This window comes from Schistocerca piceifrons, chromosome 8 (assembly GCF_021461385.2).
Source record: "Schistocerca piceifrons isolate TAMUIC-IGC-003096 chromosome 8, iqSchPice1.1, whole genome shotgun sequence".
Lineage (NCBI taxonomy): Eukaryota > Metazoa > Arthropoda > Insecta > Orthoptera > Acrididae > Schistocerca > Schistocerca piceifrons.
The window spans coordinates 241,313,986-241,458,164 of NC_060145.1; the positions used below are offsets into that span (position 1 = coordinate 241,313,986).

A 144,179-nucleotide genomic window follows, 5' to 3' on the forward strand; every position below is an offset into this window, starting at 1 on the left:
CAATTTGCTCCTAAAAAGTACACAGTACATTGGCCTCAGATGTACTTATCGTGCTGGCTTGTCGTATGCAAATGCTCTTTCGCTTTACAAGAAGTGAGGAGAACACACTCATCTTGTGGTGGCATACAAAACACCTCTTAAAGTGTTCTAAGAATAAATTCTTCCCACTGTCTGTGAACGCACAAGAACGAAAATTTAACCACTTGTCTATGTCTGAACTCCAGTGGCTCTCACTTCTCCATAATACACCATAATCTACAGCAGTACATGAAATAACTGTTAAATTTCCTCACTCTCGCAGGAAAAACTACCATCTGTTCTACAAACCAGAATTCACTGGATTGTAGAGGTGACCCAAGATGCTTGCAGGAATATAGGTTTGAAGGCAGTAGCTTTTGTGTCGTAGCTCAGAAGGTTCAAATGGCTCTGAGCACTATGGGACTTAACATCTGAGGTCATCAGTCCCTTAGACTTGGAACTACTTAAACCTAACTAACCTAAGGACATCACACACATCCATGCCCGAGGCAGGATTCGAACCTGCGACCGTAGCAGCAGCGCGTTTTTGAACTGAAGCCCCTAATACCGCTCTCCCACAGCGGCCGGCTACAGAACGTTACAGTATTAAGTAAATGTAATGGAAATAACATTAACATGATAATTATAAGGTGCAGATATCTTAATAGTGCCATCAGCGTTTTTTAAATGTTAACGTATCTGCTTTGAAAGTGCTTATCAAAGCAAAAATCCATTGACATACTACGGTAAGACCACACAACACTAGTCGTATCACAGATATGGAGTGACCTTAAACGTTAAACAGCTGAAACTGGACTGTAGGATAAAGATGTTTGCAGGAGGTCAAAAGGGGTCTATGGTTTCCTGCCCTGTATCCTCCGCATCCTCCGCGGGTACGGGGAAGGTCCACTGTAGACATATCACAGATGACTGCATAGTGTTCTTCAACATAGTTGCAGTATTCAACTGTTTGCTATGAAGCAAATAAAGTACAAACGCATGCCTCAAAAGTAAGGCCATTTCAAGAACTTCTGCCGCCTGACGAATTCATCTACGACTGTTAGATCGTCTCTAGTAGTTTAGGATACTGTTTGTAGTATTCCATATACAGCGTACTCGCAGGATTGGCTGCAGATATGAACGAATATGGTATACCATTATTCGTGTGCTGCGGTTTGATAGGCTCATTTAAAGAACCGGAAAAGGAAGACTTTATTCGCATTGTACGAAACCAATAATTAACTGATGCACCGTTGGTGCACTGATCGATGTAGCACTAATAAAGTTTTCTTCAACTGGTTAGCTACAACCGAGAAATATTTGGAAAATATCATTTTTTGTGCCAGCTGCTGAGTAGTTTTATATATTCTCAATAAATAAACCTGTACAGCTGTCGGATTTTTTTTTTTTTTTTTTTTTCAATTTACCACTGTTGCGCTGACGAAAGCCATGAACGGGTGCATGAAGAATGTTGCTATCAGATAATACAGAACATCTTTCACGCATGTAGCATCCACACTATCTTATCAGAAGTGTTCGGACAACCCCCATGTAGCGTGGAATTGACCAGAGTTCTCATGAGAACTGCCAGTACAAAAAAAAAAAGGTAAGGAGGATTGTGTAGTTAATAAAGAAGCAATAACAGCGGAATGGGTCGTCAGGTGAGCATAGTAACTTTGAACGTAGACTAGCCATTGGATGCCAATTAACTAACAAATCCACCAGGGGCATTACGACCCTTCTACAGCTACCAGAGTCGACTGTTGTTGGTATGACTGTAAATCGACAACGCGAAGGAACGACCACAGGTAAACAAAGACTAGCCAGACCTCACGTACTGACGGACAGTGATCGTCGAACATTGCGGACGGTGATTCTAAAAATTCGCATGATATCAGCGGGATGAATCAAAAGTGTTGCCAGCAGTTCACCTAGCACAATGATTGTGCGTAGAGACTTGAAAAGAAGGTGCTACATTTGTCGAGCTATTCCCCCTAAGCCACACTTTCCTGCAGTTAGTGCTAAGCGACGTCTAAATGGCGTGTAGAGCAGCGCCACTGGACCTTGGACGACTGGAAGCGAGTAATTTGGGATGACGAATATCCTGCGGCAGTACTGTGAATGGGTTTGGATCTGCTGAATGGCTGGAGGATGTTATCAATTGCAATGCCAACGGTAAAGTTGGGAGGGGTTACGGGCTTAAAAAAAAACCTTAAATGCGGAAGAATGAGAACACATTTTACAGCATTATGTAGTGTGTACAGTAGAGGAAACAGTTCAGAGGCGATGATACTCTAACAATGAATCGTGTTGCAAAGCAGCAGCTGTGAAGCAACGGTTCGTAAAAAAGAACATTTCTGGACTGACCTGTCGTGAGCTCCGAACTGAAAATCTTTGGCATGAGTTAGAAAGTCGACTTCGCTCGGAAGCCCAGCTATGAACATCACTACCTACGCACGTTCCGCTTATTGAGGAGGAAGTGAGCGCCGTTCTTCCACAGACATCCAGATACCTCACTGAAAGTATTTCCAGCGGACTTCAAACTGCCACAAAGGCGAAATTCCATATTAATATCCACTAATAAGTGTCCGGATACTTTTTATCAGAAGTAGCAAGGAAACTGAGTAATCGCTATTTCAGAGAGTCAGAGGCATGCGTTGCTATGATGGACGCAAAGAGACATCTGGAAGGGCAAAAACTACACCCACGTTTTACCAGAAGTCAATTTTTGCGAAAGGAGAGAGTTAAACGGCAAGCGAGCACTTACGAGCGAGATAAGAAGTATGAGAGCCACCGGATGAGTTTCGACGGACGAGATACGACGAACATGTGAATGGGGACAGGCGTAGTGACGTAATACAGCTTCCTGTGAGCGTTAAAGAACTTGAGCGTCAATTAAGCGCGACATTTAGTGTTTAGCAATGTCTGGACTACCAGGATTCTTTTTCTTTTCTTTCTTGCCAACTCTCCTCAGCTGCTGCTCTCACGCCGTGGCGAGTTTCTTACAAGACCGACGGTCCGTCAGAGAGCCATTCACTCTCGTCTGCTGTGAAGTTTTTCGTTTAGAGTCCCTGAAACGAAAGGAAAAGGGCAATCCCTGCTACTCCACCGTACAAGGTCGTCGCTTGCGGCCATGAATCCCGTCTGCAGCGTGGGGATCCTCAACTCCTTTCTTTACTTCGCATCTTACTAAACGTTATCTGTGACCAGATTTGTATAGACTCCAGTCTCTACTCACCTCAGTAGGACTACTCCTTAAGCTCTTAGCTATTCATTACCAGATGAAAGAAACAGCGAAATGTCACTGACCAGACAGCACGTGTCATGTTGCCTAGGTGTCTAGTGTAAGCTTATTTCCTTGCCTGATACTAGTTTCGATTGACACGTGATATTTCCATAAAAGTAAACTGTGTATAGGGACATTACCTCATATTCATATATGTGATACTCCGATTTTTCATACACGTTTTCCTTTTTTTTAAGTCATCAGTATGTTTCTGATTTGACGCTGCCTTACATTTTCCCCTCTTCTTCTGCTAAGATTTTTATCTCTGTGCAATTATTACACCGAAATTCCTGTTTATGCGTTTTGAGTATTCTACTCTTAATCTGTATCTGTTTACGTTATTTCTTCTAACTCTACGGGAATGCGAAAAACATGAGCAATCATCCAAACATTCATGAACATAAATGAAGTAGAGAACTGGTGGCAATGTGTGCAGTACACAGGTTTCTACGTTTTTACAGGAAACTGGACCATAGTTAAGAATGATTCCTGCCTCATATGGATATAGAGAATTTTAAATACTGATCTAAATATTTTATCAGATTTTCAAAGCGAGGAGAGGAAAGAAATAGTACACTAATGATTCAAACCTAACAACATTGTCATTGTGGTAAACTGGAAACTGCAGTGATCTGTCCATAAGAATCTTCTGCGTTAAACTGTAAAATTCAGCCCACTGACTGAAAGATTCTCGTTCTATTCGTTACAGCGTGCTTGTCGTACCAGATAAAATCTGAACAAAATGGCTCTGAGCACTATGGGACTTAACAGCGAAGGTCATCAGTCCCCTAGAACTTAGAACTATTTAAACCTAACTAACCTAAGGACATCACACACATCCATGCCCGAGGCAGGATTCGAACCTGCGACCGTAGCGGTCGCGCGGTTCCAGACTGACGCGCCTAGAACCACTCGGCCACACTGGCCGGCTAAAATCTGAAGTATCTGTACATTTTTGTTAGTGTGAATTCGAAATGTAACTGATAATAATTTAGAATTTTTACAACCTAACCAATAAGATGGGGAAAAAAGGGATTTCATTTCACGAAATGCAAGCAAAGCGTGATACGTGAAAAATTTAGGTAACTTTTCCTTTTCCATTCTTCCAGACACTGATATGCATGCTACAAGCCTTTCTGTGCAGAACATTGCTCTTTTCACGCATAGTTCAATGTTTCCGGTCGATTCTTGAAAACCCGATCTCGATGCCTCGGGACGAAGGAAGGTCTTCCTCGAACTGGAGGCATCCACAAATCTCCGCTTTCAACCCGTCGCTTCCTCATATTCCCTGAAACTGGTGTCCCAATGCATTCATTCACTAAGTGGAGTTTTCGGTGATGAGTCCCGCTTTGAACTGAGCCCCGATGATCAGCGAAGACGTGTCTGGAGACTGGGATACCAGTATGACTGTCGCCCGCCATGCGGCCCGATAAGCAGGAGTGATGGTCTGGGATGCCATTTCTTTTCATAGCAGGAGCCCTTTCGTTGTCGTTCGCGGCTTCCCTACAACATAGTGGTGCGACGCCGCCTTTTGTTGCCCTTCATGGCAAGCTATTCTTGGCTTACATTTCAGCATGATAATGTCCTTCCGCACACAGTGAGAGTTTGTATCAGTCTTTGTGCTTGCCAAACCCTACTTCAGCCAGCAAGGTCGCCAGATCTCTCCTCAATTGAGAATATTTGGAGCATTATCGGCAGGGCCGTCATTACATCGGTCAGAACGGTTGTGCCTGTGGAATTCGCGAACGTGTTGCTAGGAACTTAATAAGTTAGTATGGTCCACAAATAAGTTTAACACAGACCTGAAATTAGACTTCATGGATCAAAGACGACATTGCTCTCAACACACTCCTTTGGAGTTATTTAGAGCATCGGTAACCGAGGTATGCTTTGCAACCATTACTGCCTTCATCATTTATGTCACGTAATAATCTTGACAATAAGAAAGGCATCAAGACACATGTGGTGTCATAGTTACAGCTAGTTTTCTTCAATAAATCAGTTGCATAGTACTAAGTATTGCTAATAATGGTACGATGTATCTCGTCGGACGATACCGTTCCACTGAGACAGCAATATACAATTTCACTGTCCACATAAGAGAGTCTTTAAATAGTAAAATGTCACCCTTAGGAATATTCTGTGACTTATCCAAAGCATTTGATTGTGTGAACCATGACATTATTTTAGAGAAATTACAATTCTGTGGGATAAATGGAACAGCATATGAGTGGTTTAAGTCATATCTACAGAACAGGAAGCAAAAAGTCTCTTCATATGCTTCAGGTGATTCAAAGTAGTTTGACACTTCATCTTACTGGGGTGAAATTACATTAGGTGTTCCACAAGGTTCGATCATGGTTCCCCCCCCCCCCCCCCCCCTCCCTGTTCTTGATATATGTGAATGACCTCTCTTCTTATGTGAAACAAGATGCTGAACTAACACTGTTTGCTGATGATACAAGCATAATTATTAATCCAGTAAAAGGAAGTCCGATAGAAAATGATACATATAAGCTCTTTGGAAAAGAAAAAACACAGTACATCCAATTTTCTGCTGCAAAAAGTATAATTCCTTCAACAAATATAAAACATCAAAAGAAGTCAGTAGCTAGGGTAGAGCATTCTAAGTTTTTGAGTGTATATATAGATGAGAATCTTAATTGGAAAATTCATATTTTGGATCTCCTAAAGTGAGTAGGTTCAGCAACTTTTGCAATCAGAATAATTGCCAATTTTGAGGATGTAGAAATTAGTAAGCTAACATACTTTGCATACCTCCACTCTCTGATGTCATACGGAAAATATTCTGGAGCAACTCAACACTTAGGCAAAAGGTATTCACTGCTCAAAAGAAAGTAGTTAGAATAATGTGTTGGGTTAATAGTCGCACATCTTGTAGGCATCTGTTTTAGAGGTTAGGAATTCTTGCAACTGCTTCGCAGTACATTTACTCAGTAACAGAACTTTTTCTCAACAACATGAACCAGTTAAAATCAACAGCGACATTCATGATTACAATACAAGAAAAAAGAAAGACCTACACTATCCCTTACTTAACTTATCTTTGGCACAGAAATGGGTAAAATACGCTGCTATAAAACTTTTTGATAAATTACCAGATGAAATAAAATGTCTGGCAGACAACAGTAATAGTTTTAAAAACAAATTGGAATCATACCTCCTAGGCAACTCGTTCTATACTTTAGATGAATTCTTGAATATGAGTAAATTAATCTGGAGATATAATAAATGCATTTTGTGCCATTTAAGGGAATGGGATAGATAATAGAAATATTTAGATATAACACTGTAATGTAAAAAACAAATAAAATTGTTTCCTGTGCGCATTTCTTGTGCATTTGACGCGTTCCACATCATAACGGTTTTTCCGCGCTACTGATCAATGGAACAGCTAACTAACTAACTTGGAGCAAACAACAATAATCTGACTTTGGAGTACCTGCAACTTCATACATCTCATTGACAGAAGTATATTTATCGATGCGAACGACATGAAGGAATTTTATTCTCTAACAACAATAGACCAATTATTACAAATTACGAATCTTTTGATGTGTAAGCTCACAAAATTGGTAGTAGCTTTTGCATAATCATGTTTGCTTGTTTACAACATTATTAGAACAGCATACACTTTTTATTAAAAAACGAACATACGAGACCTGCTCATACACAGGTCGCCGAATAAACTGGAAGTAGTAATAATTTTGTGTGGCTCCATGGCCTTGTGCACATCTTGGGCTACCTTCCACATTATCCAACTGGGGAAGAGGCAACTGTAGTTGAACGTGGCATTCGAACCACATATCCTTCCTGGCGTATCTCCATAGCATGGAGAGGTAAATACTAAGTTAAAAGACAGACTGTTCAAAGTGGTTCAAAAGACTCTGAGCACTATAGGACTTAACATCTGAGGTCATCAGTCCCCTAGAACTTAGAACTACTTAAACCTAACTAACGTAAGGACATCACACACATCCATGCCCGAGGCAGGATTCGAACCTGCGACCGTGGCGGTCTCGCGGTTCCAGACTGAAGCGCCTAGAACCGCTCGGTCACCAGCGGCCGGCGCAGACTGTAAAATCCATGGTCCGACTGGACTCGATCACAAAAAACGAAACGAATTCTGCACCAAGTATTACACCGATGTATACCTCCTAAAATCGTCTCGGATCTTCTTTTGCTCGTGCAGTAGCTCGACGTAGCATGGACTCAACATGTCGTTGGAAGTCCACTGCGCAAATACTGTGTCATGCTGCTTCTATGTCCGTCCATAATTACGAAAGCGTTGCCGGTGTAGGATTTTGACCACAAAGTGAATTCTCGATTATGTCCCATAAATGTTCGATGGGACTCATTTCGGGCGATCTGGGTGACCAAATTATTTGCTCAAATTATTCGCAACGCTCTTCAAACCACTCGTGAACAACTAAGGCCCGATCAAATGGCTCACTGCCGTCCATAAAAATTCCATTCATTGTTTGGAAACATGGAATCCATGAATCACTGTAAATGACGTCCAACTAACTTAACATTTCCAGTCGGTGACCCAGTCCATTCTATGTGGACACAGCCCACACCGTTATGAAGCCACCATCAGCTTGCACAGTGCCTTGTTGACAACCTGGGCCCATGGATTCGTTGATTCTGCGCCACTCTCTAAACTTACTATCATCTCTTACCTTCTAAAATCGCGACTCATATGACGTCACGTACCCAGAAGAGGCGCTGAAAGTGATGTCGCGCTGTTAGCAAAGGCACTCGCGTCGGTAGTCTGCTCCCATAACCCATTAACTCCAAATTTCGACGTACTGTCCTAAGTAATACGTTAGTCCTACGTCACCCATTCATTTCTGCGATTATTTCACGCAATGTAACTTGTTGGGAAGTGCCTGAAATCTGGTATTTTCGGCACATTCTTAACACTCTGGATTGGAGAATATTGAATTCCCTAACGATTTCAGAAACGTAATGTCCCATGTGTCTAGCTCCAACTACCATTGGCCGTTCAAACTCTGTTAACTCCCGTTGTGCTCCCATAATCACCTCGGAAACGTTTCCACATGAATCACCTGAGTGCAAATGACAGCTTCGCCAATGTATCGTCCTTTTCTACCTTATGTACGTGATACTGCAGCCATCTGTACATGTGCGTATCGCTAAACCATGACTTTTGTTGCCTCACTGTAAAATGATACTTTAGTGCCACGAGAAAAACTGTGTAAATCTCACCAAGAATAAAGACGAGATCTTAAGTCTAAAAAGGATTTGCATCCTGCCACAGCTAGTGATGCGAGACCTACTATAATTTCACTTATCCTCCGGCTCAATTTCAGACTTCATTTCAGACTTGTTGCCCGGTAGTATAATCAGATCCGCTTCATCCTTGGACGGTATTCTCAGCAGTAATTAACGTCTGAGAAGGTAACATCTAGAATCATAGCTGTTGAAATTAAGCTCTGTAGTTAACATCTGCAAAAGCAATTAAGCACTTCTATAATTAATTACCACTTAGTTACATAAATACGTAGTCTAGTTGAACCTCTTACAATTAGAGGGAAGAAGACAGTAAACCACAGCTAGAAGGGTATCAATTCAAGGAAGTTGTTACGGAAGAAATATGCAGCAGTCATGCTTCAGCCTTCATAAACATGATTTTAATTCTCTCACTTTTGACGTATTAGAAGAGCAAAATACCTTTCCAGGTATATCTTTGCTAACGCGTAGCACGTAGGCTCGTCCACGTACCACATTAACATCAGAATTAAATTTTCGGAGCCGATAATCTCTTCCAATATGGTGTAAAAACAGTTTCATTTCGCCCAGTACTTTGTCATTCCTGGTTTTATAGTCGAGCTAGTTATTTTTCTGCTTCTTCCATCCTTTATCACCTTCGTCTCTGCTCTGTTTGTCATTAAGCATTAATCCGTGCTAAGTACGTTATCCTTGTCTTTCAACAGGCTTTCTAAATCTTCTTTACATTCGGCGGTTAGAATCTTTATTAGCAATTTCTGGTTATATGAACACGTAATTGAGAACAATTTGATAGTAGTTACGCAAATACGCAGTTCCTTGTTTTGTCTTCATGAAAATGTGAAGATTGAAGATTATTTGTGACTCATAAAGTGGAATGTAACTGTACAGTTTCTCCTTTCTGCTAACAAAAAGCAAATGACATCCTGCATAAACAAAATAATTGAAAATTGAGTAATTCACATAATACGAGTTCCTCGTTAAGAGTTTCTTACAACCTCAAGATAATGCATTCACGACCTACGTGCTGATTTCTGCGCACTGGACAACACTTATACAAGACTGCAGGTTGGTGAACATAAATTAGAATTTATGCATTCCACTCTGGGTGGTGGAAGCAAATAAGCACCTCGGGTCTACTGCAGTCTTAGTACAAATGAGATCAGTGACCGTAATCTGTAGTAACACAGATGAGGTATGAAGGAGAGAAATTTTATAGCGAAGGGATTTGTCATACGCACATATACAGGGTGGTCCATTCATCGTGACCGGGCCAAATATCTCACGAAATAAACTACAAAGAACGAAACTTGTCTAGCTTGAAGAGGGAACCCAGTTGGCGCTGTGGTTGGCCCACTAGATGGCGCTGCCATAGGTCAAACGGATATCAACTGCGATTTTTAAAAATAGGAACCCCCATTTGTTATTACATACTCGTGCAGTACGTAAAGAAATATGAATGTTTTAGTTGGACCACTTTTTTCGCTTGGTGATAGATGGCGCTATAATAGTCACAAACATATGGCTCACAATTGTAGACAGACAGTTGGTAACAGGTCGGTTATTTTTTTTAAATTAAAATACAGAACGTAGGTATGTTTGAACATCTTATTTCGGTTGTTCCAATGTGATACATGTACCTTTGTGAACTTATCATTTCTGAGAACGCTTGCTATTACAGCGTGATTACCTGTAAATACCACATTAATGCAATAAATGCTCAAAATGATGATGATGTCCGTCAACCTCAATGCATTTGGCAATACGTGTAACGACAATCCTCTCAACAGCGAGTAGTCCGCCTTCCGTAATGTTCGCACGTGCATTGACAATGCGCTGACGCATGTTGTCAGGCGTTGTCGGTGGATCACGATAGCAAATATCCTTCAACTTTCCCCACAGAAAGAAATCCGGGGATGTCAGATCTGGTGAACCAATCCACCTTTCATGAAATATGCTATTCAATACCGCTTCAACCGCACGCGATCTATGTGCCGGACATCCATCATGTTGGAAGTACGTCGCTATTCTGTCATGCAGTGAAACATCTTGTAGTAACATCGGTAGAACATTACGTAGGTAATCAGCATACATTGCACCATTTAGATTGCCATCGATAAAATGGGGGCCAGTTATCCTTCCTCCCATAATGCCGCACCATACATTAACCCGCCAAGGTCGCTGATGTTCCACTTGTCGCAGCCATCGCAGATTTTCCGTTGCCCAATAGTGCATATTATGTCGGTTTACGTTACCGCTGTTGTTGAATGACGCTTCGTTCGCTAAATAGAACGCGTGCAAAAAGTCTGTCATCGTTTCGTAACTTCTCTTGTGCCCAGTGGCAGAACTGTACACGACGTTCAAAGTCGTCGCCATGCAATTCCTGGTGCATAGAAATGTGGTACGGGTGCAATCGATGTTGATGTGGCATTCTCAACACCGACGTTTTTGAGATTCCCGATTCTCGCGCAATTTGTCTGCTACTGATGTGCGGATTAGCCGCGACAGCAGCTAAAACACGTACACGTACTTAGGCATCATCATTTGTTGTAGGTCGTGGTTGACGTTGCACAAGTGGCTGAACGCTTCCTCTTTCCTTAAATAACATAACTATCCGGCGAACTGCCCGGTCACTTGGATGATATCGTCCAAGATACCGAGCAGCATACATAGCACACGCCCGTTGGGCATTTTGATCACAATAGCCATACATTAACACGATATCGAACTTTTCCGCAATTGGTAAACTGTCCATTTTTTTTCCTTTATTGTGATTTTAAAACCCGTAGAACAGTTAGGCTGGCACCAGCACAATACGCCGCTCTTCAGCCAAAGATAGTACAATGATAAAAACAGAGAAGACACATGAGTTGGAACAAAACGGCGGAGAAAAACAGTACACACATAAACATAAAAAAATATGAAGCCGTTCACACTCGATGACAATCCACACTACAAACTGTTGACACGAAGCACAAACACTGAAGATGTCGATGGCACTGGTGAACGATGGAGTGTGACGGTGAACACTGAACACTAAACACGACGGCACACACGAGACACTGATGGCGATGATCTCCGGCGCGCGAATGTCCACTTAGCGTGTGCGAGTCTGGGGACCTGCCAAGAGGGGAATAAGGGTGAGTGGGGGGAGGGGAGAACAAGGATGCCAATGGCTGAGGAGATGGGGGGAGGAGGAGAGGGACAGGGGAGGGGAAGCCTGGGGGAGAAATGGAGGAGGGAGGGAATAGGGAGAGAAGGGAGGGAGGGTGCCCAAAGGACCAAACACAGGAAGAGGGTGGGAGGATAAAAGTTGGTAGGAGGGATAGATGGAGGGGAGAAGGGCATCATCAGGGAGAGGGAGCTGGTGGAAACCACCTTGGGAGAGGGTAAGGAGGGTGGAGAGATGGAGACCGGGTGGGACGTGGGAATACAGATGCGGCAGTGGGCGGGGGTGGGAGAGGATGGGCGAGACAAGCGGGTGAGGAGGATCGAACTTGTGGGAGGTGTACAGGATCCGTATCCTTTCAAGGAAAGGGAGGAGGTGGGGGAACAGAATGAGATCGTACAGGATCCGCGTGGGGGAGGGGAGACGGATGCGACAGGCGAGGTGGAGAGCATGGCGTTCAAGGATTTGCAGGGATTTATAAAAGGTAGGGGGGGGGGGGCAGAGACCCAAGCCAGATGGGTGTAACAAAGGATAGGGCGGATGAGGGATTTATAGGAATGGAGTATGGTGGAGGGGTCCAGACCCCACGTACGGCCGGAAAGGAGCTTGAGAAGACGGAGTCGGGAGCGGCCTTGGCTTGGATTGTCTGGAGATGGGGGGTCCAGGAGAGTCGACGGTCGAGGGTGACGCCAAGGTACTTAGGGGTGGGGGTGAGGGCGATAGGACGGCCATAGATGGTGATATAGAAATCAAGGATTTTGCAAAAACAGACATAATGTCTTATGGCATAACAGCAATCAGTGATTTTGTAATGTTACTTTAAATCCATCTTGATTGCAAATTTTTTTATTATTCATATGACCGGTTTCAGTTCATTCAGAACCATCTTCAGATCTGATATTTAAGTTACAGGAGTAACCCGTCCAATTCAGCAACTTTCACATGCTACGTCACATAAAATGTGAAAGTTGCTGAATTGGACGGGTTACTCCTGTAACTTAAATATCAGATCTGAAGATGGTTCTGAATGAACCGAAACCGGTCATATGAATAATAAAAAAAAAATTTGCAATTAGGACGGATTTAAAGTAACATTAAGAAATCAAGGAGGAGGAAGGAAGGGGTGGTTCTGCCTACAATGATCGCCTGGGTTTTGGAGGGATTGACCTTGAGCAACCACTGGTTGCACCAAGCGGTGAACCGGTGAAGATGGGATTGGAGAAGGTGTTGGGAGCGCTGCAGGGTGGGGGCAAGGGCAAGGAAGGCGGTGTCATCGGCAAACTGGAGAAGGTGGACGGGGGGTGACGGCGGCGGCATGTCCGCCGTATCTAAAAGGTACAGAAGGGGGGAGAGGACGGATTCTTGGGGCACACCGGCGGAGGGAAAAAAGGTGAGGAATCCGTGTTATGGATGGTGACTTAGGAAGGACGGTGGGAGAGAAAGGAGCCGATCAGATCGGCGTAATTAATGGGAAGGGCAAAGGTTTGGAGCTTGAAGAGGAGACTGGGATGCCATACGCGGTCATAAGCACGTTCGAGGTCCAGGGAGAGGAAGATTGCAGAGCGACGGGAATTAAGCTGTTCGGAAAGGAGATGAGTGAGGTGAAGGAGAAGGTCGTCGGAAGAAAAGGACGGCCGAAAGCCACACTGGGTAACGGGAAGGAGGCGGTGCTGGCAGAGATGCTGGTGGATGCGGCGGGTGAGGATAGATTCCAGGACCTTGGTGAAGACCGAGGTAAGGCTGATGGGACGGTAGGAGGAGACGGCAGATGGCGGTTTACCAGGTTTAAGGAACATCAGGATATGGAAGGTTTCCCACAGGTCGGGGTAGTAACCGGTTGACAGGACTACATTGTAGAGCCTGGGCAGGGTGGAGTGGAAAGAGACAGGAGCTTCACGAAGGTGACGGTAGGTGACTCAATCGTGACCAGGAGCGGTGTTGCGTTTCGTGCAGACTATAGCAATGAGATCCTGTGTAGTGATAGGGGCATTGAGTTCCGTGTGTGCCATGTTGTCCAAGTACTGGAAACCAGGTGCGAGGGGAGTGACAGAGGTGTCAGTTCGATCGTGGACATCTGACAAGAGGGAGTAATCGAACTGGGGATCATCGGGGATGGAAAAGACATCGGAGAGGTAAGAGGCAAAGTGATTGGCCTTACTAAGGGTGTCAGGGAAGGGATGATCATTATGGAGAAGAGGATAGTAGGGGGAGGGTTTAGTTCCGGTAAGGCGACGGAAGGCTGACCAGAACTTGGACGAGTTTATAGGTAGGGTAGCATTTAAACGGGTGCATGCCTGTCGCCAGTCCCGGCGTTTCTTAGCTGTGAGCAAATTATGAATGTGTCGCTGGAGTTGCCGGTGGCGTCGGAGTGTGTCCGGGTCACGCGTGTGGAGAAAGGCACGGTAGAGACGACGAGATTTATGGAGGAGGAGGACGGCCTGTGGGGGTAGGGTAGGACAGTGGGGGTGGATGGCGACAGTAGGGACATGGGCCTTGACGGCCTCAGACAAGGTCTGCTGGAGAAAGGATGCGGCATGGGTTACATCATCAGGGTGGCGGTAGGTGAAGGGGTGACTATCGACCTGGGTGGAGAGGGTATCTCGGTAGGCATTCCAGTTGGCACGGGAATAGTCATGGACGTACTTTGGGGGAGGGTCAGTACGAGGGTCGGGGAGGAGGCGACGACCGTCTGAAATGGTGAGGAGGACAGGGAGATGGTCGCTACCAATAGGCTCCAGGACATCCACCATTATGTGGCCAAGGAGGTTAGGGGAGGAAAGGCTAACCTCGGGAGTGGAGATGGATTCGGGATGGGTGTGCTGGGGGATGGGGATGAGGTTGCCTTGAAGGGAGGAGAGGAACCGATGCCACCGCCGTAAATGGGCGGCAGAACGACTATGGATGTTGGGTCGGCGGCGATCACGTAGGAGGAGAAGTACAGTCAATGTGGGAGAGGAAGTCGAAGGGAATAGGGGAGTTAGGGCGGACATAGATGGTGGCGCAGGTGACGGTAAGGCCGGGGAAGAGGAGACTGAGGATCAGGTGTTCGTTGGGGTTGGGAAGGAGAGGTTGGAGCCAAACTGGGATCTGGCGGTGGTGACCAATGGCAACTCTGCCACGCACAATTGGGAGGGGATTATCGGAGCGATGAAGGAGGTAGGGCGACGTGTGGATGGTGTTGGGGGGTTGGAAAAAGGTTTCATTGAGGAGGAAGGCATCCATGTGGTGGGTGGCAAGGGTGTGCAGGAAGAGGTTCTTGTTGGCGGGAAGGGAGCAGATGTTGTTGAAAAGGATACGGTGCTGTCTCGCCATGACAGGGATTTAGACAAGGGTGTCAAGACGGGAGAAGGTGAAATGGGCCTGGTTGTTGGAGTAGGTGGCATACATTTTTAAGTGAAAAATGGAACGGGCGGCGAGGGAGACCTGTTGGAGGGTGTGAGGGCATTGGAAAGGGTGGACGTTTTGTAGGACAATGGTGAAGAACCTGATGATGTCCTCAGCGGTGGGGGGGGAGAAGAAGGGAATTGCCAGGAGGAGTGGGGGCGTCCAGAGGACGGACAGGGATGGTGAGTTCAGGAGTGGTCAGAGGGGGTCAGGCTTTACACTTCTGGGAGTAGGTGGGCTGGGGGAGATTGAGGTATTACAGGAGGGAGGGGATTGAAGGTTAGGGCACTGCTGGAGGAAGTGCGCTTCCCTACAATGTGGGCAGGTGGGGGCCTCATGGCACTCGGCTGTTGGGTGTGCATTATAGTGCAGACACCTCTGGCAGCACAGGGATTGAGGAGGGGAACAGGAGGGGTCGACCTTATAGAGCTGGTTGAAGAGGAGGGCACCCTCCTTCAGGAGACGGTCAATGGAGGGGGTGTCCTCAGAGAAAACCTGCATAAGGTGAGTGGGGCCGGCCAAGTTGAAAATGCGGCGGACCGCCCGCACCTCCAGTGTGGGATGCGCCTTGAGCTCCACCAACACCTCCTCCTCCGTGATCGTCGGACTGAGCCGAGTGATCATGGCGGTGAGGGTCGGTGGGCAACGTGGGTGTAGGGGTTGGTGGGTAGGAGATGGAGAAGGAGCAGGGGTGAGGGAGGCTTTGGGGCCAAAACGGGTGATGGGGAGGTGGGAGAGGATGTCAGTATGGAGGGTGGGGCTGGGGGAGGAGATGAGAATGGAATCCCATCTGGGAGTGAGGAGGGAGATGGGGGCACCAGGGAAGTGTTGGCGGAGGAGGAGGGAGAGATTCTGGTCCTCGAGAAGGGAAGGATCAGGACGAGAGAGGAGGTATTTGTATAAAGAGGGAGGAGGAGGAGGAGGAGGAGGTGGAGGGAGAAGGGCCAGGTGGGGAGACATCCATGGCATCCTGGGGGGGGGGGGGAAGGAGGACGGAGTGGGGCCTTTTTGGGAGCGGAGAAGGTGGTGGTGCCACTAGGGCGTTTAATGGCGGCAGGTTGGGTAGTGATATGAGGGACGGGAGCTGTAGGGAGGTGGTGGGAAGGGGCAGGTCCCAGCGTGGACGCAGCAGTCGGCGCCGGAGATAGTAACGGTGAAGGCGACAGCGACGGCGGTGGCGACGGCGACGGCGACGGTGGTGGCGGTGATGGCGAAGGCGATGGGGAGAGTTGGGCATGGGCAGTGGCCCGACGGGCCAACACCCTAGCTGGAGATGCAGTGACAGGCTGGGGGAGTGGGGGGAAAGGATCAGAGGGAGAGGAGCAGGAGGAAGAAGCCGGAGAGGGGGCGACAAAGAGCGAGGGCGAAGGGAGAGTGAGAGGAGGAGGGATGGAAAGAGGGGGGTGTGACTGTGCACACCATGTAATGGTGATGATGGCGGCGGAGGGGGAAGTATAAACTATGGCTGTGGTGGTAGTGGTGGTGGGGGCTGACATGACGACAGGTATAAACAAAAATGCACAGGACGAAAAGAAAAGGAAAAAAAAACTGGAGACAGGCGAAGACGAAGACGGATGAAGACGAAGACGGACGAAGACCAGTGTCCCAAACTGCTGGCGCTGGCGCTGACGCTGACGATGGCTGGCAGGAATGACGCAGCTGCTGCTGCTGCTGCTGCTGCTGCCGCGGACGTGGCCGGGGCTGCTGCTGCTGCTGCTGCTGGAGGGCTGGCCGGCTGGCTGGCTGGCTGGACTGCCGCTGCTGCTGCTGCTGGAGGGCTGGCTGGCTGGCTGGACCGCTGCTGCTGAAGGGCTGGCTGGCTGCTGCCGGCTGGACCACTGCTGCTGGCCGGGACCGCTGCTGCTGGCCGGGACCGCTGCTGCTGCTGCTGCTGCTCGGCTGGACCGCTGCTGCTCGGCTGGCTGGCACCTGAAAACCTAGCGCTTCGATTAGTGCTGGAATGGCACAATCGAAGGGCGGTATCCTTTCGGAGTACCGCCGGAGATGACGGTCCATTTTAACACTGGTAATGTATTACGAAGCAAATGCCGTCCGCAATGGCGGAATGTTACGTAATACCACGTACTTATACGTTTGTGACTATTACAGCGCCAACTATCACAAAGCGAAAAAAGTGGTCCAACTAAAACATTCATATTTCTTCACGTACTACCCGAATATGTAATAAAAAATGGGGGTTCCTATTTAAAAAAACGCAGTTGTTATCCGTTTGACCTATGGCAGCGCCATCTAGCGGGCCAACCATGGCGCCATCTGGTTTCCCCCTTCAAGCTAGACGAGTTTCGTTCTTTGTAGTTTTTTCATATGATGCTTATTTCGTGAGATATTTGGCCCAGTCACTATCAATGGACCACCCTGTATATCCCACCCCCTCTTCCATCACTCTCTTGTTCGACTTGCCGCAACAGCATTATGGAAATATCATTTTTTGATAATGAGAAAATTTTTATTATATAACGAGTTTTTCTCGGCTGAGGACACTACGTACTATTCACTTGGCAATGTAGGCAATGGGCCATGAAGAGCAGAAATATAAGTATTCTGAGTAAGTAATTTTCACTAATTTGTTTCCAAATACTGGTTTCAATGAAACGCACACTATGGAAATCCGCCATCACTTTCCTGTCGCCGTAGTTCAAAGAGACTTACCGAGCCTAATCGGTGAAAGTGGAGAAAGAATGACACTTCCGACTAATGACCTTCTTCATAGGATGAGCGTGCTGTGCTGTCTTCTCTGGTCTGCATAGGAGCGTGTTCATTTGGCCAGCTGTGGGACAGTCAGCTTGGCTTCTTCTCCATCCTTCATCACGGCCGATAGACACAACAACCGATTCTCAGCCACATAGGCTGCGGTTGGAGTTGCAAATGAATGACGGTGTAGCATTGATGACCAGGAAGCCCCATCCGGGGAAGTTTGAGCGCCGACTTGCAAGTCTTATTTCAGGTGGCGGCACATTGGGCAACTTGCGGGTCAGTGGTGATGGTGAGGACAACACAACACGCAGTCCACGAGGGGAGAAAATATTCAACTGGACCAGGAATAGGGCCGGGGTCCGCGGCATGTTAGGCAAACACGTTGCCACTGAGCTAAGCAGAAGGACAATGGTTGTAATGTAGCTTTGCGGCACGATCAGAACGGTGTGGCTCAGCAAGCAGAGCAATGCTGGTGGAACAATCCTATGCTGCTCAGTGTGTGTGATCACAGCGACACTGCAACCAGCGCGGTGCGGAGCAGAGCGGCACAAAGCGGCACAGAGAGAATCAGACATGTTTGTTTCTGAGCCCAGCGACCAGAGCGATCGACTGACTATCTACATCTACATAGATACAGCGCAAGCCACCGTACGGTGCGTGGCGAAGGGTACCCTGTAATACTACTTGTCATTTCCTTTCCTGTTCCACTCGCAAATAGAGCGAGGGAAAAAACGACTCCGTAGGAGCTCTATTTTCTCGTACCTTATCTTCGTGTTCCTTATGCGCACTGTATGTTGGCGGCAATAGTATCGTTCGGCAGGCAGCTTCAGATGCTGATTCTCTAAATTTTCTGAATAGTATTTCCCGAAATGAACGTCGCCCTCCCTCCAGAGGTTATCATTTGAGTTTCCGAAGCATCTCCGTAATACATTTGTTCGAACCTACCGGTAAGAAATCTAGCAGCCCGCCTCTGAATTGCTTCTGTGCCTCCTTCAATCCCACCTGCTACTACATACTCGAGCATTACACAATAGGTCGCACCAGCGTCCTACATGCGGTTCCCTTTAGAGGTGAACCATTCTCTTCTAAAACTCTCCCAATAATCCGAAGTCGCCCATTACCCTTCTCTACTACAATTCTCATATGCTCGTTTCACCTCATACCGCTTTGACAAATCACGCCCAGATATTTAAGAGACTTGACTGTATCAAGCAGGACATTAGTAATACCGTATCCGCTTTAACATACATTTCTCCACAACTAGGACTAGCTACCATTCATCACACCAAGTGGAAATTTTGAATAAGTCGTCTTGTACCTTCTTACAGTCACTCAACTTTGACACCTTACCGTACACCACGGTATCATCAGCAAACAACCGCAGATTGCTGCCGATTCTGTCCGCCAAATCATTTATTTATACAGAGAACAACAGCTGTCCTGTCACACTTCCCTGGGGCGTTTCTGACGATACCGTCTCTGATGAGCACTTGCCGTCGACGACAACATACTGAGTTCTATTATTTAAGAAGTCTTCGAGTCACTCACATTCCTGTGAACGTATTCCATATGATCGTACCTTTGTTAACAGACTGCAACGATTCACCGTTTAAATTCTTTTGCGGAAATCTAGAAATGTGAAATCTGCCTGTTGTCCTTCATCCACAGTTCTCGGTATATCATGTGAGAAAAGGGCATGCTGAGTTTCGCACGACAATGTTTTCTAAAACCATACTGACTGGTGGACATAAGCTTCTCTGTCTCAATAAAGTTTATCGTATTCGAACTGAGCATACTTTCAAGAATTCTGCAGTAAACAGAAGTTAGGGGTAGTGGTCTGTAATTTTGCGGGTCCGTCCTTTTACCCTTCTGATATACTGAAGTCACCTGCGGCTTTTTCCAGCCGTTCGGGTCTTGGTGCTGGGCGAGAGATGCGACATAAATGCAAGCTCGGTAACGGGCCAGTGCTCTAGAGGACTCTTTGTGAAATCGAACTGGGATTCCATCAGTACCTGGTGATTTATTTGCTTTCATATCTTTCAGTTGTTTCTATACGCCAGCTACTATGGCTGTGTTCAGGCGATGCCAACAGCATTAGGCTGTTGTTGAGGGTAGCGAAGTCAGTGCTGTTGCCGGCACTTGTGTTTCTTTTGCTGTACTGTTGAGACTGTAGCATCAGTAGAAGCGTTGATAGCGGTTCCTTTTACTCGGTGTCCTTTATGGAACCAGCACAACAGGTATCACCACAAATGGTTGATTTTGGACAAGTTATCTGATAAGATGGCAGCAGTATTATAAACATAAAGTACGGAATACATTTTCTTAGTCTCTTATTTCTTTTACTGTCTTAAAACGGTAGGTAATAATAAAGTCGAAGTAGCATATCTGACAAACACACAAAAACCATGTTTTATTATGTGAAAAAAGTTTACAAAACCATCTCATTTGCACAGCTTCATTTGTAGCTCTGTTAAAATTTTGTCTTGTCTAATAATTGCCTTGTAAAGAATAGTCGATTTCTATAGTATTTTCTTATCGACACTCAGGGATACTTTTAGGTCAATTACAGTGTTGTGAGGAACACATATTTTTCAAAATATTGTCAGCAAATTCTGTTGAAGCTTATATCGGCTCATTATTCCTAAAGCACATTCAATTAACCATTGTGGTCTGGAAAAGCGTTTATCGACATATTCTTTCCCTGGATCTAAAACCCATCGACTGTAGGAGTTGATAAATGTATCAACAATGGACTTGCCTCATTTCCAATGAACACAAAAGGCAATACACCGGACGTCTTTGGTAGTGGAGTATCTGGCAATATAAACGTATTAAGCTCTTATTCTTGCATCAAGAAAATTACGCTAAAAGAGTGAAATCTCCTACCTTCTCTTTCCTTCCCATACCACTGGACGTTGATTATATTGAATTTCTTCTGATGATCTGAAAGTGGTTGTATGGTGACTGAATGAAAACTTTTTATGTATAAAATGCATATTTTAACCATCAGCTGTTTTTATTTAAATCCCAAATTCTGCCGCTTTCAGTCTTGGACCATCTTCAAGGATGAAGGGTAAAATGGTTTAAGCCACCATACTGCTCTGTATACAATTTGTATTTGGATGTTTGCTTTCAAAGCCCTATGTTATATATTTGTATTCATGAAAAGCACTACACATTTTAAGTAATGACTAACGCAACATGGCGGCTTAAACTATTAGAACCTTTCATCCGTGAAGATGGTCCAAGACCGAAACCGGTAGAATTTGTATTTAAAATAAAAATAGCTGATGGTTCAAATATGCATTTTATACATTACTTAACGGCTGTTGGCAGCTATCTTCCAAAAATATTTAAAATGTTTTATAGTTACAAACATTGTACCAGCATTTTGTGAAAATTTCAGACGAAAGTGTTCCCTGTCAACAACACCGATTGCATTTGGGAAGTTCTGTATCTTGTATAAATTAGGTACAATATTTAGAAAATCATCTTCGGCAGGTACTCAAATCTTGTGGCTGGAGGTAATTCCACGAAACCTTGGTAGTTGACTCAATTTTTAGAGTGGTTACGAATTCTATTGTGAATGTTAGAACCATGTTTCGAAAACTACTTCTGGTTTCTAGGAGCCTGTAACAATTCTCGCCACGCGAGGTAGCCGTGCGGTCTAGGGTGCCTTGCCACGGTTCGCGCGGCTCCCCCGTGTGAGGTTCGAGTCATCCCTCGGGCATGGGTGTGTGTGTTGTCTTTAGCGTAACTTAATTTAAGCTAGGTTAAGTAGTGTGTAAGCCTAGGGACCAATGACCTCAGCAGTTTGGCCCCATAGGAAATTACCACAAATTTCCAATTTCCATCAATTCTCGTTTCACCAGCTGTCCGTTAACAAATAACTTATTCCACTGAAAAAATCTGTAATTACTTGTATATCGCGCTAGATAAGGAAGTTAAAGACAGTACCATATGGCAACCTACTCTCCGCGTACTGTCATTTGCCAAAAGCTCTTTTCGATATCTCAAAACGTTTATGAGATACATGGGTGATATGAGTATTTTATTTCCGCTTTGTTGTCCAGGAATGCGAGCGAAACGGCAAGCGCCATATATGATACATTTACTCGAGAATGGAGTGAGTTACAGACTCCATCCCATGTTTAAACAATACTCCAATACATTAACTACATTTGATACGCAGCTACATATGACCTAACGTGCAGCAAACGCAGATTCATAGTGACCTCTATTTTTCATCGTAAACTATTTGATTTTCTTGCAGTACCTTGCCAAACTTTCAAGTATCACGATAATTATAACGGTTAACGAAATGAAAAGCAGTTCATTATGAAGCTGAAGAATAACGCTGTGAGATGTGCGATAATCTTTTTTTTTTTTTTTTTTTGACCGAGTAATTTTCTTAAAATCGTTTGACGAAGTTCGGCCGGCTTCTGCGTTTGCCGTCCCCGCAGCCAAGCGAGCCGGCCGCATTATAGTCCGAGAGTTTGGCTGCGTTCACATTGGCACCGACAACCGTCGTCAGACACCGTCGCCAGAGGTCGCCCGATAACGTCGGCTGACAGCGTCGTCATAGCGCGTCCGATCTCCTTCGTCAGTTTTTGGCAGGGTCAAGGAGGTTTGGTTAGAATTTATTCTATGTATGAAGTAGCTTAGACTTTAACCTCTTGGGGTGCAGTGGACAAAACATCGCTTCTGTACTTTGATACGAGTGCTACATAGCGGCTTCTGCTATTAAAGAGATGCCGATTGCATGTGAATGATCTTTCCTATCTTGTAAAGAACGTGGCGAGTACTATACACTATGGCCTCAGTTACCGAATAACCAGACTAGTTTTACGAATTATGAGATGACGGGAGAAACTTTGTTACATACTCGAGATAATTCGTCGTGAACTTGAAAAGCAACTTACAAACACTCTGTTTTCCTGTATTTATTTAAAGCAGTGCAGAAGTAATTCAATTGACCTTCAATGACTCATATAGTCGAAATACATACAGTACACCACATTTGCAAACCACTTCATATTAACAGAATCACTACCCTACTGGCGTAAAATGCCAGTAAGCAATCTAAATCCACGTGATTACTCTGCTATTCACAATTAAGTGCCTGGCAGAGGGTTCAATGGACCACCTTCAAACTGTCTCTCTACGGTTCCACTCTCGAACGGCGAGCCGGAAAAACGAGCATTAAATTTTTCTGTGCGAGCCCTGATTTCTCTTATTTTATCTTGATGATCATTTTCTCCCCGTATAGGTGGGTGCCAACAGAATGTTTTCGCAATCGGAGGACAAAACTGGTGATTGAAATTTCGTGAGAAGATCCCGTCGCAACGAAAAACGCCTTTGTTTTAATGATTGCCACTCCAATTCATGTATCATGTCTGTGGCACTATCTTCCCTACTTCGCAATAATATAAAACTAGCCGCCCTTCTTTGAAGTTTTTCAATGTCATCCGTCAGTCCCACCTGATACGAAACCCACACCACACAGCAATACTCCAGAATACGGCTGACAATTGTAGTGTAAGCATTCTCTTTAGTAGATCTGTTGCACATTCTAAGTGTTCTGCCAATGAATCGCAGTCTTTGATTTGCTCTACCCACAACATTATCTATGTGATCGTTCCAATTTAGGTTATTTGTAATTGTAAACCCTAAGTATTTAGTTGAATTTACAGTCTTCACATTTGTGTGACTTATCACGTAATCTAAATTCAGCGGATTTCTTTTAGTACTCACGTGAATAACTTCACACTTTTCTTTATTCAGGACCAATTGCCACTTTTCACACCACACAGATATCTCATCTAAATCTGCTGACTTTACAAGGCGGTAAATGACAGCAACATCTGCAAAAAATCTAAGACGGCTATTCAGATTGCCTCCTATGTCGTTAATAATAATAATTTGTAGACAACTAATGACAATCTACCACAAAAAAGATCCACTACAGTAGCATTAAGCATATATGATACGCCACCCTATTCACTTAAAGAAATTAATTTTTGAGGTGATAATTTATTCCTAAAATTTACAATAAAGATTTTGCCTATTTGAGGTTTCAAATAAAGCTGCGATTTAAGTCCATAGATTTCGAACTATATCCCGATTATGAAATTTTTATCCTTCGGATGCCACAAACTCACTCTTTCTTGAACTAAACTTTTCAATTTCTCATGGTCCATATTTCGTGTGCGAGAACGGCGGTCGATCTGACCGAAGAAGACATACTGATTTCAATTTCACTGATGGTCGTCCAAAGTATGTACGTTCTGGGGATAAGAGCGGCCATAGTGTGCCCGCACACGTAGTGGCGTACTGATTTGAAAAGATCAGCCGTCTCCGGCCGATGTCGGTCGTCGGCGGATTCCTCAGCCTTAGACAGCTTTTCCTCAGAGACTTAAGCACGTGCACCCGGCCAGAGACTCACCTGTGGCTTCATTCTGCGACGGGCGTTCGCCTGTACTGAAACAAGTAGCTGTCAGCGTTTCCGATATGCCGGTAGCTGAGTGCATATCTTTAGTCCTTACAATGCTAAAATCTTCTAAGTCAATAGGCCGCATCATATTCCTCTCCCATCTTCTCCAATGCTCGATGTTTCGATTCTTCTGCTGATATATTCAGAGGCTTAGAAACGTCGAGCATTCGAGAAGTTTGTAGAGGCTTGTCGACTTAGTTGTTTTCAATGGCAACGGCAACGAAATCCTACAGATTTATATGGAAATAGTTTTGATATCAATCTACCACTCTGACATCAAAAACTGTGTTGGATGGAACGGATTTGTCATCGTGCTATTACCATCCAACCGTTACAGAAGATTAGAGTGTAAAATGCTGCGTCGCTCAAAGTAATGAAAGAGCGAATGCTAGAAAGGATCGCACACATTTTGAGAAGTAGTACGAAATTGAGTCACGTTTGGCAAATCTGGATTGACTTTAGCTGTTTACGAAACATGTAAATTTGTACCAATACAAGAATCGATGCCGGATTTCCCATTTATCGCAAATGGCCCCTTAACCACTTCGGCTATCTTAGCACATTTCCCGGATCGACCCAAAGTTCCATGTCACAGAGTCCACAACGCTTATGCTCCCACATTTCGTGATTCCCGCACAGGAAGACAAAAATATTTGGTCGTCGTTTCAGCCTGTCGAGACATGGGTATATTGTTGATGGTTACAACGTCTGTGTTCAGTGCCTGTATCTTCACATTAAAAAAAAAATCTGTCACAAACAGCTGGAAATATTAACCACAGCTGTAACCGTCAGATGCGTGGTTGTTTGAAAGACATTGCTATGTGAAGACACAATTTATAAATACAGACATTGTAACAATCAATAATATATTTCGAGAAGGGTGACGATGAGTAATCAGTCGTGGCTGTGTTGAAACCACCTCAGTATCTGCATGAAGTCATTCAGGGCAACCACCGATGGAACGACGACCCTTTCCTTCTGCTTTTAAATGTTGTGCCTCTTCCCTCAGCCCAACAAATTAAACTATTGAGAATGCGTATTTTATTCCTGAATTTTAGAGTTTTCATATGAGTGCAAATATGACGTACGATTTCTGCAAGTCAGTGTTATGTCGTGATGTAATATGCCGGTTGGTTATAATTATACTTTCGCTGCTTGAGCCGATGTAGACGTAAAACTATTTACGATGTGTGTACCAAACTTTATACCACTGCAGAATTTGCGTTGTTAGCAGTATTAGTGTCATGTCTTGCCATAAGAGCCGGTAGTAGTAAGGCGACGTAGGGAGAAACTCGGAATGCAAGCACAAAGGACGGTAAGCGTGATGCCAGCTTTACGGAAGAGAGGTGCTTTGGACTCAGCTGTTTTGATGCACGATGGCGTTCCACATCACAATACTAATGAAGTCTATTGGTTACTCCGTAAAACTTTTGGACTGAGCCGGTGCGGATCTCCATTTAAATTTTTTTTAATTTTTGAAATTACCCGCCTTCTCAGTACTCGCCACGATGTCAGTATCGAGATCAGATTGAAGTCTCTGGTCGCCGCATATCTTTGTCGAGTTGGCTTCCCTCGCGCCGCGAGGCGGACGTAACGAGGAAGAAGGGGTGGCTGGGAGTTAGCGCTGGAATGTGCGTGAGGAGCGACGCCGCCGGTGTCGGAGGGCAAGGCCGCTTGGTCGGTGGGCCCCGCGGAAGCAGTCGGTTGGGGACGGAACACAGTGGGCTCGATGATCCCAGTGTGGAGGGCCGGTGTTGCCCCGATGGCGATCATCGTGTGGTAATTCAACGGCTGAGAAGTGATTTCCTGGTTCTGGCCTCGGATCCCGACGAAGAATTACGACAAGTTTGGTGTATGATGTGAACACAAGAATTCTAAAAAGGTGCACGATGGTGGCGCGTATATCAGACTTGTGAGTGGTGTAAACTTTGCTTTGGTACTGCAGTCTCCGGTTAGAGCGCTGCTTGGGAGGAGAGTGTTGATATCGGCAATGTCATCTACTTAGCTGCTTGAAGGTAAATGACTGTTCTGGATCGAAGGTGGATTCAAGTTAAGGACCGAATCATTGCTTGTCTTATTAAGAAACCTAAGTCAGGCGCCACTGCTTTAAACTTGTTAGCTTCATTTATAACGCGTAATTGACACTCTGGTAGTGTCCACGACTGAAGTGTTTGTAGTAAGGGAAAGATTGACTGCGGAGCTTTTCAGTCGGACGCTTGTGAATTGTGTTAATTACAGTTCACTTCTTATGGTATTTTACGGTTCTACTTGTCGTGGCGAAATCGCCAATAGTATTTTCATAATTTAGCTTGGGACGTCATTCTGTGGTTTGCTGTGGCCCTCCCAAGAGTTTAAAGTCCCAAATATTTTGTTACTGCCTTGCTGAGGTTGCCTTGCAACAGTTGTTGATTTGTTTCTTGTCTGTCCCACCTTACTGCTGTTTGGTGCGGTGCGGTATAGTCGATGTGTTTAGTAGTACCACATCTACTCCCTCTCCCATTTTAAGAGTTGCGAGCCGCATCCACATCGACGTATAATCCTAGTATACAAGTTATGTAAATTGGTTCCACTCTGTTAACGTTTTATACATCGAGGAAAATCTTTCACGTGCTGCATATGATCCTGAAGGACAGCACGGTGCACAACAGCGCATGACCACGACGAAGTCAAAAGATACATATTGTATATTTTTTTAACGGATGTAAACTGAGCTTAAGAGTTGATTGGTGTGTAAGTAGGCTGTCTAGGTTTTTATATTGGTAACGCCACGTAGCGCTCTGTATGAAAATCACTGGCTGTGCTGTGTGCAGTCTGCGGCTGGGTGGCATTGTTGTAATATTCGCTATTGTAGTGTTGGGCTGTTGGCTGTTAACAGCGCGTAGCGTTGCGCAGTTGGAGGTGAGCCGCCAGCAGTGGTGGATGTGGGGAGAGAAATGGCGGAGTTTTGAAATTTGTAAGACTGGATGGCATGAACCGCTATATATATTATGACTATTAAGGTAAATACATTGTTTGTTCTCTATCAAAATCTTTCATTTGCTAACTATGCCTATCAGTAGTTAGTACCTTCAGTAGTTTGAATCTTTTATTTAGCTGGCAGTAGTGGCGCTCGCTGTATTGCAGTAGCTTGAGTAACGAAGATTTTTGTGAGGTAAGTGATTTGTGAAACGTATAGGTTAATGTTAGTCAGGGCCATTCTTTTGTAGGGATTTTTGAAAGTCAGATTGCGTTGCGCTAAAAATATTGTGTGTCAGTTTAAGCACAGTCATGTGTAATTGTTCTAAGGGGACGTTTCATATGTAGACCCTTAGCCTAGGATACCTCACTGGAATCTTCTGATTTTTTTCTTGTAGTTTGTGCAATTAGTGCAGCCTTTGTTTATTGCTAGCGCGTAATTGTAGAGATAATTTCCTTTGTAGTTGTAGTTTTTCATTCTTGTACAGTAAAACAGTTGTGCCACGCATGTAGATTTGCACCAAGTACTTCGCAGCTGCGCTTGCAATTAACGAGATATTATTTTCAGTGCTATGTTAATGTGTTTTCTTATTTTGCTCTTCAAATTGTGCTTTTCTGTGTTGTCGTGTGAAATATTGTGACAATAATGGCGTGTGAAAAACGTAATACTAGGCTCCAAAGTAAACTGAGAAATGACAGTGAAGACGAAAGCAGTGTGTTAGCGCCACCGTGTAATGAATTAACTAATGTTCAAAGTAGTAATTTGGTAATTGTGCATAGGAAAATGGAGCGGGCTGCAAATAATGGTGTAGGCAGTGAAACAATTAGTGAACAGGGAAGCATTATCGATCGATCGGTCGGCAACAGCTTGCCTCAGGAATCCGAAGTGACAGGACACAATCCTGCAAATACTGTATATTCAGGTTTTGCGTCCTCGTCGTTTTCTCAAATAAGCCAAGACACATTTCCTGCTTTCCAAAATGCGAATATTGCCGGTTCAAATGCATTGTCTAATAGCACTGAGGAACATGTTTCTGACACCAGTGCATTGTTATTACAATTAATGCAACAAATGGGACAAAAGCTTCAAAATTTAGACACAATGGAACAAAATCTTCGGAAGTTAGACACCACGCTTGAACAAACACGTGAAGATTTAACTACTGAATTACATAACATTGAATCGAAATGTCAAAAAGTCTGTAATGACGTAAAAACACAAATTTGTGAGCATTTTCAACCTATTTTTTCGCGGCATGAAAATGCATTACAGAGTCACGAAGCAGCCATAAAAGAACTGCAAACTATTGTTCATGAAAATCATGAGACCTTGCAAGCTAAATTTGACTCAGTTGCATCTACCGATTCGGTTACGCAACTTGCAAAAACTCAGGAAAACTTAAAGGACACAGTAGATACTCTGAAACTTGGTTCAGAAAAACACACTGAGGAAATAAGTGCACTATCGGAGAAAGTAGCCGAACTTTCGGATCAGTTCACTAACTTATCTGCAAAGGTAGATGATGATCTGAATGACACAATACCTGTAGCCATCACTGACACAGAAGAGTATGAACAAATTAAGAAATTCAAACAAAATCAGAATCAAATTAATACGCAATTCAAAAGAGAAATCCGGGAAGTACAAGATCAGTTGGCACAAGTAATACAAAAATTATATATTTCAGAGGACACTCGCGCTACAACACGGGAAGAGGAACTTAGAAATACGGAAAAGCCACAAAATAATAACATAGGGCATTTCGGAAATTATGAAAGAAACTGGCAAGGTGCACCGAATTTTGAGATGGAACCGCCGACACGACGAAACAATGACCGATATGCTACTCGCCGACACGATGATTTTGACTATAAGCTGTTCATTACTACACGTAAATTCAAAACATTTAATAATTCTGGCAACGACATTTATCCACAAGCGTGGCTCCATCAATTCTCTCATTGTTTTCCTCCCAACTGGTCATTAGAGCACAGATTAGAATTTATGTGTGGCTACTTAGAGAATGAACCAGCTGAAAGAATGCAATCGGTCATTCACGATTGTCACAGTGAAGGAGAATTTTATCATGCCTTCCTCTCAGCATATTGGTCTCAAGCTACACAAGACCGAGTAAAACACAGCATCATAATGATGAAACATTTCGAACAATCTGAATTTTCCAGTCTTGTGAAATATTTTGAAGACATGTTGCACAAGAATCAGTACCTGTCAAACCCATACAGCTTCTCAGAACTCATCCGCATTTGCTTAATCAAACTACCTGAACATTTACGACATATTATTTTGGCAGGGCGTTGCAAAGACGATATTGAAGCTTTTCATGGACTCTTACAAGAATTAGAAATTGACACAGACAGTCGCGGGATACGAAAACAGGAAAACAATCACTACAGGTCACATCTGTCACAATTACGTGACGACAGAAACAATAACTGGACATGACAAGTCTATTCTTACAACGCAAATCGTGACCAAAACAGACACCACCCATATGACAACCACTGGCAGAGTAATAATAGTTACAGAGAAAGATCGCATTTCCGTAGTAATGAATATGACAGAGATTACCATAGAAACAGACAATATTGGAACAAAAACAATTATTATCAAGGGAGACAGAATAACTTCAGACGCAACAGTTCAGCGCGCAGTTACAATTCAGGAAGAAATTCCCCACCACGTGACCGGCAAGAATGAAACTATGGAATCTACCGACATGACGACAGACGATATAATAGTAATGACAGACCTGAATTGCATAAGAACTGGCGAGCTTCAAACAGGGCAGAGCCTTCTCGTCAAGGTGAATTTGTAGAAGTTAGGTCTCCTAATCCTAATAACGACGTACGCCAACAAAGAGATAGCAGACAATGACTCGCGCCGCAGGCAGCCACGTGCGCCGGCTGGCTCAGAGAAAAATAACATAGACGCTAACCTTGAGAAAAATTTTAGCATTCCTTACTGACGTATACCGCATGATAATTGCGTTGAAGTTGAAACTTTGCGTACTAGGAAGAGTAAAGGTTTACACCACATTTCACATGTAAAACCGTTTATTGGGAGATAATCTGCTTTTTAACTTTGTCTTTGCCATACAGTGTATCACTTCACGTTACTAGTATGCTTTGTCAGACTTAGAAACTGTTAACATGCAACAATGTTTGAAGTTAAACATCCAGTCAAGAACCAAGAGAACTTATTTAAACAGAAATTACGAATGCATTGTTATAGTGAACAGATGTCACAGTGTTATTGTGGGTGTACATCCTTGCTTGTTAGGTGCATGATTACGTAATGTCTATAAGGCTCACATACTTAGAACATTTACCAGTACTGCTAATGAGATTTTAATGCAACATTTTGGTTTACTTGAAAATACATTCTGGATTTAAAGTACTTTCTGTGAGATACCAGATGACACAGTGGTTAGTTTATGTGACAGCTACACGATTTTATCACGACGCTGCTAATGAGTGACCATTTACAATGTTGCTTTTGCAGTGTTTCTGTTTTATATCCACACAGTTTTTCTGTACTATTCTGGAAAGTAAAACATGTTTTAGTAGTAACTTTTGTGGTATAGCTACAATGAGACTGCCTTTTCCGTAGCACAACAATATGTTACAGCACAGTACTTTCATCATCACGGTAATAAGCGTAATAACTAAGATATCTACACTCCTGGAAATGGAAAAAAGAACACATTGACACCGGTGTGTCAGACCCACCATACTTGCTCTGGACACTGCGAGAGGGCTGTACAAGCAATGATCACACGCACGGCACAGCGGACACACCAGGAACCGCGGTGTTGGCCGTCGAATGGCGCTAGCTGCGCAGCATTTGTGCACCGCCGCCGTCAGTGTCAGCCAGTTTGCCGTGGCATACGGAGCTCCATCGCAGTCTTTAACACTGGTAGCATGCCGCGACAGCGTGGACGTGAACCGTATGTGCAGTTGACGGACTTTGAGCGAGGGTGTATAGTGGGCATGCGGGAGGCCGGGTGGACGTACCGCCGAATTGCTCAACACGTGGGGCGTGAGGTCTCCACAGTACATCGATGTTGTCGCCAGTGGTCGGCGGAAGGTGCACGTGCCCGTCGACCTGGGACCGGACCGCAGCGACGCACGGATGCACGCCAAGACCGTAGGATCCTACACAGTGCCGTAGGGGACCGCACCGCCACTTCCCAGCAAATTAGGGACACTGTTGCACCTGGGGTATCGGCGAGGACCATTCGCAACCGTCTCCATGAAGCTGGGCTACGGTCCCGCACACCGTTAGGCCGTCTTCCGCTCACGTCCCAACATCGTGCAGCCCGCCTCCAGTGGTGTCGCGACAGGCGTGAATGGAGGGACGAATGGAGATGTGTCGTCTTCAGCGATGAGAGTCGCTTCTGCCTTGGTGCCAATGATGGTCGTATGCGTGTTTGGCGCCGTGCAGGTGAGCGCCACAATCAGGACTGCATACGACCGAGGCACACAGGGCAACACCCAGCATCATGGTGTGGGGAGCGATCTCCTACACTGGCCGTACACCACTGGTGATCGTCGAGGGGACACTGAATAGTGCACGGTACATCCAAACCGTCATCGAACCCATCGTTCTACCATTCCTAGAGCGGCAAGGGAACTTGCTGTTCCAACAGGACAATGCACGTCCGCATGTATCCCGTGCCACCCAACGTGCTCTAGAAGGTGTAAGTCAACTACCCTGGCCAGCAAGATCTCCGGATCTGTCCCCCATTGAGCATGTTTGGGACTGGATGAAGCGTCGTCTCACGCGGTCTGCACGTCCAGCACGAACGCTGGTCCAACTGAGGCGCCAGGTGGAAATGGCATGGCAAGCCGTTCCACAGGACTACATCCAGCATCTCTACGATCGTCACCATGGGAGAATAGCAGCCTGCATTGCTGCGAAAGGTGGATATACACTGTACTAGTGCCGACATTGTGCGTGCTCTGTTGCCTGTGTCTATGTGCCTGTGGTTCTGTAAGTGTGATCATGTGATGTATCTGACCCCAGGAATGTGTCAATAAAGTTTCCCCTTCCTGGGACAATGAATTCACGGTGTTCTTATTTCAATTTCCAGGAGTGTATATGCAAAGCATTTCACTTTTGTTTATCATGAGGTAAGTACATTGGCTTCTGCAGAACTTAGCTTTTGGAGGATGATAACTACGACACTTCCACAGAGATTATCTCACAACAAGACGCACAGTTTAGCGCTACAGTACACGTATTTGAGTGATTAATTTTGTACTTAAATCATTTATTTTTAAAGATATTTGAAGTACAATGATACGAAGGTTTTCCGTGATGCATTTCATTCCATTGCTGTAATCTGTAACACCTGAGGGTATAATTACATTAATCCTCAGGGGGGTACACGCCTACTTTGTGTACCATGTGTTTGGCAAGCACAAGGAGCCCTAGCTAATATGGTATTTGCTTATACAACTTTTCACATCGGTACCATATTTCTCTAACACAGAATTACACAGCTATCTGATCATTTAACTGAGAGAGACTAATATTTATTTTACTACATCAGTGACAGATGTTTACGTAATTACACAGTCGGATAACTTCACACTTATGAAATTGTATTTTGTCTGTACTTTGTGAAATGTTCATATATTTTCGGAACCATTGCGATACTATGAGAGCTTTGAATGATGTATTTGGTATGGGATCATGATTTTTAAAGTACGTTGGAGGTAGATGACACTGTTGAAATCAGCAGAGGTTTTTTATTTAGGTTTTGACATTATTGCAGAAAGCTACGACGTTTTTGAGATTTGACTGAGGTGTTATGATGTTACTATTATGATAACAATGTGTATTATGCTACTGAGGTATGTTTATGATCAATAAGCTGATGTTATATGAGGAATTTGATTATGCTACATATTTATCATAATGAAATATTGAAGAAGTGTCGACGAATACGTATATGAATAATGAGTAGTGGTTAAGGACTCTGATTTGTGGAAAAGGATGTTGGAAACCAAGAATCGTACTTTAAGAGTTACGAAATGTGTGTAAATGCGCGAATGTATCACAATGCCGACAAAAACTTTTTGAACACTGTTATATTCACAGGATTTTGTTTCTACATATTTGCAAAATTTTTTATATGAGACTGTCACTGTAATGCAAACTGGTGTCGTAAATATTTCCGTAAGAAAGTTAAGTGACCACCTTCACGTAATGCGTCGTGGGCACCCAGCTGCGCGACAGTCGCCTGGAAAAAAGTCATTAGTGTATGCCTTTCAGAGGCACAGGTGGAGTAAAAAAAAAAAAAAGGAGGCAATTATCATCGCTATTGACATTCCTTTGTAGATAGCATCGCAAATACGACATGCTCAAACTTGAAAACATATGATAACACTGTGGAGCTCTTAATTTATCATATTTACTGAAATGCCTAGTGAAATGACAAGAAATATTTTTATGTCTATACACCTGATTATGACTATTGTCTTTCTAGTTCAGAGATTTTTTTTTACTACCTTATGAAATGCCATATGGCTAATGAATGATGTTTCATGCCTTCCTTTTGTACATATTTGCTCATTTTCCTTAATATCTAGTTTCTAGCTGCACTGCAGCATTGGTTATTATAAAATTTAATAGATGTACTAATATCACTATTTTCTGTCTACAGACCCAGTAAAGAATACGTTTATGATATACTTTATTAGAAAAGAGAGCACAAATAGACATTTCCCTTCACAGGAATTGCATAAATAATTTTTTTATGACTTGGTAACTTTCTTGCAGAGTAAGTTTTGTGATGGATCACTCTAGTGTTAAGATGTGACATAGCTATTAAAAATGGCCATTTTTACTGTAATATTCTTTCTGCTTCAGCTTTGTCATGTTTAGATATAAGTTATTGCATTTGCTGCTGCCGTTTGCCAGGCATAGTGCTACTAAATGTCACTTTGTATTACTCTGTTAAGTCAGTTTTACTACTGATTTATTTTTCTTGTTGCTGCACATTGGCTCATATAAGTTGTAATGTTGCATTTGCTTGGTAATTTAGATTTACTGTAGCTTGCTTTGACAATTTCCATTTTTTTTCATTGCTGTTTGTATTAATTGTTTTGTGCTGCTGCATTGCCTCGTCCCTTAGTTTAGCATCTGAGCTCAGTAGATTTAAGTTAGCTTAAGAGGAGGTAGAATATATAAGAGAATGAGTTGCGATGAATTGGAAGAAATGCATTGAGAATTTGTACGAAAAAAGTACAGAAAGCAGGTATAGGTAGGATTTTCTTGGAAATAAATGATGAGGTAAGATAATGGAAAATAAATAACGAGGTGAGAAATGTGTGAACATATAAATACAGAAAGCATGCTTGGATAGGATTTTTTTTTGGTGGAAACAAATGTTGAAATAAGATGAAAGATCTATGGAATGAAGCTTTGGGTTGGACTGCAGTACCAAATGTTACACTGAGAACAAACCCTGTCCTTTCCTTTTGTGTTATCCCACTATGTGTTTGTGTACCCTTGTGTATTTGTTTTCTTCCTGTCTCTGTGTACTGTTTCATAGAATTTTTTCTCTTCTAATACTAAGCTACATTCACTATGATGAGGGATACTGTTATCCTCAAATACAATTTGCATTAATAATATGTTATTTACTTCATAAAGATGTTTAGACATTATTTATTCTGTTTTGTTTTAATGCTCATGTGTGAAGTTGATGTTCCAAAAGTTATTCTGATCTTTTATGTATTTACTTATGTCATAATTCTTGTAACACTGATGTATATGTTATTTAGGTTCTTTTGTAAAGCCTGTATTACTACAAATGTTATCTGTCTTGTTATGCTCTTTAATTATGTATTTCGTACCTTTCTTATTGTATTCTTATGTTATAAATTGTAATTGACACCAGTTCATCAAATTAAGTAATTTGTAAGTTACATTTCACTGCACACATTTCTGTTGGTCATAGTATATGGACAATATGTGAGAAGTTGGGACTGTTTGTGCTTGCACATGTGTTAATAAGTCAGCAAGGGACTGGTTAACAGCATTGCTGGTTCTAAGGACAATTCAAAAACTTTGTGAGTGCACAAGTGGTGGTTTATGGACTTGCTATATTCTCTGCAAGACTCTTTGATGGTGATTGTGCACCTGCACAGTCGCAACAGATGCCTGTTGGCCGTCTCTATAACGTCTACAGTGGGTCTGCACCTTTGATGACGGTCTGCACCTTTGATGACCCACCAATACCATTATTTCTACAAGGACTGCAGTGGGTCTGCACCTCTGGTTGCCCACCAATACCATAATCTCTACCAGGACTACAGTTGGTCTGCTCTGTGATGACCTACCTATCAGTATTCTTCAAAACTTCGAATGACTCTGCTGTGGGTTTGCTCTGTTGTGGCCCATTACCTGTCTGCATGTCAAGAGTCAGCACTGTCTTTCCTTTGGAAGGACAACACTAATTCTTCAAGACTGCATGGAAATGCACTACTTCCGTGTGCATTTTCTTTTACTCCTCAGACATTGAGAAAAACACCGCTATTTTACTGTGATGAACGATCAGGACTGTCTTCATGGACTGTGAGAAAATTTTACCTTTGACCAACATTGTATCAATAAGTGTGTGCATTTGATATCTTTGTTATTGTAATTATGAAAAATTTCTTAAAATCTGTATTGGCCACTGCCCAAAACAATTTGTAGAATTTTTTGTGGGGAGCATGGGGGCTATGTAAGTAGGCTGTCTAGGTTTTTATATTGGTAACGCCACGTAGCGCTCTGTATGAAAATCACTGGCTGTGCTGTGTGCAGTCTGTGGCTGGTTGGCATTGTTGTAATATTCGCTATTGTAGTGTTGGGCTGTTGGCTGTTAACAGCGCGTAGCATTGCGCAGTTGGAGGTGAGCCGCCAGCAGTGGTGGATGTGGGGAGAGAAATGGCGGAGTTTTGAAATTTGTAAGACTGCATGGCATGAACTGCTATATATATTATGACTATTAAGGTAAATACATTGTTCTGTATCAAAATCTTTCATTTGCTAACTATGCCTATCAGTAGTTAGTGCCTTCAGTAGTTTGAATCTTTTATTTAGCTGGCAGTAGTGGCGCTCGCTGTATTGCAGTAGCTTGAGTAACGAAGATTTTTGTGAGGTAAGTGATTTGTGAAACGTATAGGTTAATGTTAGTCAGGTCCATTCTTTTGTAGGGTTTTGTGAAAGTCAGATTGCGTTGCGCTAAAAATATTGTGTGTGTGTCAGTTTAAACACAGTCAAGTATAATTGTTCAAAGGGGACGTTTCAGGTGTTTTTTGATTCTGAAAGGAAAAGTTTTACATACCTGGTTAATTATAACATTTATACTTAATTATTTCTCATAATTCGTTTGCGGTAGTATGCATCACATGTAAGGATGTTTATGGTGTAAAGTGTTTAAAAGGAAGGAAAATATTTTGTGATACGGTACGCATCGTAGAGGCTACCATGTTTGAGTGTGCGTTGATAGTAATCAGATTTCATTGCATTTAAGTTGTTTTGATAAAAAGTTTTGTGATCAATATTTTATTGCCTTTAGAGATCATAGGTGATATCTACGATGTCGACCAGTGTGGCCGAGCGGTTTTAGGCGATTCAGTCTGGAACCGCGCCAACGCTACGGTCGCAGGTTCGAATCCTGCCTCAGACACGGATGTGTGTGATGTCCTTAGGTTAGTTAGGTTTAAGTAGTTCTACGTTCAAGGGGACTGATGACCTCAGATGTTAAGTCCCATAGTCCTCAGAGCCGTTTGAACCATATCTACGAAAATTTTGGTATTGCCATGTGGCATTAGAACCTTTTATTTAACCTTGCATTATGCAGTTTGTATTTTTTTCCGTTGCTTAAACAGGTATTCTGAGTTTAAAGCGTTGTAAATTGATTCTGAGAGCTAATCTTTGATCTGTTAAAATACTTCAGGAACTTCATTAACAAACTTTATTGAGGACCTTGTTGTTCATGATAACGAATGTTCACTTACTATTTTGAAATTAAGTGAACAAAGCTGTAAAATTTTAAAGGTTAAACAAAGGCTTTTATTAGAGAAGCAGTGCCTGTCCGTACGCCCCACAACTTCCACGTATTCAAAACATTGGCCTTCGGGCGTTGTCTGATGTTTTCCCCGGTATGAAGCCCAACTAATGCCTGCGAGGCCCTCCGTTCGAAACTGCGTGGTCACCAAGATCACCAGATTTGAACACGTGTGAGTCTGGCAATGTGTTACCTGAAGGACAGTGTTTATCAGTGGGACACCAACACGTTAGAGGCTGGAGGTGAGCATAGCAAGGGAGGTAGACAACATCCCATCTGAGATGTTTCGAGCAAGAGTAGAGCAAGCTCTAGTGCAGTTCCAGTCTGTCGTGGATGGAGATGGTTGTCATATTGAGCAGTTTTTGTAACCTGGAACGTAAGGAAGGTATTCAACTAACTAATGTTACCCTTTCATGTGGAAATTAAAATGTGTTCCCTTCAGTGGTTCATTAGTTATTCCTCTTCTGCATGTCCTTACAAATGTTTCCAAAAGGTTCATTGTCCTGTTACTATTACTCGTTCACAAAACGGCACTCACTCACGCACTTCAACCTTATTCGTGTTCAGCCACACAACCACTCTCTCTCTCACGATTGAAGACAACGGACAAAGGAAGGGATTAAAGCACAAGTAAAACGACAGAGGAGCTTAAACAACGTCACAGAGAAATGTGACTGGCTGACCACTTCCAAAGAAACATTGGTATGCCAGTCATCCTGCTAACACATTAAGACTTTCTCCCTAGAAACAGAGGAAACATTTTGGACAATTCACAAAACTTTAAAAATCTACCAACATTCGTTTAAAAATCATTTAAAAGGCATGCAGTTCCTCTCAAGAAGCGAAAGTTTAATTAAAAGAAACTCCTCCCGAATAGGCCATGAAGGCCCAACGGCACTGACCGGCCGCCGTGTCATCCTCAGATCATAGGCGTCACTGGATGCGGATATGGAGGCGCATGTCGTCAGCACACCCTTCTCCCAGCCGTATGTCAGTTTCCGAGATCGGAGCCGCTACTTCTCTATGAAGTAGCTCCTCAGTTTGCCTCACAAGGGCTGAGTGTACCCCACTTGCCAACAGCGCTCGGCAGACCGGATGGTCACTCATCCAAGTGCTAGCCCAGCCCGACAGCGCCTGACTTCGTTGATCTGACTGGAACCGGTGTTACCTCTGCGGCAAGGCCGTTGGCCAAAAGTTTAATTATAACCAGTTTAATTATAACCACCTTATGGAACTCGCTTGAACGTAGAACTAGTGGACTTCGATGTGGAATACACCTCAGTCTTTCTCCAAGTCCAAGTGGGGAGTTCTTACACGCACTAACGAGGTACTACCATGGATGCTCTGTAGATTTCCCTGATTATCAGATGACGGCTCTGAGCACTATGGGACTTAACACCTGAGGTCATCAGTCCCCTAGACTTTAGAACTACTGAAACCTAACTAACCTAAGCACATCACACACATCCATGCCCGAAGCAGGATTCGAACCTGCGACCGTAGCGGTCGCGCGTTCCAGACTGAAGCGCCTAGAACCGCTTAGCCACTCCGGCCGGCCCCTGATTATCGCCTCCTGATTCGTTTACCAGACGAATTGTCAATCACGATAAGATACACACGGCACTGAGAACACTGGAGTAGGTGAGAATTTTCTATCTATGGAATTTCTTACGTCCTTCGAGACCTTCGCTCCAATAACAAAGTTGGCGTTTATTTACGCCAACCACTGCGTGTACATAGCAGAGAAAGCAGCCAAGACCTTTGTGCACATAAGCCGGGGAAGTAAGTTTCATTCTGCTTGGTACAAGGAAACATCGAAGTTCGGGGCAACGAAGCGGTGGGTGCAACAGGCAAGAAGGCCTGCACCGTACTTACTGTGACACAAAGTTACGGGCCCTACACACTGTCTTTCATTCGTACATTCGTTCATCGTTTTCGTGGATCCCATCGAAATGAACAGATTTCAAGGACGTGGAAGCCAGGGCATACATTAACATAAGACAAAGATAGAAAATTAATCTGAATACGAGAATGGATGTACGCATGTTTTTATGTAAGTTTCACATCTCCTATTAAATCACTGGACCGATTCCAACCAAACTTGGTTAACGTATCGTATACTGTCGGGAAGGAATCACTTTCGAGGTGAGAACCGCCCACCTATCGAAGGGGTGGGGGTGGGGGTGGGGATGAGAAAGCAGTATAGCCCATGACGCGGAATTACCCATAGTTTAATTACCCAGTATTTGAGAACGAGAGAACAAAGAGACTTGCAACAAACTTTACACTCAATTTCAAACCTTTACGAAACTTTTTCTGGCTGACGACCACCACAAAATGATGAAAGAATAAATGTTTGTCGCTTACTAAACTTTCGCTGTTCATGCAATAAATGTGCAGCATGAAGCATGACGTTTTAATTTATTACTTCTTTACTGCTAACCGCATTCGTGATTCATTTTTCAGACAGTATTCACTTACTTCACTGAATATACGAGAAAAAGTACATCATTGTACGGCACCTAGTTCAAGACATACGTCAAATACTGAGATACGCGAAAACTTGCGATTTATTGTTGACTGTTAGATGGCTAGAAGGGATAACTAATGAAGTGATACTGAATTGATTGGGAGAGAAAAGGTATGTCTGGTACAACTTGACTAAAAGAGGGGACCATTCATAGCCCTTCTGCTGATGGTTCAAGGAATCGTCGAACTGATGATGAATGGAAATACGGGAGTAAACAATTGTAAAAATGGTTGCTGACCAGCGTCGCTTGAAACCGGAGTAGTTGACTACTCGAGTTTACTGATCTGACCGTTGCCGAAAGGACCAAAAACATTGCTTACTGCAGGCTTCATTCGGCTTAGCATCACGCTTGATCACAGCAGTGGTGGCCAAGTGTGATTAAAATTAAGGACAGCTCCACTTAAATGGGAGCGGAAAAAAATTATTCAAATGGCTCTAAGCACTATGGGACTTAACATCTGAGGTCATCAGTCCCCTAGAACTTAGAACTACTTAAACCTAACTAATCTAAGGACACCACACACATCCATGCCCGAGGCAGGATTCGAACCTACGACCGTAGCGGTCGCGCGGTTCCAGACTGAAGCGCCTAGAACCACTCATCCACACGACCTACATGGTCCCCAATTATAGGCGCATACTTGTGTTGATCCACTATGCCTTTCAGAATGACGAGATCACAGAGGGAATTCCCTCCGGTCTGGACCATTCCGACGATTGTTGCAGGGTGTTTACTTTTAGGCATTTCACACCGTATATGCCAAAGTCCATGTCCAATGGTCCGTGGATTCATACGAAAAGGATACGTGGCGCCACTCAGTGGACATCTAGTTGCGACATTGGTTTACAAATCCCGGCAATTAGCCCCGATGAACAGCAGTGAGCATGGGCACCTACTGCTCAAGAACTGTACTTCCGTTCGGCCGTTCGCATACCCGCAGCCGTCCTCCACTCCTGTCCTCCATGGCCCCTGATGCACTACCGATTCTGGGTAGCGCAGCTTTGCGTTTCGGAAATGCTTCCACCCATGAGCCTAACGGCAATGATAACGTCCTTTTGGACGTTATATAAGTCGCTCCGTTTCTGCATTACGACAACGCCTACACTGTTTCCCGCGTCCCTCTCCCCACTCCCCCCCCCCCCCACCCCCGCCCCCCCCGCCCCCCCGCCCCCTCCACTGATAGTGCTGCCAACTGTCGTCTGTGAACGGTTATTGCCACGTTGACGTCGAACATAGGCGGTGGTAACATTGATGTGACAGGACTGTGTATTTCTCACAGCGACCCATGAGTTCATTCCAGCAGGCTCACGTATCTAACTATTCAGAAAACACTGAAATGAGTGGTAGAAGTGGTGTTATTAAAGATAACTGACGGTTAAGAGGCCGGCAGACAACACTCGGTTAATAAGAAAAAGACAACAGACAGTGAATCATAGAATAATGAGAATGTGGAAACTGGGCCCTAAAATCTGATAGCAAGTTAGAGGAATTATGTTTAGTGATGAACGTCATTGGTCCGGAAGTTAACCTAACTGCGAGTTGCTCTCGTAATTTCGACTTAGCAATGATCGTGGCTTGCGTACTACGAGACTGTATGCCGTTTTACTCTACAAAACCGACAGCTTCCCCAAAACTTTTGAAATTTAGGCATTCAGCTAAAGTAATGCTGTGGGTCCATGCCGAATGTAAGACGACAGTACTAATCGTACAAAATTCGTGTTGCCTGTGGATCATCCACCACACTTATAATGTGCAGTATAGTTGGATGCTTTTTAAAACCTCCGCACTTGCAGAAAACAGTTGATCGTCTAGAAGGGGACTATATTTTACAGCAATCCTAACTGAGCCTTTTGCAATGGTTGCGGAGACTGATTAGACCATCAGGCGTTAACGTCTTGTAAGTATTAAGCCACTTCACTGCCATTTCTACGCGAGAGGCACTGCTCAAGATTCTGCAAAGGGGTTCCCTTTAACGGGAAGCTTCATCATGTCGAAAACTGAAACACAATAACGATTAGCAGTTCCACATGCGTGTATCGGCAATACACTACAGAATACTACGTAGCTCTGAAGATGAAGCAGGGAGATCGAATAAAAAATAAAAAGAACTGAAAAATAAACGGTATGTTAAGATTGTTTTAAATATCAGTACAGTTCTCGGCTATAGAAAAGGTGGCAATTTTTACTAAGTTGATATCGCCCGTTGAAAGTACAGGTTGACAATTATTGAAATATATGAAAATAAAATTACAGGGTGATCAAAAAGTCAGTATAAATTTGAAAACTTAATAAACCACGGAATAATGTAGATAGAGAGGTAAAAATTGACACACATGCTTGGAATGACATGGGGTTTTATTAGAACCAAAAAAAAACAAAGTTCACAAAATGTCTGACAGATGGCGCTGGACAGCAAAACTGCTACCGTGACGGGTGAGAGGTACGCCGATATGTTACAGAATCGTATCATCCCCAGCCTGGAAGATAAACACCTGCCGGAACGTACGATGTTTATGCAGGATGGCGCTCCACCCCATATTGCTAGACGCGTGAAAGATCTCTTGCGCGCGTCGTTTGGCGATGATCGTGTGCTCGGCCGCCACTTTCGTCATGCTTGGGCTCCCAGGTCCCCAGACCTCAGTCCGTGGTATTATCGGCTTTGGGGTTACCTAAAGTCGCAAGTGTATCGTGATCGACCGACATCTCTAGGGATGCTGAAAGACAACATCCGATGCCAATGCCTCACCGTAACTACGGACATACTTTACAGTGCTGTTCACAACATTGTTCCTCGATTACAGCTATTGTTGACGAATGATGGTGGACATATTGAGCATTTCCTGTAAAGAACATCATCTTTGCTTTGTCTTACTTTTTTATGGTAATTATTGCTATTCTGATCAGATGAAGCGCCATCTGTCGGACATTTATTGAACTTTTGTATTTTTTTTTTTTTGTTCTAATAAAACCCCATATCATTCCAAGCATGTGTGTCAATTTGTACCTCTCTATCTACATTATTCCGTGATTTATACAGTTTTCAAATTTATACTGACTTTTTGATCAGCCGGTAGATTAGTTACAAACTACGGCGTGCACACACTTTACTCAACGTGTGAACGTCACTACACATAACCAGATTTAGCTTGTGACATGTTCGATATGTCTGCAATCATTGGGAATGATGTGGCGCAGACGAATAGCGAAATTCTGCATGACCCGCTCAAGTGTCGGAACATCGATGCTGTCGATGACCTCCTTAATGGCTGTTTTCAAGCAGCAATGGTTCTGAGGTTATTGTTGTACACCTTATCTTTAATACAAACCTACAAAAAGGAGTCGTATGTGTTCAGATACGGAGAATATGGCGGCCAATCGAAGACGTGCCAGTGGCCTCTGGGTACCCCAGAGCCAGAATGCGGTCCCCAAAGTGTTCCTCCAGAACATCAACCTCCTACTTCGATGGGGTCGATCTCCGTCTTGTATGAACCAGATCTTGTCGAAATCAAGGTCACTTTGGATAATGGGGATCAAATCATCTTCGGAAACCTTCAAGCATCGTTCGGTAGTCACCATGCCATCAAGAAATATCACATCGACTGGACACTGCATGCCACACAGTCACCCGTTAAAGGTTAAGAGATTTCTCGATCGCGAAATGCGGATTCTCAGTTTCACAAATGCGACAATTTTGCTTATTGAAGAACGCCTCCAAATGAAATTTACCGACAGCAAGACGCGTCCTTATGCGCATATTATTACCCATCATGCCCGGCCGCCAACCCTGCAGTTTAAACTTCCTCATGTAAATGGTTCAGAAGTTATGACGATTTTATTTCATATAGCTCAATAACTGTCACCTTGTAAATCCATTATGGGAACGATGTCTCTCGCATAGGTATGTCAGAAAATCAGCTTGGCAACTAGAGGATGTCTGTATCTGGCAACCTAATCGCTCCCCACAATCTTCCCAAAAGACTCATTTAGGAGGGCTGCAAAATATACTTCCTTTCTAGACGATCCTTTACGTGCAGAAGTTTTAAATAGTACCTAACGCTGGAGCTCACTATAAGTTCAGCGGATGATCTACAGGGCTGGTCTAAAGACAACACGGGATTTTCGCGCTTAGTACAAACATCTTACACGCCACATGCACCTACAACTTGGGTGCCATGCTGTAGTACATTGCTTGAGTGCCTAAGACCTCAGAAGTTTTGGGGAAGCTACTGGTTTCGTCGAATAAAATAGCTTACAGTCTCGATGATCGCAAGTCATGCCAATTACTGCATCGAAATTATGATCACTTCTAGACTACCGACAGCCAACACTAAACGCAATGTCTCTTGCTTGCCACTAATTTTTGACATTCAGTTTCCACATTCGCATTATTCCATGGTTCCTCATGTGTGGTCTTATTCTTATCGACCGAGTGTTGTTTGCCGGCCTCTTAACTGTCGGTTATCTTTAATAATACCATTTTTTCCACTCACGTCAGCCTCCTGGGAAATGTACTCACGGATCTCTGTATGCTATATAAATGAGTCTGTAGTCCATTCTCAGTTAAGTGGGGTTGTGCTATCACCTCCTGTCCTTAATTTTAATCACTCTATACGCGACGCCAAGGTGAATTAAGCTTGCAATAAGAGGAGAGTTTGACGCTTTCGGTAACCGCCATATCAGTGAACTGGAATAGTCGACTACTGCGGTTCCAAATCATGCAGCAGCATGCCGTCCAGCAGACATTTTTATAAAATTTACCGCCATATTTCCGTTCACTACCAGTTTGATGATTCCTTGATCCCTCGTTATGTGTCCTGTAAAATATACCTTCTTTTAGCCGTGCGAAAAATATCTTTTTTCCCCAGTTAGTTCAGTATCATTTCATTAGCCACCCATTCTATTCATCTAGTCCTCAACATTCTAAACCAGTCTGCTATCTCTTGCTATCACCCTCTTGGTAACACCTTCCCAGGTGACCTGCTAGATAGTGGCGAAGACCTACGATGAGACTTTAAAGCGCTGTACGTGCATCGTGCGTGGTCTTGTCTCCTCCAGCGATCGCAAGAGCGAGTGAGCCTTGTGGAAAAGTGGGGGAGCCGCTAGCTTATGGAGTTGCTGTCGCAGGGTTGACACTAGTGGTACCTAGCATTTACAGTAGTTGTTTTCGACGTCTTCTGTGCAGGAGGAGATTAGTGTTTAACGTCCCGTCGACAACGAGGTCATTAGAGACGGAGCGCAAGCTCGGATGAGGGGAGGATGGGGAAGGAAATCGGCCGTGCCCTTTCAAAGGAACCATCCCGGCATTTGCCTGAAGCGATTTAGGGAAATCACGGAAAACCTAAATCAGGATGGCCGGAGACGGGATTGAACCGTCGTCCTCCCGAACGCGAGTCCAGTGTGCTAACCACTGCGCCACCTCGCTCGGTGACGTCTTCTGTGTCTGAAGTGCATTAGCAGTAGTTAAAATCACTAATATTAACCTATGGCCTATTCGTAAAATAAGATAATTCTACTGACGAATAAATCCTTACGATTAAGATTTTTATGTATAAATATTAACTTATTTATTGTTTAAGGGATAAGCTTTAAAGTTATTAACCTATAATTTGCTTTCGAGCTATATTTGGCGTTTAAACTGAGCAGTGACAGTGAGATCTTAAAATTGCCGGCACGGCTAGTGCACCGTCGAGATAACCAGTGTGTGCGTTTCAATCGGCTACCTGTTTTAGTTGAAGGATACAAGGCGCAATTATTACGGCTTTTGTCATCTGATAATTTGGCCGTATGATACAGCTGATCAATTTTACTAATACCTTGTGTCGTATCATAGATGACACAAAAAAATCCGTGCACCCAGAAATTATTGAATGATTGTGTTTTCCTTCTCTTGCTGCCAAAGAAACTATTTCATTCTGAATTAGGAGACTTACCTATTTTACAGAATCTTATGGATACTGCAGTAATCATTTCAGTATTGTATCATAACTGTTAAGGAATTTGATGACGGAGATAGAATCATTTAGTACAAATATTTCCAGTCTCTTACTGCCTCAATCGTAATTGCTCTCTCATATCCTGTAGCACCCTTTTTTAGGAAAGAGTGGGCAAACCTGAAACTTAACGTGCTCAAGTTTACTTGAATATTCAAACCAATTTCTGTTTAGTTCAATTATCCTTTCCTTACGTGAAGTGGCTTTTTTTATTTTCTCTTGGGGCTGTATGCTGGCGAAGTCAAGCGGGCTTCATATACACTATCCGGACAGTCACACGTAATGCCGAACTGACTGCAAGATGTCACAGGAAGCAGACCTCCAAGTATAAAAGAAGGCAGAGAGTATGTGTTATCAATAGAGAAGCAATAATAGCAGAATGGATCGGTCAGGACAGCTCAGTGTGGAGTAGTCACTGGATGTGCCCCGGTAGCAGATCGATCAGGGATATTTCAACCGTTTGAAAGCTGTGATTGTAAAGCGGAAACATGAAGGAACAACGACAGCTAAACCACTACGTAGCGGACCTCCTGTAAGTCACAGGGGCCGTCGAGTATTTAGTAGTGTGGTTGTAGAAAATGGCATGAAATCAGCGGAAGGAATCACTCGTGAGTTCCACAACACTAACAGTCCAGCTACCACAACGACGGTGCGTATGGCGTTAAAACGAATAATGTACAGTGGTCGACCAGCTCCTAAAAATCCACATAATTATGTGGTCAGTGCTCAGCGACGCCTAAGGTGATGTAAAGTGCAGTAGATGGCTGGAAACGAGTGATTTGGAATGATGTGATGGAAGCGATTGGGTTTGACAAATTCCTGGTGAATGTTACCTGCCGTCATGTGTAGTGTTAATAGTGAAGTGGCAGGAGATGGCGTTACAATACGTGGGGTAGGATGGGGGGGGGGGGAGGTTGCTCATGGATCAGTGCGGAAGGATGTATGTATTGTGTGTGTGTGTGTGTGTGTGTGTGTGTGTGTGTGTTCCACATCTCCTCCTAAACCACTGGACAGATTTCAGCTGAACTAAATACACCTCTACCTTACTGTCAGGCAACTATGGCTATGGGGGTAAGAACCAACTACCTATGAAAGAGGTGGGTGCGCATATGACAAAGCAGCGTAGCTCACGATGTGTGAATTCTCAGATTTTATTCGCCCAGTTTTTGAGAATGACGGCACTTAGCGACTTGCATCAAATTTTACATGTAATTTCACACCTTTACAAATTTTTTTATGCTAACAATTCCTTCAGCATGATGAAAGGAAAACAGTGCATCGCTTACTACTTTCCCACTGTTCATGCAGTACAGATACCGCTTGAGGCAAGACGCTATAATTTGTTACTTCTGTACTACTAGCTGTATTCGTGACATGTTTTGCAGACAGATGCACATGTAGCACCAAATGTAAATGCAAAATTAAATCACTGTACGACACGTAGCTCAGCGGACATAAAGTCATAAACAGTGAGATGCGCGAAGAACTGCTACATCATGCATGAAGTATAAATTTATTACTTCGTTGCTACTACTTCCATTCATACATACACTCCTGGAAATTGAAATAAGAACACCGTGAATTCATTGTCCCAGGAAGGGGAAACTTTATTGACACATTCCTGTGGTCAGATACATCACATGATCACACTGACAGAACCACAGGCACATAGACACAGGCAACAGAGCATGCACAATGTCGGCACTAGTACAGTGTATATCCACCTTTCGCAGCAATGCAGGCTGCTATTCTCCCATGGAGACGATCGTAGAGATGCTGGATGTAGTCCTGTGGAACGGCTTGCCATGCCATTTCCACCTGGCGCCTCAGTTGGACCAGCGTTCGTGCTGGACGTGCAGACCGCGTGAGACGACGCTTCATCCAGTCCCAAACATGCTCAATGGGGGACAGATCCGGAGATCTTGCTGGCCAGGGTAGTTGACTTATACCTTCTAGAGCACGTTGGGTGGCACGGGATACATGCGGACGTGCATTGTCCTGTTGGAACAGCAAGTTCCCTTGCCGGTCTAGGAATGGTAGAACGATGGGTTCGATGACGGTTTGGATGTACCGTGCACTATTCAGTGTCCCCTCGACGATCACCAGTGGTGTACGGCCAGTGTAGGAGATCGCTCCCCACACCATGATGCCGGTGTTGGCCCTGTGTGCCTCGGTCGTATGCAGTCCTGATTGTGGCGCTCACCTGCACGGCGCCAAACACGCATACGACCATCATTGGCACCAAGGCAGAAGCGACTCTCATCGCTGAAGACGACACGTCTCCATTCGTCCCTCCATTCACGCCTGTCGCGACACCACTGGAGGCGGGCTGCACGATGTTGGGGCGTGAGCGGAAGACGGCCTAACGGTGTGCGGGACCGTAGCCCAGCTTCATGGAGACGGTTGCGAATGGTCCTCGCCGATACCCCAGGAGCAACAGTGGCCCTAATTTGCTGGGAAGTGGCGGTGCGGTCCCCTACGGCACTGCGTAGGATCCTACGGTCTTGGCGTGCATCCGTGCGTCGCTGCGGTCCGGTCCCAGGTCGACGGGCACGTGCACCTTCCGCCGACCACTGGCGACAACATCGATGTACTGTGGAGACCTCACGCCCCACGTGTTGAGCAATTCGGCGGTACGTCCACCCGGCCTCCCGCATGCCCACTATACGCCCTCGCTCAAAGTCCGTCAACTGCACATACGGTTCACGTCCACGCTGTCGCGACATGCTACCAGTGTTAAAGACTGCGATGGAGCTCCGTATGCCACGGCAAACTGGCTGACACTGACGGCGGCGGCGCACAAATGCTGCGCAGCTAGCGCCATTCGACGGCCAACACCGCGGTTCCTGGTGTGTCCGCTGTGCCGTGCGTGTGATCATTGCTTGTGCAGTCCTCTCGCAGTGTCCGGAGCAAGTATGGTGGGTCTGACACACCGGTGTCAATGTGTTCTTTTTTCCATTTCCAGGAGTGTATTTTGCAGACAGTATTTACATACGCCGCTAAATGTAACTGCAAAATTATATTATTCTACGACACGTAGCTCAGGAGATACTATGTCATGAACATTAAAGCCGACGCTGTGTGCTACGGGCTTGGACGCACAGCTGTAAATAAAAACCTGAAGATCGCCGAGTTTCTCTGCTAGTACGTCAAAAATCATTCTGCACCGTGTACAGTAGTCGAACAGTTCGGAGGCAATGATCGTTTGTGTCGGCATGACAGTACATCCTGATATAAAGCAGCATCTTTGAGGCTATGGTCTGTGGTTACTAACATTCTTGAAAGTGACTAGCTTGTCCATAGTTCAGATCTGAACCCAGTGCAACAGCTTAAGGATGAGATAGTATTCGACTTCAAACGCAAGGTGCTAAATCTGTAGCTTCTACGAGTGCTTGTGAAGAAACTTCAATGTGCTTTTGTATTCATAAAAGGCAAGTTATAATACGAAAATAACCAAAAATATGAATTTCAAAACAAAACAGTCTCGGTTGCGAAACCGACACAATTTTGCTCTGAAACAGTTTCAAATCGGTATCTGTAACAGCCTGCCACGATCGAATGGCAAAATTTTTACAACAATACGAAATTTCTCTAACCGCCAATATGATGTTTGTAAGGTAATCGAGCCGGCCTTTGTGGCCGAGCGGTTCTAGGCGCTTCAGTTCGGAACGGCCATGCTGCTACGGTCGCAGGTTCGAATCCCGCCTCGGGCATGGATGTGTGTGATATCCTTAGGTTAGTTAGGTTTAAGTAGTTCTAAATCTAGGGGACTCATGACCTCAGATGTTAAGTTCGAATGGTTCAAATGGCTCTGAGCACTATGCGACTTCACTTCTGAGGTCATCAGTCGCCAAGAACTTAGAACTAATTGAACCGAGGCAAGATTTGAACCTGCGTCCGTACCGTTCGCCCGGTTCCAGGCTGTAGCGCCTAGAACCGCACGGCCACTCCGGCCAGCTCAGATGTTAAGTGCCATAGTACTTAGAGCCATTTAAAGTAATCGACGTTTCGAGGTCTCTGCTCGGATCTTCTTTAGGAACTTCCGGTGTCCAGTATTGCTAGAACACTATTGTTCTAGCAATTGTGGACACCGGAAGTTCCTGAAAAATATCTCTGCAGAGGGGTCGAAACCGATTATTTTAGAGGAAACATGACGGGGCCTAACAACCCAGATTATTTTAACTTCAGTGTCAACGGCCACGAAAGCCTGCAAACTTACATAATATGTCTGCTCTCATTTCATTACAACAAATCGTGCCAATAACGATGCGTTTCGAGATGTTCCAAATGCGCAGGTGTTTTCAAACAGCACATTTCTAGAACATAACTTCTAATATAAAACCCGATAAATATGGCCTTTTACTGGAAACTATGAAATTCAGTATGGCGTCTACCAAGTTCTGCTTGCGACGTAAAGAGCATTTGTACCTCTTGTTAGATAAACGTTTTGTTGCATGTTACCGAATTATCGCAGAACTTATTTCATGTTTCACGTGCGTCAATTTTTCCTCAGTGTGAAATAGCAGGAACTGACGTCACAGAACTCGAGCAGCGCCACGTCCACATCAGCTTTAATATCCCGCGTGATGACGGCTTCACGCAGCAGTGGACGTAGATGCAGCCCTTCGATAGCTTTCTCTTGACAATTATGATCCACCCCACACGGCTACATTCCAGTGACGGAGTAAACGGCGAGAGAAGTGGGCGGACGTCGGACGGCGAGCGCCGGCACCCGCCGGTGGCTGCGCCCCTGCAGCCGAGGTTAGGCCGGCGGAGGAAGCGGTGACCCCATCTCCGGCGTCTGGAGGGGGCAGCCGCGTTGCACACACCGCGTCGCCCTCCCTCGCCTTGGCGCTGCCCGGCACACGCACCGGCCGCCCGTATAAAAGTGCGGCCGCGCCGCCGCTGCGCAGGACCTCCTCCACCATGGGACCGATGCAGGTGAGTGCTCCGGTACAGTGGCGCGCGGCGCGGCGCAGCCGAGCGTCACCGGTCTCATACTTCTAGTGTATATGCCAACACGATGTCCTTAATGATCGGCAGTAACGTGTCTCAAATATAATCTCACTCGACTAAAAAATTAGTAACCCCTAGAGAAATCATTACATGCATCTTTAGACACAGTGTAATTCCACCCATGGACTTGACAATCGCCTAGATTCAGTTAGGATGTGAGTCCACGCGATTCTGCACATACAGGTTAATCCACTCGCTGAGAATTTGATCACGCAGTTTCGCCAACTTGCGGGGATGCAAAAGTCACCATTCTACTCGTTGTTCTGAATTCTCCCTCAGACTTTCTATGAAGTTCAATTCAGCTGATTTTGCGGCTCAGTCGAGGTGTAATATGGCGGGGGTTGTTCATAAAACCAGACATATGTTCTTCCAGTCCGATGAACGTTGTTGTCTTTATGTGCGTACGTGAGCAATGGCCTCTTGCGTGGTGACGCACTCCAAATGCCCACCGCATGCTGTTCCCGCCGCGGCGTTCCATTGCTGACAGGCTGTCGGGCTTGAAAGCGATGTTGGTTCGCCGGCCGTGGTGGCCGAGCAGTTCTAGGCGCTACAGTCCGGAACCGCGCGACTGCTACGGTCGCAGGTTCGAATCCTGCCTCGGGCATGGATGTGTGTGATGTCCTTAGTTAGGTTTAAGTAGTTCTAAGTTCTAGGGGACTGATGACCACAGATGTTAAGTCCCATAGTGCTCAGAGCCATTTGAACCATTTTTTTTATGTTGATTCACAAGCCGTCAAACGCGTCTCTGGTATCTCTCAGTCAGAATCTTTTTTCCGATCGCAATTCTGACGTCTTGTTTCGTGGTCACGTGTGTTACACCACTGCTTGTAGACACGCTGAACAGTCGGCCGCGGAACGCCAACGAATGCAGCAGCTTCAAAACACCGTATGGCCATGGTCACGGCTAAACATGTTTGTCCCTCTTGGCCACTCCGTCGCGACATTTACCCATGTTTACGTACAGTGTTTGCTTGAAACATAAATGTCTCATGATCGCTGCTGCCTTGTGGCCACGCAGAGGCAGTGTGCGTGCGGTTGCGCACGTGATTCGATCGCTGCGCCTTTCTGTAAACGGTTAACGATTCGTCTGTGTGTGCGCACTGGAGTGACTAATGTACTCGTCTGCCCGGTATTTAAGTTTTATGATAGTTTTGTGTTTCACGGACGTACCTGTTTTTCTATGCCTACCATTTACAGGTACATAACGCGGAGGTAATCTCATAATGGTTATTTCCTATGGACTCCTATTTTTTTTTGTTAATTCTCCTCTTATTTTCCTGTAAACAATATGCTAATCGCTTTAAATGTTATCCGGAGCTACTACTTTTTTCGTCTAACATGCTTGAGCTTGACAATCGTTTGCTCCCACTAGGAGCCTACAGTTACACTATTATATGTTGATTGTCATAAGATATGAGTTATTGCTTTGCTTCCCGTTGAAGACTATTGAACAAATGAGAAAAATTATAAGTCCCTTCATCATTAAAATCTCTCAGCGTAGCACTTAACACTAGTTCTGTGTGCACTGCATGATGCCCTTCTGTTGACTCTCAACTGGAAACAGTTCAAATGCTTCAAATGGCTCTGCGCACTATGGGACTTAACATCTGTGGTCATCAGTCCCCTAGAACTTAGAACTACTTAAACCTAACTAACCTAAGGACATCACACACATCCATTCCCGAGGCAGGATTCGAACCTGCGACCGTAGCAGTCGCGCGGTTCCGGACTGAGCGTCTAGAACCGCTAGACCACCGCGGCCGGCTGGAAACAGTTTCCACACTGGACAAGTCCTACATAATTCGGTCCTATTGTTACACCAGTCTTGTTAGAATTTGAATTCTACGGCAGCCACGGACTACTGATTAATGCGAAAGCTCCTGTCACTATTGTAGCATTATTTTAATGACGGGCAAGGAGCACACGCACCATCAGTTCTATCGTGAAAGGCATACTGGCCGTTGATGATGGGACAGAATCAGATAGTGGAGTGGTTAAGACAGTGGATTTCCATTCTGGAGTAACAGTCTCGCGTCCCCGTTCAACATCATGACCATAGGTTATCGTGCTTTGGAACAATCGTTACCGTGGTACTCTCTGCTGTTTCCCTTCACAATATCGTGTACGCAGTGACTTCAGAAAGTAAGTTACTTATGTCGTTCCACGATAAGACCATTTCAGAACAAGAGTGACGGATTATCAGAAGGGAATACACGAACGGTGATGCCTGCAGACACAGTTCTGCTACTAACAGATACATAGGAGTGTGGGAGTTAAATCACGCTGCAACCGGAGACGTACTCCAAAGTACACGGTACTGCAGAACTCTTATAGGCGAAACGTCTAAACCGCAAACGAATTGACAGTGAAATTCTAGTGCTTTATGTATCAATTAGTGCAATGTCACGTCCAGCAGTAGTGAAACTGTGTCAACAGTGTGATCAAGACAGCGCAGACGTGGCTGACCGGGAAGGAGAGCGTCGACGTCGATCGCATACGACAGTAATCAGGCAGTATTTTCGGGAAGCGTAAATAAGGTATGTAGCGAAAAAGATCTTCCAACGGTCAGTGAGTATCTTCGCACAGTGGTTCTCGAATGACTGCATGGCCCTGGAACTGAGTTCTGTCGTCGAGGATATGAACGATTGGTAGAACAAATAATCCTGCTGGGGGAACACTCGCAACTGAGCATTATAGCAGAGGTTGAAAATACTACTTGAGTTGTAAGTTTCTTTTTATTTTTGAGTAGTAAAACACGATCGGTTGCGGGATGTCTGCGCTCGCTGGTAATACATCGCGTCTTGTACTCGTCCATCGTGGCGCTCGGGTTCACAGTACAAAGTTAAAATACCTTATGATGGGCATGCAAGAGCCGGAAACCGGTCGTGTTTTAACTGCTGAACAATAAAAAGAACCTTACAACTGAAGCAGTATTTTCAACCTCCGCGATTGCTAGAACGTTCCGACCTTCGTATACAGAAACATGGCGACTATGTTGGAAAATAGCATCCACTATCTGTCTTCGAAGTGTATTGCAGTATTCGGTAAAAGTTATTTGGCCTGCCATAGTAACGTGTAATGTACTTTTTGAAGCCTTTCAATTACCTCGACGTTGACTGGACTCCCTTCCTTGAACCCGTATACGTGAATAGGGAAGAGTAACGACGTGGAATAAAAACGTCCTTGAAGACTAAAGACACGATTCTTTCATCTTATGATGTGTACTCTCGGAGTTTTTGACTACTTCTAGCGCCGAAGATGTGTCGGAACTCTGCATTAAGGTGGGCTCTTGCGCGTTTCGTGTGGCTAGTCTTAAAGAAACAACTAGTAGGGGTACGCCCTTACAAGTTTCATATCACCTTCCTTCTGTGCGCAGATTTTCAAATCTTCACCTACTTCTCTAACTTTCAAGCGACTGTACGGTTTGCGCGCAGAGATAGTGAGCTAGTACCATTTTCCCGCCTTCCTTATCCAGTTCGTTTATGGTATATTGGAGGAATGGCTATTGAAACGCTTCCCAGTGTCTTTTAAATTCTCTGATTTTATCGCCATGGTCATCACCCAACGTGTATGTGTGAGAAAGCAATACATTTCTTGATTTCTTGGCTCGTTTGAGAACAGAATTTTAAGAGTAAGGATGTTAAAGGTAAGTCGCTTTGCTGCATCTTCTCCCACTGGAGAATGTTGATCATCTCTGTCACAATTTTCCACTGAAGAAATTAGACCATGACGAATCGCATAGATCCTCACATTTTTTTCCCTTTTTTTTTTTTCTTTTTTTTACTTCGTGATCTTTCCAGACTGACGAGCAGTGGCTTCCTTGATGATTTGGTGGAAATTTCTCTTTTAAAAAAATTTAACGCTTCACGTTTGAGCCCAATCAATGATTATTTACGATGCTGTCCGACTTTGTTACATTGCATTCAGAGTCGGATTCACAGACCTGCACCCACAGCCACCTTTACAACTCTCGAACTCTCGTGATACTCTTCGCCACTTTGCATGTCACCGGCACCGCCCTCCATTTCCTTGTATGCAAACTATGGAAGCTACATTCTCCCTCACAAGCCTCCATCACTAATGCCTCCTCAGCATCACCGACAATAACATCATTTTCATGCCTAACTGTACCATCACCCTAGCCACACATTTTTTCACTGTCAACTTCTTCTTTCTTGTTTCCCCAGCGTTTACTCCGTCATGTACCGAGTCTGCTGTTTCAGGACGTCACAAATTTTGTTTTTTATCTTACTTTGAAGCCGGTTGGCCACCCTGACGCCACAGTTATCAAGGTAGCCTATGGGAAGGAAGTCGTTGTCGGGTTCGATTCCCGGTCGGTGTGCGGCGAGACTGGACAGTGGCAAGATTGGGAATTCGTATGTGTACTGATAACCGTGCAGATTAGCGCCCCACAAACCAAATATCATCATCATCATCATCATAATCATTATCATCAGAGAAGTCGTGTGCACCATCTGTCAGTGAATCGTGTTAAGTCTATACTGTGTGTTATGGTATGTCAGCTGTTTGTCTATCGGATTTCCTGAAACGAAAGTTGGGGAACAATCCAACGTTTTCCTATACGAGCGTGGTAAACCGCCTAAAAACCACACTCAGGCTGTCCGGTGTACCAGACCACCATCGTTAATTCACCGCGCAGATTCGATCCGGGCCTGGTCCAACTCCTCCTCCTCTCGCAACTTAGGGGGCTGCGCTTTAAACTGTACGACCAGATATTTCATCATCGTCAGTGTTTTCATTAAATTGTGTTAAAAGTTCACGTTGACTGTTATTGTCACTACAACCACACGGACGGTCCTGCCTTCTCCTGTAAATGGGTCGTTTCCTGTTTTGTTTTCTATCCCACTCGGCTTAGGTAGAACACAGTCGGTGCCGAAGAGAGTGGCTGAACAAACAGGTAGCGCCTGTGGTCGATGACGTCGGAGAGCACGGCCAGTCAGAAGGAAAGTCCAGAGCGTAGCGAAAGTCCTCGTAAGGCTACGCAATCGAAAAACATAAACAGGGCAAGGAGCAGCGAGAAGGACGTGTGCCATCCGCGGAGTCAAAGCATCGAACTGTCCTCACATCGATACTCGGGCTGGATGGGAAATCCGAATAAATGTCGGATACTAAAAGTTGTGTGCCACCTAGCTTCATCATATTGCTCGTCGTGTTGCGTGATTGACTGGTTACTTAAAAAACGTAGCTGGTATTCGCAGTGATGACAACTGACAACCCAACCTAAGTCTATTAGTGCACGAACCGATGCGAGATACGACTGTAGAGCAGTTGTGACCATCGACATTAACAATCGCACTCCAACTGAACTTAACAGTGATCCCAAACTCTGCGATACAGACGGGCTGTAGGCTGCTGACTTGCCTTCCACGTCCTCCAATTACATACAGTTCATTTTTTATGTGAACAACTGTACAGAAAATACAAGTGTCGCTTGAAGTCTCTCTGCGCCTCCTTTTCTCTCGGCGCCCCATGCCCCAGCGCAGAGTAAGACATTGGACTTGTGTTCCGGAGGATGACGGTTCAGATTCGACTTTTCATCTGGATTTAGGCTATTCTACACTTTTTGTGTCATCAGTCTTCTGGTTTTGTGTGGCGTGCGCTAACCTCTTCATCTCAGAGTAGTACTTTTATTCTAAGTCCTCAATTATTTCTTGGATCACTGCGGCTGACATACACGTCTGGAGAGATTCAGAAAATGTATTGATATTTAAGAGAATTCTCATTTATTGTTCCGTCTTAGTTGCACATTTTTGGTTATATTTCATGTTTCATGTTCCGGTCACTCTGGGTTATCTTCAGATATAAGTAGTTGCGTCAGCAACACGTCTACTCAAGGGCCTGTGCACTGCAGTGGAGTAGTACTCTGAGTAGAGTAGCACTCTGAGTAGAGTAGCATTCTGAGTAGAGGAGTCCTCTGATATATGGTTCGGAGTAGAGAAGACATGTTGCTGACGCAACTACTTAGATCTCATGAGGATTCAGAGTGATCGAAACATGTAATATAAAAGTGTGCAACTGAGGCGAAACAATAAACGATAACTATCTTAAATATTTGTTGGAATTATTCAAATCCCCTGCAGCTTTTACGCTTTGCAGCCCCATTACCGTGAAGATTATTCCCTAGTGTCACAACACGTATCCTGTCATCTTGCCCCTTCTTCTAGACGGTGTTTCTACATATCCTTCTCCTCACCAATTCTCCGGAGAATCTCCTCATTCCTTAGTTTATCAGTCCACTCAATTTTCAACATTCGTCTGTAGCACCACATTTCAAACCGCTTCGATTTTCATCTGCTCTGATTTTTTCATTGTCTTTGATTCACCACCACAGAATGCTGCACTCCACGCGTACATCCTCAGAAATTTCTTCCTCAAATTAAGGCCTATGTTTGATAACTATAGACTTCTCTTGGCCAGGAAAGTCCTCTTTGCCTGTGCTAGTCCTTCATTACTTGCTTAGAAATGAAGGATGACACAGAGAAGGCCGAAATACTAAACGCATTTTTCCAAAACTGTTTCACAAGCCTCAAAACGACATATCGAAATAAGTGATCATGGGATCGAGAAGCAACTGAAATGGCTCAACGGGGATGGCCATTGGACCTGACGAGACGCCAGTTCGATTCGCCACAGAATATACAAAAGAACTAGCTCCTCTTTTTGCAACAGTCTGCCGTAGATCTCTAGAGGAGCGAAGAGTTCCTACTGATTGGAAACAGTCACAGCTCATTCGCGTTTTAAAGAAGGGTCGTCAATCAAATCCACAAAACTGCAGGCTTATATCGCTGACGACGGTCTGTTATAGAATTTCGGAAGAGCTTTTATTCTCGCGTATTATGACATTTCTAGAGAAGGAAATCTCCTCCTAAGATATGAATATTTGTTTCGGAAATAACGACTATGTGAAAGCCAGGTCGGATAGTGAAGTGGAAACGTCAAGGGACACGTAAAGCACAAAAGCGTACAGGCCGACCTCATCTGTTGACTGACCGTCGACAGTTAAAGAGGGTTGTAATGTGTATTAGGCAGACATCTATCCAGACCATCACACAGGAATTCGAAACTGCATCATGATCCACTGCAAGTACTATGACAGTTAGGTGGGAGGTGCGAAAACTTGGATTTCCTGGCCGAGCGGCTGCTCATAAGCCACACATCACGCCGGCAAATGCCAAAAGACTCCTCGCTTGGTGTAAGAAGCGTAAACGTTGGACGATTGAACAATGGAAAAACGTTGTGTGGATTGACGAATCATGGTACACAATGTGGCGATCCGATGGCAGGGTGTGGTTACAGCGAATGCCCGGTGAACGTCATCTGCCGGCGTGTGTAGTGCCAACAGTAAAATTCGGAGGCGGTGGTGTTATGGTGTGGTCATGTTTTTCATGGAGGGGCTTGCACCCGTTCTTGTTTTGCGTGGCACTATCACAGCACAGGCCTACAACGATGTTTTAAGCACCTTCTTTCTTGCCAATGTTGAAGAGCAATTCGGGGATGGTGATTGCCGACTTCGTGCCAGACCTCGCCGACTGACATCGATACCTCCCCTCAGTGCAACACTAAGTGAAGAATGGGCTGCCATTCCCCAAGAAACCCTCCAGCACCTGATTGAACGTATGCCTAAGAGAATGGAAGATGTCATCAAGGCTAGGGGTGGGCCAACACCATACTGAATTCCAGCATTACCGATGGAGAGCGCCACGACGTTCTAAGTCATTTTCAAAAAAATCAAATGGCTCTGAGCACTATGGGACTTAACTTCTGAGCTCATCAGTCCCCTAGAACTTAGAACTACTTAAACCTAACTAACCTAAGGACATCACACACATCGATGCCCCAGGCAGGATTCGAACCTGCGACCATAGCGGTCCCGCGGTTCCAGACTGAAGCGCCTATAAGTCATTTTCAGTTAGGTGTCCGGATACTTTTGATCACGTAGTGTATCTGTCGTGCCATTTATGTCCCCGTATAGTGTTGACAGCTTTCCAGTGATACGTTACATGTTATGGATGTTCAGTTGATACTAGCTTTTGCCCCAAGTGGATTTATGTTCTACCCGTTAAAGCCGGCTCTTTATAGTCCATCGTTTACTATTTGAGGTGACGACGTACCCAGCGGGCACACACCGCTTTCACACTTTCGTACTACTTGTCGTGTGTAGTAACGCCGTTGTTTGTGCAGGCGCTGCTGGCGGCGTTTGCTGTGTGGCGAGTCACGTCTGCGCTGCCGGGTTTCGTCAGGCCCGTCGCCATCGACTACTACGTAAGTAATGTCGTCTCAACGTAACACCTGCCTCAAGTTCCATTTCCAAGTGTGCATGCAAACACAGTCCAATAACTGAAGAGTGGAAGTGTCAAACGTTCTAAGTGCCACATTTTCACCAGACATGTTTTCGACGCTGTTATGTTGTCGGTACTCTGTTGCATGCCCTTAATGTTCTTCCTGGTACCTAATCTTGAAGAACATGTTTTACTCACTATTGGATGGTACATGGTGGAAGAAAGGTAAGCGCGGCTTTTGTTCAGCCAGATTTATGCAAGATTGTAAGATGCCCTATAATTCCAATCCACATGAATGACTTCATTGATTTTAAAAACGCTACTGAAACATTATTTTCCATGCAAAATTGTAAAAGATCCAAACTCAGTATGATTAAGGTTTCTCAAACGCATTTATCTCAAGGAGATATTAAAATTTTTCGCTCTAAAACCTCAGAATAGAAAAACGTTAGTGTCTTGAAAGAACATGATGTATGGAATGCCGTACTTCTTCTGAAATATCAGCCATGTTTATCAGTTGCAAAACAGAAAGACCTGTTGTCGATGTTACTATTTCTTTCTCTACAGCTCAGAGAGTTCTTCTGTAAACACTGCGACATCTGAGCCCGATAACGGAGTTGTGTAAGAAATAGAAGTTAGTACTGCAAGATTACATTTCCTTGAATTCAGTTTTGTTATTCTCCTGTAAACAGTTTAAAAGCATGTGAAATGATTTTTGTTGATTGCAGTTCTGTTAGTTACAACATTACTGCTGTACATCTGTACATGAATTCTGAAAGAAAAACTTTGTTATTAGCGCTTGGAACAAGTCAGTTACCTAGTATGGCACTTAGAACGTTCTCAATAAACTACTTATTTTCTAATTTCTCTCTTTATTTTTTGCGGTGATGTGAGTAGCATAATTCTGTGGTGTCAGAATGCCTCCTCTATTTTTTGGATACAAAAAAAGTTATGTACAAAAAATAGACTGTTTTTTTAGTCTCCTAACAAAAATGTTACTTTCAGCGTTTGAAGTTTCCACAGTGCTTTAATTATTCTATAGAGTTTAACGTTTAGCTGCTCATTTCAAATAGGAGTACGTTTCACGTAAACACGCTACGACTGATAAAGCCAATTACGATAGGCTATCAGTGCAGGAATGGTGAGTATTCAGAGATATGACAGGAATAATCATTCGAAGCAAAAAAACTATTAAACATGGGCTCTAAAATGCATACCTCAAAGGGCTATGAGCACCTTTCAAGCAGGAAAAATGTGTCTCACCGCAGCAAGGATGAACAAGTACCCACAGCTCTTCAGGTATTCGCTTTAGAGCCCTTGTTTACCGGACTTTTTTTCTTGTTTCGACCATACCATCACCACTCAGTAAACGGAAAGCAAAGAGTACACGTATGCAGTAGAGTAGGTTTGTTTCACAGTATCGGAGATGAAGGTATCCATGGAAGGGCCCATGTTTACTATAATTTTATTGCTTCGAATGATCGTTCCTTTTATATCCCTAAATATTGATATTCTTGCTGGGACACTCTTCATAAAGAGACCACAATAAACAGCAAGTAAATTTGCAAATAACAAATTTCAGGAACTGAATATAAGATAAAATGGACAAATTATTTGTCAGCCCATGTATTAACGCGGATTGTGCAACATGTCTTCAAGGAATATTTTACCACTCACAGACATGTGAGGGCAACGGCCTTGCCGCAGTGGATACACCGGTTCCCATGAGATCACCAAAGTTAAGCGCTGTCGGGCGTCGTCGGCATTTGGATGGGTGACCATCCAGGCCGCCATGCGCTGTTGCCATTTTTCGGGGTGCATTCAGTCTCGTGACGCCAATTGAGGAGCTACTCGACCGAATAGTAGCGGCTTCGGTCAAGAATACCATCATAACGACCGGGAGAGCATTGTGCTGACCCCACGCCCCTCCTATCCGCATCCTCCACTGGGGATGACACGGCGGTCGGATGGTCCCGGTAGGCCACTCGTGGCCTGAAGACGGAGTGCACAGACATGTGACAAGGTCTAAGAACAGTGGTCGCACAGAGATCCTAACCGACAGGAGACAACCGTAATCGGCTTCCAACCTGACGAGAATTGAAGGTCCATCACAACCAGTTTCCAAGTGAACGTTGTGAATGGACGTTTGGTGTCGCATTTCACGAAAAACGCCATTGCTCACAGACTCTGCTGGTACGTAGTTGTATAAAGGCGTTCATCTCGTGTTAATGTAGTTCGTTTCGTTGTTCTACATCTGCATCTACATCTCACTCTCATTCCAAACAGCTTTGGATATCGACAGAATGAACGAGTATGAGAAAGTACTTTCTTTACTAGCCTTGGTATTAAGTGATCGTCGACTGCATAACAATCGTTTACAGTTTACTCTGCTTGTTGAAATCATTGTATCAAACAGTCTTCTCTTCTTGCGTGGAAAAGTCACAGAGCCGATTTACGGGTTCTCCAGTTTACCCCTGTAATCAAGAATCGGTCTAGAGCTACAAACGTGACTAGTTTGCTATACCCTACTCTTAACAACGTTCCTCGTGTGAACATATGAAACTCGATAGTCCCATTTCAATTTTTTTAAATAATTTTGTCGTTTAAGAAAATAGGCTTACACGGTCGTTACCGATAAGTTCAAAGTTTTTGGATCTTTATGATGTTTCATTCTTGCCAGAATCTTCCGATTTGCTGAGATCTTCTTTCGGGGACTGAAGGCACGCTATCCATTGCAAAAGTGAGATGGGGCTGCCATAGTAGTAATAGTGTGTTTAAATAACATGCCGGTCAACAGGCCATCCTCTCACTGGGTTAAATTTTCACGTAATAACCCTGAGTGGAAATAGTTTGCACAGAGATATTTTTGCCAAAAGGATAAGTGTGAATATAAACATTACGACGTTGATGCTATTTGCTACAAGCGAAGGTGAAAATACTGTAGGTTACCGAGAAATATGTCCGTCATTATCTGGTGACAGTAATGAGTAATAACTGTACATGAAAATTGTGTACACAACAGCGGAAAGATCTCCCTATGCAAGAATCGTAGTTATTATCTCTTTCTGCAATTATTTCAACAGAAACAGGATCGTTACCGGCACTTAGAATAACATTTCCTCTTCTTCAATGACTCTTCCTTTCCGCGGGGATGATTACGTCGTTTGCAACTGAGGAACGACGTTATCCTAGTCTTCGCGTAAAGCTCCTCGTTTTTTCTCAAGTCACGTAGCTCATAACTTGCCAACAAACTGTTTCTATAGCGAGTGAAACGTCTACGTTCTTGAGGACAGTCTGAACATGAACTTATCTTTCCAGCGAGTGGGACAGTAACGAAATTTCTTTTAGCTCCTTATTTGGAGTCTTCAAGAAAACTCTTGATTTTTTTTTTTTAAATTTTATTTTGTCGTAGTTCTCTGTGGCAAAAAAGAAGAAAACGATAACATCGTAAATTACGGAGGTGTAGCGGAAGTTAGCGTCCATTGTGTCAGAGAGACTTATTCCAACAAAGACGAATTACTGATTGCTACAAGCCTAATTTCATATTAATTTTTACATAAAATAGTAGTTACACAATTCGCGATGAACATATATATACAACTACAAATTCTGAAAAACATTTTGACGATATAAACTGGAAATCCATATTTGAAATCTCTTTCTAAAAAGCAGATTTTCGTCAAAGAAACATCTTAACATACTCAAAAACACCAGGAAGACAATTAAGTCGATGAGAAGGGTCTTGTACAGATGTGAAAGTAATAGTCCTTGTACTTAATGAATAAGTAAAATAAACATGTACTGAATCATGGAAAAGAAAATAAATTTTAATTTCTCTTAACTAAGACGCGTTGTTTTAAACAGTGTAAACGCAGATGAAACGTCTCGAAAAGTAGTGATTAGCAGAAAAACTATTGGACTCGTTATAAGACCTAAAATATCTTTCCTCGCCAAATTAAGGAGGCATTTCGGGTATTCATGTACCTCTCACTCAATTTCCATGTTACGAGTATATCACGGTTCATATTGGAAACTTATGTGATGGTGTTAATTTGTTTTTATACCCAACTGCTTCCTCGGTAGATTAAAACATTCTCATGAATGATGTACCTTATGCTTACGAACCATTTACAACTTCCAAATACTGTTTAGAAAGACCCCTGTTTCTGTATTCGCATAAAAATTGGTAAAAGTTACACTCATCTTCAATCAAGTTCTTTTTATTCAGATCTTAGTAATACTTAAGTAGAGAAATATGATCTTAGGTTTCGGAACTGTGCCACAAACTATTCATAAAATCAGGAAAAAGCATCATTAATCTACTGTGGATCTAGTAATAATTGTGAAACTCGGTCAGCAGGAGCTTTTACGTTGTGTTTTATACGTAAAAACAGCGACAAATAAATTTAAAGAAATTAATTCTTCTCCGATTGGGCTCTGTTTCACGATTACAAGGGTTGTGCACCCTATGGAGCGTTTTATGGAAAACCATCATTTCATTCGTATTAAAATACGCTTTCTAGTATTAGATTCAGATTTCAGGGAATTATTACATATATTTCCTTTCTCTTCTTCTTTACAAGTAACAGTACTTGTTTTGGGGTCTTCTAATGTCATTCGTGTTGGTGCTGAGAGAATGCGCAAAATCCTAGTATTAAGCAGCGCTCTATAAATTTCATATATTTTCCATCATCTACTGAAAGAAACAAACAAAAAACAACTCCACCTCGTTAGTGTTACTCCACTTTATAGTTCCAGTATGCTCCGCATATTTCAGACGTCACACCTATTTCCAGTTACAATACCAGAAAAAGAACGCAAATTTATCTCAATGGTCAATCGAAGTTCTAGTATTCTTAATGCATGTCATAATCAAAAATACAATAACGTAAGACAGGAAGCATTCATTTTTCAAAAACAGTATGCTGTTCGATATGTCAGGCAAATATTCCAGGGTTATGCATTGAATTAACGTTTCAAAATTTGTATATACGCTCTGGTTGCACATTTTGCTCGGTAGAGCTACGCTTTCATTAGATTTATTGTATGGTGCCACAGTAATATGGTTATAAACAACAACGGAATATTTCTGCCTCCCTCTATTATTACAATATGCACCCCTGGTGTCACGCCCCAAGTAATACCCCGTATTTCCCATGATAATAAAATCATTACTCCTGGAAATTTTCTACGTTCAGTACTCAGTGACTGACTGCTTGTGTCGAATATTTGTAACAATGTCGTACGAAACCCATTCATTTCGACAGTTGCAGTCTAATTCGCCATGTGTGTCACCTTTTTCTAGAATCTTCTGATACAGCAAGCACATCAGAGTGAACACTTACGTCACATTTCACATTCGTATCCAGAAAGTTTTTGTCAGCAGCGTTGCACTTCAGTTCTTTCTCATAAAACAAAAGTGTCCAACGACCACAGATCCTTTGCTTCTGAATCGATGGGCATACTTATTTCATCATTCTTATTTCTTCTTCCACCCCTCCCCCCCCCCCCCTCTCTCTCTCTCTCTCTCTCTCTGTCGCTTTCTGAGATATCACAATGGGTACTCAAAGATAATTCATTCAACCCGAACTACGGTTTTCAAAAATGGTTCAAATGGCTCTGAGCACTATGGGACTCAACTGCTGAGGTCATTAGTCCCCTAGAACTTAGAACTAGTTAAACCTAACTAACCTAAGGACATCACAAACATCCATGCCCGAAGCAGGATTCGAACCTGCGACCGTAGCGGTCTTGCGGTTCCAGACTGCAGCGCCTTTAACCGCACGGCCACTTTGGACGGCCTACGGTTTTCGGACTGCTACGTATAGGGAATATGCGTATTTCTCGCTAGTCTACAGTCTACAATTTTTCTAGCCTACAATTTTACCCCTCTCTCAATCTCGAGTGGCATACACACTTGCCATATATTCGACACCTAGCATTATGAGTAGTCTGTTCCTTGTATTTCAGTATCTGTCTTTCGTATTTCATTTTTTTCATTTCTTCTTCTACGGATATTCCTTCCGGTAAGCACGCCCTCCTCCAGAGAGCCCATCAAATTATCTACTGTACTAAATGCAGCCTCATGCCGCAACATCCTAATTAACAGACCCTCCTATAGACTCACTACATGGCCCATCCAACAGCTCTTTTCCTTGCCTCCAATAGTAATTTACTTCTTTGGAAACTTTCCACTTTCAAAGTTTCAACTTCATGAAGAAGTTTGAAATCAAACTCACTGTGCGATGAACATTTTTTATAATTTTCGGTCAACATTTGAAATCAGTATATTTCTATTAAGTAAGAACGAAATTTTTCACAGATTTCTTTTTCCAATATTTTCGCCCTAATTTTTGCGTGTGTTGTTTATTGTATTTAAAATAAAGTAGCAATTTTAATTCTTATTGGTCCTCCTTTCAGCTTCAATGTCATTATATTCTTTGATCAACAATATGGTTATTCTTTGCTCTTCAGTAGTTATCCGTGTTCTGATATTTTTTCAGGACCTTAATACCTTTCAACTTATACTTGTAAGGCTGTTGTCATTTCAAACCAATATTCGTAGATGTAACGAATTTTCATTCCCACATTACTCACATCCAGCTATATAACTGCTGACGTCTTATTTCACTTAGCATTGTCTTAAGTACAGTAATACCAGGAAAGTTACTTTCATTTTTTTCCGTAACGTTTGCTTTATTTTCAGAACTGGTTGTCTGTAACTTCATATTGCTATCTGTACTTTGCAATTCTTGCTTCTGTTTTCCCATGTAGTATTTCAGTCAGTTATTTGAAGCCGGAGATATCAGCCAAGTTTCTTCTTTGGCAAAATGCGGTTGATGTTTTTCGAGCATCTGATGAAATATCTCTTGTTCCGTAGATGCTAAAAGCAAATGTAACTAATATGCCACTGATTTTAATTACTTTGACGTTTTTTTCCCGGTACCAGATTAACAAGGCAACAATTATTTTCTCAGAGCATCCTCGTGAATATTTTCGTACTCTTACATCACATCACTGTATTTACATTGTGTTAATGTATATCAGTGTACAGTTTCGACTCTTTGCTGCTCTCTCCGGTTGCAATAACTCCCCCCACCCTCTTCCCCCCAAACCACGCCTGCAAAGTTATATTTAATCTTTCTGTTTCACGTATTAATTCTTTCAACGGTCTTTTTAGTTTCTGGTATTTCATTTTATATTTGAACTTTCTCCAATTTTTTGAACTATCTGTTCTGATACAGCTGCTATCAGTAATGGAAATAGAAGGTATAAAATTCACAGATACCTTGAAGTATTTGTTAAACTAACCATGGTCTTTTAAGGCAAGCATTTCATTGACCTATTGTTCTTTTTCTGACGTTAATTATTTTCCTCGGTTTCAACATGAATCATTCCTCATCTACTAACGGTCTTTGAATCCTTTTACTTAGACTGAATGTTTCGAATTCATATTGTAACATGTTGATTTCTTAGCGTGAAACTCATCTTTTGGACGTTAGCCCATTCTCATCTCCGGCTGGTCGTAGAATTTTTTTTACACCTCTGCAATACTACGCGTATTTAAAAAAATACTGAGCTCGTGGTTCGTATTCCCGTTTGACTACTTCTTTATTCCAACCCTCACCCGTCCTACCCATCGTTGTCCACATAACTGACTGGTTTAGTCAGATCATAAGTCGTAGTAGGTAGGCTGGAGTAAGTAGCCTCCAACATGATAAAACACTCTTGTGTCCAGTCTAAACATTACCCTTTGACTCCTTCGTAAGAGACTATAATGCAAGTAGTCTGAAATTTTGATTGCATTTCCTCGGTGTGTCTGTTTCAGAGTGACGTTTTCTTTTCTTGCATTACGATATATAAAAAAATCTTTTTTTATGCTTCATCAGGCCTTCCTTGATCTATTCCAGTTGCATTAGGTCCTTCCATCTTCATGCTACTCTTCCAGTGCGTCGTTTTACATATTTCTTTAAATATCATTTATATAAAATATTTTCAATTCATTCCTGTTATCTTTATGTCTTTTATTCTCTAACTTACTGTATCCTGCTATACCCCTGAAGAATTTAAACTCTTTGGCTTGTAATCTTATTTTATCTTTTTCTTTGTCATTACCCGTGATTCAATCCCACACAGCAATAGTGGTACTCCTTAACTTTACAAAAAAAGATTAACTTATGTTTCTGTCCTTACATTATGTAGGAGAGATCTTCTAGTTGTACCGTTTGTCATTTTGAGCTAGGTCTCCTCTATATCTTAGCAAGGCCCCAATCACTGAAAATCTATCTACTAGCTATATAAACATATTTCGTATCACTGTTTTTTTCGTTACTGGGTTTGTCCCATAAAACGCTACGGTTTATGTTTTTATTGTTAATGGCATGTTGTACGTCTAACATATTTTGTGTAGTCATAGACAGCTGTCCATAGCAAACTTCAGTGCTCGAGGTTAAAACTTGATCTCTGAGAATGGCACCATCATCGTATAATCTTGTCGGTCGATATCGTAATTCCGTAGTTTCATTTTCCTTGTCGTACAATTTCGCCAGTGTCTATATTAAAGAGCAGTGATGAAAGGCTGCAGCTCTGTCAGACTCCTAAGTTAATATACTATGAAACTTTCTAGCAGATTAAAACTGAGTGCCGGACCGAGACTCGAACTGTTCTTTTTTCATTAACCCCAATTATTTGGATTCTTGTGTTATAATAGATCTTCTGAATTAACCGTACAAACTTATCTGTATGGCTCTTCTTCTTAATGCAACCATAACAATTGCAGTTTACTTTACCGAGTCCTTTATACAATCTATGAAAAGGATGCGTTTTTGTATATTGCTATTTTTGTTCTGATGGAATTACATTTTCATGGAGACATATAAGTCTCAAATTTATATTCGATAAGGATAGAAGCTGAAGCAATCAATTAAAATTTGTATTTTGTTTGTAGTCCTCTATAACATGAAAATATAAACCCGTACTGTACTTCAGGTATTCGTACTTTAAAAATCTCTACTTTTCTAGGCAGCCAGTTTCCGAAACATTTCATTGAATCTTCGATAAATCTAATTTGTTATAACAAAGTACATTTATTGTACACTTTGTACTGAATGTCTACAGCGGGCATGTCAGCCTTCAGGAAGGAAGACTAGTATGCCATGCTATGATATAAACAGTCGCTTTTCTTATCTCGACCTTTGAGCGGAATACTGCTACTAGTAATTATTCGCCAAATCCACAATTAACGGTTAACCGAACCCATGGTCTTCTAGTTGGTCCGCTGCCTAGTAGAAAATGTAATATTACTTCTCTGTGTTTCTGCTGCCTGCTGCTTCTTGTAAGGTTGGTTTTTTCTTTATGAGACAGAAAATGTCCTCCAATCAAATTTTCACTATCTGGGAGTGCTTCATTCTGCTTCATTCCTCTGTCCAGTCTGAACAAAGGCGTACAAGGATATCAAATAGCTATAAACGACAAGAAACTAGAAAAGCTGATCCCTTCAATAGAGCAGTACATAATAATGCACTGGCTATGTTTTACAGGAGTTCTGGCACAAGATTCAAAAGTCTTTGGCAGTGCTAAGCTGAGCCATTGTTTTTGTCCTGCATAGACGTTTCATAAGCATAATTAAAGTCAAAAACTAGCACTAACAATATTGGATTACGCACTATCGTATAAAAGCGACAGTGTCCTCAGGATCAATATTATGGCAAAATATTCGAACATGCATGACTCAACGTAACTTCCTAACGTCTGCTTTGGCAACTAAGTTATTGTTGTCGATATCCTATCAACATATTTGGACGGCTGGCGTAGCTTTTCCTCGTCAGATGAGCGCATATTTCGTTGTTTGCTGCATGAACTCCAACAAAACCCTAATTTTAACTCCTACGAAACGTATGTAAATCTGGTTGGAGTATAAACAGAGAGCAACGAAACATGCCCTCAGTATCTGACGAATACAGCTAAGGAAGTTGTCGAAATGGCGTGGAAAGAAAAAAAAGACATCAACTCTGCTACAAATTCAGACACTGTACATCAATAGTTTCACCGAGGAAGGTTGACAGATCATGACATGACAACTACACCCACTCGTCACACTCACATATGCAAAAAACCATGAGTTTCACTCTTTCGTCAAGGGCTGATGCATCTGATTAGAAAAAAAAAAATTCCGATTTAAGCATCTGAGGCCCTAAAGGAGTCTCTCCTGCACAAAAGCTGTGACATGGGTGTAATCCAATCTCTGTCTTCCTCTACAGTTTTTGCCCTCTATAGCTCCCTCTAGTACCAAGGAAGTAATTCCGTGATGTCTTAACAGATGTGCTACCATCCTCTCATTTCCTTTACCACATATCCCTTCGAACTTTCGTCTGTAGCACCACATCTCAAATGCTCTTCTGTTCCGGTTTTCCCACAGTCCATGTTTCACTGCCATACAATGCTGTGCTCCCAACGTAAATTCCCGGAAATTTCTTACTCAAATTTGGTGATAGAAGACTTCTCTTGGCCAGGAATGCCGTTTTTGGCAGTGCTAGTCTGATTTTGATGTCATCTTTGCTCTGTCCGTCATTGGTTATTTTACTGCCTAGTCAGCAGAATTCCTTAACTTCATCTACTTCGTGACCATCAATCCTGTTGCTAAGTTTCTCGCCGTTCTCGTTTCTCCTGCTTCTCACTACTTTCGTCTTTCTTCGATTTATTCCGAATCCATACTTTGTATTCGTTAGATTGTTCACTCCCTTCAGCAGATCCTGTAATTATTCTTCACTTTCACTCAGGAGAGCAATATCATCAGCGAATCGTAACAGAAATCCTTTCACCTTGAATTTTAGTCCCACTCCAGAACCTTCCTTTTATTTCCATCATTACTTCTTCGATGTACAGATTGAACAGTAGGGGCGAAAGACTACACCCCTGTCATACACCCTTTTTAATCCGAGCAATTCGTTCTTGATCGTCCGCTCTTATTATTCCCTCTTGGCTCTTGCATGTATTGTATATTATCCATCCCTCCCTATAGCGTACCCCTATTTCTATGAAAATTTCGAACATCATCAACAATTTAATATTGACGTACGCTTTTTCCAGATCGACAAACCCTATGAACGTGTCTTGATTTTCGGTCATTTCCAAGAATGTTTGCCTATCGAAGACGCGGGGTCCAAACGATACATATCGAACGTGCGATCGTAAATCTATCATGCGATACTGGTGGCGGGCGTTGTGATCAGTTATTTGTGATCGTCATTTTTAGCTGTTTCCCGTCGTTCCCTTAGTTGTTCTAAATTACATACCTCCAGGAATTATTTGTGAATTGCTAGGGAATCCCAGACGATTTATGTGGTTAGTGAGTGGGATGTCTGGTGTTCTTGACGTTTCTTCGGCGGATTCTCTCACATGGAAAATCTAATTCCAAGTTTATCCAACGTAGAAAATTGTTCGACTTTTTGTCGCAAATATGGAGTACAACTGGACGAGGGAAGAACGAACTGTGTAGACTGTGGCGGTGCGAAGTGTGTACAACTTCGTAAGAACAGTTTCGATGCTGAAATACCGTTTACAATTTCATTGTGGACAGTGCGGAAAACGAACAAGTATCAGGAAGAATGCATGGTTCGACTCTTCCAAATTATCCATCCAGACCACCGTAATGGACTTTGATATGACAATACCGACGACGCGTAAGATAAGTCGTCTCCTTTGCAATTAAAATTATATTTGTAACGCTCTTCTTTTGTTGTTGCTGTAGCGACCACCGTGAAGATACTCATAACGCCCACTACCAGAGTCGGATGATCGATTTACGATGTTGTTGTTGTGGTCTTCAGTCCAGAGACCGGTTTGATGCAGCTCTCCATGCTACTCTATCCTGTGCAAGCTTCTTCATCTCCCAGTACCTACTGCAACCTACATCCTTCTGAATCCGTTTAGTGTATTCATCTCTTCGTCTCCCTCTACGATTTTTACCCTCCACGCTGCCCTCCGATATTAAACTGGTGATCCCTTGATGCCCCAGAATATGTCCTACAAACCGATCCCTTCTTCTAGTCAAATTGTGCCACAAATCTCTCTTCTCCCCAGTTCTGTTCAATACCTCCTCATTAGTTATGTGATCTACCCATCTAATCTTCAGCATTCTTCTGTAGCTTCTATTCTCTTCTTGTCTAAACCATTTATCGTCCATGTTTCATTCCATACATGGCTACATTCCATACAAATACTTTCAGAAACGACTTCCTGACAAATCTACACTCGATGTTAACAAATTTCTCTTCTTCAGAAACGCTTTCCTTGCCATTGCCAGTCTGCATTTTATATCCGCTCTACTTCGACCGTCGTGAGTTATTTTGCTCCCCAAATAGCAAAACTCATTTACCACTTTAAGCGTCTCATTTCCTAGTCTAATTCCCGCAGCATCACCCGATTTAATTCGACTACATTCCATTATCCTCCTCTTGCTTTTGTTGATGTTCATCTTATATCCTCCTTTCAAGACACTGTCCATTCCGTCCAGCTGCTCTTCCAAGTCCTTTGCTGTCTCTGACAGAATTACAATGTCATCGGTGAACCTCAAAGTTTTTATTTCTTCTCCATGGATTTTAATTCCTACTCCGAATTTTTCTTTTGTTTCCTTTACTGCTTGCTCAATATACAGATTGAATAACATCGGGGATAGGCTACAACCCTGTCTCATTCCCTTCCCAACCTCTGCTTCCCTTTCATGCCCCTCGACTCTTATAAATGCCATCTAGTTTCTGTACAAATTGTAAATAGCCTTTCGCTCCCTGTATTTTACCCCTTCCACCTTCAGAATTTGAAAGAGAGTATTCCAGTCAACATTGTCAAAAGCTTCCTCTAAGTCTACAAATGCTAGGAACGTGGGTTTGCCTTTCCTTAATCTTTCTTCTAAGGTGAGTCGTAAGATCAGTATTGCCTCACGTGTTCCAACATTTCTACGGAATCCAAACTGATCTTCTCCGAGGTCCGCTTCTACCAGTTTTCCATTCCTCTGCAAAGAATTCGTGTTAGTATTTTGTAGCCGTGGCTTATTAAACTGATAGTTCGGTAATTTTCACATCTGTCAACACCTGCTTTCTTTGGGATTGGAATTATTACATTCTTCTTGAATTCTGAGGTTATTTCGCCTGTCTCATATATCTTGTTCACCAGATGGTAGAGTTTTGTCAGGACTGGCTCTCCCAAGGCTATCAGTAGTTCTAATGGAATGTTATCTACTCCTGGGGCCTTGTATCGACTTAGGTCTTTCAGTGCTCTGTCAAACTCTTCACGCAGTATCATATCTCCCATTTCATCTTCTTCTATCTCCTCTTCCGTTTCCATAATATTGTCCTCAAATACATCGCCCTTGTATATACCTTGTATATACTCCTTCCACCTTTCTGCTTTCCCTTCTTTGCTTAGAACTGGGTTTCCATCTGAGCGATTTACGATAGCACGTTCGATATGTATCGTTTGGACCCCGCCACTTCGATAGACACGATAGGCAATCATTCTTGGAAATTACCTTATTTTCCATTATCAACTGCAAAATCAGAATTGTCTCTGATGCCTTCACTTTTCCTAAAGCCAAACAGATAGTTATCTAACATATTCTCAATATTCTGGGGAGGTTATGCTAAGCTTAATACGGTGGACTTGTATTTGGGAGGAAATAGGCTCAAATTGTCACTTGTCCACCCAATTTTAGATTTTCCGTCGTTTCTTTCTGATTGGTGCCAGGATGGTCTTAGTGACTGTAGTGCTCACTCGTTAAGCTCTTTCTCCTTCGTCCATCTAAGCAAGTGGTCCAGCTCCAATGCCCGCTTAGCTGTCGAGTGTCGAAGTCTAGCTTGGGGTCCTTCCCGCATTACGGTAAAGTAGCAACTAACGCTGTGCGCTGTCCTGCAGGCTCCCGCGCGGTACGCCTTCAAGTACGGCGTGACGGACCCCAACACGGGCGACATCAAGCAGCAGTCGGAGTCGCGCCACGGGGACGTGGTGAAGGGCCAGTACTCGCTGGTCGAGCCGGACGGCTCGGTTCGCACGGTCGACTACACGGCGGACCCGGTGAACGGCTTCAACGCGGTCGTCAGCAAGAGCGGACCTGCCGTGCACCCGCCGCCTGCGCCCAAGCCCGTGGTCGTGGCCAAGCCCGTGGTCGTGGCCGCCCCGCCGGTCGTGCACCAGCCCGCCGCGCACGTCGTCGCCGTGCCGCAGGTCATCACGGCAGGTGTGTGCTCTACCTTTGTCCACGAGGAACGGTGTGACGTGTGGAATTATCAGGCTAGTCTTTACACGTTCTTCTTTCACGTTTAGGAACTCTTCTCCACTTTCTCTCGTCAGGATGGTATCATCTGCACCTCCAAGTTTATCTATATTTATCCCAGCTATTTTAATTCTAATTTCTTCTTCATCCAACCCTGCATCCCTCGCAATGTGCTTTGCATTGAGGTTGAAGAAATAGGGTTGCGATAGACAGCTTAACCGTAATACTTTCTGAATTATGCCACTAGAGGAAGTAACAGGAAGGACTGGGTTGAGCTGTGGGTCGTTCTTGCTCCTTGCCAAAATTTTTATTTCCTTTACACAACTTCTAAATACTAATTTTCTCCTAAAAATTAGCAGAATTTCGAAATTGAAAAGACACTTTTTCCAATCCAAAATGTTACAATATCGGTAAACGAATCAGCTTTGTAGCTACTCAACAAGAATTATTTACTCAACACCAAAATGCTCACGTAACAGTATGAAATTCCCCTACAGTGAAAACACATGAAGTATCAATGCTGCTTCATAACAATAAATTCATTTTAAATACGTACATATTAAAGATTACACACAAAACCATTACCAAAATGTGTTCAAATGTGTTCAAATGTGTGTGAATTCCTAAGGGACAAATCTGCTTAGGTCATCGGTCCCTAGACTTACATACTACTTAAACTAACTTGAACTAATTTATGCAAAAAACAACACACAGCCGGCCGGGGTGGTCGAGCGGTTCTAGGCGCTACAGTCTGGAGGCGCGCGACCGCTACGATCGCAGGTTCGAATCCTGCCTCGGGCATGGATGTGTGTGATGTCCTTAGGTTAGTTAGGTTTAAGTAGTTCTAAGTTCTAGGGGACTGATGACCTCAGAAGTTAAGTCCCATAGTGCTCAGAGCCATTTGAACCATTTTTGAACAACACACACACCCATGCCCGAGGGAGGACTCGAACCTCCGGCGGGAGGGGCCGCGCAGTCCTTGACATGACGCTTCAAACCGTGCGGCCACTCTGCGCGGCCAAAACCATTACCCAAGTAGCATATTCCACCTCCAATCTGTAAGAGAATTTTTGTAAAAAAAATAAAATCCAAATAAACATCACCAGGCAAAGTGACGGTTAAATAGGGAGCAGCCTTGCATACAACATAACGGGAAATCAAGTGACATCAAATCCAGTGGCCAAAAGAGTACGCATCTGAAAAACTTGGAGAATCTAGAATTGACAGATACCAAGCACAGGTAGAAGAAAGTACTGGTTTTATAATTTGAGCTTATCAGACTGATTTCACTCAGTACACGCAACAGCGCATACCATATAGCAATATCCGCTGACCTCCAACACAAGAGATGCGCCCAGTCTTGTGACGGCACATGAATCTTGACCCGTTTAGTTGCTCCATATAGGATAATCACCCTTACATCCTGGTCGCAGTATAAATTCCTTATGGGGTGAATGTGATGATATGGTTCTCTCATGTTTTTAATCCACTGCGATCTAGGGAGTCGAAGAGTTAAGCGTAATCAATAAGCCAGAGATACACATTTCTCCATAATCAATCGGGTGCTCGCAGTCTGATGCCTGGTCCCTCCTCGTTTATGAAAATTCCTTCTTATTCAGGCACTCTCACTCCTTATATTGGAGGTCTGTTTTGTAAGTTTACAGCAGGATATTATCAATAGGAGCAGAAAACGGTATAACGGGAGTTGGATTAGTTATGAATAGGAATGTAAGAGAGAGAGTGAGTTACTATGAACTGTTCAGTGATAGGGTTGTTCTTTCGAATCAGAACCGACAGCAAGAAAACACCGACAACAATAGTTAAAGTACACATACACATGTCGTAAGCATAAGATGAAGAGATAGAGAAACTATGTGAGGATACTGAACAGGTAATTCAGCATGTAAAGGGAGGTTAAAATCTAAAATTCATGGGGGATTGGAATGTGGTTGTAGGGACAGGAGTACAAGACATCTATCTTCTAAGATAGATCTATCTTCTAAGATATGTCGTAGGGTCAGTATTGCCTCACGTGTTCCAACATTTCTACGGAATCCAAACTGATCTTCCCCGAGGTCGGCTTCTACCAGTTTTTCCATTCGTCTGTAAAGAAGCCGTGTTAGTATTTTGCAGCCGTGACTTATTAAACTGATAGTTCGGTAATTTTCACATCTGTCATCACCTACTTTCTTTGGGATTAGAATTATTATATTCTTCTTGAAGTCTGAGGGTATTTCACCTGTCTCATACATCTTGCTCACGAGATGCCAGAGTTTTGTCAGGGCTGGCTCTCCCAAGGCTATCAGTAGTTCTAATGGGATGTTATCTACTCTCGGGGCCTTGTTTCGACTTAGGTCTTTCAGTGCTCTGTCAAACTCTTCACGCAGTATCATATCTCCCATTTCATCTTCACCTACGTCCTCTTCCATTTCCATAATATTGTCCTCAAGTACATCGCCCTTGTATGGACCCTCTATATACTCCTTCCACCTTTCTGCTTTCCCTTCTTTGTTTAGAACTGGGTTTCCATCTGAGCTCTTGATATTCATACAAGTGGTTCTCTTTTCTCCAAAGGTCTCTTTAATTTTCCTGTAGGCAGCATCTATCTTACCCATAGTGACATATGTCTCTACATCCTTACACTTGTCCTCTAGCGATCCTGCTTAGCCATTTTGCACTTCCTGTCGATCTCATTTTTGAGAAGTTTGTATACCTCTTTGTCTGCTTCATTTATCGCATTTTTATATTTTCTCTTTGCCTCAATTAAATTCTGTTACCCAAGGATTTCCACTAGCCCTCGTCTTTTTACCTACTTGCTCCTCTGCTGCCTTCGCTATTTCATCTCTCAAAGCTACCCATTCTTCTTATACTGTATTTCCTTCCCCCGTTCTTGTCAATCGTTCCCTAATGATTTCCCTGAAACTTTCCAAATCCTCTGGTTCTTTCAGTTTATCCAGATCCCATCTTCTTAAATTCCCACCTTTTTTGCAGTTTCTTCAGTTTTAATCTACAGTTCATAACCAAAAGATTGCAGTCAGAGTCCACATCCGCCCCTGAAAAAGTCTTACCTGGTTCCTAAATCTCTGTCTTACCATTATATAATCTATCTGATACCTTTTAGTATCTCCAGGCTTCTTCCATGTATACAGCCTTCTTTTATGATTCTTGAACCAAGTGTTAGCTATGATTAAGTTATGCTCTGTGCAAAATTCTAACAGGCGGCTTCCTCTTTCATTCCTTACCCCCATTCCATATTCACCTACTACTTTTCCTTTTCCTACTATCGAATTCCAGCCACCCATGACTATTAAATTTTCGTCTCCCTTCACTACCTGAATAATTTCTTTTATCTCATCATACATATCTTCAATTTCTTCGTCATCTGCAGAGCTAGTTGGCATATAAACTTGTACTACTGTAGTAGGCATGGGCCTCGTGTCTATCTTGGCCACTATAATACGTTCACTATGGTGTTTGTAGTAGCTTACCCGCACTCCTATTTTTTTATTCATTGTTAAACCTACTCCTGCATTACCCCTATTTGATGTTATATTTATAACCCTGTATTCACCTGCCCAGAAGTCTTGTTCCTCCTGTCACCGAACTTCACTAATTACCACTATATCTAACTTTAACCAATTCATTTCCCTTTTTAAATTTTCTAACCTACCTGCCCGATTAAGGGATCTGACATTCCACGCTCTGATCCGTAGAATGCCAGTTTTCTTTCTCCTGATAACGACGTCCTCTTCTTGAGTAGTCCCCGCCCGGAGACCCGAATGGGGGACTATTTTACCTTCGGAATATTTTACCCAAGAGGACGCCATCATCATTTAAGCTTACAGTAAAGCTGCATGCCCTCGGGAAAAATTACGGCTGTAGTTTTCCCTTGCTTTCAGCCTTTCGCAGTACCAGCACAGCAAGGCCGTTTTGATTAATGTTACAAGGCCAGATCAGTCAATCAACCATACTGTTGCCCCTGCGACTACTGAAAAGACTGCTACCCCTCTTCAAGAAACATTGGCCTCTCAACAGAACAGATACCCCTCCGTTGTGGTTGCACCTACGGCACAGCTATCTCTGAGGCACGCAAGCCTCCCCATCAACGGCCAGGTCCATGGTTCATGGGAGTAAGCACAGCATCGTATAGTAGTGAAACATGGACTATGGAAAAACCGGAACAGAATAAAATAGAAGCATTTGAGATGTGGCGCTACAGGGGAATGTTTTAAAGTATGTGGACTGATAAAGTAAGAAATGAGGAGGTTCTCCGCAGAATCGGTGAGGAAAGTAATATATGGAAAACACTGACAAGAAGAAGGATCGGGATGATAGGACATCTGTTAATATATCAGGAAATAACTTCTATGGTACTAGAGGAAGCCGTAAAGGGTAAAATTTTTATAAAAAGACAGAGATTAGAATACATCCAGCAAATAACTGAGGACGTAGGTTGTAAGTGCTATTCTGAGACGGAATGGTTGGCACAAGAGAGGCATTTGTGGTGGGCCGCACCAAACCAGCCAGAGGACTGGTGACAGGGATTGTTTGGTAATTGTAACACTTTTGGGAAGTACCCTTCTTTGGAATCGGGACGAATGCTGAACTTTTCTATTCTTTTGGCCACTGTTAGGATCTCCGTAATTGCTGAAATACTGAATGTAACAGTTTCACCGGGTTCTCCAATGACTGAGAACAACTGTGTTGGAATTCTATCATGCCCGCTAGCCTTGTTTCCGCAATATTTTTCTATGACTCATTTGACTTCACTCTCAGAAATATCTTTTTCTGATTTTAAAATCTCATTAACTGTATTTTGACCAGTAAGCAGTTCATTCTTATATAGATATTCTACACATTCTGCCCATCTTCCCTTAACGTTGTGTAACATCTCTACAATTTCTATCCTTTTTCATTCCAGTCTTCGTTTTGAATTTTCCTTTTATGTCTCTAACTGATTAGGAAACTTTGTACTTCAAAAATCGCCTGGTAGTGATTCTGCCAGGAAGAAAGTCACTGGGTGTGTCAGTTTACAGAAGGATTACGCGCGGCAACACGATGAAACCGTGTGCCTACTGCCCGTGACATGCTTGTAATTAATTGCTACACAAAATTAATTACTAATGACGACAAGGAGCCTTTGCAATAAAAGATGATGTCCACTGACTTAGGTTATTAATCTTCAAACGTTAGAATACGGCTAACTACGTCCACATTTACACTAATGTAGCTCACAAATCAAAGTCCAAATATTCCAGGATAGACTCAGGTCGTCCACGATGGTTTAGCACGAATCTGATCATTTCGTCAGATCGGCTATAAGTTATTGGCATTGACACGAAGTATAGGGGAGAGTCCTACAGTACTGGCCATCTTAACCTTTTTACTTGTAAAATGTGAAATACTTAAAACTTTAAGAATTTAATAAGGTATTCTAGTAATTAAACTAGAGCCTTAGAATCTACATGTATGATTTCCCTGAAATTTTACAAAAATTGATAGCTCATGTAGAAGCAAAAACAGGTGGTTATCAGACCGTACAAAAAACTTCTTCCAATTCGGTCCAGTGCCTCTATAGGGAGATTTTCAGGGTTTATTGATAAATAGCATTACACAAGCAAAGAAAACCAATAAACACTTTATTATACGAACAGAAGTCCATAAGTTCAAAAACCATTGATCAATTATAGCAATAATCACAAATAAAATGCAAGATACATTCTTGGTCTACACAACCAACGTGTGTCCACTCTTTGCATTTAGTGCATTGTACCCATTCTTCTTCTAACTATTCAAGGTATATTACAGATATTGTACTCTCGTCTGTTATTTGAGTATCTCCACCAGATTCCAGCTTCTATTGACGCTTCATATTTGTTGCATTACTATTTCAACTATTTACTTGTTTGCTTCTGTTGGATCCATCTGATATTTCTCTCTATTGAGCACTTGTCCTGACTTCAAGTCTCTTTCTGACTTTCTTTTCTCTACTCTTTGTCTTTTCTTCTATCACCAAAGTACTCCTCAGGATATGAAAAGACTCAGATGCCTGCGTTACTGTCATTTCCCCTGAGATCACTTATTGCTATCCTCATATTCTATTCAGACTATTTTCCTTTCGTTTTCCCCTCATTCTCAGCCATTTTACTGTGAAAAATGAAGAGAAAGAGCTATTATTATTTTCCTCCTAACATTCTGACTGGTCAGTAGAGGCGGCTGGTGCTGTACGAGGATCATGCAAAACAATCGGTACCGATTGCGTATTGTTTAATACATGATGTCTTGAAAATTTTACGGCTACAGTAACCTTAAACAACGTAGTTAAAATAAATGTAAAAATAGATTCAGTTACTTACCTCACAAACGTGTACCATGGTACTGAAACTAAAATCTTACGCGCTCCTCTCACATAAACATTAAAAATTCACAGGTCACAAATAACTGAAGACAGGACATAATGCCTGACTGTCAGGAGTGGGATCATGACGTCTTGCAGCTCGCTCCTTGTCTGTGCCGCCACCTAGTATTAGAAACGAACTAGTCATGGCTGGTAGTGTAAGACGGTAGGTACTGTAGGACGCCGGCCGCTGTGGCCGAGCGGTTCTAGGCGCTTCAGTCTGGAACCACAAGACCACTACGGTTGCAGGTTCGAATCCTGCCTCGGGCATGGATGTGTGTGATGTCCTTAGGTTAGTTAGGTTTAAGTAGTTCTAAGTTCTAGGGGACTGATGACCTTAGCAGTTAAGTCCCATAGTGCTCAGAGCCATTTGAACCATTTGAACTGTAGGACTCTCCCCTGTAAGCAATCATAAAGTTTCCATCTGAGGGCGTTGCTACAGCGTACAATTTTGGCTCAGTTGGGAGTACGATGGGACGATGCGTTGTCTTGCTGAAGTTTCAAATCACCTGTTGGGTGCTGAAGGCGTGCAAGTATTGCACATGAAGTGCACTGGGTTTTTCACTATTTGCGAGTGAAAATATTGGCAGACGTGCCCCATCCACCTTATCTTGACATCCCGCATACTAGAAAAGAGACGTACTGATGTTCATATCTCCGCAACGAACAAAGTTACAAGAAAGGCAATGGTGCTGCTTAATGTCTCCCTAATATCTAAACATTTACTTCTAGACACATACTCCACAAGCCGCCATACGGTGCGTGGCTGACGGTACCCTGCACCACTACTAGTTGTTTCCTTTCCTATTCCACTGACAGCTAGAACAAGGGAAAAATGCCTATCTAGATGTCTCCCTATGAGCCCCAATATTTCATTTCTTATCTTCGTTGTCCTTACGCAAAACGTATGCTGGCAGCAGTAGGATCGTTCTGCAGTGAGCTTCAAATGCTGGTTCTCTCGATTTGTCAGTAGTACTCCTCGAAGAGGACGTCGTCTTTCCTCTAGGGATTCTCACGTGAATTCCCTAAAACGTCTCCGTAATACTTGCATGTTGTTCGAATCTACAGGTAACAAATCTAGAAGCCCGCTTCAATACCATCCTTTAATCCGATCTTATCTCATCCTACCGCCATCTTCGACACCTTCCCTTCACTGTGACATCACAGCATCGTCAACAAACAACCGCAGATTGCTGCACACCCTGTCCTCCAGATAATTTATGTATGCAGAAGATAACAGCTGTCCTATCAAACGTCCCTCTGTCACTTCTGACGATATCCCTGTCTCTAATGAACACTCGCCGTCGAGGACAATGTACTGGGTTCTATCACTTAAGCAATGTTCGCGCCACTCACATATCTGGGAACCTATTCCGTATGCTCCTACCTTCTTTAACAGTCTCCAATCGGGTAACGTGTTAAATGATTTTCGGAAGTTTGAGAGTATGGAATCTGTCAATTTCCCTTCATCCGCAGTTTGCAGTATGTCATGGGAGAAAATATGAAGCAGAGTTTCGGAAACCGTGCTGATTTGTGGACATAAACTTTCCGGTCTCTGGGAAATTTATTATACTAGAATTCAGAATCCGTTCTAAACTCTCATCATTTGCTTAAGTTTTTTTGCTTCTGGACAAAAAGTTGCTTGTTGTGGTAAGATGACTGGGACACCCGACAGAGTCCCATTCATCATTATAAATGTCTTTTCTTCCAAGAATGCTGCAATTAGCTCGTAAGCTGTACACTGTAGGGATGTATTCCTAGGTAAGAGATTTAGTTTCAAATTTATAATTTTGTATTTCACTAATACATTAGTGCACCTTCTGTTCCGGTAACTCAGAATTACAAGAGGTGAATCATAAGAAGGATGAAGTTTGGTCGTCTGGATTCTTCCACAATAACGAAGGGCTCGCTGTATATCCGAAAGCTCAGTTGTGACAATCGGAAACATAAGTTTCTTTTCATTGTGAGAACTGCTGTCTCAGTAAAGACAGCTTTACATAACTTGAGTTTGAAATATTTTGTACGTATTTACGCGATTGGGAAACCTGTTACTTCAGAACTGTTGTTTCCTGGAAACAACTTTCTCCCGACATAATGCCGTTCGCAAAGCCAGGTGTTGGTCAGCTCTTCCTCAATAGCAGCCACATAACGTTATCTGCTTGAGATAAAAATGGAGGACAGAAGCGAGACTCGACAGCCTTCAATTAACTCCTTCCCTCGAGATGTAGTCAGTAGTTATCTCCAATCCTCTGTGGCCTGCCGGAAGCTATCAGATAAGACCGGCGAGGGATTCGTTTCAAGGAAACGGCACTTCCTGTCCATTGTTGCACTCGTATCGAGACCCACATCATGCAGTGCCTGCCGCCCACGCTGTGTTACGCAAGACTACACGGCACACGAGAAACTTGGCCGTCCACTACTTCTCCTCTCCGTCCCAGAATATGTTATGATTAGACACCAACGCAGTGCGTCTGTTCAAAAGTTAGAGGCCATCCGTCCCAGAATATGTTATGACTAGACACCAACACAGTGAGTCTGTTAAAAAGTTAGAGGCCATTCGAGAAACACATCAACTGCCTTTTGAAATTAGAAAGACTTACAAGGATTAGGCTACTCGGCACATGAATGTGTAATAAAAGATCTAGCTTACTTCCTGAACTTATGGCATCTCTACGTACATCTTGAGTCAGGTGGAGCACCAATTATTGTCTACATGAATATTATCTCTTATGCACAGCTGACGAAATACACACTGCTAGTAAGAAGGCAGTCTCAGCGTGACACGATATAAGGGTTATCTGAAACAAATCTGACTTTCGTGCTCTTTAAGTGAACACTAAGCGGTCTTTCGACAGTGTTCCACCATCCTGGGACACCAGTGGACTTTTGAAGAACATCGAAGCAGAGTGATCGAACGTCATGCAGAGACGGAGTATGGTAAGGAATATGGCGCGGCCTAAAGATTCAGATCAATGAAAGCCTGCAGACTTATATGCCTCACCTTATCGACACTGTCAGTAAAGCGCGGATTAGTGGTAGTAATATCATCATAGCGGCGATTGTCATTAAAGTTAATAAATCCATCAATATGCTGACGAGGGAACAGACAAGCAATGTTTAGCTCCCTAGGTAGAAAATGAACGGCACACCAAGAAGAATGTGCCGAAGTTGTGAATTTTAAGAACACACGCGTACTACAAAGACAAAGTAACATTTACGGAAGGAAAGTCCGCGAACCTTCGTGGCTACCCGCCCATCTCACAAAGTAAATACCAAGCCACGGCGAGAAAAGGAAAAAAATTAACAGCTACCAGGAGACAATCGAGACCGCACAACAATAATATTTTGGTTTCCCTTCTCTGTTAGTATCTGCTTACAGTATTTACACAACGACGACAGTTCACCAGTAGTAGCCTGAAGATTATTAACCAGTAAATTCTTTCTTCGAAGAAGGACGGGGAACTAGAGCCTTTCGTCTGTGAACACAACACTGCCTTTCGACAGTGTTCAGGCATCCGATGACTTAGTTCACTTAGGCCGATTACACGCCTCGAGACAACTCACAGTCAATTTCTGCCTCGACAATCATAATATTTTTGTGGAAGGTGTAACCTAGGTTCTCGCCATTTAAGTTTATTCCAGCTTTCGGTGTCAAGTGTAATTCGAGCGCGACAGCTTTTATGGTGAGGGATAAATACAGGTACATTGTGCCAAATGCTTCGTTTAGTTGTTCTAAAAAATTTGACGTTTGAAGTATCTTCACTTTGTACGCTTTCTGATTTCATTCTCCGCGTGTCACCAGGTGAAATTTCAGCAGAGGACTCCAAACTATCGCCTATCGTAAAACAAAAAAAGAAGAAAGATATGCACTGCACTGTTTACACTGCTACCTGAGTAGCTGTTTCCTCTGTGTAACACATCCCTGAACTATAGGGAAATCCTACAATTCTGTACACTGTAACACGTTCAAAGATCTGCAGCCAAGGCCATCATAGAAACGACGGAGTTTCTCCTCGAGACTTTCCACTCAGGTCCAAATTGAAGAGCGCAGACCAATTATAGTTACGAAACTACAAATAGTAGTAGGCCAGCAGTCAATCGTCGGTACAAATTGAAACCAAACGGCAGGCGTCATTGTTGCCGACGTGAGCCACAACTTACGGATGACTGCACCCTGCACCATCTATAGCTGCAGATGGGACCTCCTCCAGTTCTCGCATGGACCCTCCTAGCACACATGCCGAGCACACATTGGACTTCTTCCCAACTCTGCTACTTCCTTGGGGGCTCCGTAACACCTTAACATTGGAGCTTCCGATAACTACCAAACCTCTCGCCCCGCGTATCTGCTCAAACCCTGCTGCAGAAGAAGCCATTTGTTCACTCGTAGGGGGAATGTGCAAGGCCAGACAACCGCTAGCCAACAATCACTCTCCGCTTTGAGCGATTTCAGTGGGTTGCAAACTACCACTCAAACAGAAGCGAGCGCTGTTCTCCCACGTCGTGTACTTCGGAAGGTACCCCACAAGCGGAGGCCATTAGCGAATCGAGCGGCATTTGAGGTGCCTCATAAGATGCACCAGCTTCCGCGCTACCGCTGCATCTTGAGGCTGACCGTGGCGAAAAGTGTCTTTTGCTGTTCGCAAACTGAGACCAGCTCCTCCTGTGTCCACAGACAGTATGCACATACCTTGTCCATCCTTCCTGTTGTCTTTCAAAGGTTTGCATAACCGAACTTGTTAACAGCACAAACGAAGCTACTACTGTGAAACTTACACTATTCCATTGTTCTTTCATTCCATCGCCCAACACGGGTGAGATGGGCTGGCTTTTGTACTAATACAATGCATCTTGAAACTATTAAAAAACGATAAAACATTTACATTTAAAAGTTATTGAAATTATGATTATTCATTGATAGTGTTAAAAGTACTTGATTTTAAAGAAAAATTGAAAAATTGTTAATGCACTTAACTGCATTAAAGTTACAACGAACTGCATCCCGAGGGAATTATTTGGGAGAGGATGGGTTGAGTGGCTCTGGTGATGAAGACGTGAAATAACAGTTGATTAAGAGGGTTTGTTTTTGACAATTGGTGTAATGTGGGCAGGCGGAAGATGGGGAAATATGGAATTTGTGGAAGGTGTAACTAAAATGGAGGCCGTACATAGTTATGAGGAAGAATGTGTACAAGATAACGGGAAGAGAATACAGTGCCCTGATATGGGTGGTATATATCCGGTAGGAAGGATAAATGTCAGGGCGAATTTCTTTGTCTGAGAGAGGGGTATGTTAAAATATATAGAGGATATAGAGAGTGTTTAGGCATGGGTGTAGGCTGTCTCAGAATAGGTGCGGCACCATAACAGAGCTGGAAATTAGAGGGAGTTGTTAGAGTCGAGCTGGTGGAGACGTGTAACATATGCGGAAGTGTTCAATGTGTGTCAGGAGGGAAAGGTAAGGGGTGAGTTGGTAACGGATTCGTGTAGGCAAAGTTAAACGGATGCAGAAAGCAAAGTGGGATGTCTGGCTTCAATGATACGGACACTGTGATGGAACTTTGGTCGGTCAAATATTCAGTCTACATGGACGCACCTGAGGATGGTATTGATCAACTCTTTGTTGGTGTGGAATATGATGGAGGAATGCAGTCCTCGTGTTTACTAAGTAAGTAGTTTTAGTCTGACGTGGAATTTTCTTTTAACTGGATAGGATGGTCATAAACGGCCATGAAAAACTCGTGGAGATGGAAACCATGGGAAGTTTAAAGAGCCGCTAGGAGGTGAACTGACTGAGATGGGGCTGGGAGGAGCGCTGATATTCCCGGAGGGTTAGGCAGAGGGCTAGGAAGGAGATGCGCATCGTACACATTTCAATTCCAACTATGTCTTTTATCTTATTGTAAAGGGTCAAGAAAATGATAAAATACTTTTGTATTCTGAGTAGCGACGCTGTGGCTGCTGTCACCTCAACATCTTGATGGGGAATGAAGTAACCAGTCAAGTACAGAAAACCTGTTTTTGTTGACAGAAGTAGTGAAACCGCATTACGTGACGCAGCACGAGTATGACCTGTACGACGGAGCAGCGGGCTACGTGGTGGACAACGCGGCGCACTACCCCCACTACAGCTACTACTGAGGCGGCCAGGAGTGGCGGTCGCCAGGGGCTGTCGGGGGCTGCACGCGAGTGGGCCTCCCCGCTCAAGCTACGCCACCGCGGCACATTCGTTACCTCATACAAGAGTCTAGACGGTGCTCGCTGTCCTAGGCCAGTAATTACTCACGTTCTTACTATGTACCTCTCACATGTAAATACATATTTACATATATATTGTAACCAATATATTAAACAGCAAGAGCAAAGCTATAACAGCTGTGAGGTTACAGTACGTCTAGCACATTCTGCGTCGGGACAATAGATAAACTTGTCACGTCGCACGTGTTTCTGTCATAACTACAAAAATACAGTGCTCTAACACCAGTCAAAATTTATGAAAAATGAAGTCCGTAACATAGTGTACAGTGTACAACATTTATTTAATTTCACAAGTCTGTAAAAAGGTATGACTATAAATAAAAGTATCTCCTAAATATTTATAGATGTTAGTTTCCAGAACTACTGTGTAAGAAAAATTAATCCTTAAATTCTTTGCAATTATGTCATTGTAACAGCAATGTGTATACAGATCTTCTAAATACTGCTGTAAAGAAATATTTTTATTTTATTACAAATTTGTTGCTAATTTCTGCCAGTAGTATACTACGATAAGCGTTTATGGTTCTCTTTCGTTATTTTTCTCCATTACACATTGTCTGTGTGTCCTTCAGTATCGCTAGTAGGCACATGGTTCGATTCTCGGTGGCGGCAAGAACTTTTAATCTTTATTGAAAAACTGGTATGGGTTCCATTCAGCTTTATAACGACAATTCAAGAAATACTGGACGTAGAGCAAGGAATTCTGTTTTAAAACCAGAAATCTGAGATCACAAGAGATTTACGTCGACCACCATCCACCCAGAAACTGATGTTCAATGACAACTTAAGTGGAAAATAAATCAGTTATCGACTGGCAGCCCACACCTGTATTAGTTCAGTTTAAAAGTCTGTTAATCAGTAAGTTTAATTAGATGAACCGCCAAAGAAAGCAGCGTTGTCCTTTTACTTGTTTATATTTCTATTTAGCTTTCTTGCGGTTATCGTTATCTAAATAACACATTTTTTTTCTTCTTGTATTGCTCCTCGCACTCTTAGTCTTTAATTCAGCGGCAGAAATAAACTCATAGAACAGTACTCACACTCTACCGAATACACGATAATGACATGTGTAAATTTACATAACAGGAATCGTAGAGCAAGTCAATTAGTTGACTTTAGGATTATTAGAATATTTATGTCGTATGTTGAGGAGTTGTTTATTATTTGGTTGCATGGCAACGAAGTTTACGGAGTGGCTGTTCACAATCTCTGCAAATACATGTATTACTGCCACACGTCATTAAACATATGCCATCCATTTAGTAAGCTTATCGTTAGTTATTTAAAACTGATTGTTTGCTTATAGCCCACAAAGAATCTAATAATTTCGTAGTTTATAGGTTACATTGCCCTTTAAACACATAAGTAAAAAAGGGCCAAGAAAATATCAGAAAAAGTCGTTTAATTTCGCCTGCAAGAACATTTATAGATACACCTTGTCACACAAAACAAAGCTTTTATACTAAAATTTCGACTCGTAATACATTTTATTTTGTTTCTGAAGTTATTCGGGTGAAGAAGATGTAGGTGCGGAACGACGATTGTATATGGTGGCTGATACGACATCTGCCTTCACTGCAGCTGTAAGAGAAAGAGTTAAAGCCTCTGTGTGCCTGTAATTAGTGTAAATTTGTCTTTGTGGTCTCTGCGAGAGCGATACACAGGGGTGTAACTATAAAGTCTACTAGAATGGGGAATGTGCTGCCTATCACAATTTCCCTATGAGACAGGAAGTTACACTCACATGCTAATCTTCTGTCCCTGGGCCTCGACGGCGTCAAGCTTCTTCTCCTTGCAGGTGTTTCGGCGTCTAATTGATAGTTTAGTTAAATAAAAAGGCACAGTTGCAGAGTTACAGGTTAATGATACCCAGTAAACGCTGTTAATCTTGAATATATTGCAGAAAACGACACAAATGTGAGGCTGTCCTGTCACAAGCAGTGGCTTGGCAAGCTGCCAACTTGCTTCAGAACGAGTTGGAAATTACTTTACGCCCTGTAATTGATGGTACTCCATGGAGGCAAGCCATCGGTGGTATATGTTGGCTGGGGAAGATTTATCTAATTATTTAAATTTACTGATTTAGTTTTGTTGTTGTTGTGGTCTTCAGTCCTGAGACTGGTTTGATGCAGCTCTCCATGCTACTCTATCCTGTGCAAGCTTCTTCATCTCCCAGTACCTACTGCAATCTACATCCTTCTGAATCTGCTTAGTGTATTCATCTCATGGTCTCCCTCTACGATTTCTACCCTCCACGCTGCCCTCCAATACTAAATTGGTGATCCCTTGATGCCTCAGAACATGTCCTACCAACCGATCCCGTCTTCTGGTCAAGTTGTGGCACAGACTTCTCTTCTCCCCAATCCTATTCAATACTTCCTCATTAGTTATGTGATCTACCCATCTAATCTTCAGCATTCTTCTGTAGCACCACATTTCGAATGCTTCTATTCTCTTCTTGTCCAAACTATTTATCGTCCATGTTTCACTTCCATACATGGCTACACTCCATACAAATGCTTTCAGAAATGACTTCCTGACACTTAAATCTATACTCGATGTTAACAAATTTTTCTTCTTCAGAAAAGCTTTCCTTGCCATTGCCAATCTACATGTTATATCCTTTCTACTTCGACCATCATCAGTTATTTTGCTCCCCAAATAGCAAAACTCCTTTACTACTTTAAATGTCTCATTTCCTAATCTAATTCCCTCAGCATCACCCGACTTAATTCGACAACATTCCATTATCTTCGTTTTGCTTTTGTTGATGTTCATCTTATATCCTCCTTTCAAGACACTGTCAATTCCATTCAACTGCTCTTCCAAGTCCTTTGCTGTCTCTGACAGAATTACAATGTCATCAGCGAACCTCAAAGTTTTTATTTCTTCTCCCTGGATTTTAATACCTACTCCAAATTTTTCTTTTGTTTCCTTTACTGGTTGCTCAATATACAGATTGAACAACATGGGGGAGAGGCTACAACCCTGTCTTACTCCCTTCCCAACCACTGCTTCCCTTTCATACCCCTCGACTCTTATAACTGCCATCTGGTTTCTGTACAAATTGTAAACAGCCTTTCGCTCCCTGTATTTTACCCCTGCCACCTTTAGAATTTGAAAGAGAGTATTCCAGTCAACATTGTCAAAAGCTTTCTCTAAGTCTACAAATGCTAGAAATGTAGGTTTGCCTTTCCTTAATCTTTCTTCGAAGATACGTCGTAAGGTCAGTATTGCCTCACGTGTTCCAATGTTTCTACGGAATCCAAACTGATCTTCCCCGAGGTTGGCTTCCACTAGTTTTTCCATTCGTCTGTAAAGAATTCGTGTTAGTATTTTGCAGCTGTGACTTATTAAAGTGATAGTTCGGTAATTTTCACATCTTTGGGATTGGAATTATTATATTCTTCTTGAAGTCTGAGGGTATTTCGCCTGTTTCGTACATCTTGCTCACCAGATGGTAGTGTTTTGTCAGGACTGGCTCTCCCATGGCCGTCAGTAGTTCCAATGGAATGTTGTCTACTCCGGGGGCCTTGTTTCGACTCAGGTCTTTCAGTGCTCTGTCAAACTCTTCACGCAGTATCGTATCTCCCATTTCATCTTCATCTACATCCTCTACCATTTCCATAATATTGTCCTCAAGCACATCGCCCTTGTATAGACCCTCTATATACTCCTTCCACCTTTCTGCTTTCCCTTCTTGGCTTAGAACTGGGTTTCCATCTGAGCTCTTGATATTCATACAAGTCGTTCTCTTATCTCCAAAGGTCTCTTTAATTTTCCGGTAGGCAGTATCTATCTTACCCCTAGTGAGATAAGCCTCTACATCCTTACATTTTTCCTCTAGCCATCCCTGCTTAGCCATTTTGCACTTCCTTTCGATCTCATTTTTGAGACGTTTGTATTCCTTTTTGCCTGCTTCATTTACTGCATTTTTATATTTTCTCCTTTCATCAATTAAATTCAATATTTCTTCTGTTACCCAAGGATTTCTACTAACCCTCGTCTTTTTACCTACTTGATCCTCTGCTGCCTTCACTACTTCATCCCTCAAAGCTACCCATTCTTCTTCTACTGTATTTCTTTCCCCCATTCCTGTCAATTGCTCCCATATGCTCTCCCTGAAACTCTGTACAACCTCTGGTTCTTTCAGTTTTTCCAGGTCCCATCTCCTTAAATTCCCACCTTTTTGCAGTTTCTTCAGTTTTAATCTACAGGTCATAACCAATAGATTGCAATCAGAGTCCACATCTGCCCCTGGAAAAGTCTTACCTGGTTCCTAAATCTCTGTCTTACCATTATATAATCTATCTGATTCCTTTTAGTATCTCCAGGCTTCTTCCATGTATACAACCTTCTTTCATGATTCTTAAACCAAGTGTTGGCTATGATTATGTTGTGCTCTGTGCAAAATTCTACCAGGCGGCTTCCTCTTTCATTTCTTAGCCCCAATCCATATTCACCGACTATGTTTCCTTCTCTCCCTTTTCCTACACTCGAATTCCAGTCACCCATGACTATTAAATTTTCGTCTCCCTTCACAATCTGAATAATTTCTTTTATTTCATCATACATTTCTTCAATTTCTTCGTCATCTGCAGAGCTAGTTGGCATATAAACTTGTACTACTGTAGTAGGTGTGGGCTTCGTATCTATCTTGGCCACAATAATGCGTTCACTGTGCTGTTTGTAGTAGCTTACCCGCATTCCTATTTTCCTATTCATTATTAAACCTATTCCTGCATTACCCCTATTTGATTTTGTGTTTATAACCCTGTAGTCACCTGACCAGAAGTCTTGTTCCTCCTGCCACCGAACTTCACTAATTCCCACTATATCTAACTTCAACCTATCCATTTCCCTTTTTAAATTTTCTAACCTACCTCCCCGATTAAGGGATCTGACATTCCACGCTCCGATCCGTAGAACGCCAGTTTTCTTTCTCCTGCTAACGACATCCTCTTGAGTAGTCCCCGCCCGGAGATCCGAATGGGGGACTATTTTACCTCCGGAATATTTTATCCAAGAGGACGCCATCATCATTTAACCACACAGTAAAGCTGCATGCCCTCGGGAAAAATTACGGCTGTAGTTTCCCCTTGCTTTCAGCCGTTCGCAGTACCAGCACAGCAAGGCCGTTTTGGTTATTGTTACAAGGCCAGATCAGTCAATCATCCAGACTGTTGCCCTTGCAACTACTGATAAGGCTGCTTGCCCCTCTTCAGGAACCACACGTTTGTCTGGCCTCTCAACAGATACCCCTCCGTTGTGGTTGCACCTACGGCTATCTGTATCGCTGAGGCACACAAGCCTCCCCACCAACGGCAAGGTCCATGGTTCAAGGGGGGGGGGGGTTTATGAGTTAGTTTTATGAGTTATTAATTAATGGTCTATCTGATCTGTAATTACTATCATTCAACTCGGAATTTTTCAGGCATCCCGCATCTGTCATCTAAATTAGGGAATTAATCTTATTCAGCTCTCTTCCTTTGTTATAGGGACTGGTCTGCACAAGTGTTGTGGCCACGCCACATATGTTGTAACGCCTTCAAAAAGTCTCTGTGCCGTATAACATTACTGGTACTGTTCTGTCCCTGTTCGCTGGACATACTATATAAAGTTCGTAGTACCTATCAAGATTACACGCAGCTTCTATCATCCCTTAATGCGTCCTTCGTCGATGGCACTAATTTAGTTGTTCTCCACCGACTGAAGTTTGAAACACTACGGCAATCTATGTTATTCACGGAAACTGAGGTATTTCGTTGTTTCTTTTCATCTACAGCAGAAAGTCTGTCTCGTGGTTCCGTGAACTGTTGTGCTTTCAAACTATATAGGAGAAAAACTTCGAATGAGTAAGTGGATCTTGTACCATGGTGCCCACACTTGTTTGTATATTATACCTTTATTCGCCCTTGCATCTAGATCTGAAGGCATTTCAGTGTTGACCAACAATCACAAGATTCCAGGAATCGACATTATGAAACCAGAAAGCCACACAGTATAAGACACACAGTATCATTTACCCCACTTTATTCACCCACATACCAGAAGATGAAAACTTCAGTTAATAGTATCTATACTTGCAGAGAACCAAACGTAACTGCATTACATCCTATGTCTGATACGTCGGCGGGTCTCCTCACCCCAGCCCTGAGATTAATACCTTTGTAACTTTGAACTTAACTTCATCCATGTCCATACAGTCTTGCTGATGATCAGTTTCACAATACGAGCCCCACTTATTATTATTAAATTGCATTTATTATAAATCTCTGTATCATTGCTGTCTTTTTATGATAACGTAGGCTTTCACTGAGTTTTATGTTTCAAATCGTGAAAGTTTTTAAATATGATTATTTTCACAACTTTAGCAATTCAGAAGCTGAGACTACGGAACACTACAGCCAGCGCTCGCTGCTTTCAACGTACGTTTCCATACCTGTTAACCCATCCAATGCTGGCTACCCCTACACCGACAGCGTTAGCAGTCCCGTGCGCTTCTTCTTCGCGCAGAAAGTGTCCTGACTCAGTGTAATAATTTTTAATACAAACTGATCGAAAAGGAACATGCCCTTTCTACCGAAAACACCAAGCGGGTTGTAATATATGACTAGACAAGTTGACAGACCCAGAATTGCCCGGGAATTCAGTTTGACAATTTTCTGTTAGAAACGAAAACAAGAAATGAACTATGTTTGTTGTGCAATAGCCAAAAAAATTTGTTTCCATGTGATAGTGAAAACGCTTTTGAAATTATTTAGTAGCTTCGGTATGAGATGATCGTGGACAGTTTCTGTAAGCTGGGCGCAGTTGCTTCGCGTGCCTATAACGCTATTTTGTAAACATCTCTATGGCAACACCTGTTCATAGCTCTATATACAGCTATTGTCTTCGCCTACAACCATTTGCACTTAACAGTTGGAGGAGTATCTTACTAATAAAGAATAAATGCATTCAAAACTTGATGCATGATGCGGCATTTTTCCCACAAGTCTCGGTCTTTATGACGTCATATCTGCCGCCGGAAGTACTCGGAACACAACCGAAACCTGAATTAGGACACTGACTCAGACCATTAATACTGCCTCAAAGTACGTCGAAATTGGTCCTTATTCTGAATTTGAGCAGAATAAATGTGTGTGTCACCAGTGACCTATACTACCTGAAAACGGAGAACTTGTATGGTGGAAGCAATAATTTACGATGACAGCATCTCTGGAGCTGTATATCTCAAGTTCTGCATTTGCGATGACTTACTTGAAACCTTGAAAAGTTCTTACCGAAGAAAACTGCAAGATCTGCTTATGTATAGATCTTAGCTCCTGACGAAAATACGTAAGTGGAGCATGTTTTGTATGAATCAAATGTTAAGGTCCACGCTTGGAGGTAATACACAGCTGATGGAGTTTCTGAACAATAAAAACGTGTAAAACAATAAATTCGCAAAGAACGAACTTGTGATAAATCCAGTATGATGTACAACCAAACAAGAAATAGAAAATTAACCGTCATATATGGATGCGAACGTCGGAGTAGAACGTCGCCTCCGAGTATCATCATCCACGATTCTTTGTGATACATTTACAAATTTTTGAAAAATAACCTTGCGAGTGAGAGAATCTGTAAGTTACCTCAGTTTCCGGATGGTTAAACAGGAACGGGCACCAATCACTATGTGTTCTGCTGAGATCCAATGAAGAACAAAGACATATCATTTTCACGGCATGTTCGAAGGTGAAATGCAACGTGAAAAGGACTCGATTTTACATATTCCAAAAACACTCACGGTCATGTCAATACGATACGAATGCTCGCAGCTTTCTGCAATCCATTAAATTGAAGATACTAATCGAATGCATCTACATCAAATACACAAGACTTTAATTCAGTTCTGCTCGATATGTTGGTCGGGCAGAGAGAGCTTTTTGCTTAAACCGCCTGAAACCTTCAACCGAAAAATATGTGTGCATTGCTCTGACTGGCCGGCAACCGTTAAATTTTTAGCTTCTCCATAAGAGATGCCTTCTCATTCCTCTTACAAAGATGCTCGCTCGGCAGGTATAGTCAGCTAGTGATGGATCATCTATGAACTGACTTACGCATGATGCGCGGTGCACGATTTACGAAAGACGCTCGCTTCACAGCGGCCGCCTTTCAACGCAAACACACAGGCAATTTAACTTCAATAAGGGTATCGCTGGTAACTTTCACACCTTCAGATGTTAATAATTAACTAACCATGATGCAAGTCAAGTTTTCGGCTTGGCGCCAATAATGTCTTCCATGTAACATCAACTAAAGGAAAGGTCAGTAGTGGAACGTAAGGTGCCAAGATGATCTATTTTCTTCACGTAGCGACATAGTGGAACTGTACTGACCACTGACCAGAAGTTAGGAACATAAGATCCGTGTTGACCGCTTGGGCAGTAGCCGGGATAATACATGTAGGTGGAAATTTATCCTAGTGCTCAGTTTTTTTTTTTTTTTTTTAAAAAAAAGAATACACTAGAAAATGTCTGAAACACAGGCTTGTAAGTCTGATACCACATGCGGCCAAGGTTTTAGTGGTGAACAGAATAATTTATAAAAGTATGTTTTCAGAGGAGAGTAGGCACGAGTTTCTACGAATCTCAGGAGAGAAGTGCATTGAACCGAATGGGACGATATATGCTGTTTTCATAGGTTTGGAGGGAGATTGGTTGGTTGATCTGGAGGAGGGGACCAAACAGCGAGGTCATCCGCCCCGTCGGATTAGGGAAGATGGGGGAGAAAGTCGGGCGTGGCCTTTCAAAGGCACCATCCCGGCAATTGCCTGAAGCGATTTAGGGAAATTACGAGAAATCAGGATGGCCAGACGCGGGTTTGAACAGTCGACATCCCGAATGCGAGTCCACTGTGCTAACCATTGCGCCACATCGCTCGGTGGAAGGTTAATTGACATCAGTAACTAATTTTAGCTAGAAATAGAGAACAGTCTGTACAAGAATCGCAGGATGAGGTACACTTGTAAGATATCTGAAGACACGGGAAGGTCCCAGTTAGATGACATCATGACAAATTTGATTATAAGGCGCCCTCAAGAGCAGATATGGGCTCAGATCACAATTTAGTAGTGATGAAGCGTAGACTTAAGTTCAGGAGAATCATACGGAAGAATCACTACGGCAGTAGGTGAATACTGACGTACTGTGGAATAATGAGACGCATTTGAATTTCGCTAAATATATTCTTAGGGAAGAAAAAGACGCTCCAAGAAGGACGCATCACTACGGGGAAGAAATCGGTAGATATGATCCACATGTACAGACAAACAAATTATTACAGCTTGTAATCTTACCCCCCTACACATCACTATTAAATTTCTCTGTCTCCAAAAGTTTCGAAAGCTTCAAGAGGCGTAAGATACATAAAATAAAACCTCTTCATTTTCTCTTCTTGTCGTCGGCTCCAATTCTCGAGTCTAGGGTACATTCTTGTGGCTGAAATTTTGACTTACTGGGTTCCAGATAACTAAATAACTGATGAAGTACTATCTGTTACTATGCTCTTCTTTCCTTTTTCCCATTCTTCTATATCACTCCAACTTTACAATTTTCACTTCAAAACACAAATTACATTGTTGTTGACAAGATTAGAAAAATACGTACTTTTCCATCAGAGGCATGCCCACTACTACTTACATTCTGCAGTACTCACAATATTCCAAAGAGTTTATAAAGCAAAATAGTTTACAAACTTTCTTAAAAAAAATAAGAATCTTCGCTAAAATATATCATCATTTTCTAAATGATCCAGAAATAAATTTTATAATTATCGTCAGATTGTGCAATTAATAATAGGAATTTTAAGTATGCCAGATATTTCGTATTTTCAAATATTTATAACAGAAGAGTAATTTTAACTGTACATACTGTTACGGCTTCTGCAGTACTTGTTAGCAGCAGACAAATTGGCTGCGCCAAAGACTGAGACGGCGTGGAGTTTTAAAATTATTTATTGAACTTTCTTTACAATTTCTCCCTCGTCGTCGCTGCCCAGCCCTGCGGATCCCTCCGCCTGGCTGCAGCTGTGTAGATTCTCCGACAATGCGCGTAACGCGCGCCGCTGATCGCACTCGGGAGCCTCACGCCACCGCCCGCTCACGGAGCCGCGTCGCCGTGAGGTCAGCTGCCGACGTCCGGTGCACCGGCGGCTGGGAATCCGTCAGTCGCGATGTCCGCGAGGTCCCGTCATGGAAGGACCACGCGCCGTGGGGCCAGCTGCCGTGAAGTCCAGGCGTCAGTCCCCGGCGGCGCCTGTGACCAAGACCGCACTGCGGCCTGTCCTGCTGGAAGTTCTCGCTGTAGTTAGTCAGCCGTGATGCCGACCGAACCCGGCCCGACCTCCAGAGCTGAAGTTGACGTCTGGCGGCGAACAGATGACTCCTGCGAACTGGAACAGACTTCCGGAATCGTCACCTACGAAGATTGAACATTCGGACACGGACCATGTCCGTTCTCAGATCCGAACTGCTTCCTAATGGCTTCTCTCTCTGTTGCTGCCTGCGCTCCACTATTTATATCCGGCAGGAGGACGTTTTTTCCCCTCGGTGGTAGCTTTGTGTTATTATTCCCGCAGTATATTGCAGCGTAACTTAGCGTGCAGGCCTCACTTCTCCTTACTCAGCACTCTCCAGGCTTCGCTCGGCGCTCGGTCTGTGTGCGTCCTTGCGTCATCCGGTTGACAGACTGCTGCTGTCAGCAAGGCAAACTGTGCGTGCTTTATTTCGCAACGTCTCGGTCGAAGGCGTGCCTCTGTTTCGACATGCTCCACTGCGTGAAGCAACGCTTACTACATGTGGTCGCAATAGTACAGAGTACTAACAAATTGATTTCTTTTTACCATTTTAGCCCGAAACATAACACAACGTATACAAAATCAGATGACGTTCATTCAGTTAAACAGTTGATATAATGTTCACCTATACAAGAATCGATAGTATACATGATGTTTGTTATTTCTATATAAGAAAAGGAAATGTTAGAGTAGGGTGTCCCATTACAAGGTGCAGAAAAATTGGACGATTTATTCAAGAGAAAGAGCTTTACAAATAGAGCAAGTCAATAACACGTTGGTCCACCTTTGGCGCTTAAGCAAGCAGTTATTCAGCTAGCCAAAGACTGGCAGAGTTGTTGATTGTCCACCTGAGGGATATCATGCCCGGTTTTGTGAAACTGACGCGTTAAATCGTCAAAGTGCCGAGATGGTTGGAGTGCTCCGCCCATAGTGCTACAAACGTTCTCAGCTGAGGAGAGATCCGGCATTTGTCTGACCAATGTATGGTCTGGCAACCCTTGCTGTTTGCTGACGGGCGTTATCTTGGTGACATATAAGTATAGGGTGCCTTGCCATTAAGGGCAACAAAACGGGGCGTGGAATGTCGTCCACGTAACGCTATGCTGAAGGTTGCAGCGGATAACAACCAAAGACGTCGTGCTATGAAAAGAAATGGCACCCCAGAGCATTACTCCTGATTGTAGGGCCCTATGGTGGGCGACAGTCAGATTGCTATCTCACCGCTGTCTCCAAAAACGCCTTCGGCCTGGAATCTCACTGACTGGAATAGAATTCAGTGCTGAGTCTCTAAAAAGTGCTTTCACAGATCTTAGAAAGACAAACATAGGTACAAGGAAGGTAACGGCGAAGAAGTCTTGGTAACAGAAGAAATACTTCAGTAGGTAGAGGAAACAGAAAGTACAAAAATATTCTGGAAAATATAAAACAGTAGTGAAAAAAACAAGAAGCAGAGGGAAGCCAAGGTGAATTGGATGCAAGAAAGAGTGAATAAAACGAAAAAGAAACAAACATCGGAAAGACCGACTCAACATACAGAAACGTCAGTACAACCTGCGGTGAAATTAAAAGCAAGGGTAGGAACACTATAAATGCAATGGAAATTCGACTTTTAAAGGCGGACGAGAAAGCGGAGAGGTGTAAGCTTATACGAGAGGGAGAGACTGTCTGATGTGACAGATGGAGAAACTGGAGTTGACGTGGAAGACATAGGCGATCCAGTGCTAGACAGAATTTAAATGAATTCGAAGATTTGAGATCCAATAAGGCACAAAGGATGCAATATCATTTCATCGGAATTTCTAAAATACACGCCTATTCTCTTTGCTGTGTAGAATCTATGAGACTTCCGTAACAGTATCATCCACACAGTTCCGATGATAGCAAGAGCCTACAAGTGCGAGATTTACCGCTCAATCAGCTTAACAACTCATGCATCCAAGCTGCTGACAATTATAATACACAGAATAGAAGAATGGAAAAGAAAACAGGATCTGTCAGATGATGAGCAGCTTGGAGTTCGGAAATATAAAGGTACAAGAGAGGCAGTCCTGACGTCGCGGTTAATAATGGAAGCAAGATTGAAGAAAGCTCAAGACACGTTCATAGGATTTGCCGACCTGGAAAACAATTTTACAATCCAAAATGATGCAAGATGTTCGAAATTCTGTTAAAATAGTTAGCTATTGAGAAAGACGGGTAATAAGCAATATGCAGCCCCTGCTGACATGCAGGGTCCATGGATTCATGAGGTTGTCTCCATACCCGTACACGTGCATCCGCTTGATACAATTTGAAACGAGACTCATCCGACCAGGCAACATGTTTACAGTCACCAACAGTCCAATGTCGGTGTTGACGGAACCAGGTGAGGTGTAAAGCTTCGTGTCGTGCAGTCGTCAAGGGTACACAAGTGAGTCTTCGGCTCCGAAAGCCCATATCGATAATGTTTCGTTGAATGGTTCGCATGCTGGCACTTCCTGATGGCCCAGCATTGAAATCTCCAGCAATTTGCGAAAGGGTTGCACTTCTGACACGTTGAACGATTCTCTTCAGTCGTCGTTGTCCCGTTCTTGTAGGATCTATTTCTGTCAGCAGCGATGCCGGAGATTTGATGTTTACCGGATTCCTGATATTCACGATACACTCGTGAAATGTTCGTACGGGAAAATCGCCACTTCATCGCTACCTCGGAGATGCTGTGTCTCATCGCTTGTGTGCCGGCTATAACGTCACGTTCGAACTCACTTAATTCTTGGTAACCTGCCATTGTAGCAGCAGTAACCGATCTAATAACTGCAGCAGACACTTATTGTCTTACATAGGCGTTGCCGTCAGCAACGCCGTGCCCTGCCTGTTTACATACCTCTGTAATTGAATATGCATGCTTACACCAGTTTCTTTGGCGCTTCAGTGAATAAGATTGTAAGACCTAGAACAAAGGTCTCGGATTAAAATGAGTGCAAGACAGGGATGTAGAACATGGGTTGAGAGTAAACCGAAGAAAGACGAAACTAATTAGAGAAAGCAGAAATGAGAGTAGTGAGAAGCTTAACATCAAAATTGATTACCACGAAGTACATGAAGGCAAGGGATATTTTTACCTTGGAAGCAAAGTAGTCCATGGCAGACGAAGCAAGGAGGACATAAAAAACAGGTTAGCGCAAGCAAAAGGTGTCTACCAGGACGAAACATAGCCCTTAATATGAGGAACAAATTTCTGAGAATGTAATTTTGGAACACGGCGTTGTACGTTAGTGAAAGGTAGAAAAAATGGCTAGACAGTATTCATGAGTCTACTGTGCTTAATCCAGCAAGGAACTGAGCATAAAAGGGAAAACGGTAACTACATGTAATTGGAAAGAAAAGCGCAAGACAGTGTGAGATGGCGATGTACCATACCTGGACGTACTGCAAGGCAGATCAACTACTGATGATGATGATTTAGTTACAAAATCGCGCCCCAGTTAGAGTACCAGTTGTGTAATTGACAATTCTAGGCTCTCTCGGAAAACACGAGAGGATACTTGTAAACACATTAACAACCCTAAATAGAGTCACATGATTACCATATTAATTAAAGCTTAATTTTAACTGCATGCTCTTTAATATAGCAGTTGCAGTGAAGGATGGTCCCACTAGGGGAATAGAATACTTACTTTTATTTCTAATTTCTTCAGACCATTGACACTTTCATTAAGATTATCCAGTTTTGTGCCAACAGTCTTAATGCAGCGGTAACACCGGTTCCCGTCTGATCACCGACGTTAAGCGCTGTCGGATGACCGTTCGTTGGATGACCTTCCGGTTCTGCCGAGTGCCGCTGGCGAGCAGCTTTCGGGCTGCACTCAGCCCTTATCAGTTCAGTTGAGGAGCTACTCAACTGAGAAGTAGCTGCTCCGGTCACGAAAACTGACAACGGCCGGTAGAACGGTGTGCTGACCACGTGCTCCTCCATATCCGCATCCAGTGACACCCAACAGCAGGGGATGAGCGACCGTCGGTCGACATTGTTGGGCTTTCCAAGACATGTTCGGACGGAGTTTCATTTTAGTTTTATCCATTTATGTGCACCATTTTCATAGTATTTAATAATTTAAGTCACACGTAATAGTTCAAAAAGTATTGGCCATTCTGTTATCTCAGGGTTGCTTTTCCTAGGTATAGCACAACGACCTATAATGGAGCACTTGAGCAATAATCAGCTGGTGAGGTGGGCCCTTCCTATCTCCTGAGTTTCCCCCTCCGCAGGCATTTTGTTCCTCACCTCTCATGTAACATACAGTAGGAGCATATAATAAACGTACTGTAACAAAAGAACGACTCAGTCGTAAACATGAGCGCACCACGCATTCAAGATGAGGCTGTTCCACATTTTATAAAAGCAAGACGACTCTCGTAAAAAACGTATTTATTGTGTTTATTTACATTATCAGCCAGAAAGACAGTTATATGATTTCCAAAAACACGACGCTGGATGAGTTGTTCGCCTATAACGATACTGGTTTGCACTTTTGATGCAAATCTAACAGACTTTGGACTGTCATCTGGTGTGATCTGTCTTGAACTTTACATGCACACATCTTTAATAATTTATTCACAGCATTACTACACGTTGTTGACCTCTGTAATGATAATGTCCAACAAGCTTGCTAGTTATACTTTTACATCGTTGTCTAAAGATTCACGATATAACTTTATTTCTGCGCTTGATATGTGCGACGGACGTCACACTTTGCCACGTCCTTTAAACTAGATTAAATTTGCCTTTTTAGGAACAGTTTCTCATAGTCATCTAGTTTCTGTAGGGCTGGCAAGTTTCTGCTTGGTCAGTGACCAAATCAGCCTTTAATTTGCTCCCTAACTGATAACAGTCAACCAACATCTTTACTTTGGTTTCTAAATCTGCCGTGAATATTTTAAATTTGTTGTTAATTTCGATATCAGACGTTACTTTTGTTGATAAGAAAACGCAGAAAAATACTTCAGCTGTCATAATTTTAGGAGCAGTGATAGGTCACCTGCTTCTGTCATTGTTGTTATGTCAGCGTAATCCAAAGCAGCACTCTGCCTTCAACTATGAAGAGCTCTTCAGCTAACGTAAATGAAAAAATATGTGGAAAATGAGCTTCGATAGTAACAAACTGACATGGTAGTAAGCATGGTATGGGATGTGGAAGTTTCTGGAAGCTTTCTGGACAAATAAATCAAGAGGTCCTTTACAATATTTAAATAGCAAAAGCTAACAAGGTCACAAAATAACGAAGCTATTCTTAGTCGTAGTCAAAACTCGAGGCCCATACGAAATGGATCTCCATGACATACTTATCAGTTAAATAGTCATTGTTCATCAGGGATTACACGCATTTTTAAACGTAAGTTATTCTGAAATGAAGACAACTTGTGTTTTCTTAAAAAAAAACATGAATAAAACTATTAATTCTAAACTGGAATAATATACGGCGCAAACAGTGGTTTACTGCTTTGACACAATTGTTAATAGTTATATAAGGCCACTTTCCATAAATCAAAGATAAATAAAATCTTAATGTTACTTGACAGTACTCACAAAGTTTTTAATAATGTTTGTATACCATTAAGACCAAATTATAAAAACCTTCAATCCTGAATGAGTCATGTATGAAGTACTGCACATAAAAACATTGTGCATTGTAATCTTAAAGTCATTTAATACAATAAATCATTGTGACCTGATAGTCATTTGATACAGTAAGGTCATTTAAGAGAATAAAAGCGTTCCGACATTTTTAGAGCATAAGGATCGGTTGTGATATTCTATTGGGATTTCCAGTTACTGACATACGTAGTGTAGAGGGTTTACTTTTACGTATGTATGTGGTGTTGCTATCTCTACCTTATCGTCTGTGTTCCTCACGTCACCGATTACATCTTGTGCTTCTGCTGTCTTCCACTATGTCGTGATGTTACCTTTGTTGCCCTGCTCTTTGCTGCCTTTTTCATTCACACTCTTCATGAAGGAACTTTCAGATCCTGTAATCTATGACGTTTAGTTCTTGCCATTTCTCTGGATCACCTAGTAATACGTTAAGTCGTCGTATGGTGACTGCAGTTGTTGTGGTACGTCCATGTTACACGATAAAACGACGTGCTCTGGTGACGCAATTTCTCTGGGGCCTGTGTTGGAACGGTTAAAATGTGTGAGGTATGGGCCGTGGCCCATGAGGAAGTGAATTATCTGTCCTACTGGACCTGCATGCTTCATCCTTAAGCGTTTTTTGATGTTCGGCAAGAATGAATAGAGAAGCCCTCCCTTTGCTGGGAAGCTAAGTCGTCGTATGGTGACTGCAGTTGTTGTGGTACGTCCATGTTACACGATAAAACGTCGGCTGCATGAAAAATGTGAATAAATCATAAAAGAAATGATTGTCGGAAGCACAGACTTAGCATACAGGAGAGTCAAAACAATCTCCAGTGACATTAAAAGCGAGAATGGTAACATTAAGACTGCAACGGGAATTCCACTGTTATATGCAGAGGAGACAGCGTATAGGTGGAAAGAATACATTGAAACCCTCTATGAGGGGGAAGACTTGTCTTATGTGACAGAAGAAGAAACAGGACTCGGTTTAGAAGAGATAGAGGATCAAGCTTTAGAATCATAATTTAAAAGAGTTTTAGAGGACTTAATACAAAATAAGGCCACTGAAAGCCTCTATGAGGGGGAAGACTTGTCTGATGTGACAGAAGAAGAAACAGTGTAAGAGGTATGCGCTGCCTGCGATATGCAAGGTATAAGAGAATCGCTGACCAGAGAGCAGTGTTGACTGAGTACGAACTGTGTAGCTGTAGCAGTTAGTTGTTGCTAGTCGCTAGTCTGGGGTTGTCTCGTCTGGAGTCTGCTCTAGTTTGGTGTATCATGTTGGCTGGGCCGGTCGCGGTGCAGCGATGCCGGACCCTGAGTATTACTGTATAAGGTAAAACAGAAAAAGAAGCAGCCTCGCGCATATCTAGTAATGTTATGTAAACTCACTTATAAATCTTTTAAAAATGTCCTAATAATAATCTTTGTCTAATTTCTAACAAGCATTCATTTCAATTTAAAGAATTTAATATTTTTTTAATGCATGATCATTCCGATTGTTGCAAAAGAAAAATCATTTGCTTCCTTTCATAAATAACAAATGTATAGGCCAGCACTGCACAGAGCTGTGCCGGAAAGAGCTATTGTAAGAACAGATATATTCGCCGTTTTTATTGAGGTAAGAATTTTTGCTTTTTCATTCAGAATCATCTTACATGGCCATGACGCAGCACTGCTGTCGTCCTAAACTTTACCACCTTACTGGATTTTTTTTTTTTTTTTTATTTCGGGGTTTAGGAATTTTTCTGTTTCGAGCTTACATTAAATGGGAAACAAATTTTGTGTGGAGGTTAAATGTGAATGAATTTGTCTAGGGAGGTAATAATTGAAAAATAATTTCTGTGGGGAGGTTACACTTGGCGACAACCGGCCAGGATCGGATTTCCTTTGTGAATTTCTGAGAAGTAGTCATATATCTGCTCATATTTACTTAAATGTAGTTTGCATCTCGCGCAACGCATTTACTAATTTGTCACTCTTTCTTTCACAGATCATCGGCAATTTATTGCTCTTTGTTGTAATTGTGTTTGTTCCATTTTTGCTTTGTCTTTGTTTCATTTTTGTGCTTAATTTTGATTTGTGAAAAATGCCGCGAAAAACTGTTAACAGTACATCGCGATGTATAATGAGTGAAAAAGCTGACTCGAATAATTTGACCGATCATACTAGCGACAGTTTGTGTAACACTGATAGTCCTCCATTTACAGACAATCAGTGCGTACCGACCGCTAGTAATGATTTTAATGCTAATCATGAGCAAACAAATTCAATTGTGTCCTCTGTTAATTTAACGACAATTGATGACGTGGCACGTTCCGTTTCAATGAACGCTGCTCAGTTTGACACACCCGGTTTGCAAAATTTGAATTGAGAACAGATAAATTTTTCTCACGAAGATGAACAATGTAGTCAAAATACGTCAGATTTATTTGATTCCGGTGTAGTGACCAACAGTGCACATCCGATTAGCAAACATTTTCAAGAATCACAGAATAACCAAATGGTTACACAAAACGTGACACATGCAGATACACCATCACACAGTACAGAGAATAGAGCCGATAATTTTGGCTGGGATCAAGTTATGGCATTATTACTACAACTCAAGAAAGAACAAAACGACCATTTCAAACGACTTAATGAATCTATCAAACAATTTAATGAAAGTTTCAAACAGACGAATAAAAGACACGACAATCATAATGAGCAGAACAAACAACTTAGTGAACAGATTACAGCCGTTAACGAGCAACGCCATAATACTAAAGAACAATTACGTGACGAAATTGAGGCTTGTGCTAGGGACAGTAGTGAAGAAATTGGATCTGTTGTACAAGAATTAAGTAGTAGACTTGTAGCCACAACGAAATTACTTAGAGATGAAAGTAGTGCAGTCACTGAACAATGTTCAGAAAACGCAACACAGATACGCAACGAGTTTAATTTAATGTCAGCAGAACTTTCACACACTCTGGATGCGGAAGTCGATAAGAAATTTGAACAACAGATCAGCCAAATTGACAAACGTATTAAAGTGACAGAAATGAAAAATGTTTCAGTCACTAACACGTCACAGCATACGCCGCGTTCCGAACATTTGTCACACTCACACAGCCAGTATAACTTTACAGAGAACACGCGACTTAGAATCCGAAGAGACACAGACAAACGGATTCTCATTCAATCCAGAACCTGTTCACACATTCAGAGACGATAACGTTGATTATAAGCAATTTTTATCCGTAAAAAAATCTAAGGTATTTAAAACTGACAGAGCACATGTACACGCTTTGAACTGGATACGACAATTTATTTTTGTACTTTCACCAGTTTGGCCTGTAATGCAGAAACTAAAATTTATTTGCAGCGCGTAATTGCCCTCAGGGGATTCATTACACTTCGATGAATATGTGCCGTAGCGTGCACAGGGCCCCAAGCCATAGTAGTGCTATTTCATCTTTAGTTTTCTGCACTGCTGCCTTCTCTTCTACTATCCTTTATATCTATCAGAACAGCTCTTAAACTATCGACCTATCTATAATTAGGAATTAGTAAAGAAAACCTGATACGACAAGTTTTACCGAAAGTGACAGTTTTCATTAGACGCTCCAGAAATGACAACCACGAGAACTATAATACCAGACAAAAATTTAATCATCAGTATGTGTAAAATTATCAGCAACAGCAAACGCATTTTGGTAACGATAAAGGTTTTTTCCCACAACAGCAACAAAACCAGCCGGTTAGCATACCTAACAAACAATGTAATGTACAAGGTCAACCAGGCTTTAACGTTTCGCCGCCTACGCGTATAACGTCGGCTCCACCAAACAGTAACGCACCGCAACAGCGAAATCACTACGTGCAGAAAACACACCATTTCAACTCATATCGCAATGCACCGTATAGAAATGACTATCATGACAGACGTAAAAGTAATGAGCACAATTTTCAGCGTACGTTTAATAACAGTCGGTCTTACCCGCAGCAAAATCATCCGCAACAACAGATTATCATGAATGAACCAGACAGTAGATATCATCCCGAACGTAATACGTCAGGAAGAAATAACAGAACAGTACAAATAGTGGAAATGCCACAGCATCCTCCCGCAAATGATAGCACGTCAGATAGAATTTGACTAGATACAGTACAGGTTGCATCTTCCAGCAACGCAAGCAATACTTCTGACACGCAGAATCTTGTTCACGAAAATGTTATTACTTTTGACGACATCCGAGACACTCTTTTGCACGAAAGACCAGTTATTCAAAAAAACATTTCACACCCTGTCATTGAAGTAAAGATTGGATCATCCAAATTTTCAGCAGTAATCGATTCTGGATCACCTATGTCAGTTATAAATGAGGAAACTTACAATGAATGCAACAAAGAGAATACCTATCCTACATTACCATTAGGCAAAACTAAAGTAAAAGGAGCAGTATCTGGTAAAGGAGTAGATGTAAAATTACAGACACATTTATCATTTTGTATTGCAGGTCATACATTTCACTCAAATTTTTGGATTGTTCCCTTATTGACAACAGACGTTATTTTAGGTACGAATTTTCTGGTACAACACGACGCAATTATTGACTTTCAAAACTCCTATTTAATGTTAAGGATGAAAATGTACAACTGGCATTAGAATTTCAGCACTCTTTATCTGCAGAAGAACAAACAATTAATCGTACAGAGGTCATTTCCGCATCACGTAACATAGACTGTCATTCCACATTGTTCACAGATACGTACGTACACAACTATAATACTCCAGACGAAGCCGACTATGACGTTACACAAATGATTTCTGATAAAGTTAAACAGAGCAGTGCAAATACAGACGACTAACGCACACAACTACGCAAAATTCTTTTACAGCAAGCTCCAGTTTTTGACAACATCCCTGGTACTATGTTTGGTTTTATGTATGAATTTCAAGTTAAACAGCACGACACGTTTAAAGCCAAACATTATCCCATTCCGTATATTCACACAGAACAAGTTAAGAAAGAATTGCAAGCTGTGCTTGACCAAGGAATTACTGAACCGGCAGTTAGTCCGTACATAAACCCACTCCATATTGTTAAGAAAAAGGATGGTTCACTTCGTCTCGTACTTGATTCGCGTCACATCAACGACACTATTATTAATGAAACAGATCGCCCACAGACACTAGAAGAACTTCTACAGAAATTTCATGGTACTGCTATTTATTCCACATTAGATTTGAAATCGGGATTTTGACAAATTCAGCTCCATCCGAACTGCAGAAAGTACACAGCTTTTCTCTGTTTTGGTGACTGTTATCAATTTTGTAAATTACCGTTCGGTTTCACTATTTCTTCAGCAGCATTTATTCGCGGTTTGAATACTATACTTCCGACAGAACTTAAAGACAGAATCACAACGTATGTAGACGACATTCTAATTGCAGAAGCTAACTGGTCTGAACACAATCTGATTCTTGAACAACTGTTGCAAACTTTTCGTGCACAAGGACTCACAGTTAATCTTAGTAAATCACACTTTGGCAAAACTTCTATAAAATTTCTTGGACATGTAATTTCAGCGGAAGGCATTGCGCATGACCCGGAAAAACTTCAAGCTTTACGTGACATTACTGTTCCTACGACGAAGAAACAACTACGCACCTTTTTGGGTTTAATTAACTTTTTCCGTAAATTTATTCATTACTCTGCTTTAGACACCCCTAGATTATGTCAATTGACGGGTAAAAACACTATTTGGTCCTGGGATAGCCAAGCACATTCTGAATTTGTGAATCTGAAAAAAGCCTTGTTGAACGCACCACTTTTATCACATCCAGATCTTACTAGAAATTTTTGCATTGCTACCGACAGTGCTAACACCGCTTTAGGCGTACACATTTTTGAGGAAATTGAAGAAGATGGTTCTACAGTAATTAAAAACATCGCCTTTGCGAGTCGCATTCTGTCACCTGCTGAACGCAATTATTCTGTTACAGAACTTGAAACATTATGTGTTGTATGGGCATTTACGAGATTTAGGCATTTTCTTTATGGAAGACATACGACCGTTTACACAGATCATAGAGCAATACAGTATTTACTTTCAGCAAAATTTACACACGACAGGTTAAGCAGATGGAAACTTTATTACAGGAATTTAATTTTACAATTGTTCACATTCCCGGTACACAAAATATTGTAGCAGACGCACTATCCCGTTCTCTCAGCAACAATCAGCAAGACATCGCAACCAACTTCTGCAAAGCAAATTTCAGCGTCATGTACATTCAACAAGTTGCATTTGAATATTTCATTTCGTCGTCATTACGAGACATAGCACAAGAGAAGAGTAAAGACAACGTATGGAAAGAAATTAAACACCTTTGGCAAGACAGAATAATGTTACCATCAGAAACCATTACACTGTACGCAATAATATTCTGTTTCGCCGCTCTCACCCTGACAGTAACAATTGGTTATTATGTATTCCTGACGAGCTTGTTAACAAATTAATTTGGTATACTCATTTAAGTTACTCACATTATGGAGCCAGAAAATGTTTTCTAATACTGAGACAGACTGTTATTTTACCAACATGGAGAAACGTATTCGACGAGCTTTAGCGTCATGTAAAATCCACCAGAAAGCTAAGTCAGACACGACTTCACATATTCCTCCCTTACATCCAATTGTACCTGTTACATTGAGACACATTGCCGCTGTAGACATTTTTGGTCCGATTCCCAGAACTAATAGAGGTTTTTGCTACATCTTTGTCGCTGTTGAACTCACTTCGAAATTTGTTACCTTCACTCCGTTACGCAAAGTTACTGCTAAATTTGTTTCGAAAGCATTTGTAAAACATTTTTTATTTCATGTAGGGCATGTATTGAAAGTAATTTCCGACAATGGACCACAATTTCGATCTGCTATATGGACACGTATGTTACGAACAAGAAACATTTCTCCGATCTATACATCCAAGTATCATGCTTCTCCGAACCCTTGTGAACGATTAATGAAAGAAACTGGTAAACTACGTAGAATATACTGCCATAAAAACATATTGATTGGGACACACACATAATCTCATTCCAGGATGTAATTAATTCCATACCAAATTAATCTACTATGCAATCTCCAACTGTTATACTGAAAAATGTTGAACCGCCTAACAAAATTAAAGAATTAGTATCCTTTCCTACATCTCGTCGACTACGACACCATGAAATAATTGACATTGCGCTGAACAACATCAAACGTGCCGCAGAGCGCCGGAGAAGACAGCAAAAACAGGTTTATACACGCCATGACTTTCACATTGGACAGAAGACGTTAGTACGTACACACTATCTATCTAACAGAGGAAAGAGTAGATGTAGTAAATTTGAGCTTCTATACGCAGGTCCATATCGAATTCGCAGCATTCCTCACCCCAATGTAGTACACGTCGAAACTCTGAGAACCAGAAAAAGTAAAGGCAATCACCATGTCTCCAATATTAAACCCTTTATTGAATGAACATACTTTATGATTTATCACACTGTAATGCCTTTTCCTGATTTTTATATGACCAATGATGCAATTATTTATATCAACACTTACTGATGATTATCATATTTTTTTTGGCAAGTGCCCGGCAAGGTAAGGTTAGCAGGTCGCTTTTCTTGTCGTTACACATCAGACCGTGCACATTTTTCCAGATAAACTTACACATTTTATGACCACTTATGCAATTATATCTATGTGATTACTTACTGTTGATTATCATATTTTTTCTTGGCAAGTTCCCGGTAAGGTAAGGTTAGCAGGTCGCTTTTCTTGTCGTTACACATCAGACCGTGCACATTTTCCATTTTTCATGTATGTATGATTGTTTTCCTGTTTCTTTGGATGCACTATGAAATCTTTAAGATATAACAAACACCAGTTGACTTTGACGTTTTTGTCTTATGATATCTCAACATCGTGACTATTTTACATTTTATTTGCTACTACATTATGATACTCTGTGCACATTTTTGCACCTGCACACTGTCTACGTTTTTGACATATTACGTTTTCTGTCATGCTATGCTGTATGCTTAATTATATCACTAGAAACTAGTTTTTATTTAATGGGTATATGATTTAAATGCAAGACATTAATCATTGTTCATCATTTTCAGAAAGCAATAACGTGTAAATGAAATAAACTAAACAAACCACAGTGGATTACTATGAAGTGGGAATTTCACCTTCGGAATGAACGAAAGAAGATGCAATACCTCGTCACGAAGAATAAATGGATCAGAGTTAACAAACATTAACATGAAAATACTATACACATCGTATGATAGCAGTCTTAACTAATTATTTTTCTTTCAGAATACGAGGCGATTGATGCAGGCTGTCAAACAGAACTACACATTTTAGTTTTAGTGATGAAATACGCTAGAAATAAGGAACTCTATACTATGAGTAGTTGTATGAAGTAAATGGTAATATGAATAATGAATAATGAAGTGTCTTTTTGCAGATGATAATGAATGATGATGAATAGTGATGAAGAATATGGTACTATGAATAATGAAGTTTTTCTTTGCAGGTGATGATAATAGTGAAGTTATGGTTATATGAATAATGAAGTTTTTGTTTACAGGTGAAGATAGTGATAAATTTTATATGGCCACTAAACGTACCACTTTTAAGTTTTTCTTTGCAGATGAGAATAATGATGAAGTTTATATATTTACTGTTAGTTAAGAAATGCTATGTAGTTATTTAAGTATTTGTTGGAGTTCGTTTTGACAGTATGTCTTATGTCGCATGGTATAATGACTGAAAGTTTTGGAAAGGACAGCTTGAGAACATATATATTGAGTACACATTTCATTACCTGTTAATTCGAAGTTCACTACTTTTCAGCATAATATGCGTTTCTTCTTTCAGCTTAATAATCCATTTTGTATTTTTTCTAGGAGAAGATATTCATGAAATTAATGTGCTATAAGCAGTTAGTCATTAAACCTTTTCTAGTACTTGCATTTTTTTTTACCCATTTGTGTGTGTCATTCATGAACGTGATCATATATACTCTACTTGTTTCATAACCTTGCTACAGCTGACTCATGACGAATGATGTTACTAATCCTTATTTGCAGCAATAAGTCAAACGCAAATATTTTCATGCGCCAGCAATTAATTATCGACCCCAACGCAATGCATTGCTAGCACAAAAAAAATGTATTATCAGTACCAAATAATGCTACCAGTTTAAGGGAGTTCTGAGTAATACTGAATGATGTTTTCTAACCACAGATCTTGAGTAATAGTTATAGTGTGTTACATTTTAAATATGTCTTATGTCACTGGAATGATCAGTTCTGTGTAATACTGAATGATGTTTTCTAATCACAGACCTTGAGTAATAGTTACACTGTGTTACTTTTTCAATATGTCCTATGTCCCTTGTATGATGAGTTCTAAGTAATGCTAAATGATGTTTTGTAATAATGCATAAATACTATGCCAATAATTTCTGTAAATAATTTTTTTGCTATGGTCTATAAATGCTATGCCAATAATTAACTCTCATTTTGAATGATAACTTATAAATAATACTGAATAAGGTTTTATAAAAATATAAGAATACTATGTAATTGGCCAATGAGTGCCAATAATTATTTTAAATATGTCGTATGTCACTTGATTGGTTAAAAAATATTTTGCACTATGCAATATTTGCTATATCTTTAGTAACTGGCCAATGAATGCCCTGTTTCTTATTTTAAATTTGTATTATGTCACCTACATGCTATTACATATGAATACTAGTAGCTTGATGCTACACTCATTAGCTCCTGTTTTGAAGGATGACTTCTGATGGTTTGTAACTGGCCAAAGACTGCCAATGATTACTATAACTAGATGAATTATGTAAATGGTATGTCATTAATTAACTCTTGCTTTGAATAATCGCTTTTAAATAATCTATAAAAATGGTTTGTAACTGGACAATGAGTGCCGATGTTCACTGTAATCAGATGATTTATGAACATTATTCTGTAATACTTCATACATAGTACAGAAGTGTTCAGTAACTAGGCAATGAGTGCCAACAATTAGTCCAATCAGTTGATAGATTAGTGTGATTCTCAATTATGACTAGCATGAGACTTAATGTCCTTCACCTTCTGACCTAATTACCAGAAATTACTGCAATATACGTTTGTCCTGTCTATCCTTATGATCATGGAGCACTATATTTGGTTTCTACACTAATTCTACATTGGTAAAAGAGTGTGGTGTTGACACATCATGGTGTCCACCACCTTGAACAATGGAGATGTTATTATGGTTCCACTGCTTGGTGTACCTAATGTACCACCAAAATGATAACATTGAATATTAATACGACATTCGAGTGTCTTGGCTACACTGATTAATACTTCAGGGAAGAGAACTTCAGATTGCCTCACTTGGTGTTGTGCTTCTGTAGAAAGATATGGACTTTCAGTGCAGCTACATGCAACCTACTGTGCTACAATCATGATGCAATCCTTCCGTTTCCTATCCTAGTTCTTGTAAAATGGTAAAAAAATGCTAAAGTGCGTATGCACTTTATGTCATTTGTTAATATGTTTTGTACTCATTGCGTATACATTTTGTCATTGCCTGATATGTTCTGTACTACAGTGCGTGTGCACTTTATGTCATTTGTTAATATGATTTGTACTCATTGCGTGTACATTTTGTGATTTCTTGATATGTTCCGTACTCAGTGCATGTGCACTATATTTCATTTCATGTTCTGCACTTATATATATGTATATATTCTGTGATTGTAAACTTAGTTAATTAAGAAAAATTTGTTGCTCATGGCAAGTCCAATTGACTCACCATAGCTGCCAAATTTTTGCCCCCCCAGTGGAGGGTTATGTAAGAGGTATGCGCTGCCTGCGATATGCAAGGTATAAGAGAATCGCTGACCAGAGAGCAGTGTTGACTGAGTATGAACTGTGTAGCTGTAGCAGTTAGTTGCTGCTAGTCGCTAGTCTGAGGTTGTCTCGTCTGGAATCTGCTCTAGTCTGGTGTATCATGTTGGCTGGGCTGGTCGCGGTGCAGCGATGCCGGAGCCTGAGTATTATTGTATAAGGTAAAAAAAAAAGAAGCAGCCTCGCTTATATCTAGTAATGTTATGTAAACTCACATGTAAATCTTTTAAAAATGTCCTAATAATAATCTTTGTCTAATTTCTAACAAGCATTCATTTCAATTTAAAGAATTTAATATTTTTTTAATGCATGATCATTCCGATTGTTGCAAAAGAAAAATCATTTGCTTCCTTTCATAAATAACAAATGTATAGGCCAGCATTGCACAGAGCTGTGCCGGAAAGAGCTATTGTAAGAGCAAATATATTCCCCGTTTTTATTGAGGTAAGAATTTTTGCTTTTTTATTCAGAATGATCTTACAGGGCCATTACGCAGCACTGCTGTCGTCCTAAAATTTACCAGGTTACCGAATTTATTTATTTTTATTTCGGGGTTTAGGAATTTTTCTGTTTCGAGCTTACATTAAATGAGAAAAGAACTTTGTGGGTACATTAAAAGGGAACCAGTTTTGTTCTGAGGTTACACAAAAATTAGAATCATTAACCAAAAAATAATTATTATTAATTATATTTGGTGGGGAGGTTACAACAGGACTCGATTTAGAAGAGATAGATGATCAAGCTTTAGAATCATAATTTAAAATAGTTTTGGAGGACTTAATATAAAATAAGGCAGAAGGGATAGATAACATTCCATAAGAATTTCCAAAATAATTTGCGGGATGTGGTAACAAAATGACTATTCACGTTGGTGTGCAGAATGTATGTGTCCTGCAACATACCATCTGACTTTCGGAAAAATATCATGTACAAAATTGGAAAGAATGTGTGGGCTGAAAACTATGAGAATTATCGTACAATCAGTTTAACAGCGCATGCATCCAAATTGCTGACAAGAATAATATACAGAAGAATGGAAAAGAAAACTGAGAATGTGCTACATGATGATCAACGTGGCTTTAGAAAAGATAAAGCACCAGAGAGGCAATTCTGACGTTGCGGTTGGTAATGGAAGAAAGACTAAAGAATAATCAAGACACGTTCATAGGATTTGTCGACCTGGAAAATGGGTTCGACAATGTATAACGGTGCAACATGTTCGAAATTCTGTGAAAAATAGGGGTAAGCTATAGGGAGAGCCGGGTACTATACAATATGTACAAGGGCCAAGAGGGAATAATGAGAGTGGACGACCAAGAACGAAGTGCTCGGATTAAAAAAGGTGTAAGACAGGGAGTTAGCCTTTCGCCCTTACTGTTCAATCTGTCGAAGAAGCAAGCCGGCGGTTCTAGGCGCTACAGTCTGGAGCCGCGTGACCGCTACGGTCACAGGTTCGAATCCTGCCTCGGGCATGGATGTGTGTGATGTCCTTAGGTTAGTTAGGTTTAAGTAGTTCTAAGTTCTATGGGACTGATGACTTCAGATGTTAACTATCTCGTCTTACAATAGCTCTTTTCCGGCACAGCTCTGTGCAATGCTGGCCTTTACATTTGTTATTTATGAAAGGAAGCAAATGATTTTTCTTTTGCAACAATCGGAATGATCATGCATTAAAAAAATATTAAATTCTTTAAATTGAAATGAATGCTTGCTATTATTAGGACATTTTTAAAAGATATACATGGCAGTTTACATAATATTACTAGATGTGCGCGAGGCTGCTTTTTTTACCTGCACCGCGACCGGCCCAGCCAACATGATACACCAGACTAGAGCAGACTCCAGACAACCGCAGACAACCTCAGACTAGCGACTAGCAACAACTAACTGCTACAGCTACACAGTTCATACTCAGTCAACACTGCTCTCTGGTCACCGATTCTCTTATACCTTGCATATCGCAGGCAGCGCATACCTCTTGCACCCTTCTTTCTGTACCGATTTTTCCTGAATAATCTCTTAAGCCTCCGCCAATTTTTCATAACTACTACATGGTGATCTGAGTCTAATCTGCTCCTGGGTATGCCATACAATCCAGTATCTAATGTCGGAATCTCTGTCTGACCATGATGTAATCTAACTGAAACCTTCCCGTATCACCCGGCCTTTCCCAAGTGTACCTACTCCTCTTGTGGTTCTTGAAAAGAGTATTAGCTATTACTAGCTGAAATTTATTACAGACCTCAATTAGTCTTCCTTCGCTCTCATTCCCTGTCCCAAGCCCGTATTCTCCTGTAACCTTTTCTTCTACTGCTTCCCCTACAACGGCATACCAGTCCCCCATGGCCATTAGATTGTCATATCCCTTCACATACCGTATTACCCTTTGAATATCCTTATATTCTTTCACTATGTCTTCATTTTCTGCTTATGACGTCGGCATGTAAACCTGAACTATCGTTGTCGGTGTTGGTTTGCTGTCGATTCTGATAAGAACAACACTTTTACTGAACTGTTCACAGTAACACACCGTTTGACCTACCTTCCTATTCATAACTAACGCTACTCCCGTTATACCATTTTCTTCTGCTGTTGATGTTACCCTATACTCATCTGACCAGAAATCCTAGTCTTCTTTCTATTTCACTTCACTGAGCTCTACTATATCTAGCTTGAGCCTTTGCAATTCGCTTTTCAGATTTTCTAGCTTCTCCACCATGTTCAGGATCCTAACATTCCACGCCCCGATTCGTAGAACGTTGTCCTTTCTTTGGTTATTCAGTCGTTTTCTCATGGTCACCTCCCCCTTAGCAGTCCCTTCCGGAGATACGAAAGGGGGACTATTCCGGACAATTTAAAAAGCAAATATTCTGCAGTGCTTCTCCATCCTTTCGTCATTCTTCCCTTTTCTTATTTTAATATTGATAAATTCATGGGGGATTTGATTTTTTCAGTTACGAGTTTGTAAGGTGTGAACGAAATATTATCGACCAGTTGTGTTTTAATAATTGTGCCAGTGAAATTGTCGCGTGTGACGTAGCTTTTCCTCATACTTAGCTTTTGTGTTTCTGTCTTCTGTTAGTCTGATTTCCTATACTTGCGCGGTCACAGCCCTTTGGAAAAGTCTGTGTTTTTGTTTCTCGAGTCCTGGCCAGGTACTGTCTCTACATGGGTCCAAACTATCCGTGTTTTCGATCTGTTTCTGAATGTAGGTGTAGCTTTACTTTGTGCCTTGGATAGTAACTGTGCGAGAACATGAACTTTATAATCTATACAGCCTTGTTACAATTCCACGTCAGCCGTTTCTGCTATGTGCCTTAGTTTGGCTTAGTCAGCTTTTTGTAGTCCGAACTGCTTCTTGTTGTAATGGTGCCTTCCATAGGTTCCCTGCAGTTCTGTTATCACAGCATTGTGGCCGCGCACCAGTCAGAGAGTGCTATTGTGATGTCTACCGCGCCCTCCGCTCTGTTGTTATCAAATGTCGGCGAATGTCCTTCTTCGTTTAGCACAAATAGGTTGAGCTCAGCAGGGTTTTTGTTGATGGTGGTTCCTCTGTCGTCTGTGGTATTTTCATGCCATAATGAAGATTTGGCGTTTATGTCGCCTGCGAACAACATTTTATTCCCTCTTGCATAATTAATTAGCTGCCGTTTTGATTCGTTCTGCGCCCGGCTCGATATCGTGGGAATATTGTGCGTAGACCGAGGCCGCTATCAAGAACTCGTTTCCTCTTCTGAGTGCAACACTAATGCGTGATTGTTGCACAGCTGAGTTAGGATGATAGTAGTAATGTTGTTGGTTCGACGATCACAGCTGCCGTCGGTAGAATTTCGCCAGTGAGGTTTCTACCTATTTTTGGAACGCGTATTAGCTTGTTTGTAAGCGACTATGGTTCATGTAAGCATACTATATATATGAAGACAGTAACTTGTTCTTGAAAGAACAGTTACTGTTGATGGTTGGGCAGTCTGGTCCTCCGCCTTTGTTACCAACTCGCTTTCTCTGTTTGCACGGAATATAGCTCAGTGGGGGATCCCGTGATGTGCACGCTCCTCGTTTATGCTCTTTCTTGCCTCACTTAGCACAATTTATTTGTTGCTCTCTATAGTGTTCCGTAGAGTGTCCTAGCCCACAGGATCTGAATCATTTAGGTATGTCATCGTTGTCCTCTATGGTCAGAGCTTGAAAGTTTGTAAATGCTCTATTTTGGTTCAGGAGAGCTGTGCTTGTGTTGTGATGTGGTCTTCAGTCCTGAGACTGCTTTGATGCAGCTCTCCGTGCTACTCTATCCTGTGCAAGCCTCTTCATCTCCCAGTACCTACTGCAACCTACATCCTTCTGAATCCACTTAGTGTATTCATCTCTTGGTCTCCCTCTACGATTTTTACCCTCCACGCTGCCCTCCAATACTAAATTGGTGATCCCTTGATGCCTCAGAACATGTCCTACCAACCGATCCCTTCTTCTGGTCAAGTTGTGCCACAAGCTTCTCTTCTCCCCAATCCTATTCAATACTTCCTCATTAGTTATGTGATCTACCCATCAAATCTTCAGCATTCTTCTGTAGCACCAGATTTCGAAAGCTTCTATTCTCTTCTTGTCTAAACTATTTATCGTCCATCTTTCACTTCCATAAACGGCTACACTCCGTACAAATACTTTCAGAAACGAGTTCTTGACATTTAAATCTATACTCGATGTTAACAAATTTCTCTTCTTCAGAAACGCTTTCCTTGCCATTGCCAGTCTACATTTTATATCCTCTCTACTTCGACCATTATCAGTTATTTTGCTCCCCAAATAGCAAAACTCCTTTACTACTTTAAGTGTCTCCTTTCCTAATCTAATTCCCTCAGCATCGCCCGACTTAATTCGACTACATTCCATTACCCTCGTTTTGCATTTGTTGATGTTCATCTTATATACTCCTCTCAAGACACTGTCCATTCCATTCAACTGCTCTTCCAAGTCCTTTGCTGTCTCTGACAGAATTACAATGTCATCGGCAAAACCTCAAAGTTTTTATTTCTTCTCCATAGATTTTAATACATACTCCGAATTTTTCTTTTGTTTCCTTTACTGCTTGCTCAGTATACAGATTGAATAACATCGGGGAGAGGCTACAACCCTGTCTTACTCCCTTCCCAATCACTGCTTTCCTTCCATGTCCCTCAACTCTTATAACTGCCATCTGGTTTCTGTACAAACTGTAAATAGCCTTTCGCTCCCTGTATTTTACCCCTGCCACCTTTAGAATTTGAAAGAGAGTATTCCAGTCAACATTGTCAAAAGCATTCTCTAAGTCTACAAATGCTAGAAACGTAAGTTTGCCTTTCCTTAATCTTTCTTCCAAGATAAGTCGTAAGGTCAGTATTGCCTCACGTGTTCCAGTGTTTCTACGGAATCCAAACTGATCTTCCCTGAGGTCGGCTTCTACTAGTTTATCCATTCGTCTGTAAAGAATTTGTGTTAGTATTTTGCAGCTGTGGCTTATTAAACTGATTGTTCGGTAATTCCCACAGCTGTCAACACCTGCTTTCTTTGGGATTGGAATTATTATATTCTTCATGAAGTCTGAGGGTATTTCGCCTGTTTCATACATCTTGCTCACCAGATGGTAGAGTTTTGTCAGGACTGGCTCTCCCAAGGCTGTCAGTAGTTCCAATGGAATGTTGTTTACTCCCGGGGCCTTGTTCGACTCATGTCTTTCAGAGCTCTGTCAAACTCTTCACGCAGTATCGTATCTCCCATTTCATTTTCATCTACATCCTCTTCCATTTCCATAATATTGTCCTCAAGTACATCGCCCTTGTATAGACCCTCTATATACTCCTTCCACCTTTCTGCTTTCCCTTCTTTGCTTAGAACTGGGTTTCCATCTGAGCTCTTGATATTCATACAAGTCGTTCTCTTATCTCCAAAGGTCTCTTTAATCTCCCTGTAGGCAGCATCTATCTTACCCCTAGTGATATAAGCCTCTGCATCCTTACATTTGTCCTCTAGCCATCCCTGCTTAGCCATTTTGCACTTCCTGTCGATCTCATTTTTGAGACGTTTGTATTTCTTTTTGACTGCTTTATTTACTGCATTTTTATATTTTCTCCTTTCATCAATTAACTTCAATATTTCTTCTGTTACCCAAGGATTTCTACTAGCCCTCGTCTTTTTACCTACTTGATCCTCTGCTGCCTTCACTACAGTATCCCTCATAGCTACCCATTCTTCTTCTACTGTATTTCTTTCCCCCATTCCTGTCAATGGTTCCCTCATGCTCTCCCTGAAACTCTGTACAACCTGTGGTTCTTTCAGTTTATCCACGTCCCATCTCCTTAAATTCCCACCTTTTTGCAGTTTCTTCAGTTTTAATCTACAGGTCATAGCCAATAGATTGTGCTCAGAGTCCACATCTGCCCCTGGAAATGTCTTATAATTTAGAACCTGGTTCCTAAATCTCTGTCTTACCATTATATAATCTATCTGATATCTTTTAGTATCTCCAGGGTTCTTCCATGTATACAACCTTCTTTCATGATTCTTAAACCACGTGTTAGCTATTATGATGTTGTGCTCTGTGCAAAATTCTACCAGGCGGCTTCCTCTTTCATTTCTTAGCCCCAATCCATATTCACCTACTACGTTTCCTTCTCTCCCTTTTCCTACACTCGAATTCCAGTCACCCATGACTATTAAATTTTCGTCTCCCTTCACTATCTGAATAATTTCTTTTATTTCATCATACATTTCTTCAATTTCTTCGTCATCTGCAGAGCTAGTTGGCATATAAACTTGTACTACTGTAGTAGCTGTAGAGCTGTAGAGCTGTGCTTATCCAAGACCATACTTGTCGTACACTTCATCATTTTTGACCTCTTTTGAACTTTATTTTCACTTCTTCCGAGAATTTTTCCCTTGCAAGGGTGTCCTCCAAGTTCAGTTTGTGTAGCTATGATAAGAATTCCTTTTCGGTTACTGTGGTTGGGACCCCTTTATTGTGAGTAGTCTTCACTTTTGGTCTCCTCACACCTTATGTTTTGGATGGTCACAGCTTTTGCGAGAAGTCTTTTGCAAGCTTCCTCTGTAGCCATTTCAGTGATTACCACAGTCGGTGTTGTTCTTAAAGCTCTGATTTTCAGTTTCTCTTGTTCGGGGTCAGTTTCCCTTGTGAGCGTGTCTCTGACTGCTTTTGTCTTCTGATCATTCGTCGGTCTGATACAAAGAGTGTTCTGGCGTGCTTCTCTTTTCCGTGTTCTATTTTTGTAGCTATTTTGCTTTGTTTTTCCCAGTTGCGACAACGGGTGCGAAAGACTGTGTGGTGCTTCTGTTGTATCGAAGTTAACTATTTTTATTAATACTTTTAGCAATCAGTCCTCCAGGTGTTTTATTTTCTCTTTCACGTTCGGTACATATCCGCGATCCGCGTAGAAGTACTTCCACTTGTTGCCATAGCCTTTCATTTTCATCTTAATTTATATCTGACTTTCTAATCTTGCATGGTGTAGAACTTCATGGGATTAAGACACCTCGATTATCCAAGTTGAGATTAGCGCTGTAATTTTTGTCCAAGTCTGGTATTTTCTGTGCTCAATACTTCCATTACACTGTCTAATTTGATTGTGTCAGTACTAGTGCCCATACTTGGTTTTTCACAGGTAGGGAGGCGGTTCCTGAGACCTTCCTATCTTTCAGTTGACCCGAAAAGTTGCTTAGTATTTCTTCCTCAGTAGCTATCTTTTTGGCTTTCGTTGTTCGTTTTGTGACGTCGAAGTTCGCCATTTGGTGCCAAATTCCAGCATAGGCGTTATTTGCCACTCGTGGTAATGTACCGTATTTCCTCACATCTTGTGTCTCCAGATACGATAGGGAGCTGCTCCGATGGTGCTTAGCTGCTTTCACTGCGCATTTTCTTTTTACGTAGAGACTGAATACCGGCACCTGGCGCGTACTTCCCCCTAAAATCGGCGTTTCCCAGCCAGGTGTCTGCGAGTCAGGCAGTAGGAACTCTTTCTGCTGAGATAGGTCTGTCAGCTAGTAAAACATTCCTGGCTAGTTGACGTAGCTGTGAAATCGGAAAATCAAATGGTCGTTGAAAGCCGTCCAATAAAATTATTCCTCCAGAAATGTCAGAGCGGTTACAGCAAATACCTAACTGCAGAGTGTTAGCCAACGTGAGTCTATCCCTCCTTGACGACGTAATGATACGTACAGCAAATTAACCAGACGTAAGGTAGCTGGCCAATCAAATTCACTCCCGCCAAAATGACGTGCCCTCAAAAAACAGCCAACAGTCGGGCGTCAAGAATTATCGTTGCCGTATTTCTACTTTAACACCCATTTCACCACACATACAGCACAAGTTATAGTCACTGAGCATTTAAATGGATGTTAAATGAAGTAAATAAAACAGCTAAAATCGCTCTTAAAACTGTTCCAACCACACAGTCGACACTCTGTACCAGGAGGATTAATAAAATGCTGCTGCTGGATCCGAATCTGAGCAGTTATAAATGGTTCAAATGGCTCTGAGCACTATGGGACTTAGCTTCTGAGGTCATCAGTCCCCTAGAACTTAAAACTACTTAAACCTAACTAACCTAAGGACATCACACACATAAACGCCCGAGGCAGGATTCGAACCTGCGACCGTAGCGGTCGCGCGGTTCCAGACTGCAGCACCTAGAACCGCTCGTCCACTCTGGCCTGCGAGCAGTTATAATCAAAAATTTTATGGGTAGCACAGTGCCTTTTGTATTTAATCATACAGAACTCCATCATGGTGAATACAAAAGAAAAAATCGATTAAAAATCGAAAGCGCTTCACCAGTGATTTTGACCTGGTGCTCATCTTGAGTAGGGGCAGCGGGAATCCGGCAAATATACAAATGTTATAAATGATAATAAGTTTCAGTGCATGATATTTTAATAAGCAGTATTATATTTTCATTGCATCAGTAATTTATAGACTTTGGTACAATATTTTGAAATGGCTTTAAAATTTTAATGCCAATGTTCATTTGGAAAATTCTGATTGCATTTTATACGCATTACTTTGTTAATATTTAAATTTTAAGATATGTGTTTAAAATCTTTTTAAATTCCCTTACAGCAGCAAAATGTATCCACCTGACATCTAACTTTTGAGTACAAATGGAACTAAAACTAGAACAATGTCGCAAAATTGTAAAGATCTAAACACATTTAAACAGTTTGAGGGAATGAGCCCAATGTATAGACAATTCTTCATTGAAGAAATTGACTGGGCAGAAAGTCCATTTCTACGCTTATCTTTTAAAGAATTAAATCAAATGACAGAAATTAGAGAGCTGCAAAAACATTAAAATCTAAGCTTAAGTAAGCACTCATTGTTGTAAAGTCAAGACTGAATCTGAGAAAATAGTTGTGAATATATTTAGATTATGGGAATCAACTCACTATTAACTCTTATCTGACTAATTTATTAAATAATCTAACGTAACACATTTATGACTACAAAGTCTTTCGCGACGGAGTCCTTGCATAAAAAGTTCTCGGTTTACTTGCCACGTCAAATTTGGATAAAATCCCAAGCTTTCGATGACTCACCTCAGTACGCATCAGTTTCACCGTGACGTCATCCAGTCAATGAGAAGCCGCCCACGGCTTATAAAAGCGGAAGCCTCACCGGTCCACGACTGTCAGTTTTACCCCTGACGAAGATGACGGAGGTAGTCATCGAAATCTTGGGATTTTATCCAAATTTGACGCGGCAAGTAAACCGAGAACTTTTTATGCATAACACATTTAATTTGTGCTTTCACTTATCTGATTGATTTTACTTCCACAAATAAGTCAACAAAGTTGCTACAAAACACAGGCCTCACTCATTCATTTTCACATGGTGGAACACGGACATCCGGAGAAAATCACACTTGGTGGCCTCTAAGAGACCGGCCCCTATATTTGATTAAGACCCGTCTTATACACTACTGGCCATTAAAACTGCTACACCACGAAGATGACGTGCTGCAGGCGCGATATTTAACCGACAGGAAGAAGATGCTGTATTATGCAAATGATTAGCTTTTCAGAGCATTCACACAAGGTTGGTGCCGGTGGCGACACCTACAACGTGCTGACATGAGGAAAGTTTCCAACCGATTTCTCATACGCAAACAGCAGTTGACCGGCGTTGCCTGGTGAAACGTTGTTGTGATGCCTCGTGTAAGGAGGGGAAATGTGTACCATCACGTTTCCTATTTTGGTAAAGGTCGGATTGTAGCCTACCGCGATTGCGGTTTATCGTATCGCGACATTGCTACTCGCGTTTGTCGAGATCCAATGACTGTTAGCAAAATATGGAATCGGTGGGTTCAGGAGAGTAATACGGAGCGCCGTGCTGGATCCCAACGGCCTCGTATCACTAGCAGTCGAGATAACAGGTATCTTATCCGCATGGCTGTAACGGTTCGTGCAGTCACGTCTCGATCCCTGAGTCAACATATGGGGACGTTTGCAAGACAACAACCATCTGCACGAACGTTTGCAGTAGCCTGGACTATCAGCTCGGAGACCATGGCTGCGGTTACCCTTGACGCTGCATCACAGACAGGAGCGCCTGTGATAGTTCAAAAAGGGTTCAAATGGCTCTGAGCACTACGGGACTTAACTTCTGAGGTCATCAGTCCCCTAGGTCTTAGAACTACTTAAACCTAACTAACCTAAGGACATCACACACATCCCTGCCCGACTCAGGATTCGAACCTGCGACCATAGCGGTCGCGGGATTCCAGACTGTAGCGCCTAGAACCTCTCGGCCACCCTGGCCGGCCCCGCGTTGGTGTACCCAACGACGAACCTGGGTGAACGAATGGCAAAACGTCCTTTTTTCGGATGAATCCTGGTTCTGTTTACAGCATCATGATGGTCGCATCCGTGTTTGGCGACAGCGCGGTGAACGCACATTGGAAGCGTGTATTCGTCATCGCCGTACTGGCGTATCACCCAGCGTTATGGTATGGGGTGCCGTTGGTTACGCGTCTCGGTCACCTCTTGTTCGCATTGACGGCACTTTGAACAGTGGACGTTACATTTCAGATGTGTTACTACCCTTCATTCGATCCTTGCGAAACCCTATATTTCAGCATGATAATGCACGACCGCATGTTGCAGGTCCTGTACAGGCCTTTCTGGATATAGAAAATGTTCGACTGCTGCCCTGGCCAGCACATTCTCCAGATCTCTCACCAATTGGAAACGTGTGGTCAATGGTGGCCGAGCAACTGGCTCGTCACAATACGCCAGTCACTACTCTTGATGAACTGTGGTATCGTGTTGAAGCTGCATGTGCAGCTGTACCTGTACACACCATCCAAGCTCTGTTTGACTCAATGCCCAGGCGTATCAAGGCCGTTATTATGGCCAGAGGTGGTTGTTCTGGGTACTGATTTCTCAGGATCTATGCACCCAAATTGCGTGAAAATGTAATCACATGTCAGTTCTAGTTGAATATGTTTGTCCAATGAACCCGTTTATTATCTGCATTTGTTCTTGGTGTAGCAGTTTTAATGGCCGGTAGTGTATGTAAAGATGGCGGGTCATAATATGCATAGCAGCAGTGGAAAGAAGTGAGTACTCAGAACAATGCAGAACGTAAATTCAATTAAAATAAAAAAAGACAGTGATGTTTTATTCTAGGAGACAGTCTCCTATCACAGGTACCAAAATTTGTTCAGGGAACGCCATTCAAAAAATGTTTCAACGTAGCCAAAAGGGAACCATCTGAAATGGTCTTCACTGAGATTTGGAGTTCACAGAGCCGTTCACTCACGAGAAGCTTATTGCCGGCCTTTGCAAGCGGCTACGTCTTTTTAAACCAGCTGCCACTCCAGCTAGCCGTAACAGTCAATTTCAAGTAGACCCTTACCGGAAGCCACCGACGTTGCTCGCGGCACTGCGACGTGTTTAGTAAACAGTCCAGCAGTCCAGAGGCAGAGTGAGAGAGAGAAAGAGAGAGAGAGAGTGAGAACGCGTGGAAAGTGTGCCTTGCGGGGGAGGGAGGGGGGGGTGCAGCCAGTGCTGCATGAGCGGCACACGATAACTGTCCGTGTTCCCGCTCCGCCGTCTTGTTTTCCTGTTGTTGGTTCTTCCCTCTCCGCCCTCCTTCTCGCTGCGCATGTCTTACCTACAATTACCCTTTCGTGAAAGAGGCTGCTTGTCTTTGCCGGAGATAGCCGAAAGTCCTCTCTGAGATGGAGAGCTGTAGTCGTCATAATTACGTCTCACAAGTTACAAATGGTTCTCTAGCGAGGGAAAAGTTGTTCCAAATAATATAGTGCCAAAAGCTACAGCGTGACTACGACATAGCAAAAAAGACTCAATTTTTTTCTGTGCACTGGATTCAAACGTCAGATTAAAACTTTTTTTAAATACGCAGGATGTGAAGGAGCGCATCAGTAATTTAATATCACTTTTAATGCTTCTTTTCTTTTTGTTAATGGTCATGTGACTAGCTTATGAACAGGTTTAGTAGTCTTGGGACGATTTATTATAATTATTGTTATAATTAAATTTTACATAATGATTTATCGACAGCCATTGCTTTCATTAACAGTACACTCTCAGGAGAGAGTTAATAATTCAAAAATTAAGCATGAAATATGCTCGTATCATGAGTTGCAATATGCTGTTTCAAGCTGAAAGGGAATTGATAATTTATCACTAACATGTCACCATTATCATTAAATGTCAGTTAATAACGCATCAATGATATAAGCCTTCAAGTGATATTATGATAAGCAAATCGGGAGACCACACCTTCGTATACTAATGCAGATTTGTGGATACTGTCTTGGTTGGCAAAATGGAAGGATATTGGTTCATGTCCCGCGACATGAATATATATATATATATTTTTCCATCTCACCGTTGTTAACACATTCTGGGACTTTCTTATGAATGTGATACAAATATGTTTTGCCATATTCGATGTTCTTTACATGTCCATCTAATTAAAGAACGAAGGCTGAAATAAAATTCATATTCTTCAGTCTTTATTTCCGAGTATATGGGGATGGCCGAGTGTTTGGTTAGGTAATAACCTAAGAGGATAGTTTAAATTGCTACGGGTGAAACGAGGAACAATGACATTCATATTCTTCCTTGTCACAAAGTCGACAGCAACTCTGGTGGTTGTCGATATTGCGTGTAGCGTCTAAACGACGTTTGCGGAAAGTCTTATAAGATAAGTGTTACACCAAGTTTGATGTATGACTGACTCTCTTGTTCTAACAGTGCTGTATCTCACACATCTACTTTTACTCCACAGTTCGTAAAGTGATTTAAAAACTTTCAAGCGACTCGCATTGAGAATGACTGAAAGCTTTTCAACAGAAATATCGGAATGCGAACTAAAAATATTTCGGATACACGCCCGAAAAATGATGGAATATTCGATCCGCCGGGAAAACTTCAAGAAACAAAGGACGTGCTCATTCTGAACTAAATTTAGTGTATGTTGAATTCAGTCAAACGATGTCACTAAAAGCTGGCCGCTGTGGCCGAGCGGTTCTAGGATCTTCAGTCCGGAACCGCGCTGCTGCTACGGTCGCAGGGTCGAATCCTGCCTCAGGCATGGATGTGTGTGATGTCCTTAGGTTAGTTTGGTTTAAGTAATTCTACGTCGGACTGATGACCTCAGATGTTAGGTCCCATAGTGCATAGAGCAATTTGAACCATTTTTGATGTCCCTAAAAATCCATAACTCGTTCATTCGACTCTCAGTAAAAAACCCGGTCGAAAATAGACGGCATTGATTGTTGTCCTGCGTGCATACAATAAGTAATTTTGTGTTTCTTGAAGTTACGTTAAACCACATGATTTGCAGGCCCCGTTATTCTGTTTCATAGTTCTGAAAGATATTCTAGAAAAATCGTCAAGGATGATGCTGAGATATTCACATTTGCCAAGAAACGCTGTATGATATGCTAACTATGTACAAACTAGAATCCTTTGACGGTCACAATCGTAAAAGTCAGCAGGTAGCTACCAGATACGAAGGGCCTGTTGGCTATATCCACAATCACAAGCCACCCAATATCTTTATCAGAAATAACGTGAAGCGCAAATATAGATGAACAGGTATTGTAACTAAAGTGGACGACAAGAATGAAAGTTGCAAAACTGAAATCTTGATCATTTCTCGTCTTATTTTACAGTGGTAAATGACACTCCTGTAATAAGTCACTGCTTCTCAATTCCTCGAAGCGCAATTTTTTAGTATCTGTTGACGCTTAACAATCAGTTAAGAGGTGGCAGAATCATCATCTTCCAACTTTTGAATCAAATACCGCAGCTCAGCATCAAACACAACAATATTGTCCAACTTCTCTATTTCTGTAATTTTTTTGTGAGATGCGGCTGTAGCAATATATTTCAGCGCATCCTTCGGTACCCCTACAGAAAGGAGCTGAAATATGGAAACTTTTCTCAGTTCTGTATATGATTCTTAACCACTTAATTACAGGCTCAGATCGTTAATGTCGATTTTCTGCAGTATTTTGGAAGATACATTGTGTTCGAACATTATGAATTACCTCGAAGAAAACAGTCTATTGACACACAGTCAACATGGGTTTAGAAAAGATCGTTCTTGAAAAACACAACTAGCTCTTTATTCGCATGAAGTGTTGAGTGCTATTGACAAGTGATTTCATATCGATTCCGTATTTCTGGTTTTCCGGAAGCCTTTTGACACTGTACCACACAAGCGGCTTGTAATGAAATTGCGTGCTTATGGAATATCGTCTCAGTTATGTGACTGGATTTGTGATTTCCTGTCAGAGAGGTCACAGTTCGTAGTAACTGACAGAAAGTCATCGAATATAACAGAGGTGATTTCTAGCGTTCCCCCGATTTGGGAGAAAATCTGAGCAGCCGGCTTAGGTTGTTTGCAGATGACGCTGACGTCTATCGACTAACATAGCCATCAGAAGATCGAAACAAATTGCAAAACGATTTAGGAAAGATATCTGAATGGTGCGAAAATTGGCAGTTGGCCCTAAATAACGAAAAGTGTGAGGTCATCCACATGAGTGCTGAAAGGAATTCGTTAAACTTCGGTTATGCGATAAATCAATCAAGTCAAAAGGCCGTAAATTCGACTAAATACCTAGTAATTACAATTACGAACAACCTAGATTGGAAGGAATACATAGAAGATGTGGGGAAGGCTAACCAAAGACTGCGTTTTATTAGGAGGCCACTTAGAAAATGTAAGAGATCTACTAAGGAGCCTGCCCACACTACGCTTGTACGTCCTCTTTCGGAATACTGCTGGGCGGTGTAGGTTCAAATGGTTCAAATGGCTCTGAGCACTATGGGACTTAACTTCTTTGGTCATTAGTCCCCTAGAACTTAGAACTACTTAAACCTAACTAACCTAAGGACATCACACACATCCATGCCCGAGGCAGGATTCGAACCTGCGACCGTAGCGGTCGCGCGGCTCCTGACTGTAGCGCCGAGAACCGCTCGGCCACTCCGGCCGGCGGCGGTGTAGGATCCTTGCTAGATAGGACTGACGAAGAACATTGAAAAAATTCAAAGAAGGGCAGCACGGTTTGCATTGTCGCGAAAGATGGGAGAGTGGCACTGAAATGATACAGGCTTTGGGCTAGACATCATTAAAAGAAAGGCGTTTTTCGTTGCGACGGAAACTTGTCACGAAATTCCAATCACCAACTTTGTCCTCCGAATGCGAAAATATTTTGTTGACACCAACCTACATAGGGAGAAACGATCACCACGATCAAATAAGGCAAATCAGATCTCATACGGAAAGATATAAGTGTTCGTTCTTTCCGGGCGCTATACGAGATTGGAATAATACAGAATTTTGAAGGTGGTTCGATGAATCCTCTGCCAGGCACTTAAATGTGGTTTGCAGAGTATCCATGTAGATGTAGATGTAACCTTTACAGGTATCTAACATGGTGCCAAAAAGCATGTATTCTACAATTTCTAGAGTTTAGGGTGACGCTGCTATCGCCTTTACGGATTTATATCGATAGTAGATCGGTAGTCATAACGTTCATAAATTTCGGGCGTATTATAGTATTTGAGAGTTGTAGCATCGCGTTTTAGTACCTGAATAGTGTAAATTCGCGTAGTCGTTTGTCTTCTGTTATTGTTTTGAACGGCCAGTGTCAGTTGGTCACAGTTAGTGTGCTCCCTGCCGCCGTTGGATAAGCAGCTGCAGCAGCAAGTCATATACTCCTAGCTCACTCATTTGTTACATAGTTTAATTCTTAATTTCTTTGCGTGTTTTTGGTACTTGCATTGTTTAATTCATAAATTTCGGGCGTATTATAGTATCTGAGAGTTGTAGCATCGCGTTTTAGTACCTGAATAGTGTAAATTCGCGTAGTCTCCTTCCGCCGCTGAGCAGTGTCAGCAGTGCGCAAGTAGCAGCATTACTGCATTTACTAGGCAATCTTGTATTTTAATAACCGTTTAAATTTTGTCGATTTGTTTGCGCTCTCTGTAGATTAGTTCAGGCGTTCTTTTCAAAACAGTTTTTAGCATGAATAGGGACTGCAACTGCTGTGTTCGGATGCAGGCTGAGTTGGCATCCCTTCGCGCCCAGCTTCAGGCAGTGTTGGCTTCGGTCACACAGCTTGAGGCTGTTGCCAATGGGCATCACTGTGGGGGTCCGGATGGGGTTTGTCGGGGACGGCCAGTTCGTCCCACGCATCCCCCAATCGGAATACGACTGTGGTTGCCCGGGATACTGCCCGCATTGAGGCTGATCCCTCACCTGTGGTAGAGTGGGAGGTCGTCTCAAGGTGTGGCAGGGGGCGAAAGACATTCCGGAGGGCTGAACGGAAGGCCTCTCTAGTTTGTCTGACAAACCGGTTTCAGGCTCTGTCTCAGGCTGATACTGATCTTCAGCCTGACATGGCTACTTGTCCTGTTCCAGAGGTTGCCCCTCAGTCTGCAAGATCCGGGCGGTCGCAGAGGGTGGGCTTACTGGTAGTTGGGAGCTCCAACGTCAGGCGCGTAATGGGGCCCCTTAGGGAAATGGCAGCAAGAGAGGGGAAGAAAACCAATGTGCACTCCGTGTGCATACCGGGGGGAGTCATTCCAGATGTGGAAAGGGTCCTTCCGGATGCCATGAAGGGTACAGGGTGCACCCATCTGCAGGTGGTCGCTCATGTCGGCACCAATGATGTGTGTCGCTATGGATCGGAGGAAATCCTCTCTGGCTTCCTGCGGCTATCTGATTTGGTGAAGACTGCCAGTCTCGCTAGTGGGATGAAAGCAGAGCTCACCATCTGCAGCATCGTCGACAGGACTGACTGCGGCCCTTTGGTACAGAGCCGAGTGGAGGGTCTGAATCAGAGGCTGAGACGGTTCTGCGACCGTGTGGGCTGCAGATTCCTCGACTTGCGCCATAGGGTGGTGGGGTTTCGGGTTCCGCTGGATAGGTCAGGAGTCCACTACACGCAACAAGCGGCTACACGGGTAGCAGGGGTTGTGTGACGTGGGCTGGGCGGTTTTTTAGGTTAGATGGCCTTGGACAAGTACAGAAAGGGCAACAGCCTCAACGGGTGCGGGGCAAAGTCAGGACATGCGGGGACCAAGCAGCAATCGGTATTGTAATTGTCAACTGTCGAAGCTGCGTTGGTAAAGTACCAGAACTTCAAGCGCTGATAGAAAGCACCAAAGCTGAAATCGTTATAGGTACAGAAAGCTGGCTTAAGCCAGAGATAAATTCTGCCGAAATTTTTACAAAGGTACAGACGGTGTTTAGAAAGGATAGATTGCATGCAACCGGTGGTGGAGTGTTCGTCGCTGTTAGTAGTAGTTTATCCTGTAGTGAAGTAGAAGTGGATAGTTCCTGTGAATTATTATGGGTGGAGGTTACACTCAACAACCGAGCTAGGTTAATAATTGGCTCCTTTTACCGACCTCCCGACTCAGCAGCATTAGCGGCAGAACAACTGAGAGAAAATTTGGAATACATTTCACATAAATTTTCTCAGCATGTTATAGTCTTAGGTGGAGATTTCAATTTACCAAATATAGACTGGGACACTCAGATGTTTAGGACGGGTGGTAGGGACAGAGCATCGAGTGACGTTATACTGAGTGCACTATCCGAAAATTACCTCGAGCAATTAAACAGAGAACCGACTCGTGGAGATAACATCTTGGACCTACTGATAACAAACAGACCCGAACTTTTCGACTCTGTGTGTGCAGAACAGGGAATCAGTGATCATAAGGCCGTTGCAGCATCCCTGAATATGGAAGTAAATCGGAATATAAAAAAAAGGGAGGAAGGTTTATCTGTTTAGCAAGAGTAATAGAAGGCAGATTTCAGACTACCTAACAGATCAAAACGAAAATTTCTGTTCCGACACTGACAATGTTGAGCGTTTATGGAAAAAGTTCAAGGCAATCGTAAAATGCGTTATAGCCAGGTACGTGCCGAGTAAAACTGTGAGGGTCGGGAAAAACCCACCGTGGTACAACAACAAAGTTAGGAAACTACTGCGAAAGCAAAGAGAGCTTCACTCCAAGTTTAAACGCAGCCAAAACCTCTCAGACAAACAGAAGCTAAACGATGTCAAAGTTAGCGTAAGGAGGGCTATGCGTGAAGCGTTCAGTGAATTCGAAAGTAAAATTCTATGTACCGACTTGACAGAAAATCCTAGGAAGTTCTGGTCTTACGTTAAATCAGTAAGTGGCTCGAAACAGCATATCCAGACACTCCTGGATGATGATGGTATTGAATCAGAGGATGACACGCGTCAAGCTGAAATACTAAACACCTTTTTCCAAACCTTTTTCACAGAGGAAGACCGCACTGCAGTTCCTTCTCTAAATCCTCGCACAAACGAAGAAATGGCTGACATCGAAATAAGTGTCCAAGGAATAGAAAAGCAACTGGAATCACTCAATAGAGGAAAGTCCACTGGACCTGACGGGATACCAATTCGATTCTACACAGGGTACGCGAAAGAACTTGCCCCCCTTCTAACAGCCGTGTACCGCAAGTCTCTAGAGGAACGGAGGGTTCCAAATGATTGGAAAAGAGCACAGGTAGTCCCAGTCTTCAAGAAGGGTCGTCGAGCAGATGCGCAAAACTATAGGCTTATATCTCTGACATCGATCTGTTGTAGAATTTTAGAACATGTTTTTTGCTCGCGTATCATGTCATTTCTAGAAACCTAGAATCTACTCTGTAGGAATCAACATGGATTCCGGAAACAGCGATCGTGTGAGACCCAACTCGCTTTATTTGTTCATGAGACCCAGAAAATATTAGATACAGGCTCCCAGGTAGATGCTATTTTTCTTGACTTCCGGAAGGCGTTCGATACAGTTCCGCACTGTCGCCTGATAAACAAAGTAAGAGCCTACGGAATATCAGACCAGCTGTGTGGCTGGATTGAAGAGTTTTTAGCAAACAGAACACAGCATGTTGTTATCAATGGAGAGACGTCTACAGACGTTAAAGTAACCTCTGGCGTGCCACAGGGGAGTGTTATGGGACCATTGCTTTTCACAATATATATAAATGACCTAGTAGATAGTGTCGGAAGTGCCATGCGGCTTTTCGCGGATGATGCTGTAGTATACAGAGAAGTTGCAGCATTAGAAAATTGTAGTGAAATGCAGGAAGATCTGCAGCGGATAGGCACTTGGTGCAGGGAGTGGCAACTGTCCCTTAACATAGACAAATGTAATGTATTGCGAATACATAGAAAGAAGGATCCTTTATTGTATGATTATATGATAGCGGAACAAACACTGGTAGCAGTTACTTCTGTAAAATATCTGGGAGTATGCGTGCGGAACGATTTGAAGTGGAATGATCATATAAAATTAATTGTTGGTAAGGCGGGTGCCAGGTTGAGATTCATTGGGAGAGTGCTTAGAAAATGTAGTCCCTCAACAAAGGAGGTCGCTTACGAAACACTCGTTCGACCTATACTTGAGTATTGCTCATCAGTGTGGGATCCGTACCAGATCGGTTTGACGGAGGAGGTAGAGAAGATCCAAAGAAGAGCGGCGCGTTTCGTCACAGGGTTATTTGGTAACCGTGATAGCGTTACGGAGATGTTTAATAAACTCAAGTGGCAGACTCTGCAAGAGAGGCGCTCTGCGTCGCGGTGTAGATTGCTCGCCAGGTTTCGAGAGGATGCGTTTCTGGATGAGGTATCGAATATATTGCTTCCCCCTATTTATACCTCCCGAGGAGATCACGAATGTAAAATTAGAGAGATTAGAGCGCGCACGGAGGCTTTCAGACAGTCGTTCTTCCCGCGAACCATACGCGACTGGAACAGGAAAGGGAGGTAATGACAGTGACACGTAAAGTGCCCTCCGCCACACACCGTTGGGTGGCTTGCGGTGTATAAATGTAGATGTAGATGTAGATCAGTGTGCCTGACACATTGCACCGTGTTACTGGTAGATGTTATCGTTCCGAAGAAAACAAACTGCATGTAGAGAGTTAAAATTTTGTTTCTTATGCTTTAGATTGAATAGTATAGTTTCTACTAGTCAGATGAATTTAACTTGTTTTACCATGGCACTTACAGTAATAACATACGCGTATAGCGTATTTGCCCGAGAGTCCCCTAGTGAGGAGGTAAGCCACGTGGTGCATGTCTTTTTATTTGACGCCACTTCGGCTGTTAGCGCGTCGATGATCGGAACAATACACACACACACACACACACACACACAACACAGTCTCAAGTGGAGAAAATCGCCTAAGCGGCCGTGACTCCCGTGATGGAGTGTTAGCAACACTAACCTCAGGTCCTCGAACTGCAAGATGGCGCTTAACAGTGTCTGATGCAGTTTCTCTCATTACACATACAATTAGTGCACTGTGATACACGCTGCAGTTACCTTAACCATCGCAACATCAAGGGGAGGGGGAGGGGGGGTGATGGGTATTTTATGCTCACATTTTGAAAAAAGTATTTATTGTTTTAATGATTTATTATACTGTAAGGTGGCTATAATATCGCACCTTACAAGCACTCATTTCACACTTTACCGTGATTTACTACCGGAATTAGGTATCGTTTGATAGGATAGTACATCGTACATACGAATATTTAAAGAAGACTGACATTGTCACGTATACCTTGTAAATAATTGTTAATGCTTATTCCATGGAAGGTGATGGAGTGTCTTTATTATCAAAATGGCGTAATGAATGATTACCTATACCAGCAGAGGTTGGAACGCCAGTGGAAATGAAACGCCAGGCGTAACTCAGGCCCCGGGTGGAAAAGCCCACACAAGTGTGTTGGTCTGCTTAACACAGGATGTATCCCAAGACGGACAGTTGGGGCACCTGAGTGCTGAAGCACAATACAGCGGCGGTTGGCCGGCTTTGTGGCGGGGCCGGAAGGAAAACGGGATAATACTTTGGGAACTCTGAAAATCTTGACGGCAGCAGAGAGGAAAGAGGAGGTATTACCTCGTAAATCACGCAGGCTGGGTTATTTCCGATGATTTTTACTCTGAGAAGCGTACCATTGTATGAATTCCTAATTAATTGGTATAGGTATTTACTCGCAAACCTTCCGCGCTGGACGACAAAAAACTAATATATGGTTGGTCGGCGTTCGGAAGGATCTGTAGAGAGGGAGAATATTCCGTGGTTTTGAGAATATGATTCACCTTCTGCTTTTACGAGGGAGGGGAGCCAAGGTTTGCTGGGAAGCCAGCTGTGGAGAGAAAAGGGTCTTCCGTTTTGAACGCCCGTGTTTGGCGATCGCTTACTATCAGCTTTGTTTGAAGCAATTTTGATTATTTTTCGACAATGACTGTATCAATAAATATGTAAAGTTTTTTTTTTTAAATTACCGCTACCAGTCACAAAATTTGTCAACTATTGTGTTACTTATTTATTTAGCGACATATTTCGAGGGTTAAACCTCATCTTCAGACTATTGTAAAGTTGCTTATGTAATGCCATTTAGCCTGAATATGAGGTTTAACCCTCGAAACATGTCGCTAAATAAATAAGTAAAACAATACTTGAAAAATTTTGTGACTGGTAGTGGTAATTTAAAAAAAAAACCTTTAAATATCAGCTTTGTTGGTACAGACGGACTTGCTGTCTTTCCTCAGAGGAGATTTTATAGTTAGACGGTTAGGTACTGTACTGTTTCATACTTATACGATTTATCATTTTTAGTTACTAGTTCCCTTAACCATTCATTTGTGTTCATGTTGTAATTTACATGTTAAAGAGTAATTTATATGTTGAAGACCAAGAAGGAGGAAATAATATCACAATTAAGATCCTAAGATCTGCTTCAGGAGGTAGTCAGACAGGGCCAAATCTTGATTTTCGCGTTCAGCATTTTCCGTTGCGCACATTCATTTTACACCCGACTGGAGTAGCATCTTGGAATGCCAGATTCCGTAAATGTTTTAATTTTTCAGTATAAAATAACTCAAAAATGTAACTCTTAGTACTTATGTGAGTTTTCGCAATAAATGCCATATATTTTGAAGTTCGGAACCCTTCTTACATATCTATATATCTTTAAAAATTATGTCACGAATAGAAGCCAATGACAATTAATGAAGTCTGTACTTTTTTAAATTTTTTGAGATGGTCATAGAGTACCCGTCCTCTCTGTCTATACATTACAGAAAATAAGTTGTATGGCTCAGATTATGCTAAAAGATATAGCCTGGTTCCGGACCCCACACGGACATCAGTATTTTGGTTAAGTTGGGGTAAAACCGAGCGGGTGGGTAAACCGGACCACCCCCTATTTGTGAGAAACGGCAAAACGGAGCGATTTCGCATTAGTGTTACCGAATAGAGCATTCTAAATAACGCAAATGTCACCTTGACAGCTTTGCGGCATTTGACATTTTAGACACTCAAAAGACATTAAGTGTGTTTTCGATTGTTTCAATTTATTTCTGTGCAAATTGCATCGCTAGATTTACCTTTTTAAATAAAACGATCACAAAACAAACGGTAAGTGATTCGTGTAGTGCATTTAGTGACCTATTCAGTGTATGTATCGCTTTTGTTGGACATTTCGTGTAAATTGTTTCTGTTTGTGTTAAATGAAAAATGACATTTTGGGGTAAATCCGACCGCTAAATCGTGAGATAAATCCGACCGCATATTTTTTATCGTTTGTGTGTATGGAATTATTTATTTACGTAAACAATGTGAATTTTTGTTTATTTTTAGGAAAATGGTACGAAATTACAAACGAAAAACGACAAAACGCAATCAGAACGATATTCGCCGAGCAGTTGCTGCAATGCAAATGGGAATGTCTTTATGAGCTGTTGCTCGTGATTTTAACATCCCGAGATCGACATCGCTGTTGCACCGCCGTGCTAATGAAGTGAATACGCAACGTACGAAGTCAATTTGAATGATATTGTTGTTGCCTCTGCAGGCCTTAGCACAGTAAGATTGCAAATGTTTTTTTACTTTCGTTTTATTGGTTTTATCATACGAAGCAAATATTTTACCTTTTTTATTGCATTTTTCTTTACTTTTTCGACTTCTTTTTCCATAGATGCTCACCGCAGAGCAAGAAAATGCTTCAGAAGACTATTTGAAACATGCTTCTGATGTTTTCCTTGGTTTGACGAGCAATCAGTCAAGATCATTAGCATTCGAATTCGCCACACAAGTAAAAGCCAGTGTTCGAGGTTCATGGAAAATGGAATCGAAAGCGGGACAAGATTGGTTCCGCGGATTTATGCAACGGCATCCGTCACTTTCGCTGCGAAAGCCAGAAGCAACCAGTTTGGCAAGAGCGCTCAGTCGATATAATGTGACCAAATTTTTTGGAAACTGTAGACGTGTGATGGACACACATTCATTTGGTCCACATAATATTTGGAATATCGGTGAAACGGACGTCACAACATCGTGGCAACAGACATATGGGGAAATCACTTCAGCGGAGAAGGGGAAACTGGTGACAGTGCTTTTGCCTATCTCAGCCATCGGAATGCGGATGCCACTGTATTTCGTGTTTCCCACGAAAGAACTATTTCTGGACTTTTTAAGGCATTTTCACGCGTTGCTCGCCAGACCAGCCAGTGTTGCTATTCATGGGTAACTATGAAAGCCACCGGTCATTAGCAGCGTTGCAATATTGCCGAACAAATGGGATTCATTCGGTGTCGTTCCTGCCCCATTGCTCGCATCGATTGCAACCCCTCGATATTTCAGTATTCGATCCATTTCAAAACAGCAATGAACCAGTAATGTCTCAACTTTCTTCAGATACATCCCGGCAGGCCGATCCAAATTTTCTATTTACCCGCAATGGTGAGCCGACCGTTGGAAATCGGTGCTACGGAAACCAACATTAAAGCTGCATTCCGCACAAGTGGCATTTGGCCGATCGACCCACAAATTTTCCAGGACATCAATGTTATGCCGAGCGCAACAACCGATCGTCCGCTGAAAAAAGTCGCTATGGATGTCGATGATGGCTTCAACACGAGCAACAGCGACTTCCAGTTTGAGCGAAACGTTGCAATCGATTCGTCCGTTCCTGCGCGCGCCCCCTCGCCAAGGAACAAAACGTGGCCGTAATCCTGGTCAAACGTCCTTCCTTACCACAGATGAAACCATTTCTGAAGTGGCAGAAGCTGAGCGCAACCGGTTAGCGAAGCAAACAAAGAAGGTCAGCAATAAAGAAGGCAAAAATGGTTACCGAAAAAAAGTCCAATAATCGAACAAATGCAGAACAACCATGAACGTCGCAGCCAATCAGATCTTCATATCGAACCAAATGTTCGCAAATAAGCTATTTCGATACTCAATCAGACTCGGATTAATTAATTAATTCTTCTCTTTCAGTGAAATCATCTTTTTTCAATTAAAATTTACATTCATTTAACTTTCAGTACATTTAGTACTCTAGACATTGTAATTTTTTTTTATAAATTTTGTTCATTTATGTCAAAAACATAATTCCTGATCATTATTTCCCAAAAAACCGTTCATTTAGACCCATTTCTGTGCAAAATCAGCCAAACAAATATGGGGTCGGATTTACCCCACGTTTCTTAAAATACGGATATCTCAAAACTATTGATGGTATAACAAAAATATTTTACAAAAAGTTGCTCCTGTATATTGCCTGTAATTTAAAGTATATAACGTTCAGATCCGACCTCGGATAAGCGTTTTATAGCCACAAGAAATTACTAGGTCGGATTTACCCCACCTTATCCTATGGAACATGTGTTCGTACTACTAGGGTTAGTAAATGAACAACGCAGTTCCTGCAAAAATGCATATGCTATTACTGTTACTGAGGTATGGTTTTCTTTTCACGTTTCTGTTTGCGACTAGTATGTAGTTTCAGATGTTCTCGACTAGGAGAGTGTGAAAGATATAAACTTGAATAAGAATTAGCCTAAGAGAGACGGCGTTCCTGTTGAGATATAAGTGTAAAAGGAAGGCAAAGATAAGGAATGAATGCATCTCGCTGGAAAATGACGCTCCACAGAGCGTAGCCAAGAGCCATCGTAGTTGTAGGGAAGACTCGTGGTTGTCCTCTGTGAGATCAGCTGTAGTGGACAACAAAGCACCCAGAGTGGTGCAAGGATCAGAAAATTTACGATCCTATGAATCATAAAGTTTTACAGATTCTGAGAAACGTACTGGCAAAATAAGCATTACTCTCAAATACTTATAGAGGGATTTTTTCTTCTTTTTTTTTGTAAATGATTGGTGCTTAACATGGTGAACATGGCGTTACTAATGGGCAGCAGAAGATGGCAAAAAAAAAATTCATGTGGTCCAACGAAAAAAACAAGTTATTGGAGAAAAGTACGGATAAACAAAGAAAAATTATTGCAGAACGCTATGGGAGAAAAAAAAGAGTATAATACCAAGTTAATGAACTCTTTGTAAGTCAGATTTGTATGGCATCACAAGATCAGTCAAGAATTTGGTTATGAGCGCAGGTAATGGCGATCAGCCCGGGTTTTTTGCTATAAAGTACTTGTTCCAACCGCATCCACTCACAACCTTCACACAAGTTGTCTTATGCGCAGAGATGCTTCTAGATCTCTCTCTCTCACACACACACATACACACACACACACACACACACACACTAGTATGGAGGCAACAACTCATCCAACGCCAATACACCAGCTACATAGTTCCTGGTAGTTGAATGCACTCACTTAACTGAGTGGTGTGATTGGTGTAATGGATGTCATATGTTTTAATCATGGAGTAACAAGTAGATTAAAAACAATGGGCAGAATAGGCATCAAAACTCAGGATAAAATGAAAAGTTGGGTGCTACGAGTGAAAAGACAAAGTCTCGTTGAAGCTGAAAAAGTTGCTGAAAGAATGACAAAGGAGGCCAGAATAACAGAGAAAGGGAAGAAAACTAAAGATGAATAGGGCACTCAGAACCAATAAGATTACGGAGCTGAAATATTTTGATATGTTATCGTCGAGAAGAAAACGACATGCAAATCTATAAACTTCCCGTAATCAGCGTTTTTGCAACTTAGCTACTATTATCTCATCCAATATTAAAGTTACAAAAACAAAATTTTGTATGATGTATAACATAGTGCTTGCTTTCACAGTGAACCACATCATTTAACAATGTACCAAATATTTTAAGCTGCAGCATGTCATAAGTTCTTAAATTTCTTCTTCTAAAAACATTTTTCTTTTAATTCACAAAACAATAAATTGACTAATATTAGAGACTTGCTATTTCAACAAGTTAATAATTAAAAGAATGAAATTTGTTTTGATCATTTATTTTGAATAGTGTGGAAGTGCAGTGTACCTGAAATAATAAATACACGTAGTTCAGTACGTAGGATAAAAATCAGTATTCACTCCATTATCTATTTCACAAGTTTCAAAGGTTTTTCACATAGAGGTCACAATATCCTGATTATATCTGTAACAGAGCATTAAGTGGAAGGTTTGGGGTGAGAAGGTAGGCATAATTTTATTGCTACTAACCATCCAGTAAAATTCACTGATACTCTTAAAACCAAACTTTTAATAAACATGAAATAGTTCATTTAAAATAACATGTGAAAAACCTTTACAATGAAACGTTTAATTTAATTTAATGTGGTACCTTGCCCAAAAAAAAAGCCTTACAACCAGAAGTGAACATAACACGGACGCTCGTCCTATCAAAATTACTGCAGTTCCTCTTTCGTGTATCTTTGCTCAACAGTTACAAACGCAAACAACTTTCAGAATTTGTCTATGGATGGAGCAGGAAAGTAACCATCTGCATACAGTATATATGAGTAGCATGACAAGTTTTCGGAGTCCCCCTCCTGCAGGGGTTCTTGTAGTTAAATATACGAAAAAGCTAAGATACACTGAAGGCGCCGGTTATTCAGACCCCTGAACGACTGTTCCAATCACCACAGTTCACTATAACTCAAAAAGGTTGATGATCAGTACTATCCACGGAGTCACCGATACCGACGAAAGGCATCTTCTGCCCGGAACACGCCTGTGTAGCAGGTTGACGCAGTCCGGGGCTCCGCTCTACCTACACGACCCCTGGCTGCAACCGTTCTCCTCATAGCTGGCTCCGGCCGCCCCTCATGGCTGTCGGCAGTGGGCGACACCTGAGTGGCGCTAGTCACACCACACTGTAGTAACGGCGCAGGAAGGCTGCGCGCGGCATTCAAAGGCGTCGGACATGTGGCGATGATACCATCGGCACAATATCCAGTATCTAAGGTTTTGAGTTATTAAATTGGAAAATACAAGTAAAACCTACAGGCCACGAAGTCCAGGTCCCCTTACGCCAAGTAGAAAATCCAGATTCGAGTCGTTGTGGAGACACTAGTAACTTTAAATCTAGAGTATTAGAGAATCTGTGTGTCTGGATTTTTAAATTGTTATTTATTCACGCAAAATTTTATCCCGTTTGCGGAATATGTGATTCATTTATAAAGATTGTTTGTCAATGTACGAACACACACACACACACACACACAATGGTTCAAATGACTCTAAGCATTATGGAACTTAACATCTGAGGTCATCAGTCCCCTAGACTTATAACTACTTAAACCTAACTAACCTAAGGACGTCACACACATCCTTGCCCGAGGTAGGATTCGAACCTGCGACCGTAGCGGTCGCGCGGTTCCAGACTGAAGCGTCTAGAACCGCTCGACCACAACGGCCGGCGAACGTTAGAGAATCAAAGCAATTGAGATGTGGTGCTATAGAAGGATGTTGAAAATTATGCGGACTGGAAAGGTGAAAAATGGGATGGTTCCCTGCAGAATCGGTGATGAAATGAATATATGCAAAACACTGACAAAAAGAAGGGAGAGGATGATAGAGCATCCGTTAAGACATCAGGGAATAACTTCCATGGTACTAGAACGAGCTGTAGAGTGTAGTAACTGTAGAGAAAGACAGAGATTGGAATACAGCTAGCAAATAATTTAGGCTGTAGGGTGCAAGCGCTACTCTGAGATGAAAAGGTTGGCGCAGGAGGGGAATTCGTGGCGGGCCGCGTCAGACCATTCAGATTACTGATGACGAAGAAACGTCATTGACGAATATACAAGGTTGTGCTGAAAAGTAATGCTTGGATTCACTGTTATCGATCGTCCTCCCCACAGTCGCGACTTGGCCATATCCGATATTCAACTGTTTTCAAAACTTAAAGAACACCTACGAGGAAATCACTTTGATAGTGATGAAGCGGTGCAAGCAGAGGTGAGGTTGTGGCACCATTAACAAACATACTATAGCGACGGTATCAACAAATTGGTCAGTTGTTTGGAGATTTGCTTTTGTCGACAGGGTGACTATGCCTAGAAATAAGTATGTAGACATAAAGAATAAAGACGTAGAATGTTACTACGCTTTGTTTTACTTAAAAAGCTTTGCGAGTTCTCGCATTCGAAAATCGGAAGCATTACATTTCAGTACTCCCTCGTAGAAGACTTCACAGATTCAGCAATCCTGTTATGACCGCTGACCTTTTGTTACATCAAGCTAATTTACTGTGTGTACCAAAAATCTAGAGGTCAATCCTGAAGACATAAGGAAGAGCTTGTTTATTAATTCTCAATTTCTCGAAATCATTATCACTTAATTACGGCACAGTTTCTACAAATGTAAATCGGTCTTCAGAAAGTCTTTTGAAGGTCGTAATAAACACACAGAGGCAGAAAATAACGTGATAGTGCCCCACTCTTCGCGATCTCGCACGCGTAACGAAAAAGCATGTCAGGAAGCGACGACGGCCAGCACTGCGAACGGCTGGTGCGAGCACTTTCTACACGCGTGCCGCAGGATAGTTCCGCCTGCCTGACAATGCAAGAAGGGAAAATCGGCGTGTGAACGCGACACCGTCCCTGTTGCGATACTCCCAGCGTGTCCTTTCTGTTCTCACCGTAAACCACTCAACCTGGGCCGGCCGGTGTGGCCAAGCGGTTAAAGGCGCTACAGTCTGGAACCGCGTGACCGCTACGGTCGCAGGTTCGAATCCTGCCTCGGGCATGGATGTGTGTGATGTCCTTAGGTTAGTTAGGTTTCAGTAGTTCTAAGATCTAGGGGACTGATGACCTTAGAAGTTAAGTCCCATAGTGCTGAGAGCCATTTGAATCATTCTGGACCAATCAACCTGGTGTATCAATATTTCCCAAATGTTCTGTGTCGCTGTCAGAAGTCCAGTGTAGGCCGAATTAGGTTGTTATTTCTCGTCTTGTCCTTAGTACGGATGGCTGACCACATGAAGAAAATAGACATACAATATAAATATGATATGGTTCAAATGGCTCTGAGCACTATGGGACTCAACTGCTGAGGTCATTAGTCCCCTAGAACTTAGAACTAGTTAAACCTAACTAACCTAAGGACATCACAAACATCCATGCCCGAGGCAGGATTCGAACATGCGACCGTAGCGGTCTTGCGGTATCTGTGGCAGCCTAGATGGCTCCAGTGCGGAGGACGTGGTTTCGATTCCCGATACCGCCAAGGATGTTTCGTTTGTGAGAGGACTGGTACGGAATACACTCAGCTTCGTGATGCCTCTTCAGGAGCTAGTTGCCCGAGACGTAGCGGCTCCACGGTCTGGAACGTCTGCTAAACGGCCGGGAGAGCGGTGTGCTGACCACAAGCCTCTCCATACTTCATCGATTGGCATGGCGCCGCATGGTAGGGGATGACACGGCGGCCGGTAGACATCGCTTGGGCCTCCACGACCTGGTGAGGGGCTCATAAGTAAGTGCGCCACAATTTCTATGTTTTTATTGAGTGTCGTATTCACCCACCAACAGACATGATCAATTAATTTATGCAGCCAGTTACTGCAGTAAGAAACGAATTTTTTTATCATCTTCCAAAAGAAACTCCCCATCGCAAACCCCTCAGATTTAGTGGTAAGTGTGCTGTCACCGCCAGACACCACACTTGCTAGGTGGTAGCTTAAATCGGCCGCGGTCCATTTAGTACATGTCGAATCCGCGTGTCGCCACTGTGTGATCGCAGACCGAGCGCCACCACAAGGCACCCGCCCCAGTTGTAGGACTTTGCTAGCGACTACACTGACGAAGCCTTCTCTCATTTGCCGAGAGACAGTTAGAATAGCCTTCAGCTAAGTCCATGGCTACGACCTAGCAAGGCGCTATTAACCGTATCTGAAGATAGTCTTATTTGTATTATGAAGAGCGATGTACCAAAGAACTATATAAAAGTTAAGTATTCGAGGAGCTGCATACTTTTCTTATTAGAATTCACTACTTATCCTGTTCCAGAATTCACGCCCGTCTGCGTTAGATAGCGTGCATTTAGGCCGCCTCTATCTACAAGGTGTTGGCACATTTACCAACACATCAGTAAGATGTCCCACCGGATAGACAGGCAAAAACTGACAACAGATGAAGGATAAAAATAGGAAGAAGGGGCGCGCTGGGGAGCCGCCAGGTCTTGGCCGCCTTGCACGGGTCATGGGGCTCCCCGCGTCGGAGGTTCGAATCCTCCCTCGGGCGTGTGTGTGTGTGTGTGTGTGTGTGTGTGTGTGTGTGTGTGTGTATGTGTGTGTGTATGTGTGTGTGTATGTGTG

At 42.4% G+C, this 144,179-nt stretch overlaps 1 protein-coding gene across 1 annotated transcript; it reads left to right on the top strand.

Moving 5' to 3' along the window:
* The first annotated feature begins 50,783 nt into the window (after nt 1-50,783).
* LOC124711876 (cuticle protein 19-like) lies at nt 50,784-86,438 on the top strand. The gene is made up of 4 exons (XM_047242115.1): nt 50,784-50,844; nt 59,122-59,202; nt 73,128-73,449; nt 85,914-86,438. The coding sequence occupies exons 1-4, from the start codon at nt 50,830-50,832 to the stop codon at nt 86,021-86,023; spliced, it is 528 nt and encodes a 175-aa protein (XP_047098071.1). The 5' UTR covers nt 50,784-50,829; the 3' UTR covers nt 86,024-86,438.
* The last annotated feature ends 57,741 nt before the right edge of the window (nt 86,439-144,179 follow it).

Bases quoted from the DNA above. Each gene is read 5' to 3' on its own strand.
- LOC124711876 (XM_047242115.1), top strand. The intron at 59,203-73,127 runs GTAAGTAATGTC...GCTGTCCTGCAG, and splicing joins CCGTCGCCATCGACTACTAC to GCTCCCGCGCGGTACGCCTT. The intron at 73,450-85,913 runs GTGTGTGCTCTA...TTTTGTTGACAG, and splicing joins GCCGCAGGTCATCACGGCAG to AAGTAGTGAAACCGCATTAC.